At 56.8% G+C, this 135,713-nt stretch overlaps 1 protein-coding gene and 1 long non-coding RNA gene across 4 annotated transcripts; both read right to left on the bottom strand.

Annotated features, from left to right (window-relative positions):
* Positions 1-14,829: 14,829 nt before the first annotated feature.
* Positions 14,830-17,434, bottom strand: LOC116962231. The gene is made up of 2 exons (XR_004407437.2): positions 15,889-17,434; positions 14,830-15,756 (listed from the first exon to the last, which is right to left on the bottom strand). It is a non-coding gene; the product is annotated as an uncharacterized LOC116962231 (long non-coding RNA).
* Positions 17,435-18,913: 1,479 nt separating this feature from the next.
* MID2 (midline 2) lies at positions 18,914-122,411 on the bottom strand. 3 transcript variants are annotated; one of them, XM_042807376.1, is made up of 11 exons: positions 122,314-122,398; positions 104,512-104,682; positions 96,771-97,492; positions 51,506-51,601; positions 43,134-43,241; positions 37,700-37,848; positions 37,103-37,230; positions 35,949-36,092; positions 30,684-30,845; positions 23,135-23,342; positions 18,914-20,606 (listed from the first exon to the last, which is right to left on the bottom strand). In XM_042807376.1, the coding sequence occupies exons 3-11, from the start codon at positions 97,434-97,436 to the stop codon at positions 20,204-20,206; spliced, it is 2,064 nt and encodes a 687-aa protein (XP_042663310.1). In that variant the 5' UTR covers positions 97,437-97,492; positions 104,512-104,682; positions 122,314-122,398; the 3' UTR covers positions 18,914-20,203. The 3 variants fall into 3 exon arrangements, with proteins under 3 accessions (XP_042663310.1, XP_042663311.1, XP_032851330.2); XM_042807377.1 differs by lacking the exon at positions 104,512-104,682 and having other exon boundaries at positions 122,314-122,411; XM_032995439.2 differs by lacking the exons at positions 104,512-104,682; positions 122,314-122,398 and adding an exon at positions 107,620-107,691.
* Positions 122,412-135,713: the final 13,302 nt, after the last annotated feature.

The raw sequence follows: 135,713 nt of genomic DNA, 5'->3' as shown, positions 1-135,713 counted from the left end.
AAACTAGTTCCAAAGAGATCTCGCTGATGACTTGGGAGGTACGAGGGATGGTGCACGGCGGTGCCATCATGGATATGAATCTTAATGGCAACCTGCAAACCTTCAGATGGATCTGAGAAAGGAAGAGGCAATGGTATTCCAGAATACACCCCTCAGTGTTGTGTTCCCATTTGCCATTAGTCCTGTGCGCATTCGGAGATTAAAAAGAGACCGGTCTAATTAAAGCCACTATAAATTTGGATCTCCTAAAATATGACTGATTAATAATGTATTATGCTCCAGCAACAAAGAGCTGTAAATTACCCAGGCAGTGGCAGAGCCGCCAGCTTGCTGCATGCCACACTAAGAGCTGCCAGTGGTGCCTGGCTTCTAAATCATGTCTGCTTGGGTTCGTCTTCAATAGACTAGAAAGACTTAATTCTCTGAGTTCAATAAATAATGTGTCTGTCTTAAACACGGCAAGTAATTCATTGCCTCCCGTGTAACTAGTAGCTCAAAGATCTTCATTTAGAGCTCTTCATGGAGGAACGACTCTCTCATGTGTTAGAGATGGTTATGGAACCTCTCATTTTCAAATTACTGGGTAAAACCTAGCCCCATTTAAATCTGGCCATTAATTAGAGGAAGTAATTGCCTCTCCGTGTCTCTTCAGTCACTCCAGTGTGAAGGGAAGCAGTCATTTTGGTTTGGTTGCTGGTGGACAGATGCCGATGGCACTTGGCTCTGCTCGGGTCCCAACCCTGGAGGGGACGGGGCTGAACAGGAACGGAGGCTTCCAGCCTGCTTTGCCCGTCCACCCAGCTGTGACGAATTCACGAACTCCAGCGAGCCTCGACACACTCCGCGGGCAGGGAGCTGATGAAAGCCATGGCAATGAAAGCTGTTTTTTTTCCGCTGGCATGAAGTAGCAGGGGTGCCGAGCGAGAGGAGCGGGCTGGGTGGTGATGCCCTGCCTCTGCCACCCCAGGACCCTGCCCTGAAGAGCCCCTTGTCCCCGTGGTGAGCAGAAATCCACACACACGTGCCAGGGAAGCGTCTGATGTGCAGCTGCGGAGGTCTCTAACAGTTTGATAAATCCCCCTGTGTCACCAGGGTACGTGGCAGGGGAACGGCGCGTGGTGTCTGCCCGTAAAGCTCCGTAACACACAACCAGAATTCTCCCTCACCTGAACAGGAGGCTGTGTCACGGAGCCATCGCCAGCAGGAACCCCCTGCCCCAACAGCAGAGCCGCCTCCTCCGCCTGCTCCTGCTCAGGTTTAGCACTAAACCCCGGCTTGGGGGGCCCCCGTCCTGCTTCCAGCGCAGCACAGGGGACACCGCTGCTCCCTGAGCAGCCACAGCCTGGTTTGGGGTCACATCTCCCTTTCTACCAGGTCCTGGTTTTAATTCCTGCGTCCCTGAAAGGCACCTGGATGCTTTTAGAGCACCTTGCTGCTGAAGAAGAGTGGAAACATCCCACTTACCAAGAGGATTTACACCCCTCACGGCTGGTGCCTGGGGAGACGAGGGGTGGATGCTGCTCCCCACAGCATGTGCAGAGCGAACGGGGCCGGCTACGGAGCTGGTGCTCTGTTTAAGGAAGATGGATGCTCCAGCTGCAGGCGAACAGCTCTTGGCTTGGTGATATCCAGAGACCAAGTATTATAAATAATAGGAGATTTGCAGCACCCTGTTAACGCTTCAGACTCCTCTGATGTGTTTGTTAATGTCTGCAAATGAGCTGTACTGGAATGTTTAGCAACATCACGTTGCAGATGTCACCAACAGAGAAATGTAAATCTTTAACTGATTTTAAAAGCCCTTAAAACTGCAGCGCTCCTGTTCACACACAATTCAGAGGAGCATAAATAACACACAACTTCCTTCTTTGCTTCACCCTTCATTTGGAGCATGACTAAGGCCTGCACGGCTTAGTGCAGAAACTGCAAGGGGAAGGAATATTGAAAGAGAGATGGAGCGGAGAGAAACACGTGGCAGCTCCGGGGAAAAGGACGCCTGAGCTGTGTGGAGGAGGGAGAGGTACGAGGAGCAGGGAGCGGAGAGAGGGGATGGAGAGGAGCCGATCCCACAGAGCAGCAAGATCAAGGAGGGCCTGGGCACCTAAAGTACCAGTTGCCTTTTCTTGCCCTGTATCCTGGCGGCGATTTGTCAGAGCGAGGGGCTCCCCGTGCTCTCTGTCGAGTTCAGCAACAAAAGAGAGGGGCAAAAGGACAGTGATCAAAGCCCAGTGGCCAAGTCCAGTTAAGCTTCTCCCAAAGAAGACGTCCAAGATGAGGCAGACAAACTCCACACTCTGTGTTCCCATCTCCCCCCCCCCCCCCTTATGTTTTTGGGGGGGATTCTGGTGCCTCCTGTCCCATGCTGGGAGGCTGTGGTGTGCCAGGGGAGAGAGGCTCATCCAAAAACCTCTGGGAAGGCTCCTGGCTACCAGACAGGCTCTGGGGGACCCGGTGGGAGTCCAAGAGGCTGCCTGGTCGCTGGGGAGACACACAGCACCCTCCCAAAGGCACTGCTCCCCCCCGGAGAGCGCTGCCGTCAGGCGAAGGCATCGCCCTGGGGCGGGCACCTCCAGGAGTGGGGGTCCTCTCCTTGCCTCTCTTACTGCGAACAGCCAGAGACCGGGGCTGGAACAGGCACGTCCAGGCAGTTTTTAGGGTGTGCTCCCCTCCACCCCTGGCTGTAGCCAATTCTGGGCTGTGCTGGGGCCAGCTCCTTTTCTGACCCCCGTGTCTCCCCACAACCAGAACGGGGGGGCTTTCTGTCCCCCTGGGAGGGCGTGAGAACAGCACATACACGGGGTATGGAGGGCTCCTGTGAAAAGAGCTCCCACTAAAATCCGATTTAGGGAACAGTATGTTACTCTGCTGAGTTCAATAGATCAGGCTGCCAGGATTTACTTGCTCTCGAGGGGAAAGGGAGAAGGAGCTCTAAAAGACTCTAAAGCTCTCATCAGAAGAGGTAACTTCATATGTTTTCCTTCAGCAGCCAAGGTTTCAAACTCCTCCAGTAGCAGAGCTGTGGATTTCAGCACCCACCTCCTCCCAGCACAGGGGAATGGACAGGAAGGGTGCTGAGCGCACAGAGCTCTGCCGCATCCATCACTTTGGGAAATCAGAACAGTCAGACTTATCTGGCAGGCTGATGATTCATTAATGGAGAGCATATTCAACACCCAGGCAGCCGGGAGATGAAGGAGGTCTTTGTTATGGGAGATGACTTTGTCAGTTGAGGTGGGGGAGATACTTATTGAATCAGTTTTCACCAGAGGTTATAAAAATGTATTTCATCATGATCAGGATGCTGTCTTGTCTTCCTCTCCTGCCACTAACACATGCTGCTGCTGCCACTCACCCTGCTAATCACACCGCTGCTTTTGAGCCTGGGGACGGCTCTTGCAGCCTTCTCAGCTCCTGGGGCAGCCCGGCCCCCCCAGCCCTCGGAAGGGAGGACCCGAATTTCCCCGGGTGCCTTCGGTACAGATGGGTGTGGGCTGATGCATGACGGGCAATTTGTTGGAGTTTGGGGCTGCAGCTGCCAAAGGGAATGGCTTGGGCAGAGACCAGCAATCGCCTTCAGCACTTTCACCCCAGAAAGTGCTTCAGAGGGAAACAGGTTTTGGCCAAATGGTCCTTTGCCAGTGGAGGGGAAAGGACAGTGCCTGGGGATGTGCTGCAGACTTGTGGTGGGAGAAGCAGGATGGGAAAATGGTCCAAAATCAATAATAGGAAAATAAATGATTAGAAGTGCAAAGCACTGCACTTAGGCAGGGGAAAAAAACAGCCAAACAGTGCAACAAAATGAAAAGAGGAACAACTGGTTCCGAAGTAGAACCACAGGGCTAGCCTGAGAGGGCCTGACCTGCCTTAGAGCAGCAAGCTGCACCCAAGGCTTTCTTACCACAGGCTGAGTGGTCCTGTGTGGCAACGGCTCCTCGTTAACGAGACACTGGTGGCTGTGGTGTCCAGCTGGGGACGGGCAGGCTGGGCTGGTGCCCAGGACAGTGCAGGGCTGGCCCTGGGGAAATGGTGGGAGCCCGAAGGCTTGCGGGAAGGCTGAGAAGCAGCGCTGGTTCAGTCTGGGAAAGTGGATCGGGAGAGAAAATTCTGCGCTGTCAGTGATTGCTATGGCAGCGGTGAATTCGTTCCTTTTGGTCAATGGGAACCAGCCAAAAGAAACGGGCGTCTTTCTCATCAGGGGATGCTGTGACTCGCGGTGGCAGTGGGAAGTCTCTCTTCTGCCAGGGGCTGGGGCTGGCTGCCCGGGAGCAGAGGGGTCTGGGTACCAGTGATGGTCAGAGCGGTCTCTGGGGAGGGCTGTGCCGCATCCCGCCCAGGGACAGCCGGGGGCCGAAGGTCTCGTCACCGTGTGCTGGTGGGGTGTATGACAACAAGCCCTGTCACTTCATCAGCACTTCTGTAGAAGCTGCATCCCTCTGATTCCCTGTTTATTTATTTAATGCCCATTTTTTATTACACCGGCTTTCCAGGACTGGGGCAGCAGTGCCAGAGGCAGGTGTGAACAGACGTGGGGAACCCACTGCAGGCCAGGGGGGATGCAGAGGGGCTGGGGCATCCCCTGTGTGTCCCCCCCGGCCCTGCTGTCAGCACCTCCCACCCTGTCCAGCCTCTTGTGGTGCACACCAGGCATCAGGATCTGTTCTCCCTCTGCACCAGGTGAGTTCCTCAGCAGGTCCTGCCGGACCCTTTTTTGGGAGCAGGCACTGGAGAGAGCTTGAGGGAACATTTTGGGGACCCATCTTTAAAGCTGGAGGACAGCGTGACCAGTACGACCAGGAAAGGGAGGCTTGACACGGCGAATGCTGTGCAGATCTCTCTAGCCCACCTGGTCTGGGGTCCCTGTCTTTGGAGGATGGTATCGAGACATCCTGAGCTGTCATTTCATCAACCCACGTTCCCATTCAGCCTGCCCATGCTTGGATCCCTTTCTTGAGCTGACTCAGCAGCGTTGGAAGTGAAATTGGAAAACAAAAGGAGTTGATGCTGTCTTTTGAATGTAGAGAGCACGGAGATTTTTCCTCTTTCCCCAATAAGGAGAGCTAGCTACATCCCGGACCGCGTCCCTGGAAGCCAGTATCTGTCGCAGAGAGATCATACCATCTTCATAGATGACTACAGGCAGCCCTGTGCCCCTCGCACCCAGCTCGGGTGCTGTGGCTAAAATTATCTCCAGGCTGAGACGGAGCCCGGTGTCAGCCCAAATAAACAACTGGCACAGCAGAGCCCAGACAGGAGCCGCAACTTCTCCTCATCCGTCGCGCAGCGGAGTGACTGTGCAGTGCTGACGAAGCCTGGCTGCAGAAATGCAAGCTCTGACGCTAAGCGGAGGCTGGAGTTAATGAATGGGGAGCAGGATTCAGTGTGCTTTAGCGTCTGTTTGAAGAGTCAGGAAACACTGGGACTATTTAATTGAAAGTAACTGTACAAAACCCAGAATTAATTCTTATTACACATCCACAGTGACATTTTCATAAGTGGAAATTAAACAGGGATTAAGGTGAAGCCTCCTAAGACTCTCCCTGTTGTGACCAAGAATATTTTAAGGCACCAGACTATGTTAAATTCAAATAAATGAGCTGATCTGGGTGCACTCGTGTTTCTCCCTCTCTCTGCCTCGCTGCTCAGGCAGGCAGAGGGAGCTGGAAGTACCGGGATGCTAAACAGAGGGGCTCTTAAATTGTGTGCCTGCCCCAAGGCCTGGTGTCCCACCCATGTTTGCAACCACCACCTGCAATGGGAGGGAAACAGAAATGCTTTCTAAAGGGAAGCCTAGCTAAAAGGAGAAAGGCCGTTTTCCCCTGCAGTACCCCGGTGCTCTCAGGGGCCCGCTGTCCCTGCCCCCTCCCTGGGAACCCAGCACGGAGCGTTCATCACGGCCCCGGGGGGGCTCTTCGAGCCCCGTGTGACCCGCGATGCTGAAAGGCATCCATGGAGTGTCCAATAGCAGAAGGTAAATTGGAAGCGAAGCCTTCACTCCAGAGCCGGGGTGCTGGGGGCTGCCTCCTCGGGGCACCCCCGCGCCGCGGGAGCGCTGCGGTGGCTGCATCGCCCGCGGGCGGAGGATGCTGCTGCACCTCGCCCGGCAGCACGGGTGGTTTATTGGTGATCAGCCCGAGGAGCCGGGTGGCTAGGGCGTGGGGGGCGAGCTGCTGGGGAGCAGAGCCCACCGCCGTGCCTGCGGGCAGGCGGCAAGGTCGGACGGGGTCCCCAGTGCTGGGGTCTTTCTGCGCAGCTGAGCAGTGCGGGGGGACAGCACCTGGGCGGGATGCGGGGGGCTGCAGCCGGGGCCCCGCTCAGCCTCCCCGGCCTCCTCCCCAGGGCAATTCCTGCCGGCAGCAGCGATGAGGCACAATTAGCTCCCGTCTGGGTGATTTTGTCACACGCATTGCAGCCACCAGCGAAACGATAGGCTGCGGAATCTGCTCCAGAAGCCTTCTGCTCCTTGCTTGGGGGTGGCCACGAGGGCCAGGCCGCTTTGGAGGGTTTCCACACCTCTGCCATCATGATCAAAGGGCTGTTTCCTCCTGCAGCCACCCAGAAAACCGCCCAGGTTTGCAAGGCCACGCCGTGGCCAGCTGATCCTGCAGTGCTGGCTGCTCCAGGCGGACTTTTAGGGGTCTGTGGTCAGCCTGGTCTCTGCAGCGCATCGCGAGCCAAGGCCACGGGGAGGTCTTTTCCAAGCCCTTCTTATTCCAGCTTCTGGAATCAAAGCTGCGGTTCCTCCTTTTACCTCTACCACTGCCTCTGCCTCCCTGGAAAGCAACTTCCTGGCAAACTCTTCTGGAATTTCTCTCTACTGTCATACTCCTCCAGCTAGTTGTTTGCATACAGTACCAGCACAGCTTGCCCGGATGAGCCGACACACCCCACGTGCTAACGCGCTGCTCCCTGCCCGCCGTGCCCCCAGGGATCTGTGCTCCTTTGCCTGGCTGCACGAGCTGCAGCCAGCCTCGCCGTCCCCCACGCCAGACCCCTCCCCAGCTCAGCACCGGACCCACGGTCCGGATTGGTCTGCCCTGTGGTTTCCCTCGAAGCCGGGTCAGTCTGAGACCGCAGAGCTGAGCCGTACGCGGGGCCAGCCACGAGGGAGCACGGCACGGGAGGGCCACCAGCCCCTCTGCCCATCTCGGTGGAGGCTGGACCCCACCTGAGCTGTCAGCGCGTTTGAGAAAGGAGAGGAGAGGGTGGAAGAGGTGCCAGGAGGGATGTAATGTCGTGGGAAAGGAGCTGAGCAGGGGACCTTGAAGCCTCCGTCCTCCAGGTGCGAGCTGGGTGACCTCTCTTCACTGTCTGACAAGGCCCCGGGGGAAGAGCCAGGACAAGCGAAGGGGCTTGGAGACAGGAGCGAGACGGAGCACACTGTCCTGTTGACAAAGAACATAACCTGGCAGAAGATAAAAATCTGGCTGGAAATTAGAAGTTAGTTCTTGCCCACCAGGGCAGGAGAGCTCATGTGGGAGTATTACGGACAGAAACCTGACTTTTTTTGTGATGGTGCTTATTAAGTTTCCAAAAGAAGGTTGTATGACACAGTGCCCAGGGCTGGAAGAAGATAACTGCCACCCACTGGCTCCTTTCGGTGCAAGACTCCTCCGCTCCTCATGCAGCTTCCAGGTTTGTCCATCTCCTCTGCTCATCCAGTGCACTATTCAATTAATTAAATATTCTCTCCTACAGATTGCTGGCTGAGGGTGACACATGTTTAATGAACAGCTGCAGGTCCCTAATCACATTGGCAATTAGGAATGTAATTAGAGCACTTGCAAATGGTTTTCACGCTGATAAAACATGACAGAATAGAGCGTTCTCACTCACTGTCAGCTGCCAGACAATCTGTTACCCATCTAATGGCAATTTAATTACAAATTCCTTCACTACCTTTATTTCCGATCCCTCAAGTCCATGGCTTGACTGGGCAGCTCTTGGGTTCAAGTGCAATGCTACCCAACATCACCGGTCCAGAGCTGCGGGTGGAGAAGCCCAGGTTAAGGAGGGTTTCAGGAAAGGAGATCCAAGAAGCCATTCCCTCCGGCGTGCCTGCTGCTGAGCCAGACAAGAGCCTGTCCGGAGGGGCAGAAACTCAGCACAATAATGTTTCTCAAAGGGCTGAGCTCAAAAACTCGTGGGAACCACTTGTGGAGGAGGTGGTGGCTGGCATGGCAGCGAGCAAAGCGAGGGCAGGGCTGGAGCACAGGGCAACCCCCCCGCCACCTGAAACGATGCTGATTTACCCCGAGTGAGAACACGATGCTGAGAAACATCACGCTGGCGGCCTTTCAGAGAAGCAGTGAAAGACTCGCTTGTAGGCACATCACAAACAGGCGTGAGATCTGGCTCTGAAAGCTTTCTATTTTGGTGAAGGCTCCCTTCATGGCTTCTCCGTTTCAAGGCATTATCTGGTCTCTTTTGTGCAGTACTGAAACCTGACCCTCGAACTCCCGAGTCCCTCACGCTGTGCTCAGGTCCCAGACAAGAGCTGGTCAAGCTTTCCCTCCTGCCAGCCTCCAGGGATCAAATGTGCCTTTTTTCCTGTGACCCCATTTTTAGCTCCCGAACGCCCTTTGCTCTCCCGGGCTTTACTCTGAAGAGCAAACCCTGCTTGCTGTGAGCTGGCACAGTCACAGGACAGGTTTTTCTGCCCAGACAAACCCCCGCCTGAGCTGAGGTGGTGTTTGAACGTCACAGAGCTCCTGAGCCAGCCCGTGGTGCTCCCAAACTGCCCGACACGATGCGACAGCCCCGTGCGAGGGGCCGTGGGGGGACGGCGAAGCCTCCGCTCCCGAGCCCCCCAGCCGGGGCTGCTCTGAGTTGTGCCTCACCCTGGGGCCACAGCCACTGAACTCGAAGAGCTGCCCCTGCCCAATCTTGGCATTGTCTTCAGAAAAAAACAAGAACCTTTTGTTCCTTAAAGCCTTTTTTTGAAGCAGCAGCTCCCATTTAACTGGCAGTGAGTGGTCATGAAAGAGGAAGCGAGGACAGGAGGGGCTCCTGTTTCAAGGGGATTAGGTGAAAGCCAGGTTAAGCACAGCGTGGCAGCCGGTGCTGCATGAGCTGCGGGCTCGTCTGGGCAGCAGCAGAGGGGCTGGGGGGGCTGTGCCCAGGGCATGTGGGGAAGCAGATCCCACCTCCCACGGACCTGCGTGCAGGGGAGGATTTGCTTACCTTGTCTTCCCTTGAACCACAACCCTTTGCTTACCTTGAACCACAGCCCGGGGGAGAGTCCCACCTGGTAAGGGTATAGGTGTTCCCCACGGTGATGTAAGAGGCTGCTGATGTGCCCATATCATCAGGGATGCTCGGCAAAAAGGCTCCCACCCCACTAACCAACCCCAAATTGCTCCAGCGCTGCCTCTCCCGGGATGCACAGGGCTGCAGTGAGAGCAGGCAGCATCCCCACCCTGCCCCCCTCCCCAGGCCATGCGGGGCTGGGGGCCGTTTCCACGCTTTCTTGGGTGGTGGTGGCTTCAGTGGGAAGCGCGTGTGGCTGTGGGCAGCGGTGTCGGGGCTCAGCCGTGCCGTGGGAAGAGCAGGGGCTGCAGAACACAACGCGGGGCAGAGCTGGAGGGGACCGAGCTCCTTAGGGTTGTAAAATCCAGCAAAGTCAGGAGAGGAACAGGCTTGTAGGGACAGACATTCCTCCAGGGACCTGTTGCTTCGAGGGCAGTTGTGTTTTCGGGGTGTGTGCGGAGGGGAAGGGGCCCAGGCCCCGTCGTGGCGTGGGGATGGAGGCACAAGGGTGTCTCCACTGTCTCAGGGGATGCTGCTGTGTGTTTGTGCAGTTGCCATGCGCTGCTGAGCTGAAACAACACTGTGATTTTGTTGTCAACAGCACTTCCCCTCCATTCTCAAGGTGCTGTGTAAATGTTAAGGGCGTCTTTAGTTCATTATCAGGTAGAGCAGGATTAAGCAGCCCATTTTACAAATGAAGACACTACTCAAGAGAAGTTATTCACGTCAAGGTCACATACTGAGAGAGCTGGGAACAGAACAGAGGGATTTTAATGACAAGTGAAGGGCAAAGATCTGACAAATGACGGCCACATTTTTGGTACATAAAATAGCAGAGCCCAAGTGTCATCTAAAGCGTTGAATCGGCCGAAAGCGGTGACGCTTCCTCGTAACCGCCCGTAACCACAGCAGCTGGATTCACAGCTCTGACAGGCCTTGTAGAAAGTCTGCAGGTATTTCTTTCGCTGCTCTCGAAACTTGCAGCTGATGTTTAATCTGGCTGCCTACGTGCTAGAAAAGCACCGGCGCTGCCCAGCACGCCAGCACCAGCGGCGCAGGCGGCACCCGTGCTCCCAGCACGGCCCGATGCTCTGCTCTGCCAGCCCCACCACCCAGGGGCTTTTCCCCCTCGAATCACCTCCACGATCACCCCTGCCCTGACAGCTCCGTACTGGCCCTGTCGCTGCAAGTAATTAGAGAAGGATTGTCACGGCAAAGGCACCTGGAGGTTGGAAGCAGGATAATGACGACGCCTCTGGCACGGGGCTGCCGCGTGCAGAGGTGAAGGCAGAGGCTGCAGCGCTTGGCTCCAGGCTCGACACCGCTGCATCCAGCTGATCAAACAGCGAGCCGGGGCGGCGCGGCCCCTGTCAACAAGCGAGCCGTAACGGGGATTGTCACACGGACGGCCTCTGCAAAGAGAATCCCTGGCAAATGTATGTCAGCCTGCCTGTCTTTGTAAATAAAAAAGGGCCAAATCTGAGACAGGAAAGCACGCGAAGGGAAGGCGCTTGGCTCAGCGTGGCTGAGACCGAGGGGGAAGGACGCGTTTCTGGGGCACGGCTGCTGAGGGCCAGGCAGGAGATGCACCCGCCCGAGCGGGCACTGAAATGCCTCCCAGCTTCCCCCCAGCCCCTCTCCCTGCGCCCCGGGGCACCGCCATCCCCCAGAGCCGGGGCAGGGCTGGGGGACCCCGCCGTGCTGGGTGACACTTGGTGGGAGCTCCAGTTGGTCTCCGGGGGGTACGGGGGGCTCAGGGCGCCCTTGTCGCCTGCCCTGCCCCCGTGGCTCTGCATGCCTTCTCGCCTGCGTGTTTACTCTCGCCCTCCTGGGAGCGTTTGCCTCCTCGCATCCTGCAGCTGACCCAGTTCTCGCGCGTTGCCATGGAGAACTGGACTCGTTTCCATTCAACAGGGTTTGCGCCGTTCCTGCCTCGACTGAGTGGACCAGCTCCGGAGCAGGGAGGATGCTGCGGCGAGCCTCAGACGTGGCACTCCCAGGAGAGGGGGCCAGGTCGGCTTCGCAGATACCACGGGATGGCCGAAGCGGGGTCCCGGCTGCCTTTCCCCAGGCGGGTCAGCCCGTGGCTTTGCCGCTGGCTGGCACCTCGGGAATCGCTTCCAGCTCTCTCCTAACCCGCACGGCTGAGCTCTGCCGGGCGCTCCGGGTGATGCTTAACCTTTTGTTTGTGCTCCCCCGGGGACCCCAAGAGGAAAATAAAGCATCTAGCAGCTCCTTACTGTGCCTCAGCCCACGCGCTGCTTAGCAGCTCGGGCTTGTGAGCTGCTTCCCCCGCCGAGGCCGGGCCCCGTCACGTTGGCTGCACAGAGCCGTCACCCCCAGGCACTGGTACCCACCGGTGGTGGCTGAGACACACTGGGCCGTAGGAGCGGGGGTGCCGTTGCCCCCCAGCCCCCTCGGCAGCTTTTGGGCTAAGGCACGGGGCGCTGGCCATGTCCTCACCCCCCGCGCGCCGCGGCCGGGCGGGATGGAGCATCGCCGCCGCCCTCGCGCCGCCCGGGGCGCGCCGGAGAGGGCCAGCGATCAGGAACAGCCAATTTTAGGGGCTGACGCTCCAGAGGAGTATCGAAAATCTCAGTTCGAGTTGTATTAAGGAGGACTAATTTGGGGCCAGTTCAGACAATGCACAACAGACACTATGAATCATTTACCTCGTGCAGTCGATGAAAGGTTCAGGGGTGTAATTTTCCGTTCTGTCCATTTATTAAACTGTTGGGGTTTTTTTTCAACCCGGAGTGAATTCGCCAGTTAAAGGAATTTTCATTCATGGATGGAGGGACTGCAGCTTTGTATTCCTGGCTAGAATTATTACATCTCAGTGCAAGCCATTGTTGTTAGTAGACAGGAACAGATGAGGCAGTCTCTTGATGTCACTTGCTGTATAAAAATAGTAATTTGTCCTGTCTCTTTGCTTTGCAGCTCCCCAGAGAAGGGGTGAAGCGCCAGGGCTCCCATGAACTCTGTGGGATTTTTGAGCTTTGGCAAGGGAGTTTTTCTGAATTTCCTGTTTCGTGACCTCCAGAGGAAATAAAAAAATAAAACGCCAACATCAACCTTCCCCTCAGCCCACCCCAAAACGTGCCACCAGCCCTCCCAAGCCCATGCATCAGCTTAGAAATCACCCTTCTCCTGCATCCCCCAGGTCGCAGAGGTTGGGGGCTGGGGCTGGGAGCCCCCCGCCCTGTCCCTGAGGAGCAGCAGCTCCCGGCCCCGGCCCCCCAGCCCCACACTCGGGGCCCCTCGGGGCCCCCGCGCTGTGTGCACACACCTCGGCCGGGCGAAGGCACGACCGGCCCTCCCTTCGTTGCACTAACAATTGCCAGGCTGATTTTTCCCCTCCAGTTTAGTCAAGGAAGAGATTTCTTGTTTTCCAGATTTGTGGCACTTGTGACATTGAAGCCTCGTGTGTTTAAAAGTGCATTCCTGGAAAGCAGTGGCAAAGCTCATTTCATCCCCTCAGTGAGGTCTTTTTCTTTCTATGAAGCAACCTGCCATTCAGTAATAGTTTTAAATTGACTTTCACAGGTGCCCATCAACAGGAGATATTTTTCCCCAAAAGCCAGAAATGGAGAAAGGCACTGAATAAAGCAAGAAGAAAGAGGGAAAAGCTCTCCTTCCCACTCTCTGGCTAGCGCCAGCTGCTTTGTAAAAATAAAGACAACCAGCAATTACATCTTTTTTTACAGAGTAAAGCTTCCTTCGGCTTCCAGGAAACGTGTCTAGAGAGCCCTGGGCCGTACGCAGCGTGCCGAGGGGGCCCGAAGGAGCAGCCCCGTGCCGGGTGAAGGGTGCTGAAGGGCTGAAGCAGGAGGCAGGAGGGTCCCATGGTGATGGTTGCTCTCCAGAAGCTCTGGGCACAGCCAGAGGACACGGTTCTGCCCAGGGCACCCACCTCGCCATAGGCTGACCCTTCCCAGCCATAGGCTGACCCTTCCCAGCCACGTCGCGTTCCGAGGGCTTGCGTTCCCTGGCACATCCCAGCCCCGCCAGCTCTTCAGACAACCCGCGTTCACGTTCAGCCTTCGCAGTGCTGAGGCTCATTCAGCGAAAGGGCAAGTGCCCCGTTTGATCACAGCAACGGCCCAAACCTTTCCAACATTTTAACGTTGTTGTGTCTGACAAAGGAAGCAAACCGGGAGGTCTTTGCCCAAACCCCGAAGTTACCGGGCAGCAGGTTTTGGAACAAGCCCGAAAAATTTTTTTTTTTTTTTTCTGATGCTGCTTCACAGCTCATGGACCCCACTGCTGCAGGATGAATGCAGGAAGAGGAGTTACTCATGTGTGGGTGGAAATTGCCGTGCGGCGCTAGCCTAAAGCGATGCAAACATGGCTTCCAGCTGAAAAATGCCTGTGAGCTGCCGCTGCCAGAGCCCGGGAGGGCACGCTCGGAGCGTGGAGACAAATCCCAGCGTGCTGCTGCAGATTCCGTCCTGGAGACGGCTGTCCGGACTGCTGGAGCTGCTGCTCGCTGCTGGGGGCTCGGGGGGCACGGGCAGGCACGGCGCGGCTGGGCTGTGCTCCCCGGCTTGCTGCCTCCCCCTCCGCGCAGAGAACGGGGCCGGGAGTTGCCTCTACCCACGACACCACGATGCCGAGCCCCTCGCCCCACGGGGGACACGCTAATCCTCTCCCCAGAACAGGAGGGGATCCGGGTTGCCCAGGACAGACGGGACAGGAGCCGAATGTTGCCGTCGCAGGTCGAAGTGGATTTCACAGGCTCTCCTGAAGCTCTCCGTGCATCTTGGTGCTCATTTAACGGCAGATGAGCTTCCGTGGCTCGTTAGTGAGTGGGTCGTCACCCACTCTGCGTGGCTTGCTGTGCTCATCTGTCCTGAGGACCCGCAGACAGGGGCTGGCTGGTGCCTCGGACTCAAATTCATCAAAGGGGGTGCCTTGCTTGAGGCTGCTGGGTCTGACGAACCTCCGCGCTCCCTGCGACCACTGCCGCTCTCTGTCCTACGCAGAAAACCTGCCAGACACTCAGAATGGGACCAGTCTGGCTACCAGCAGGTGGGTGATGGAACCCACTGACATAAGGAGGCATCATGACAGCCGAGGGGGACATAGCCACCCCCCCGGTGGGGCTGCGGGCACCCCAGTGCTTTCCAGATGTGCGCGGAAGGTGGGATGAGCATGCACTGGGCAGGCTGTCCTTCCAGGGAGGTGCTTTCTGCTGGGATCACTGACAAAGCCAGCGTGGTGGGGCCCCTGGAGCTCTCGGGAGCAAAGGCTGAGGGATGGCTTGTCCCCTCCCTGGCCCCACTGCCGGTGTGGGAGCACCAGCTCACGCACTGGTTGCAGCGGGTGGCCGGCCCAGGCTGGTGGGCCAGGTGTGAGCTCCAGCAGAATAACCCTCGGGAGGGTCTCGGGGCTCCACGGGCGCGCAGGTGGGGCTGTTCAGAGCGTATTTTCACCCCAGTTTTGGAGTTTTCACTGGCTGGGATGACAGGCAGAGCTGGGAGCCTTCCCTGGCCCTGCCCACGCTAAGGCTCTGCGGTTCCAGTGCCAATTTGTAGCCATTTGGGTAACGTTTCTGCTTTGGAAGGTTTTATTTTTCAACTATTATTTTCTTTTTTTTTTTTTTTTTTAAAAAAAAAGGATCCCCATGCTCAGCCAACCCCAGCAGCCACGGGGGGGTGAGCATTGAACACCATCCTCTGAAAGTGTTACCGGCGCTGAGCAGCGCAGCCCCCGCACCGCCGGCCCCCCACAAGCCACGTCGGCCCTCCGGCGCTCGGGAGCCCCCTGAGCCTCCGCGGAGCGGGGAGCATCCCGCGCGGCTCGGCGGGCTCTGGGAATCAGGGAACATTGGTGCTAGCACGGTGCCCAAAACCCACGTGGAAAGGGCCAATCCCGCTTTCTGCACAGCGCGGCAGTGCTGAGGGTAGAAAGGTTTAACGGCCGCCCCGTTTCAGCGAGCGGCTTCTCTCCTGAGGAGGAAATTCTCCGTTAAAAGAGCCAGTGGTCACGCAGGCTGCGTAGCATCAGCTTATGCCCAGGAGGGGACATCCAGGGCATAAGTGCAGGCCTTAATGTTGACCTTGCAACACTACCATAATTTTCAAAGCTTTTTCTCCTCTCCCTCCCCTCTCCACGCCCGTTGGTAGGGACAGAGCTCTGGAAAATTGGAAGGCACTAAATGAAAGTGCGTGTGACACGCTGGGGGAGCAGAGGCTCCGGCGCTGATTGAGGAGGCAGCGGAGCGCAGACCGGTGTTTCTGGTGAGTGTGTGTGATCTGCCCGTGACTCGTGGGCAGGAGCTGTGTCCCCTCGTGCAGACCTTGGGAATAATCAGCTCTTGCCTTGCTCGTGTCCTCGCTGCTCCTCGGGTGCTCCCCCGGGCTCGGTGCAGGGCTGGGCTCCACGTCTCGGCGTCGCTCCGACCGGGGGGGCTGCTCCCCCGTGCGAGGGTCACCTCCGGCTTTCTGCACGTGTGTCAGGGTCTCTGTTAGAGCCAAGTGGGAAAATGGCCTCCTCTCTGCTTTGGTACTATTGGAAGAAAATATGGGAAATTTTGAGATTAAAGGAGCATCCACTCACATTTTTTACTCACGTATTAGGCTTGCCTTTTAAAAGTGATTTGGGGCGGGGGGATTGTTGGAAGGGCTTGATGAATGCAACCTGTGCTATTTTCTTGGTGTGCACCTGAGGGCTCCAAAAATCCAACTTTTTCAGTGGCATCAAGTTTCCAGGTTGGAGTTTTGCTGGGCTCCAGTCTTCCTCCTCCTCCCCGAGCCCGGAGCTGTGTCTGCTGGGGTCTGGTCACTGCCTCCTCCTACCCCCGTCCCAGCCCCTGGCCCAGGCTTTGCTGACCCATGGCCATGGTCATTTGAATTACTCATGTGAGAAGGAAGATGGAAAACGCACCGAAATGCGATTTCACTCGCTGACACCTCCTGGCTTGTTGAGAAGGATTTGCTTGAACTTGAAAGATGGAGGAAACACTGAATATGAAGAAAGGGATATTTTTTTTCAAAAGCTGAGGCTTATTTCCAGTCTTGCTGATGTCAGCAGCACGGCTGCCGGTGATGTCAGCGCAAGCAGCATTGGGCTTAGTTCCTATGATTTAGGCTGTGTTTGGAAAGCCTACAAAGAGCTGCTGCAGTGCTGGCGGCAGCACATGGTTAGAGGAGCACAGGAGGCAAGCTGAGCCCTTCACACCTCGTGCCTTCGGTCCTGGGCAGCCCATCACAGTCCGCAGAGGGTGGCCAAGGCAGCTGAAAGTGCCTCATTCCAGTTGTGTTTGTCAGCAACACCACGCAGCGAGCGCAGAGATAATGCAAACGCCACAGATTTGTCCCATCATGAAAGCAGCTACTCAATCTTGAGGCCAAGTTCCATGTGCTGGTGGTTAATGTTTAATGGGAAAAAGCCTAGAGCAAAGGAATACAGTAAGAAATATTTAATTCTACAGTGCTGGTTTGCACCATATGTTTTCCACTTAATAAATATTTCAGGTACTTCATGCTCAACAAAGATGGGCTCTGTCTTCCATGGGCTTGTGTGTCTTTGCTTCCCTTGGCGAGGCAGGTCCTGGGCTCCCCCCGCTCCGCCAATGCCTCTTCCCCAGGGCACTGGGGGCAGATTTCTGCCCAGTGGCCCCATCTCAGCCTGCAGAGCCCCTGCAGCAGGCCCAGCTTTATCTCAGCCAGGAGAGGATGGGGCAGCACAGGGGTCCCAGCCATGGGGGCCAGTGCTGCTTGGTGGGGTCCCGCGGAGCCCCCAGGGGCTGTGCTCCTGGTTGGCCCACCCAGCCCTGCCCTCCCCCGGGTGCCAAGGGGCCGAGCCCCCCTGGTGCCGGGGGGCCAAGCGAAGGACCCCTCTCACCCTTCTCCTCGCTGGGGCTGGCCGGGCTCCTGCCCCTTGAAGCAGCTCCCCGGGGCAGATGCAGGATCAGCCCCCCCCGGCCACAGCTGGTTTTACCCCGGGGACAGCCCCGCACACGGGCAGAGCCTCCCCCCGGCGAAGGGCAGCAGAGCGGGACAGGGAGGACGGGTTGACAGCCGGGGCTGAGCTCTGGGGCTCGAGGGGCTGTGCTGGGGCCAGCCCCGGCCTTTCGAGGAAGCAAAGGCCTTTTCTTTTGTGTTGCTGATTTATTCCTATGCCCATGACTCGGTAACCCCGAGGTTCACGGTCTGCATCTTGTCGGAGGTTTGGAGAACACCAACTGTGACTGCCAAGGAGAGCACCTGCGGAGCAGGGATGTCACGCACTGCACCATCTCCGCCACACAGAGACATATCCAGTAATGTATATATATTATATTATATTTTATATATATATATATATATATATATACACATTAACAAAGAAGTTGCAAAAAAAAAACCCAACAAAAAAGGGAAAAAACATAACAGGAAGAAGAACCCTCCCCCCAAACCGAACCGAACCGAGTGTGTTACACATGGAAGAGTCTGACGGGCCGCACCAGGGGTTCACCACGTCCCACGTCTGTACAGCGGAGTCCCCAGGAGCAGAGGAGCCAGCAGCAGCACCCGCCCCCCCCACCCGTGTCCTTCCCCCGACGCGGGCCGTGGGAACCGTGCTCATTCATCACCCAGGGCTGCCCAGCCCGCGGGGGCTCGGATTGGCTGTAACTCCTGCGGCGTCATCATGCCCCAGGCGGTTTTAACCAATGGGATCGCTCGCTCAGGGGCGGGGACCGGGCCGGGGCCGCTTCGCCCACCCTCCTGGGGACACCCGGGTGGGTTTTGCTTCCCCAAACCACGAGAGGAAAAACTCGGGTGGCTCGGAAAGGGACCCCCCCCCCCCCCCCCCTCGAACTGCCTGCTTGGGGTGCGGGGCACCCCTGGGCTCCCCGCTTCGCCCTCCTGCCCGGCCCCGGGTACGGGGGAGCCCCCCGCAATTAGTGCAATTTCATCAGGTGCAAATGTCACATTAATGGCTCGTGTGCTCTGAGTTAATGGACGCGCCGAGTCCTCCCGGGTGCCAAGCGCGGCGCCTGGATCGCAAATGCTAAAATCCATCTCCAGTGCTTGGGCGTCTGTTCGAGGTCGACACGTTACGAGCAGCCCCGGACGGGACCGGCACACGGAGAAAAGACTTTCACGTTAGCCCCATGCGGCTTTGAGAAAAACATCCAACCGAAAATGGCAGCTTATCCTCTTAAAATGAACTGTGTTTGTGCGCTCAGCTGAGCGGAATGGCAGGCACGACCCTGCTGCATCCCCACCCGGCAGAAGTAAATAAAACCTCTCCGGAGGGCTGCACCGCCCGCCGCAAGCCCCGGCCAAGCGCCCCGGGAAAGCAGCCGGGGTCAGAGACGAACCCACCCGGGGCTGGGCAGGCGGCAGGTCCCTGCCCCGCGGGGACACCCGCAGCGTCAGGTCCGCAGAAACGTCAGCCAGGCAAAGCGGCGGGACGCTGCGCTCTTCTGCGACCCGCTGTCCCCGCACAAAGCTGCCACCGCCAGACCCAGTGACAGGCGTCCCCCAGGCCGGGTCGCTGGCGGGGGGCACCCGCTTTGGGGCACGGCCAACGGGCTCCCGCCGAGTTTAACCGGCCTCTCCCACAGCCCCTGGGGGACAAGCCTCGAAGCGCTGCCACCCTGCCTGAACCGGCCACCTACCCCTCTGAGGCTGGGCTGTGAGGTAGTTCCCTATCAGCAAGGTCCAAAAAAAAGAAAGGAAAAGGCTGGCGGGGCTGGGAGGTCCCGGCGGTCCCCATGCAATGCCGCCGATGCACCTGGCAGCACTACGTCCGGAGGAGAAGAGAGGGCTTTTCAAACGCCACGGACCAAAGCTCAAGCACCAGCCCGTCTTGGGCCACGGTGCTGCCTGGCCTCCTCGCTTCCCCCGTGTCCCCCCCACGCCGTGTCACTTGCCGCGGGTGCGATGTGGACATCCGCCTGTCCCCCCCCCGCCCCGGGTCGTGCCACGGACCCTGGCTGCAGGTGCCCGCGCTGGGTCTTTGCTCCCTGCGACACAGGGACTGGTGGGACCGCCCCAGCTCCTCCTGGCTTTTCAGCAAACGTGGGAACCGAAGCTTGGCCAGGGGACTTTGTGCTTGCGGTTACTGGGAGCACTGGTGGCAGCCAAAGAGCTCCCAGTAACCAGGGGCTGGAGCCCCCGGGACGGGTTCGGTCCTTTGCCACAGAGCAAACAGGACGGCTCCACGCTCACACCACCATGGTGGAGAACAAACCAAGATGTGGGGTCATAAATTGAAAGACTTTCGGGTCTTAAAGCACAGAGATGGTCCTCGGGCAGAACTCGGCCATTTGTTCAGCATGGGGAGATGTGGTTTTTTTTCTGCAGGGACACCAGACATGAAACTAACGGAGCCGCACGTGGCAGGGCCGAGCTGGCCGGAGCCAGCATCTGCCAAACCTCTGTGCCGGGGCGAGACGCTCCTCAGCTTGCTCCTTCAGGGCGGGGGCCTCCCTGACTCCTGCTGGGGTCCCGACGGAGGAGATGCGGTGGGGTGGGGGTCCCGGCGGGCTGCGGGGCTGCGAGCCCGGGGAACGCGAGCAGCAGTGACACGCTCTCGAGACAAACTACCAACGGGCTCCAGAAAGCCAAACCCCTCCCGTTCCAACCCGCACCTTGCAGGGACGCATGGGATGTCCCCCGGACCGCAGCAGCGCCTCAGGTCACCCCGAAACCCGCCCCGGCCTTTCCAGCCCCCAGGGGAAGAGAAAACCATCCAGGTGACAATCCTCTTCGGGAGAGATCGGAGCACGCCACCGAGGAGTTGCACAAGCCGCACTCGCACACAAGCGGAGCTCGCCAACAGGAGTTTATTTTCAGCTGCGGTTAGAGGTTCCTTCCTCTTTTCCCCTCAAAAAGAAAAATGATTGAGCTGCGTGTGGGAGGGCGCTCGCTTGCTGGAGCGTCACGGCTGCACGGCGGCTCTCCGGCACGCCGACTCCGGCATCGCTGGTGCCACCGCGGGGCACGGGCAGGGCTAGGGCAGCCTAGTGACAGGCTTTCATCCCTGATACGTACGGGGACTCCTGGGGCCTGCAGTTACACTCCTGCTGCTCTGGGTAATCTATGAAGTCCGGGGCGGGCAGACCCGAGAGGATCATCAAGGATTTGTTCCAGATGGTGAAGGTGGGACACACGGGTAGGATGAAGGAGACTTCGAACGTGTGGAGGTGGAGGGAGTTGGCCGGGTCGTAGAAGGAGAGCGCGTTGTTGTCGTAATCCAGGAGGACGCCGAGGCGCTTCATCTGCGGGTGGACCTCCACCAGCATCTCCTTGTTGTTGTGCCTCACCACGAAGTTGTTGTTGCAGCGGGAGAAGACCCAAGACGAGGAGTTCTTCCCAATCCACTCGTTCTTGGGGGCCGACTTGTAAGCCACGCCGATGGCGTACCTGCAAGGGAGGAGAAGCTTTGCTGAGCAACCCCCAGCCTCAGCGCGGGGCAAAGCCCGGCCCCGCCGGCACCCCGTGCTTGAAAACGCCGCTCGACTGTGGAAGCAGCAGGGCAATTACATGACTGAAAAGCTGCTTGGCTGGGGAAAAGCATCTCTCCCTCCCCATGCAGCCTCCTGCTGCCAGGCGGGCGAGAGGCAGAGGTGATGCAGCTGGGTGCTGGCGGCAGGAACCAGCCGTTTTAGCCCCATTGTGCTGCACAAGCACTTTAACGAGGCAGCAGCTTGACAATGCCGCTGCAGTGCCTCCCGGCTCAGCTCGGTTAGCCAAGGCTTTCTGGGGATCTGCCTGGCAGGGGCTTGCTCATAATAAACCCCAATTGTGTCACCTGTAAGCGTGCTTTGTGCGAGGGCGTTTCTCAGCCCGGGGGGTGGACAGGAGGCTGAGCACCGGGAGCGGTTTCTGAGCCGGGGCTGCTGCTGTGCTTGCTCCTTGAGCCTCCCTCCCCCAACGGAGAGGGGAGACAGGCACCCCCAGAAACCAGAGACAGCTCTCCGGGGCAGGGAGAGGGGTTTTCTCTGTTAATGACCCCTGAGCACCAGCTCTGGTGTTCTGCCTCAGGCAGCAGCTGCAAGCACAGGGTTCAAGGAAAGGCAAGAAGTGGCACCCCTCTCCTCCAAACCCCCGGGACAAAAAGCTCCTGATCCGCTCCCCCCACCACTGCAGAGCAGAGCTGCCAGCCCACTGCCAGGGCTTCCCCCCGGCTCTGCCTGAGGCCCCTGGGAGAGGAGCATCAGTTCCCTGCGGTCATGACTTAGGGGGCATGGAGAGGGCCTGTGCCGTGCCTCACCCGCTTTTGACCGCTGCCACTCTCTGTTCTCAAAATCCCCCCCGGTCTGTTGGAAGAACCAGCAGGCTTTGGTCACGAGCGACCTTGCTGTGAGCCTCCCCCGGACACGGGGCTCTGGGCTCGCTCTGAGTCACAGCCACCCCGCTGACTCAATTAGCTGCCTTCCAGCACACAGCCGTGCTCCTTCTGCGCCTGAACGCAGCCCTCCGCCGAGCCCGAGGAGCTGCCATATATCTGAAAGCTATTTCCTCCTCTGAAGGTCTCACAGTATTCAGTCATCAGCAAAACAACACCTGGAACAGATCCATTTCTAAGGAGCAGCTCCAGGTATAATTATTGCTCGAGAAAGAACTCGCAAATCAAGATGCTGAAGTCAGAAACTGCCTTTTAGCGAAGGCTGCACAAGCTTGCATCCCCGCCTCGTCCCTTCTGCTGCTGCCCAGATGCGTTTTGCAGGCAGGGGCTTGGGCCCGAGGGCAAGTCTGGGCTGGGGGCTCCTGCTGAGGTGCCGCAGGGAGGTGCGGTGGGCTCGAGGATGCTTCTTGGGAGCGAGAAGCTGTGCTTGGGGCTGTGCTCCTGCACAAGCATCTCTAACAAGGGCACTGGCGGGGGGAGGCAGCACTGCTGGGGAGGAGCAGGGCTAAAGCAATCCCCATCCTTGTCACCCTTGGGAATGCCACCTTCATCTCCCACGGAGCACAGGGGGGCTTGGCTCTCGCCCTCCCACTCTCACGGCATCCGCCCGCGGAGCCTGGACCAGAGAACGACCGTGAGACCTCGGCTGAGCACAGCCACTGCAGAGCAGGGGCTGTGTCGCGGGCTGCCCGTGCCCCACTGAGCCCGCTGGCCTTCAGCAGACACCAGTGTGCCCGAGGTGGGGACAAACCGCTGTGTTCCTGCCCACGGGAGGGAGACACGGGCTTGCCCTCCCTCTATAGAAGCAGCTCGTGGCAATGAAGGCAGCCTCCCCTGGGGCAGAGCCAGCTGGAGACGGAGAGCGAACAGCAAGCGAAGCGTCACCCTCTGCTTTGCCCCGCTGGCCCCTTTGCCATCCCAGGGCAGAGACGCACGTCCCGACGAGGGCAGGACCCGCTTGCTTGGGATGGTGTCTCCCACCAGCCTGCAATGCTGGGCTATGAATACAGGATAAAATAAGAGTGAAGCAGGCTTCCCCTGAGCTCCCTGCCCTTGCCGGGTATTTCAGTGGCTCACTGGGTCTTTGCAAACCTCCCCTGGAGACTTTCGGGTCTCCCCTGCTTAGTCGTGGTCCCCCTCTGCTTAGCGTTCCAGCTCAGGCTTCATAACCACATCTGGCCCAGCTAAGCAGGACCTTGCACGAGACAGCCCAGGGGAGGGCACTGCACATGAGAAAACCAGCAGATTTAAAGCTCTGTGGCACCTCTGCCCTGGCACTGAGGTGAGATTTGAGCCCCAGCAGGCATTAGCAGGTTTAGCAGGTGAGGGAAATGAAGATACAAGCTTCGCCTTGCAGCCTGACTGGATCGGACCCAAAGGCCTCTGGCAGAGCAGGGAAACCCAGATTTAAGGTCTCAAGCACCTCCCTGTCCATGAGCAGCTCTGCCAAACCCCTGGCCTTTAGCCCTAGCGTGCCCCACAACATCTCTAGGGAAATCGGAGGGTCTCTAGGAGAGGGAGGGAAGACAACAGTGCTGCCTACCAGGTGGAGGATCCCACCACCACCTCCCAGTAGTGGCAGCCGCTGTCAATGAAGACGTTGCCTGCCGCGCCATAGCATCCTGTCCCGCTGAACCTCTCGGGCGTGTGGCTTTTCTTCAAGGAGCTCTCGTCCTTCTCCATCTGCAGTCCGTCATTGGAGATCTTCAACTTCTTGTGAGCCATCTTGGGGTCCAGCTTAAAAGGCTGACCTGTCAGAAGGCGACACGTGGGTTAGGATTTAGGTTTGTTACCATCATCGTGCAGGCAGAACAGGGCAGGGAATGTCTGCCCCAGGCTCTCTGGACATCCTCCGTGAGCCAGACGTTCCCCCACCAGCCCAGGACACGGGATTACAGAAGCCCAGCAAGCCGCTGAGGTGCATTCACGTGCCTTGTGCATCTATTGTCACCGGCTGATCTGTAACCCACCGGTCCCTGTGCTGCTCCCGTGCCCCTGGTGCGTGCGGTGGCTTCCCCAGCCCCGCTGGAAGGAGAAATCAAGTCACTGCTGCCCACGTCTGCAACGAAACACCCCCCCCAGCGAGACAGGGGAGCGGGGGCGAGGGCAGCGCCTGCACCCTGGGCTCATTCCCCAGCCCGGGAATCACTCACCTTCCCAGACCAAAGAGAGGGAAAGGAGGTGAAACCTGAAAATGCAGAGGAATGAGCTGCAGAGAGCGAGCGCTCTGCCCCCAGGGAGGGTCCAGGCTTGAGATACGCCGGGCAGGGCTGAGTCATCCTGGCAGGGGTCTTTAGCAGAGGGGCTGGGGAAGGTCTGGGGTCCCCTTATGGCGCACGGACCCCTTCCAGTGCCTCGTTGCCCATCAGAGCAACTCCCTTTTCCCTTCTGCTAAGGATGCAAAAGGTGGCAGAAAGAGGGGGGATGGTGCCAGTTGGTGGAAACGGCACTGAAGGTGCCTTCAAGCTGCGCTGCGAACCGAACCCCGGCAGCGCACGCAGCCCGAGTTCCCGAAGGGATCCATCCTCTGTTAGCAGCAGCGAGAGTTAGGTGAGCGCAGGGAAGGGAGAACAGACCCTTCGGCGGTGGCACGGCGGTACCGAGCCCCGCGGCAGGCTGCGTTCCGTGCTGCGGGCAGCACGCCCGAGGCCTGCCGCTGCCTCAAGCACGGTGCCCCCCGAGCTGGGGAAGCGCCGGGGCCGTGCGCTGTAAACCACCAGCACCGGGAGCGGGGCGGGAAGGGAGGTGTGAGCACAGGGCCGGCCCGCGCACGCCCCGGGGCTGCCTCCGCCGGCGACCCGATCGAGCTGGATGGGTTTTTCAGATCTTTAACGCCGGCTTGAAAGCCAGCTGCAAATCCCTCGCGACGTTACGAGCACACGGAGAGCCAAACCGTTTCCTAATTGGCATGCAGCGGCCGTCCTGCTTGCTTTGAGAAAACCCTCCCGAAGAGCCGCGCGGCCGGGAACATCCGCCCTCCCTCACGCCGAGAGACACCATCTCCTCCGGGCACCAGCTCCGCTACACGCTCAGCGGGGAGCGCCAAGGGTTTCTCTGGAAGGCTCCAATTTCTGGTGCAAAACCAACCCTTGCTGGCTCCCGAGGCCAGGTCTCGCGTGGGCAAGGATGCAGGAAGGGGGGGGGTCAGAAAAATACTTGCAAACAGAGACTCACTGAGTATGGAGGGCTGGGGGGTTTGGGGCATCTCCCGCTCGGGATGCTGGGGGGCAGCCCTGCCAGCGATGCCCAGGCTGATGCCCAGCCCCTGCCCCCCGCCCTGCCCGAGCGGCTCTTCCGAGCCAGGTTTAGCTTTTGGTTTGTGGGGTGTGGGGTTGTGTGTGTGTGGAATTCACAATCCATTTTGCTTCAATGCATTTTTTTTTTCCTCTTTTAATAATTTAGGGTAATTTTAAGGCAGGTGTGGAAAGGAGAAGCCAGAGGGTTGTGTTTTGGGAAGTCCGAAACAAAGCCCTCCATTTTGGGGTGGCGAGGGGAGAAAGGCAGCGTGTTTGGGGAGCCTCTGCTCCCTGCTCCAGCGTTTTCCTGTCACTCTCTTTGCTCCTGGTTCAGGGCAGACTTTGGCTTCTCTCTACAGCACCATTTTTTGGGTACGGCTAAATCAGTTTGCTCAGCCCTGAAGATCCTCTGGTCCATCCCCACATGGCTGCAAGCTTTGGGCACAGAACGTGCCTTGGTTTACCCCTCAGCACAACACAGGGGCACCCCCGGGGGTGCTGAGGGCCGGTGACTGACCCTTTCTGGCTGATGCTGCAAAAGAAAAGCTACTCTGGGAAACTGCTTCTCCAGCCCCGCATCCTCCTACAGGGAGGACAGCACCCATCCCCAGGGCAGCGGCACGGACCGCGCATTAGCGACTGCTGCATCATGCGGGAACAAAATTAAATTGCACATGTAGCTTAATTCTGGTGCTTTTTAAAGCCTGTGCTCTTGGCTCTGCGGATTTAATGGTGGTTTGTTGTTTGGGTTTTCCTCCCAGAGGTTTTTCCATCTGTAATTCCCTATTTTGTTCTTAAAGGGAACTTCAAAGCGGAGTGCTAATATATCATCAGCATGGAATCACAGAAGGGTTTGGGTTGGAAGGGACCTTAAAGACCATCTAGTTCTAACCCCCGGCCATGGGCAGGGACACATCAACAGCACAGCTGAGCTCAAGCAGCTGCTGAGCAGCAGAGACAGCGATCTCCTTTCCAAGGGCAAGAAACAAATCTCCCGTGCTCTGCCCAAGCCCGTGGGGCTCCGGGAGGGAGGACGGGGCCACATTCAGCTCCAGCCCCACCAGTAACCCCGCAGGGACCATCCCGCCAGGGCCCCCGGCACAGCTCTGGTCAGAGATTTGCTGTCATTCTCTCTAGGTCCTCCTGTGGCGGGGGGCCGGGCACCTCCCCACGCTCACAGCATCGCCCCCGGCCCCGCTCGGGCTCCTCCGGGCTGGCAGGGATGTGCCGGCGCCGGGACACGGGTTATCCAGAAGCTAGCCCAAACCTGGGTGATCTCCCCAGCACTCTGCCATCGCCTGCTTCTGCAGCACAGACTGCATCTGACCTCCTTATTTTTCACTGATTTCCTTCTAGAAGCCCCCACACTATCCCTGGTCTTGCAAACAAAACCCCAAGATGTTGCAAAGAAGCAAACTGAGTTCTAGCGGGTTTTGTCGCTGTCGGTTAGGAAACCCTATAGGGATTCATCTCCTTTAGCACAGAGCAAACCGAACAGGGCAGCTGCAGCAAAACGCCTCGAATAACCACAAACAACTTAAAACCCCCAGGCTTTGGCACCTGGAGCGGCTCAGGGAAGGTGCTGCGGGGCGCAGCGAGCTGTGCCCTCCCGCACACTCCCACTTTCGGCTACGGACACCGAGTCTCGGCGGGGGAAAACGCCGGCGCTGTGCAGCGAGGGGGTGTCCGGGCTGGGGGTGGGAACCGCCGCAACCATCCGGCAGCATTAGCTGCGGCAGGGCTGGGGAGCTTTCAAGTGCGACCCCGTAACGGAGCTCATCCACGCTGCGCTCTCATATCTGATGGTAGCTCGTGTTGATTTTCCTCGGAGCCCAATTTGCTAGATAATTGAGTTGAGAGGCCTGAAAGAAAAGCTGCAAATTGGGAGTGACCTGCCCCCTCCTCTCCTCCAGCTATTTTAATATTTCTGTAGCTATCTTTTTCCAGCAGTAATGCAAAGAGACAAGCTTTGAGGAAGTGAGGTATAAAAATACTCGGCTCCATCAGATGAGAGGCAGTCACAGCCCTTTTCACGAAGACGATCCCTTGTAAAGGTCAAGGTGAACAACTGGAGTCCAGCCCTTGTTGCAGGTTTGTGCTGGCACATCCTGCAACAAGGGCTCCAGTAACGTCTGCTCTGCTGGGCAAGACGGGAGTTAAAAAGCACACAGGCTGCTTGCAAAATCTTGCTCGGGACAGGTGCCTGCTCCCATCCGACCCCCTTCTCAAAGCCCAGCCTGGCCCTGGGGAACAACAGGGATTTCACAGACCCCCAACGGACCCAACCTCAGCCGCCTCACACCCCAGGGCGCGAGCCCGCCGGGTCCCTGCACCCCGAACGATGCTGTGCTGGGCAAGGGGGGTGCCGGGGCGATGCTGGAGGATTCCTGACTTGGGGGCAGCGTGGCGGGGGAAGCAGCGGTCCCCTGCCAGGGGGCAGGTAGCAGCAGCGGGGCTCAGCCGCCACGGGAGAGCCCAGCCGGGCAAGGGGTCTGCCCCACAGCCGGGGGCTGCCGCCCCGATTGCGCCCCCGTCCTGCGGGCAGCACAAGCCGGGGGTGAAGGGAGAGGAGAGCGTTAGGTTCTTCACAGGCAAGGGAAGGCAAAGCAGGAGGGACGAGGTGCTTGGTGCTGCCGGGGTGTCGTCCAGGCTCCCCCCCCCCCAGGGTGGGCACTGCCTGGGCCGGTCACTCAGATAACTTTTATCTCACAAATTCAGCTTGCTGGAATATTCCCCACAGCCTTTCTCTGGTTCATCCATCCACGGCGCCTGCACGGGGCTTGAGGGCTGCAGGAAACCGGGCAGCTCTGGGGCTGGACGCAGGGAGCTGCACCCTTCGGGGTGTTTATCAGCTTAATTGTACTTCCCTTCCCTGCAAAGTCCTGAGCGTTGCCGCGGCTGAGCAGAGAGGAGGAAATCCTGGCTGGCCTTGGGTGTGCAGGAGCAAAGAGGGAGGCGGGGGCGGCCAAGGTTGCTGCCAGGAGAACGCTCCAGGTTAATTAAGCAGGTCAGCGGAGTGCCGGGAATGGGTGAAGGGGAGGTGCTGGCTGGTGGGAGCCTGCACCCCCCGCCCGTGGGGCTCCCCTGCGCCTCGGGGGGCTCCTGCCCCCCGCCGAGCTGAGCCAGCGCATCCCGGGTGCAGATAAGAATACTTAGTTTTCTGTCTACCTCAGCAGCAATTTGTCTGCAAGACAAGGGCTGTTAATGGGGCGGCTACACTGTCAGATTTTCTTTTCTTGGTGCTTCAGGGAAGGAATCAATTATGGCAAAGCTCAGCAGGTCTTGCTACCCATGCCAGCTCCAGCGTGTCAAAAAAGCCATCCAGAGGGACAGCCGAGACAGGGCTGTGTGCTGGTTTACGTAAGAGCTACAGAAAGAACCGGACCGGGATCCCCTCGGACCAAGAGCCACCCCCCGAGGTTCGCCACGGTCTGCCCAGCAGAAGAGCAAACCCAGCCACAAAACACGCTGCCAGCCCTTCCTGCTCTGCTCCGCTCTGCTCCCCCCCTGCCCGCAGCCGCAGCGTCCCCGCCACCCGCGCCTCATGCGCAGGAGCACCCCCGGGCAAAGCCTGGTGGGCCACTGGCTGAGGGATCACCCCGCTCCGCAGAAACCCTCTGTGCTACCACGGTCCCCGCGGTAACGGGGACCCCGGAGCGCATCGCAAACTGGGGCCGCAGCAAAGCCACCCCCCTGGATGAGACCCGGCCGCTGTTCCGGACGGGATGCGGACGTGCACCAGCCCGTGCTGCCCAGGCGGTCTCACCAAGAGATGCAGAAATCAGGGAGAAACAGAAATGTGAGTGAGAACAAGACCAGTCTGCAATGGTCAAGGTAAGGACCGTAAAAACCACCTTCCCTGCACTTTTTTTTTACTACCAGAGCTGGGACCGTCCCTGTACTCTGGCACTTTCATCCACTTTTGGACACTTGCTAATAAATGATACCCCATCAGGCCCAGACTCCACAAGGGAAGGTTTCTCTCTGTCACTAAACCAAAACTACTCTCCCAAGCTTTTCTGCTTGGGCAGTCTGGAAACAAAGATTTAGCGTGCAATGACAACAGTGATGCAACGGAAATCAATTCGTGTCCTGACACTGATCTTCTGGGATGAAGGAGTCTCTCCAAACATCACTTCAGCAGCAGAAAGAGGGCTGTGAGATATGCTAATTGGCCCATCTCCTTGTCGAGCTGCTGATATTACCGCCAAGGTTACAGCAGCTGAAAAGTGTGTGCCATCTTCTAATCGCCCGCTTGGAAAGGAGACAGCCCTGTTGCCACACAACAACTCCGGGGAGGAGGAACGGCCAGCGCGGACGCGCTGGGGGTGCAGCACAAAGCGGGGGCACCTCCGGCTGGCACGACCCCCATGATGAGCAGCGAACACCCCGGAGCAGCCCTTGCACGCCGAGGCTGGCCGTGGAGAGAAAAAGTATAAATAATATTATAGACGTATATATTGCTAACTCAGAAACTCAGAAGTTTCTCTGAACACTTTTCACGGGCTGCAGGAGGGGCTTGCCTGAGATTTTAAACATGCAGTGAGCCGCTGCAGACACACCCCTGCAACAAGGGGAGTTCAAAACCCGATTGGGCTCTTTCTAAATCTCCTACATCAAGTTCGCCTCCCAAGAGGAGCTCTCAGCAGCGTGCCGGCATCTCTGCTGGCTGACAGTTAAAAGCCCAAAGAGCGAGCCCCATCCCCTGGGAGCTGCCACTGAAGCAAACCGCCCCGGCTCCCCTCCGCGCTGCTCCGTCGCAGCATCGCTCTGGGCTCCTCCGGCCACCCATTTCTTATTTCCAGAGCAAGCACCTTTCAGAGCACTGGGAAGCCCTTGAAAACAGCAACCACAGGAGGGGATACATTTTTAATAAACAAGGCAGAACTAGATTGACGTTTGCTTCTCAGCGGCTTCCCTCCAGCCCCACCGCTACACCGCCTTCACTTAATTTCATTTGGTTTAAAGTCACGCAGAGGAAATGAGGGGGCGGAGGCGACAAATCATCCCCAAAGCCTTGTCAAGGCAGGAGCAGTCGCGGCGTTGGGAACCGAAGCACGAAGGATGCTGCGCTCGCTGGGGCCGGGCCGGGCCAGCTCGGGGAGCACCGGAGGGACGCGGCCAGCTCTGGGCAAAATCTGGAGAACCGGCTTATTTTCCCCCTCGACACCTCACGCCGTCTCCCCTGTGACATCCCCCCGGCAGCGGGTGCCACCGGCCCCACCACGCTTGCTGCCCTTCAATGGGAAAAGGCTTCCCTCCTCCCCCCGCAAACCCAGGAACTCCCTCCTGGCTGCCACAGTCCGGCTCTGCTGCCCGCTGATTTTCGACCGACTCTCACCCTTGATTTCTTTCCCTAAATATATTTAACCCTCCTCGGACATCCCTGGGGTGCTGTGAAGTGCTGTAAAGTGGCTGTAAAGCCCCCTCTGCTACCACACAGACACTTTTCAATCTCTCTTTATGGCACCCCAAAACTGCAACGCCCCTGGGTGAGCAAAGCCACGCACGAGCACACAATTGCCCTGGGACTCCATACATCAGCCCCGAAAAGCCCAGCAACGTGAAGCGACCAGGAAGAGGGACCTTCAGCATCTCCTAAAATCCCAGCTGAGCCAGGGACCCGCGGGGATGGGCGCTGACAGGAGCAGAGAGCTGATGGGTGCCCCGGGCACTGCGCGGGGCAGCAGGACACCATCCCTCGAGGCGGGGAAGGAGCCGAGACTGGCACGTTAAATAATTTAAATAACCCGGGGGTCTCCATCAATCTGCCAGCAACCGGGGGCTCGCAGGGGGTGGCCCCCTCCGGGCTCGCACACGGGTGAAGCTGCTCCCCCCGCACCCCCGGGCACGTACTGTTTGTCTTGAGCCGGGCGGGCTCGCTGTTTCGGCTGCCCGCCTGGTTTATGGCCTTGACGAGGAAGATGTAGCGGGTGCCGCTCTGGAGCCCGTGGACGGTGTAGTGGTTCTGCTTGATGTTGGGGACGATCATCCAGCTGTCCATGGAGTTGTAGAGACCTGCGGAACGGGAGAGCGGGGGAGAGGTTTATTCACAGGGAAGGACAGAGCGCGGAGACCACGTGCTGCTAAGGCAGAGCGCGCCGACCGCACGCCCCGCAGGCTGATTCACCGCCTGCCTGGGAGGTCAGGGCACCCGCAGGAAAGGTTCCACAGATGATAAACCCCAGCAACCCAAAGAGTCTTCTTTATTATCGCATGAAGTCAGCGCTTGGTAAGGCAAACCCAGGCGTGGGGTGCTGGCATCTCAAGGTGCCAGCGTGGGAAGCGATGGGGAAGGGGTGCAGAGGAAGAGGCACCCAACCGGTGGCACCTTCCAGCCAGGGCAGAGGGCACAGGCAGGTGCCGGTGCCCGGGAGGAGGTGGTGCCCACCATCATCCTCCCTCCTTCCTTCGCTCTTGCAGGACAGCCTCCCTGCTGCCCCGGGGGCTGCAGTATGCGATGCCGGCAGCAGGAAGGGACACGCTTGCACCCTAATCCTGCTCCTCCACAGCGCTCAGTGCTCTGGGGTGGGAAGCAATCCACGTCCAAGGGGTGCTGACGCTTCAGCTCCCTGTGTGGACTGGTCTGCAACGTGGTTCAAAGAAAATTACAGCTCCCAGCGAAGGGAGTGGGATCTGGATGCTTGGAAAACATTCAGGAGCCTGAACTCTTTCTGGAAACGGAAAGGAATTAAGAGCCCAAAGACCCTGGAGGCACTAAGCCCTAATGCTGCAGCGGTCTGCAGTGCCAGAGCTGCAGGGCCTGGCACGTACTGAAAATGTAGTGTTGTAGCTAAGGTGGGATGACACAGGGCTCCAGGAAAGGAGAAAAGCCCTACGTGGTGCCACGGGTGCTGCCGTGGCACGGCTGGGGTGAGGACAACCTGCAGCCTGCACAGGCACCTCGAGCAGCCAGCGCTGGGGGAAAAGGAGGCGGCGGGTTTCGGGAGCAGGCTCCCGCGCTGGCACCCACGGGCTGGGGGGCCCAGGAGCACCCGCTGCGGCACCCAGCAGCTCCGGGCTTCCCCAAAACGGCTCCGGGGCAACTGCCGCAACACGGGGCTCTTGCTTTAAACCGAAAGAAGAATAAGGAGGAGGCTCAGAAGCAGCAGCTGGAGGCGTCTTGGATCCAGCAGGTCTGGAGGCGAAGGGCGAGTCGATAGGTGAGGAGCGGGTTGTGAATTCAGGGTGACTGGAGGAGGGTTTTTAGCCTCCCACCGCCAGCACATGTGTGCACGGCTGGAGAGAAGGAGCCTGGAAAATGCACCGCACCTCCTCTTTTAAGCCTTACATTGGGGTGTTTATTTATCTCCGGCGGCTTGCTCAGCCGAAGGACAAGGGCAGGTTGCAGTCATTGTCAGCCTGGATTTGGTTTAAAATATACGTGGAAATAGCCTAGGGGAGGAGAGAAATGTTATTTGAAGTAGAAAATAAAACAGATGTGATACCAATTGCATCCTACACGCAGAGCTGCTTTCATCAGAGCACGCAGCTTTCAGCCAAACTCTGGTAGGTGTTATCTCCCAGCAGACAAGGACCAGCTTTGGATCCCTCATCAGAAAGGGCAAGGCGGCTCAGAGGCGACAGCCCGGGAGTGATTTGGCCTCCCAAGCAGGTTTCTTTCCCAAAACAACCAAGAAGGGGTTGGCCTTGAAGACTGAGGGCTTCTATCCTTGCCAAAGCTTAAAAAAAAAGTCATTTTTATTGTAGCTTTTGTCATCCATAAAAATGTCCAACTCCAGCCAAGCTCTTGGCTTTAAAGAGAACATGAAGGGGATGGTTTCCACGGGCCAACTGTGTGCTCTTTGAAAAGGTATTTCCTTTCATGGGAAGCCTCCTCGTGCTCCTGCTAGGTGAGCCCTGGCGTACTATTTCCAGTGTCTCTTCACGCATGAGTTCAGCCAGGACTCAAATGCTCTCATCACCCAGACCTGACTGTGTTACTTCAAGTGACAATATATTATTCATTTTCTCCTCTGAGATGTTAACTGATGTTTTCTTTACTCCTGCTCTGAAGAGCTACCAAAGATGGCCAAGGCGGGCACTCCTGGCCTGGGCCCCTCGGGCTTTCTTCCAGAGCTGCCCTTGCTGTTCATCGTCCCTGCGGTTTCCACGGCCCTTCCTAATGCCTGTGCCAAACCCACCCACCCCCAAAGGTGTGGAGGGGACTAATTCCTAAGCCCCTTGGTGGACTGGAAAATTGGATTGGGTGGATTTCCCATACCCAAAGTGGCATATGGGCAGAGGTGGGAGCCTGACCCTTCCCTGAGGAGCCCCGGCACAGCCCCAGGGCGAGGGCGCATGGTGTAGAGGGGGAAATCCCGGTTAGATAAGGAAAAAAATCTTCTAGCTGAGGGTGGGGAAGCACTGGAGCGGGGCCCAGAGAGGTGGGGACTCTCCATGCTCAGAGATGGTCGGTGCTCAAGAAGCAAGCCCTGAGCAACCCGACCGAGCCCTAAGTCAGCCCGGCTTACGCAGAGCTGGTGCAAAGACCTTCAGGTGTCCCCCCCACCCAAACAACCAGGGGTACCAGCGTGGCCCACGTCTGGTCCTCAGGGGAGATGGAGGCTGGTGGCCACCTAAGAATGGAGCCAGGGAGGCTGCTGAGCTCTCCCAGGCTTCCAGAGATGAGGAAAATGCTGGAGACAACAGGCTGCGGCTGGGGGAGCAGAGAACTGAGCAGAGGAAATCTAGCTGCTGCAGTGCTGGGTACCCAGAGATAACCCCTGAGCGAGAGGAAATAAATCATCTTGTTTTCCAAAATGAGGGCAAAGGCTGGGGATGCAAGTTTAATCAGTGTTGAAAGTCGAAAGCGGTAACTTTCCCTGGCAGCTTCCTGCATATTTTAAAGTGCACTTAACAGCCTTCCTGCGCCGCGACACTGCGCTTCCAGCACCGATGATCTTCCTGGCCAGTGAGATAAACTGACAGTGGCCCAAAAAGTCCACGCTGAAGCATTTTGTCAGCACTTCCTACAATGGTAAGTGCCACTAAGGAAAACCAGGGATAAAACTTTCTTGCACAAGCCATGCTGTGGGGATGCCGTGCTCTTCCAAAGCACTACTTCAGGATGGACAAGCTGGAAGCTCTATTTTTGTTCTCCTATTACAACATCCGTATTTTTTTCTCATACAAAACGAGCAGTTTCCCTGGACTCTCTCCTATAATGCAGTTCACAAATTAACTTTCCTCCAAGAATGCAAACCCCCTCCATTTTTAAGAAAAAGGCAGTGCTATGAGAAATCATAATAGGTAGATATTTCTGACACCTCGAGGACTCACCGGGCACCCAAAGGAATAAACCACTGCTGCTGACACTGGCCAACAGTCCTGGGCTTTTTGGCTGAACTGCTCTTCTCCTCTCTCTGCACCTCTGTGGAAACCCACAGAACCCCCTTTTCTGTGAGGACAACCGAGCCAGCTTTTCCTTTTTTTCAAATAAACCTTCCCAACAATAAGCAAGGAGGAAGGTGAAATGGCTCCTGCAGATGTGACGCATCTGTCCTTGGGGGTGCTGGGGGGGGGGTGTGTCACAGTTTCCATGCCTGGCTTGTTCAACCTGCAGTTTACCAGCTCTCCCTAATGATAAACCACGGTGCTAAAAAGCTCAGAGTCTGTCTCTTTTGATCAATTTAGATGTAGGGGGAGGAAATTAGATAGACATTCGACACATTCCTTTCGTTTTAATCCCCAGGCAATTTCTGGCTCATTTTATCTTCAGGCTTTCAGCTGATTCGGGATGTCTGGTGACCTCTGCCTGGCTAATCCCAGAGCAGCCCTCCGGCCCTGCTGCGAAACCCCGGCGGAGCCGCGGGCAGAGCCTGCCCCAGGCAGCCAGGTCGGGCCCGGCGGTGTTTTACATCCTCAGACGGCGTTTGGCCCCGGGCAGAGCGCTGCGAGGGGCTGGCAGGAACCCTCCCGGGCACGGCCCCCCCGACTGAGGGTGCTGCGGCCGGGGTGCCGGGGGGGGCAGCCCTGCTTTGTAAGGTCCCGATCTTTGGAGGAGCGGCGGGAGGTCGCCGGCACGAAACGATGCTTTGCCAGGGCTGCCACTTGCAGCAGGTCTCTCCCACCTCCTCCTCCTCCTCCTCCTCCTCCTCCTCCTCCTCCTCCTCCTCCTCCTCCTCCTCCTCCCGCACCGCGGCTGGTTCCCACCGCACCCGGGCAGCAGGACCAGCGGCCGAGCGCGTCCCTTCGAAGCCGCCAGAATCCCCAGCTCGCTCGGGCTGGACGCACACCGCGCCTCCGAGGGTGCCTTGCAAACAACCAGCCCCCCGCTGCCTGCGTGCCTCTGGAGCCCATTACCTCCCTCCCCAAACAGTGGAGCCAGCTGTTAAATGCACTGTTAAAATACTTGTATTATTAAAAACCCCCGTAACTACCACAGTCTTCACCAAATAACAAACATCCAGGAGGGAGCTCTGCGTCTGGCAGGCTGTGCTCCTGACCTCATGGCAAGCCTGGGGGCAGGTTCAGCCCCACAAAACTGTATAAAGCCGTCCTGTCGCACGGGAAGACGACACGGCATGGAAAATCTGCTGAGCACCACACAGTGCATAAAGCCCAGCTCTCCCAGAGGAGCTGGACGCTGCGACCTGAGCTGTCTGACCACAGCGCTTCCCGAGTGACCCGGTACCACCAGTGACCCCCCAGCCAGAGCCTTCCTCGGGCCTCAGATCCCATTCCTGCCGAACCAATTTGTGGTGGTGTGGAAAAATAATTAAGTATGGCAGTTACTTTCAGGAAAAATTACCTGGAGACGTGCCTCAATACTGTTATGGAGGGTATATAAATCACATTTAATTATCAGCGCACAGAGCAGCCGGTGCTGCCCAGCTGTACGATCCCAGGGCGCGGTGTGGGATGCTCGGATCTGGCAGACAGATGAGACCCCAATAATGCACCAAACGCAGGGCAAGACAATTCAGTTACGGGCCCTATGGACCCCCAGCATGGGAGGGGTCCTCCATCATGTTGGTTACGGCCCTGAGCCGAGACCCTGGGGGATCCTTTGTTGCAGTTTCCTCTCCCAGTTCCCAGCCTTTAAACCCGCTGAAAACCTGCCTTCCCTCCCGGCGCGGAGCGCGGTCCCCCAGCCCGGTCCATCGCGCAGGGACTTACTGATGAAGTTGGCTTGGCCGGTGAAGATGGTGTACTGCAGCTCGTAGGAGCTGACGCTGAACTCGTCCTCCGAGATCCAGTGGACGGTGATCGTGTCGTGGGAGGCCGTGCAAAGCTCCTCGCGGACGGACGGCGGGTTCGGCGCTGCGGGAGATGGCACACACAACGTATCGCGGTCAGCTGGTGCTTCCTTTCCATAACATGCCCCAAAACATGCTTTGCTCCCCTGGGGATGAAGACGTGCTTGTGCGGGGAGCAAAATCTCTCCGCACAAACAGCTGTCTGATCTGTCACTGTGTTTGCCACTTAACTAAACCTTTTAGTGCGATACCAAAACGTCCAGGGGAGGTGTGTTTTCAGGCATGTCAGAACAAGGGGGCTTTGCTGCTGCCTCCAGCAGGCCTGACACCTGCACCCTGAAACGAGCTGAGAAGCCACTTCAGAATCCACCTATTTCTCAGCACTGGTTGTGGAATAAGCATTTTGTCCCGTAACGGCTCTGGACGCCTTTGCTGTCAATCTTTCCTTTCAAGCTGATGAAGAAAATCGGATTTGGGTGGGTACCGCCGCCCCCGCCTCCGCGGAGCTGCCATCCCTCCTCCCGCACGCAGCACGGTCCCCCCGCAGTCGGCTGCGGCAGGGCTGCTCCCTGGCACCCCGCATCGCCCCGGGCGAGGGCCAGCCCGTGCCACAGGCAGCACCGAGGGGCCCAGCAAGGTCTCTGCCCCGAGAGTTCACTCAATTTCTCACCGAGACCCACAAAAAGGGCAGCAAATGAGAGATGCTAAAGCGTGCAGTGAATTAGAAGCACAGTCATTGGTGAATTCACCGTTCCCTCCCTGTAACCTGCCCTCTCGGACCCTTATGCGTCAGCCTCCTCCCCGGGCCATGGAGACCATCGTTTTGGACCCGCTTTTTGAGCTTCTTCACCTGCCCTCCAGGAGAGGCAGAGCACAACGGGAGGGTGGGGACACGTCTCTGTGCTGGTGACAGCACAGCCCCTGCTCTGCCGCAGCTGACCAGGCACTTCTCACCGGTGAGGACGAGCGGCAACCTAGTTTGCTTTAAAATACACCCGCCGGCCCCCGGCGGGGTGCAGGGGAAGCGGGGGGCTGCAGGGAAGAACAGGGGTGCAGGCGGTGGGGAGCACTCACCGGTTAGGTAATCCAGCCCCTCCAGCAGCTTCTTCTCTCTGGAAAAATCTAAAGCAAAGTTTTCAAAGGCATCGTTAAAATTGATATCTGGTATCAGAACTTGAGAGGATGCAGTTGCCATGGCGACCCTGAAAGAAAAGACGAGACCATCAATACGCGTCAGGGTGCCCGCCGCTCCCGACACCCACCAGCAGCGGGGTGGGGGATTAAAAGGGTGCAAGCAGCCCCGCGCTGACGTTACGCGCCGTTGGGAAAACAGCTTGCACCTCCTAACCGCTGCTCCCGGCCCAGCCTGGGGCCGGCTCCCGGAGAGGTGGGGGGGCTCCATCCCTGGGGGGTCCCAGCCCTGACTGCCCCCCCCAGATCCCTTTGAATTGTCATTTCCAGCACTTTCCACCCCCAGGGAATGATGTCGGCGCCCGCAGTCCAGCTTCATTAGGACCTGCCAGGTAAGTCCTGTCCTGCGAGGGAAGCAGCGACCCCCCTGTCCCCAGCGACACCCCTGTCCCTGGTGTTTATTTGAGGGCAGCAGGCTGGAAGGCTGCAGGGAGGAGGACAGAGCGTCCCCGGGCAGGGAGCTGCGACGTGCCAGCCCACCTCTCGGCCACGTTCCTGGCCGTCTGCAGGAACCGCGCGTGGTCGTTCTCCTTCAGGATGTGCTCTGCCTGGTTGATGAGGACCGTCGAGCGCTCGAGACACTGCCGGCAGTTGGCGACCTGCTGGGCCAGCTTCCGCAGCTTCATCACCTGCGGGAGGAGCGGGGGGAAGCGAAGGCGCTCAGAACCCAGCACACAGCTTGCAAAGCCCCGAGGAAACGCCATCCTAAGCCAGGGACTGCAAGGAGCAGCGAAACGGCACGGAAATGTCCCCAAGGGCTCTGGGCCGGGAGAGCAGCCATGCACTTGCCATAGGAAATTTTTCTTGCAGGTGCGAAAGCCCCCGGGGAACAGCCTCCACGCCACTCTGAGGGTCCCACGCATGATCAAAGCAGGGGAGCGATGCATCCTCTCTCTGCTCCTCCCCTGCAAACCCAACGTCATGCCCCTCATGCTGGCTCTCGGTAGATTTGGCTGGGAGAGGAGCTGTGCTCCTGCAGAGCAATTCAGCACAGGGCAAGGAACCCTCACGCTGGCTCGGCCCCAGCAGAGCTGCTGGAAAACAGCACATCTGCAGCCACAAACCGTTTTGCAATTAAAGGTGAGGTGCTGCAGTAAGATGGGACAAGAGAGTTACCCACAACACAGGGAAGCAGGAGCTGAAAAACCAGCCCAGGCACCACTTTGCACCCATACATAGAGCACGTGGCTTGAACGGGCCCTGCTCCATCCACACAAGCGTCCCATGAGCCCCGCACACCCTGGGGGTTTCCTTCTTTTAAGGAGGGAGCGGGGCATTTTGCAAGGCTCGCCAAGCCGTCGTGACAGCGGGTCCTGGAGCTCCTCGCTCGCCGCTGCCCTGCACACCCTCCCGCCCCCCCCGCCTCCATCCACAGCTCCAAAATCCATCAGGAAGCAGGAGCAGGAGCTCCTGGAGGTGCCGTGAGGCTGCTCGAGCTGCTCTCCCGAGGTGTCAGTGCATTTCCAATTAAGCAGCGTGCTAATTGCCCGGCTGACAGCAGGGCCCCGCTCCCCGTGCACGGCTGTGGGTGTCCTGCCACAGGACCTCTGCAGGAGCTCCCGATGGACACCACCAAGGGTGGGAAGCCAACAGATGAGCTCCGAGCACCTCAAGCCAAGAAAAAGCCATGACTTTGCATCCCCCCCGCCCCCGAAACACCTAAGGGTTTCTATCGCACCCCGCGACACGGCTGGGTACCAGCTGACGGAGCCCTGGGCACCCAGCACAGCACCCACCCGGCTGCACCCACTCCAGCACCAACCACGGAGCAGCACGCCGGGCCGCAGAGGGAGGGGACCTTGGGGTCAATTACCAGCGAGGTGAGGACACTTGGGCATCCTCCAGGCAGCACCGGGAGCTCTGCAACAGCACCCAGGGTGAGGCATCCCTCGGGAAGCGTTGCCAGCACAGGGGAGGACATCCCCCACCAGAGGTGAGGGTGCCCCCGGCACCTTCCTGCTTCACCTCTTCAGCAGAAACACGAGCCAGACCCCGGCGCCCATCCCGTGAGATTTGCTGCCCCCAGCCAGCCCCGTGCTGGCTCCGCGCAAGCGGCGAGGAAGCTCAAGTTCACCCGGGGAGGTGACAACATGTGGCCAGGCCGCTGCTGCGCATCAGCAGAGGTGGCAGAGCTGTTAGGTGACCAAGGCACGAGGGAACTCTGCACGTTCTCCCTCTCCCTTCTCCCAGGCTTTTGGATAACATCAGCTCGCAGCACCACGGCCCCGCAGTGTGCTGCTGGGCGCCAGCATCTCCCTGCACCCACTCCAGCACCCACGAAGCTCCCAGGATGGGATGCCCACGCCACGGCCGCGGGTCCCAGCGCAGAGCTGCGGGCCCAGGAGCCGCTGGATGGTGGGAGCAGGCAGAGGAGAGGGGAGAAGGCAGCAGAGCAAGTCACTGCGGGCCAGGGGCTCTGGTCCCCTGGCAGGGGCCAGCTCCCGGGCGTGCAGCCTCACACACGTGTGGGGCTGGCGTACGGGTGGCCAGGAGCAGAGCCAGACGAAGCGGGTAGTGCTTGTTATGTGGCACGACACTGGGGTTTGTTATCAGGAGCAGATGTGCAGCCTGTTACCGCCGCAGCAAGCAGCCACAGGCTCCCACCTGCTCTTGACTTAAGGCTCGCGTGGAGTTTGATTTACAGCAAGAGCTGATAACGCTGAGAATTCAGACACGCTCCTGCCAGGGCCCTGCAAGCTGCCACACACCCGACACGCTCCTGGGGTCATCCTGCGAAACCTGGCCTCGCTCCCCGCACCCCTGGCAGTGTCCCCCCTCCAGCCCCCACCGGGCTCGAGGTTGTGTACAGACACAGAACCACAGAAGCGTTTGGGTTGGGAGGGACCTTCTAAGACCATCCAGTCCACCCCTCCTGCCACGGGCAGGGACATCTTCCCCTAGGTGAGGTTGCTCAAAGCCCCGTCCAACCTGACCTTGGACCCTTCCAGGGATGGGGAGGCAGCGACAGCTTCTCTGGGCACCCTGCTCCAGGGTCTCACCACCCTCATCGCAAGACATTTCCTCCTTATGTCCAGACTAACCCTTCCCTCTTTCAGTTTAAACTGTCGCCCCTTGTCCTGTCACTACAGGCCCTGGTAACAAAAGCCTCTCTCTGTCCGGGGGGCAGAGGGCAGGGAGCAGCAAGCTGTGCCCTGGCAGCACGGCGCGGGAAGGAGCAGGGGCTCATCTCCGCCGGCAGCGGGCAGGCACAGCTCAAATGGCTGTTTGCACAAGGCAGCGACGCTCCTGCTGGGGCTTAATGGGCCGATGGACGGTTCGTTTTATGATCAGACTTGCCAGAAAAAATTATCTAAAGGAGAGTAAGGAAGAGCAGCAAGACGATTTTTGTTTCAAGGGAGGACTCGGTGGGCTCTGCATAGCTGTCAGGCTCAGGCAGGGAGAGGCAGGACTGTCCCTGCCCGTTGCTCCCAGGAGCTGCTGGCGTGCCCAGACCCAGCTCTCCCCGGCCGCATCCCTGCAGCATTAATCCCGGGGAAAGCCCCCGCTGCGAGTGGGGGGAAGGCGGTGCAGGTGCCGTGGCCCGAGGCCAGGCGGGCTGGGCTGTGACACTGGCACCTGCAGTGCTGCGGGGGGGTGACACGGGTGCTGGCGCCCGCCGGCCGGATCCGCGCCCTGGCAGAGTGCTCTCCAGGGCAGCCCAGGTGCTGCTCCCCTCCCACCCCCCCCCTCGCACCCTCCCTGCAGAGTTGTGCTGCCTCCGGGTCCGTCCCACGCGTCCCCACCGCCTCGGGGTGCTGCCCAGCCCCACGGGCGGTGGGACCCCAGCCCTGGCAGAGCACCCGCCTCAGCCCCGCGGGGTGTGAGCCCAGCCTGGAGCTGCGCGTGGGCTCCTCGGTACCTCATCTCTGGTGGGTTTCCAAAGTCACACGTGCGACGCATCCAGGAAGAGCTCTTTTTTTTAGGATTATTGCAATAATAAAGGCTGGGCATGGCTTCCTTGCGTCAACGGCGCACTGCCCGGGAACATGGCAGGCGCCAGCCCCCGAGCACCCTCGCCCGGCGTCCCTCGCTCCCACCCGTGACCAGGCACAAGCCTCAGGCTGCTGCTCGGGTGCTCACATCCCTCTGGCTGCCCCGTGGGGATGGAGGAGCTCCATCTCACAGCCACCAAAGCAGCCCTGGGGCAGAGCAGCCGATTCCTCCCAGGACCGCGCTCTAGCCAGAGACAAACCCCTGCCTCGGCGTTTTTGCCTTCGTAAACTTCCCTTCTCTCCAACGCTGCGTGCCTCTGTGACTAGGCTGCTCCATGCATCCGTCAGGCCATGTGTCAGGAAGAGCAGCCCAGAGCAAATGGAAAACCAAATGGCAATTCAGCAGGAAAGCAGTATTTTTCGCTCCACAGCCGGAGCGCTTCAAACCAGCCGCAGTCTCTGGCACATCCTCTTCTCTTTTGTGTTTGGAGCTTTTTAAACTCTCCAACACTTGTGGCTGGGGCTCATCGGAAAGGCTGCTTCCCGTTCACACTTGGAAATCGTTGCTCAGAGGTGTCGAAAGCGACGGAGGAAACCCACCCAGCCTCCCCGCAGCCAGCGCCGGCAGCCCGGGGGGCTGCAGAGGGGCACTGCAGAGCTGCAAACCCACACGTCTCCATCTCCAGCCTGACTTCACCAGCAAAGAGGCTTATTCCAGATTCCAGGTAACTTTGGAAAACCAATCCAGTCGCCACCCCAGTACTGCCAGTACCACCATCCCCGCATCCATCTCCCACTGGTGCGGTGCTGGGTTTGCAGCTACATGGGCACAAGCTTGCTGCTCCTGCCCTGGCAATTTATAAGCAGCTGAGTGTTGCTTCTGCTGATGGTTTTGGGCACTAATCAGGGCCTCTCTCCTCTACCCAGCTGCCAATTTGTAGGAAAATAACATCTTTGAGCCTTCCAGCTCCCTGCCAAGTACGGCTGAAACTGGACAACATGGTCAAAAGGCGTTAGGGGGAGAGGGTGGGAAGTGAGAGGCAGACAGACAGATGGACCAGCAGAAGGCATCGTTACATAAAATATGTTCCCTGAAGTGGCTGGGATAAAAGCAGGCATTTTAAAGCTTCCACTCCTGCCGAGGGTTGTCCGAGAGCCGGGCTGGTTGGCTCTCTTGCATATGCAATGCAGCGCAACCCACCCCCAAACCTTTGCCTGCAAAAAACCCCTGTCTCTGGGCGATGCTGCTCCCCGGGTTAGCTATCGGCACTGTGAGGGATGCAGAGCGGGACCCTAACGCACGTTCAAGCTCAGCAGGAAAGGCAAAGGGCTGGTGCACACACACAGTGAACTCCCGCGAGCACCGCTCAGAGCTACAGCCGGTCCCTCCAGCCTCTCCCCGTTGCGCAGAAACCACTGGGAAGCACCAGAACACCTGGAACCGCTGGAGGAAGGGTCCGAACACCCCCTCAAAGAAAAGGGTGAGAAGCCAGCTCACCTACGGCAATGCTGCAATGCAGGGTGCATAGCCTCTCCTTTATCTGCAGTGCAGGGCTCGGATGGCCCTTCAATATTAATTCTACATTATTATATTAGCACCGCAGCGTTAGAAAAGCCCTGAGGAAGCTGTCTGGGCCGATCCAAGCAACTCCACCTATTTGTCATGCTAATCGACGTGCCTTCCCTCCGCCGGCCACACCAAGCCTTGGCCTCAGCAGAAGAGCCCTGGGGACAGCAGGAGCGAGGGGCGCGGGGTGGCAGGGAGATGAAGCTGTGTGCACCGACCCGCCCAAAGCAATTCCCTCACGGGCAAGGCCAGGCGATGCACGCTGCTAGCAGCCCCCTTGCATGAGACATCCCAGCACCACGGGCTGCAGAACTGCTGGGCTGGGCCTGGAGGGGAAGGGCAGACCCTGCAGCAGCCACCCCTGGGCACAGGAGGGGACCCTCGAACTGCGGACGCACGAGCCGGCCCTCCTTACCTTTGTCTCCTTGATCTTGACAGCAATGACCTGCTTGCGCTGGCGGATGATCTCCATGAGCTCATCACACTCCTCCATCAGCTTCGCCTCATGCATGGCCGTGTTCACCTGGCCAGGAACAGCAAAAGCACACGCTGTTAGGAGGGACACGCTCGTCCTCGAGCCCAGCAGCCCCACAGCTCCCCCGGTATATCTAGAGATGCAATATATATCCTCCATGCTGGGGGAATATGCAATAGATACCCTCCTGAGCCAGGCAGGAGGTAACAGCCCTGCGACGCAGACAGAAGCGGGCTGGCTCAGCTGCATCCATCGCCAGCCCGGCTGGAGGAAGGGAAAAGGCCAGAGAAGGGTGTGAAGCCCTCCCTGCTGCACATCCAAGGTCAGTGCTGGGTGGCTTGTAGAGGACACACCTCTCCATAGGTACTGCCCCCTCCCCGAGACCTGGGGCACAGCCTGGGGGTCACAGTCACACCCGCATCCCCTTCCAGCAAAGCTTGGGTATCACCGGACAGCGCTGACAGGCACCCCCCCCCCGCACAGGGATGCTCAGGGCTCTCTCCACCTCCCCTCCCTGGGCAGGCTGTATGTTTGGGGGCTCTGCCCAGCCACGGCTGCACTGCTTGGGCTGCTCCCGGCACTCCCAAGCAACCCCCATCCTTCCCTTGGCTATGGGGCAGCTGGAGCTTGTCCTGCCCTGGCCGTCCTGCTTGGAGCTGGGCAGCACAGGCTTCTTGCAGAAGCAGCAAGCTTTGCTGGCCTCTCCTAAAAAAAAATTAAAAAGAACCAGATGCTGCTGGCAGCACCTGCTGCTCTAAAAAGTCCCATTTCTCCATAGTGCAAAGATTTGGCAGGATGAGTGCCCAGACCACAATAAATCTTTAAGCTTAATCCAGCTCAAGGCAAATTTCTTACTGCACTTGCAGTTCAATTCCTAAACTGGGGCACCGTCCCCTCATGGAGCTCTGGGCTCGTGGTGAGTGGATCCTGGTGATGCTCAAACCCACAATCTCCTCCCTACACCATCCCCTCCTGACCACGGTTCCCAGCGAGAGACACGCAGCTTCACTGGACCGGCTCCCAGCAGAGTAACGGAGCGAGCATCAAACGGCACTTTCCTGATCACGGCCATCTTCCAGGCTGCTGCTGCTGCTCCTCCTTCCCCAACCTCACTCCTGGTGTTTATGGTTCAGTGGCAAAAAACTACAACGCGCTACACAGCACAACCAGTTCTTCCTCCCACCCTGCCCTCCAGAATCGCTGCGCCGAGGGGACAGACTTGAGCCAGGAGACGAGGAGACCTCACGCAGACCTGGGCACCTGAGGCAGTCCCAGGGGGGGACTGAAGACGACACAATCAGACTGGCCAGAGCTTCCCAAAAGTCACCTTCAGGTCTGATCAGCTATTGCAAACCACCTTGGACACTCTCTGGCCTCTCCATGACCCGGTCTGCTCTCCCTGTAGCCCCTGCCGTGTGGACGGTTGGCCAAGATGATAATTTTGCTGCTCAGCACCCGGTGAGGGAACGTGACCATGGGGAGATCACATTTGCTCTCCCTCCCCAGCTGACAAGGAAGGTACCCGCGGCCAGGCAGGGCATTGCCACCGTCTGCCTGGATCTCAACCTGCTTTTGGGTAAAGCAGCAAGGAGACACTCGAGCTCCTTGGTCACGAGGGGATGGATGCTGCAAACAGGGGAGACCGGCATGTGCGGCTCCTCCATTTGGTTTGGACTCTTGAGCGACGGGTTCTGAAGCTTTGCCCTGGAAGATGCTTCTCAAAGCGGCCTTCTCCTCTCCGGAGAAGGGACCAGTAAACCCTCACCACCCTGGGCCACAGAGCCACGTTCCCTGGCTGAAACAAGGGGGGGGGGGGGCAGCGAGACACAGTGGCAGACTTGTCCTGTAAGACTTCAAAGAAGAGCAGAGAAGCCCGAGTAGGAGATGCGTTGATGACTTCCTTCACCGATGTCCCCGGGCCACTGGTCCTTCTGCGCAGACATCGCTGCCGGGGGTGCAGGAGCTACCGGCGCCCAGCCGGGCTCTGCCACGCGCGTCCCAGGAGCGCTGGTAGGATTCTGGCGACCCCGGGGAGCAGGAGCCCTCCCCAAGGTGGCCAGGAGATGAGATGCTGGAGGATTTGTCCGAATTGCAGCTCCTCCAGGTAAACCTGAGCGGGTGCTGCCGGGAGGAAGGTGGAACGTGTGCCCTTCGGAGAGACGGGATGATTAAGTGGGGGGTCAGCAAGCTGGGGATGCGGGGGGCTCCCACCCTGCCCTCGAACAAGCGGAGGTGAGCGTGGCGTCAGCCCCAGGAGGCAGAGGGAAACAGGGGAAAACTCTCTTCTACAAAAAAAGCTGCATATCTCCTGCTTAATTTAGGCTAATTAATCCCTGCTGGACACCCTTTTCAGGCTTCAAATGCACAATTTTTAAAATTTTATTTTAAAGCTGAAAGGAAGGTATGTAAAGAGAGCAGTGAAAGCACAGGCAGAAGTCTCAGTCCTCGGTCTCCAGGAAAGACCAACAACCTTGGGAGGATGGACAGGAAAGGCGGGATATACTTTATAGAAGGGGAATTGATCCCTATCACTTAAATTAAACCGTGTACGAGAGGACATAAATAGACTCTCATAGCTATGTGAAACAGTGGAGAAGCCTGAAGGCAACCCAGAGTTAAACACATTTGATACAAGATCTTTTTTTAAACCTGGCCAGTAGATTATGCAACACTGAAGTGGGAGACAGCTGATGGTCTGCAAAGATAACTCCACTGAGAAAAAACAGCGGATAATCTTCCAAATCTGCTGCAAGGTAGCAGAGGGGGGAAATAAGACCCAGGGTTTGGAGCCTGCAGCAATCTGTGCTGGCAGCAGCAACCCAGGCCGCCTCAGAGGATGCTGGCAGCACGCCCGCCCCTCGAGTGCAGAGATGGCCATCACTCGAATTTCCCAGGAGCACAAAATCAGGGCTGTTTGCAAGTGTTTGCAGCCCCAGTGCTTGCTACGGCTGGCAGGAGGGAGCCCTGGGTGCCAGGACTGGAAAAACAACAGCAGGAGCAGAATTTTGGGCAGGGGGGTTGTCCTTGAGCAAGTACCACGCTCCCCCTCCAGCCTGGCATGCCAAGGAGAAATCCTGGGCTCCTGGTTAAATTAGTCTTAAATCTGAAAACCTACCCAGGGCAAGAAATCCACAGTTCAGCCAGTGTTCATGCTCTGGGAGTCTGAAGGCACCACCACAGTCCTTTTTCCCAGCTGCCTTCTGTCCAAAGTGGAGCGTTTTCGAGGCCAGGGTCCCACCCCCAAAGTGCCAGCAGAGCACAGAGGGGGGATTTCAGACCAGTGCAGCTCCGCTGGCAAAAGCCCCGGCTCAGGCACAGCTAGATACTGGACAAACCTCTTTTTACTAGGATGAGCCAGTTCCCAGGTAAACGCTGCATTTGGGGGTGAAGACTCAGCGGGTGCTACGATTGCAGGAAAGCTGGGGGTGCGGGAGAGCTTTCAGACATAAGAAGCGGGGGAAAAAAATACTTCATCTTTCTCAGTGTGTGTGGGGAAATGTGCTAGGGACAATACAGGCCTATGATCAAAAGCAAATGGTAAAACTCAAACCTGGAAAGAGCTCGCGTTGTTGCTCCTGGAGGGACGAGGAACATCATCTCCGCCCGAGGTGGGAGCCGCTCCTTGCGATGCCGACGGGCTTGGGGACACTCGCCCCACTCTGCTCCGGAGTGCCTCCCCCTGCACCCCAGGGTGCTGGTGGCACAAATTCCTGAATGCCATGGGTGACTTGCACCGAACGTGCCTCGGTGGGCAGAGCACGTCGGGATCGCGCGTACCACCCGCCTATACGCCATGGCCCGCAGAGAGCTCAAAAGCAAAATCCCCTGCATTCAGACTGACAGGGAAGCGTAGAGGGGCAGAGATATTTTCTACTTCACACTTTAATGCGCTCCCTGAAAAGGTGCCTCTGAAGGGCAGGGCTGCATATTTAGTAAGGCTGAGAAATGTATTTCAACCGTTATTTTAAGCAGAATGACTGACAAAGCTGAAAACTCCTAAACTGTGTAGAAAACAACAGCCTAGAGGTCTGAAACTTCCAGAATCAGACAGAAATACCAAATAGCTTTCAATTCATCATGCGTCAGTTCATTAAGATGCTGGAGCTGGATTCAGAGGAGGAGGAGGAGGAGGTTTGGAAGGACATCCAGACGTATGCCTGCTCCATCCCTGGTGGGGTCTTGGAGTCCCAGTGTGACCTATAAGGACAGTGGGCGCTGGTGACTGTCACCAAGGCTCTGCGAGGACGTCCTGGCTCCTTCTCTGCCCAAAAGGCATCCATTTGCGATCTGCTTTCCCACGGTCACCCCAAACCTGCTTAGCCCTGGGGGAAGAGGCAGCCCCGGAGAGACAGGTCCGATGAAAGCCATTCCTCCTGCCGAGCCAAAAATCCCTCTCCCCACCACACCGCACGGGCAGAGGGAGAAGCAGGACAATGTGGGTGACACGGGAGCATCGGCACAGCCACGCTCGCCGAGGCCAGGGGCGCTGCACGACCCAGTGTGATTGTTCTGCTCCTTATTTCGGCGCGGAAACCCGGAGCGCACCTCGGCTCCTTCACCCTCACCCCGAGGTGGCACCGCTGGCGCTCTCACAAAGGGCCTTTGCACTCTTCCTCCGTCCAGACCATCAGGACGGCAACAAGGACCTTACTTAGCGAGCAAAGAACAAAACGCTGATGCTGCCTGCAGGAAACGCAGCGAGAGGGGGTTGGGAAGCACCTTCCTGGCTCGAGAGCCCCGGTCGCTCTGCGAGCTGCATATGGCAAAGAACAAGCTCCAGCTCCCTGTGCAAACGCATCCCCACGTGCTTTGCTACGGGCAGGCGGCTCCGGCCAGCACAGGCAGCACCCCCGCACCCCTGCCAGGGCTGGAGAGCAAAGCAAATAGCTGGCGTGTTTGCTCAGGCACTGGCAAGCTCCCCCCGAAACCCACGTCAGCGATCCCTGCTCAGCCTGGCGTTTTTATTCTCGGGAAAGGTCCAGGTTCAAGGAACCGCTGCTGAATTTATCAACCAAAAAAAAGAAAAAAAAAAATCAATAGCCCATTAAGACAAAACTAATTGTGACAGCCTCTCTCCGTGTATCAGTTCAGTAAACAAAGGGGCAAACTAGGTTGCTATTAATCGGTACGTGCGCTTTGAAACAACAGTGAGGTAATAACTGCCTTCTTCCCCCCAGACGCTTTCCACGGGAGCGCTTCGCTCCTGAACTCCTGACTCCGGGGCTGCGGGCGAGCGGCAGCGCCAGCCCGCTGGCACCGGCCCTCCCCGCGCCACTCGCCCAAACGCTTCCCTTGGCGGTGCAAACGAGAGATGCCTGATGGCACACCGGGAACACAGAGAGTTTTATAGATCAAGTGGTCAAAGCAGCAAGGTCAGCAGAGTCCCTTTCTTCAGCAGGATTAAAGGTGATCTCCTCTCTTCCTTCCAACGTTTTCTGTAATCCCTTCTACAAAGCCTTTCCCACTCGCTGCTGGTTTAAGCCTCAGCGTTGCTGTTCTGCTGCGGAATTCAGGAGAGATTGCAATCGCCATCTCTGACAGCAGGAAGGAGGCAGGGAGGCAGAGTGCGTGTGTTTGGGAGGAGGAACGAGAGCGAGGAAGACAACCAGCCACTGCCAAAGTCTGGGACCAGCCTTCCCCTGCAAGGGGAGGATGGAGACAACATCCCCCGCGGTGCAGGGGACAAGTCACTCTGCCTACGCTGCCACAGGGAAGAGGCTGGCCCTGAGCAGAGAACGAATTAGAAGGGTCAGGAAAATGGCTTTAATGGGCTGGGTGAGGCTCAGTAGGGACCAGAGCAGTGCCCTGGCCTGTCCTGAGAATGGCAGCTAAGCAGCAGCCTGTGGAGAGGGTCTGAGGTGGGATGGCTCAAAAACTGCATGGGACACACAGGCATGAAAACTGCAGGCACTGCCCTGGGATACTGAAATGAGATTATAGTCCAGAGGCAGCCAAAAGGACGCTTTCCTCTCTCCTGAGAGCACTGCAAGAAGAGCAGAGCATTGCTCTGGCTGGGGAAGCAGAGCAGTTCAGAGCACTGCACCCCCAAGAACGCGTGGACAAAAAGGGGACAGTCTGAATGGTGGAGAAACTGAGAACAACATGGTGAAGAAACTGAACAAAAAAAAACCCAAACCAAAACAAAACCAAAAACCCACTATGTCAGCCCAAAAAAGAGAATGGAGGATGGGCTGTCTGCAAGTATGTTATGGGCTGCTGCAGGGATGAGCAAAATGATGTTCCCCTGGTGTCCACAGCGGACAGGATGGGGCAGAGAGTTACAGGCTGAAACTGCAGCAAGGAAGTTTCAAGTTGGATTTGGTATAAAGCTCCCTGGCACAGAGGTGTGCGAGGTTCAGGACCAGGTAGGACAGCCATCGCCACGACACGCCTCAGGACTGGCACCCACGGGGGACAATCCCCCCCAGTCCTCCTTGTCTGGGACTCTTTGCTCCCACCTTCACATCACAGAGTGTTCGGGTGGCTCAGGGAAGAGTGGGATGAGAGAGGCTCTCCCAGGGTTTCTACCCCAAGTAGCAGCAAGTTACACAGCAAAAAGGGGAATAGGGCAGCTGGAGGCAATGCCTGGGAGTCCTTCTTTTACAGCAAAGGTCAGAAAAACACTCTCGTGGTAACAGCAAAAGTAAGGCTATACCAAAGTGCTTAGGAGGAAAGAGAGACCCAAACAAACCTTGATCTTAGCAGCAGGCTCAGGCTCATCAGCATCGCTCTGGGTGCCTTCACCACACAAAGGACCTTACCCCCCATCGGGCTTCCCCAAATCACACCTGACCCCCCCTTTATTCCCTCGGGAAGAGAAATCCTCATTACCAGCCCTGGTTCACCTGAGCCCTGCAGAAGATGCAGGCACATCCCTCTCCAGCAGGAAGGACCTGCCCGCAAACACAGCCCCAGCTCACCGACGGGTGCAGCAGCCCCGGGGAGCCCCCCCTGCCCCAGGGAGAAGGGCTGCCCCAGAAAGCACCCACCCCAGCCCGGCGGAGGGGAGCACCCCCTCACCAGTGGGGTGCCCACCCAGACACCCCCGGCACCGCTGCCCAGGCCTCCGTCCCCCTCAGACCTCCACGCTGACTCGAGCTCCTTGGCTTTGCTCCCAGGAGGGGGGTCTGTGACAGCCAAAATGCACCCCAGGTGGGGGCACGCCCCACCCACTAAATGCTTGCAAGCAGCTGTGGGGATGTTACGGTGCCTCCTTGCCAGCACCTGCAGGCGCTCATTGCTTCCCTCTGCCTCTCCACGGGGCTGTGGAGAGGACTTTGGCTCAACCCACCCCAGCATCGTGGGGCCCCACCCTCTCCTTTCCAAGAGGAAAGGGTTAAAATTTAATTAACACAGTACGAGCAGCCTGGAGCTGAGAAGGATCCCTGGGACAGCTTCTACACCTGCCTGGGCAGATGCAGCTTTGATCCCAGCTGCAGTTACGTGACCAGGACTCCCTTCTTGGGCCAGCCGTGAGGACGGCTGGTCAGGCTCCAACGCTGCTCTGCAAGCACCAGCCATCTCCTCCTGGGCCACCCCCCAGCACTCGCCCCTTTGACATCCAAGTCCTTTGCAAATATTAACTAGTTTACTTTAACAGCACCCCCAGACAGGAAAGAGGAGGTGTAACTAGCCCAGAGTTTCATAGGGAATTGGAAGCATGGAGGCATCGCAGTGAAAGGGATCCACTGTTTCTGGGAGCGCGGCTGGGGGTACCCCAGCCTTTGAAGGGAGGGTGCAGGCTACAGCACGCCGAGCATCCAAAGTAAACCCTCACTAGTGCCTCCCAGCTGCAGAGGAGGGTTTACAGCGCTCAGCCCCAGCAGCTCCCACCGAAGGGAACAGGAGCTGCCAACAAAACCGCCCCGGAGCATCGGAGGCAGCTACGAGAGGGGTCACCCCGCTTCCCCCCTCCCCGAGAGCTGAGCTGTGTTTGTGTGCTCGGTGTCACCCTGGCGTCAACCCTAAGCACCCGCCGCCCCCCCCCAGCAGGTCCTCCCCGAGCCAGCCCAGCTGCCTGCGTCTCTTCCCGGTGGCTCCCAGTCTTGCCCCCATCTCCTTCAGATCCTACAGACCCCTGGGAACCATCCCCGCATCCTACATCATTTCGGACTAAACTCTCCGGCACAACTGAGCCCACCACCAGCCCCCCGGCGCCAGCGATGCTTCCCACCACACCCTCCCCTCTGTTCCCAGGGCAGCCCCTGGGAAAAGGACACTGGAGCCATCCCGTGCATCCCGCCACTCGAGCCAGGAGCTTCCCAGTGCTCCCTCCCCATCACCCCCCTGCTCCCCCAGTTGCTCTCACCAACCTCCACTTGCTGGCAGATCTGGATCAGCTTGGCCATCTGGTTTTCCAGTTCACTGTTGCGTTTAACCAGGTTGGTGAGATTCGTCTCCAGGGTTTGCTGCAAGTCCAGAAATGGGAGAGGGGAAAGAGAAAAAAAAAAAAAAAAAAAAAAAAAGATCAGCAAAGCCAGAGGACTGTCCCCAGCCCCTCACTAGCAACCGAGACCATTTACCACCCAACACTGGACCCGAGGGCACGACAACTTGAATAACTTTGGGCAAAGGCTCTTGGGTTTCTTGTCAGCTCCTGCCCACGCTGGTGGGTTGTGCGAGCGCTCGGCCCAGGACGGGGCAGCCACCGAGCTCGGCGCCGCGGTGGCCCTGGGGAGGTCACAGCGTGGGCATCTGCCCCTTGGAGATGGTTTTTGATGCCAGCGTGGGTTGTGTTCCCTGGAAAACTTTACAGGCATCTGGAAAAACATCAGGAGGATCTAAGTTCCTCAAAAACGTTCTCAAACCACTCGCTGCTGCTGAACCCTCTGACAAGGTGGGAGAGGCTAAATGTGCTGCTCCCCGCGTTTCTACCGGGAAAGAAGCCAGCAGGGCTGTTTTCATCACGGGCTTTGTTTTGCACGTGGTCAGGAAGCTGAACCAGAGCCTGCGGAACCGCCCGGGAGGGACCGCTCTCCCGCGCAGATGTCTCTGCCGGAGCACGGCAGGCACGGGCAGGGGGAGCGGCGCGGCGGCTCCAGGCCGAGCCCCGGGACGGCTCCCCCCGGCGCGGGCACCCGCGGCCGGGACGAAACGCAGCCCGGGTCCACCCAGGGTGCCCACCACCGCCCAAACGCCCGCCTCCTCCCATGGGTACGAAGCGCTTTTCTGCCCCGACAGCCTGCCCGCTCTGCAGGAGTCGCTGCCGTTCGCCGTCTCCGCTCTCCCTCCTCATCCTCCGTTGGTACCGGAGAGCCAAGGCCCCCGGGGAAGGTTGGGGTCCCCACCACAAGCCGCCCGCGCTTCCCCTGCCAGCTCCCCGCTTTCGCCCGTGGGAGTGGATCACAGCCCGAGTGGCGCGGGGATCCCCGGGGAGCTTCGGCACCCGCAGGCTGCACCGTTCCTGGAGCAGAACGGGGCCCAGCGGAGCGCGGAGGAAGAGCCCGTTTGAGAAGATTCCGATATCTGTGGACACACAGTGGACTCGTGTTTTTCTGGGTATCAATAATTTAAGTGACACTGCATTTCCATTAAAATATGTCGTTCCACTAAGAGGAAATGTTTTATAACAAAGTGCTCACTACCTGTTGCAACGCTTGTCGGGAAAATGATATCCTATTAATATTTTAAACTTCAGGGCTGGAAGAGGATCCCTGCAGTGTTTTATTCATCCTCAGCTAGAAACTGCAGTCCGAGGCTTTCATCAAGACTCCAGCAGACCCATAAACACGGCCTTTCTCTGCACGCACAGATAATTTGGGGGCTAGTTAGCCAAGAGAACTTGAATCATAGTCATGAAGCACAGGCAAAGCATTCATTCCTGAAAAACCACCGGCTCCTAAAATACTCCGAGCTCGTTTGCTATCCTGCAAATTGCTAGCCAACGGCGGGTGAAGCGGAACGCAGAAACAGGCTTGAAAAATGAAATAAAACCCAGGGTGCCTTCATTAAGTGGAAAGCGCTTTGCACAACAACGCGATATCGATAATGAAAAAGCCAGCTGCTAACAGTTCCTGCCACACTCTTTCCTTATAGCTCAATATTATTAAACATAATTTGACTAAGGCATTGAGCATTTAACTTGCTAATTATCTTCCTCCTCACCAACTCGGCTGCACTGAAGTTGCAGCTTTGAAATTGCAGCCGATCTGCTTTAATGTTCCAGGGCTGCTGGCGGAGGGCAGGGAGGGGAGCGGGGGGAGGCGAGCTCCAGCGACACTCCTTGAGGCACACGAGTCCAAAGCACGCCTGCAGCCACCCGAGTTTTCCAGGGGACAGCGGCCCTCCTCCCCCATGCATACAGAGGCACAGCACCTGCCCCCGAGCAGCCCGGGGCTGGCTGTGCACCGACACGGCGGCGGTGCTGGAGCACCCGGCCCCGCTTTTGTCCCAGCAACGACGGCTCAAACGCCAGGCACCCTCACCCAGCCCCAGCGAGGCGCCGCCGAGCGCTGCAAACCCTCCTGCAGCACGTGAAAATGCAGATGGAACCGTTCCCTTCTGTTCGATTTGCTGAAACAAATAAAATATACTGGAAGCTTTGATTACACCAGCTGGTTATTTTGTAGGTATATATAAATTACAGCAATTACAGAGGTTGTTTTTTAATTGCATTATAACATGCTCATAATTTTCCCAAACATTCACCTTCTGGCCTGAAGTACAGAATAGTTGATTTCTCTGCAGTTGGGAAGTGAGAAAAAGAGATAAAAAGGAAACACGGCCATGTCCTTGAGCAGAAGTCACCGGCGCTCAGCGGGGCGAAGGCGCCGGGCCGGGCGATGCAAGCCCACTCGCCCGGGGCCAGCAGACCCACAGAGGAGTTGCCCACGGCCACGGTCCCGTGGGCGACCAGCCCAGCCGGCACTGGCTGCGGCCACACAGCTCCCACAACGCCCCGCCGGGATCAAACCCTCTCCGGCAGCTTTGACAAAGCAGCTCAGCGGCTGCACCTTGTTCACCTGCAGGTGATCAGATGCAAAATAAATATATTTGGGACCCAGCTGAAGGAGCTGAATAGCATGGCCCTGATGTGCAAGCATTGGTGTTCGTATTTTATTCAGTTATGTGCACAATGAGTAACAACTTCTCGATTTTCCTTTTTCTCCAAATATCAAACAAGCAGTTGAACTAAACACGGATTCCTCTGTTCCTGTCTGAAGACAGCATCAAGGTTGGACGTTCAAGACAACTTTAGGAATTATAAATATTAGGCTTCCTCCTGGTCCTTTGTGCTTTCTCAAACACGATGCTGCCTGCACCCGGCCGGCGCGCATCCTGCGCCCCGTGGCAGCTCCCCACCCCACCCACCGGTCGGGAACCTGGTCTGCACTGGGAAACGCTGTGGCCTCCCGGCTTTAACCGGGTGGGAGATGGGAGCAGGGCGGCCTTTGAGCCCCGAGCAGGGCTGGCAGGGGAAGGGTCCCCCGGAGCCGCTCGGGAGCATTGCACAGAACTGGCTTTGCTGGAGCCGCTGGGTGACGGGGGGGACGACTCCCACGAGCCACGCGAGCCTCGGGGCTTCCCCGCCAGCGGGAGCCCCCCGGCTCGGGACAGGAGACCCCGGGGTGCCCTGGAGCCGGGGAAAGCCTCAGACACGGGCGTGCAAAGGCCACGGGCGGCACGGGGGGCCCTGGCTGCTGCTGGCCTGTGCTGGCGTTCACCTGCCCCCAGCCCCGGTGCTGCCCGGATGGGCGGGGGGCTTCACCCCGGCGAGCCAGCGCGGGAGGGTGGCACCTGGCTCTGCCTCCTTACAGCGCAGGCTTTCCACATTTATCTTCCTGCAAAAGCAGCCAAACTGGAGAGTGTTTACTCCCAGTGATTTATCTATGGTTTTTTTTCATTGCCCTTGTTCATTTATAACTGCTTTCAATAAAGGGCGCGGGTCCCTGCCCTGCTCCCTCCATATACCACAAACACAAACCATATGTGCATCCGTAAACACACGTGCACGCAAACGTGCACACAAGTCAAACCAGCTGCAAAACGCTTCCCCGCATGTCGGCCCCGACCTCCGGGGCTGCAAAGCGGCCGAAAAATGGGTCCCCCGATGCCCACCCCTCTTCATCAGCTTCCCCGGAGCAATGCAGGGGAAGGGCCCCCGCCACATCTGGAGGGATTTCAGCCGGGCTGAGGATGCGCGGCCGAGCCCTCGGCGGCTGAGGACGTGCTGCCAGGCCTCCTGGCCCGGGGAAGGATTGCTGCTGGGTGGCCTCTGCCCACTTTGGAGCAGCGCAGGAAAACCAGACGCCACCAGTACCTTGCCCAGGGTATCTGGAGTCTGCCACAATCGCTCCTGCGGGAGCTGGTCAGATTTTAAAAACCACAATCGAAGTTTTTGATGGCATCCTGCAGCTGCAGCGCTGCTGGAGCTCCGGCAAGCCCGCACCCGTGTCCCCGCTCCCGGCCAAAATGCTGCTGCGCCCTGAGCTCCTGCCCCAGGCACCCCGCGGCTTCCCGGGGGCGAGGGGCACGGGGGTGGTTCATCTCAGACCACCGGCACGGCTTCTCCTCGGAAGGTTAGCTGCAGGGCCTCCCGCCGGGGTCAGCCCCGACCCCGTTCGCCTCCCACCGAGGTGTGTTTTGGGGAGGGAAGGTGTCGTGCAGCATCCTCCCGGCTCAGCTAAAGCGGCCACCTCCGTGCTGCCGGGCCAAAAACCTGGGCGCTGCCGAGCAGAGCACAGACCGGGCTCTCCTCCGTGGCCACGGCAGCTCCAGAGCCCCGGCACCGCTGCCGGGCCGGCGGCTGCTCCCGCGCCCACCTCCCCTTCCCGCCGGGCAGCGAGGGGCCGGGGCACGGCGCCCACCCGCTATTCACCACCGTCAGCCCTGGCAGTGACACAGCCCTCGGAGATGGTGTTTCTAATCAATTCCCAGCCCCCAGAAAAAAAAAAAAAAAAAAAAAAAAAAAAATCAGGGGGAAAATATGATGATCAAGTCAGCTGCCTGCCTTTGCTAACAGAATTTCCCCAGACAATGGGACAAGTGACAGGAAGACACGACTGAGCTGCTGAGCGGCTCCGGCGCAGCTCCCGCCTTGCGACACTAATGCATTTTAAGTCGCTCTGGAGCAAAACAGACCGAGTAAAAGCTGAAATAACCCCCCAGCTTTCAGTGCCTGGTATCACCCTAACCGGCAGAGCTGACCTAGAAAGCCAAGCAATTTGTTACGGTGAGGTCCTGCCAGTGTTTCTCGCGCTGGAGAGTGTCGAGCGGGAGCCCTGCGCCAGGCAGAGGGGCTCCGGCGGGCACCCACCAACCTGGCACCCGCACGGAGGGGACAGGGACCGAGCCAGCACCTGGCCAAGAGACGAGGACGCACCCGAGGGTGCAATCCAGCAAAGACAACAGTAAGTGCTCCTCCACACAGCGTTTCAACGCTCACTGTGTTAGCACACACTGTATCTAGTGTCTCCTTGGGAATTTACATTCCGGAGAGAAAAATAAAAGAAGAAAAATCCCAAGTAAACAGGGCTAGCTGAATGTAAAATGTGCAGCTGTTTGCTGTGCCGCTGCCTCATTAGTACATATTAGATTTGCGGCTCGTCAGCTCTTCTTGAGCATCTTCGCTTGCACTGAGCTCACTGACATTGCTTGAACTCAGAGTACGGGGAGCAAACCCCGCTTCTGCCTCACCTCATGAGAGAGATGACAAAACACGCTGAGTTTGTAACGCAATCCGCCCCGTGCCGGCCGGGCTTTGCACGTACTCCCACATCCCCCCGCCGCGGGACACCATTACAGGCGAGCAGGTTCCCAGCAGCTCTGGCAATTAATTACTGGACGGTCCCCAAACCAGCCTAACGAGAGCAGAAGAACCTGCGCAGAAATCTGCTCAACCACCACAGCAGCAACACGTTATTTACTCCCCGTGCCCACGGCAGCTCTGCTGAAGGGCTCGCTCGTGGCATCTTCCCTCCATCCTTCGGCGTGTCCGTGGGGCTCCCAGTCCCCCCACCACTGCGAAGGACGAGGAAATGCCACGCTGGCCCCAGAGGCCATGAGGGTTTGAGCTTGGCTTGTCTCCCTGCCAGGTTTCCAAAGCTCCTGACCTGGCACCACCAACTTGTAGTATCTAGAGCTTCTCGCCGCAGAGGATGCAAGTCCGTCGCTGAAGGAGGGATGGGGAGCTGGAACTCAGATGCTTGCTGGAGAAAGTGCCCAGCGGGCGATTAAATGTCACGGCATCTCCAAAACGAGACGTCCCAGTTGGCTGTGAGCTCAATACCACCAGTCAGAGTGTGCAACCGAAGGGACGACCCTCCGCCGGTCACGCAGGCGCTGCCCATGCCATGGCACGGGGCATCACCCCGGGGGGGGCACGCTGGGGCAGGAGCCTGCGCTGGCCGGGACCTCCCTGGGATGCTCCTGCCCCCAGCTCAAGCCCTCCCCTCCTCAAGAAAGGCTGCCAGGGGCTTCCTCGACAGGCTCCAACTGAGAAATGCAGTTCCTCCAAGGGGAGGCAGCCAGGCTTCTGCAAACCCATCACCTAAGGAGACAGGAAGGCTGTTTTACCCTTCACATAATCGCTGTGGTTTTCACTGCTCTGGACGCCGTTGCTGCAGGAGAGTTCCTCAGCAGCTGCCCCAAGGCACGGCTACACATCAAGGTAGAAATCTTCATTAGAGCCCAAACTCCCTCAGCCCATCGTTGGTAAGGGAAGCGCTCCTTGCCCAACACGTGCACACAGGCACGCTCTCACACGCCCGACGGAGCTCGAGAGCACCAACATCAAAAACTTGGAGTGCAGAGGCTCTTGCAATGAAAGGATGTGTCATATGTTCGCTCACCCAGGCTTGTGGCACTGTCTGCTTCGCGTGAGGATGCTCATGGGTGCCCCAGTGCCCTGGCAGCTTTGCACCTCGCAGGGAAAGCCACGTCCTGCGGCTGCTGCCCCGCGAAGCCGCCGGGAAACCTCCCCTCTTCCAAGATTTATAGTAACACCCGCTTCTGCAAGCACATCTCGCTCTCCTGGCAAACCCACACTGCGCTACAGAGGCCCACGGCTGCCCACGGGGGCCGGTGCCACAAAAGGCACCTCTGGTTTTTCGGGGGGATGCTGGCAACAGCCAGCGCCTTCCCCGGGACAGTGGCTGGCACTGCCAAGGGGTGCGTGCTCATGGATTAGAGGAGCACTCTCCTTGTCTGTTGCTAAATCGGACCCAGCAGCCTGGCAGGGCCACTGGACCCACATTTGCCACGCGAGCGAGGTGACGCGGGGCTGCAGACCCCGGCGTGGGGTGATGCAGCCAGCACAACCCCGGCCCCGAGACACCGTAACGAGGTGCAGAGGAGACGTGCTTGGGATGGGGGCCAGGTGTGCAAATACACGAGCGAGCTTTTGTCTTCCTAAGGTACATCTGGTTTCTCCACTACAGAAACGAGAGGAAAAGAATGGCCGTGGGTAAAACTCACTGCCTGTCTATGGGAGCAACCCAGGGTCGCACTCGCCTCCTCCCAGAAACTTGTTCTTTGGCCTCATTTCCCCAAGAACACGACAAAATGTTTCTGCTCCTACAGAAAAGCAACCTGAGGAATGGGATGGGGAGAGCACACTAATTCTCCTATAAATCAAAGCTGTCCCGCACAGTTCCAAGGGAGGAAAAAAAAATCACATGAAATAGTTTCATGTTGTCATTTCTCCAAAGCTGCTGATTAGTTGCAGACTCGGTCTGAAGCATCGTTTTGGCAAGTTTGGCTGTCTGGCTGCATAGCACGCACCGCGAGGACTTACATTTCCCCTGTTTGCTCTTTCTGTCCCTGCACCACTGAATAGAAACGGGGGCTTTGCTTCCGAAAATACTCCTTCAGGCAAAGATCCTGTAAGAGCCCTAACACCTGCAAGTCCTTGGCACGAGTGGACCTCCTCCCCACAGAGAGAAGAGGAACGGCTCACTGGTGATGGATAACCTCTTGCTGCTGGAGCTTGTCCACACAAGTGTCTCCCACGGAACGAGCTGTTCCCTGGCAAGCCACGCTGGTCCGTTTTCCTGGGTAAAATGAGAAAAAGGACGAGAGCGGGCCAGCTGAGACCCCTCCCTGTTACGGGGTGACTGGACCTTCTCCTAAGTCATCAAAAGGTGCAAGGGCTCCAGCAGCAAGTCCACAGGGCTGCAGTGCATGGAGGGGAAAGCCGTGGGCAGGCTGCAGCTCCTGGGCTTGCCGTGCAGGAGATAGGGCAGCCCCAGGAGCACGTTTGAGCGGTCACCCTCCTCCCCGGCCAGCCCTCGGCTACACGCCGCCTCGCCGGGCAGAGGACGCGCGGCGGCATTCGCCCACCCCCGGGAGCTGCCTGTGCCCGAGCCGGGCGCCCAGCTGCCCCCACCCTCACCAGAAGTGACGCTGGGAAGCGGCCCAGCCCCGCGGTTTGCGGCTGGAGCATGTGCTGCTCTCCCCGGGGGGCCAGGTGGTCCTGGCGGGGATGCTGCCGCGCTGCGGGGCTGGCCTCGGCCAAGCAGGGGCCCCTTTCCAGCCACCCCAAACCGGCAGCGTGACAGACCTCCAAAACATTAACACGTTACAAAGAAATCAAGAAATCAGGAGAACGAGTTGTTGGTGATACCAAAAACCTTTGATTTCCCAGTCTAAGCTCGCTTAACAAACACTTCTGCAAAAATATGGCAGAAATGCAGAATTCTTATTTAGGTCCTTCAGTGTTTACGTCCTTTAACCTTTTCAAAGCAGTTCTTCTACTACTGGATATTATCACGGTTTTCTCTACCATTGCAGCAGTGTTGAAAATCGTTTAAATATTTTATTAAAATCATCCTATGACGAGCCAGGTTTTTCTTCCTGAAGACGTCTAACCATTATCTGCTTGCTTGAGCTGTCCTATTTAAATACTCCAAGATTCTACTCCCCAGTTCTGGCTGTGTGTTTTTCAGCCTAAAAGAATGTGATTTTCAGACATCTTATTAAATTTTCTACATTTGGTGTAAAAATTCCCAAACTGCATTGAGTCCTGAGCTTGTTTGTGTATCTTCCACTACTTTTATTTATTCTTTAAAGAGACAGAGCGGAAGGAAAAGACTTCCATTGCTCCAAGCAATGCCTTTTTCCAGGACTTCTTCTCTAGTGAATAATTTCTAGTTTCTTCCAAACCAGCACCAGGAGGCCTGCAGAGACCGTGTTCTGACACTCTGTTGTAGGTACCACAGGCAGCTGATTGTCCCGAGGGGTGGAAGGGCTGCGGGGGAACAGACCTCCCCATCCTCCCCACCGCCGAGCCCACGCGCCGGGGGGGTTACTGTGTGCCGGAGGAGTCGGGGCCGGCAGCAGCCCCAGCAGTGCCCCCCCAGCCCGCTCCAGAAATCCCCACAGCTCATCTTGGGAGAAACTCTGGAAGCGGCTCCGCTGTCCCCACAGGAACCGAGCACCGCCAGCATCCCTGCTCCGCCGAGAGATCCCAGCTGCTGGAAATATAAGCCATTAAAAACTATCCCGTTTTGTTCTGCCACGGTTACAGAGCCATGCAAACCGACGAGAGAGGGAAAAAACAGAAAGAAGGCACTGCACGTGTCCACCTGCTCCTTCAGCCCTACTTCTCGGCCCTTCAGTGCTCTCTGCTGCAGAAGCAGCTCCGGAGCCGAGCATCCCACGACTGTCGGGACACGGCGTGGCCGTGGCTGCGGGGCCGGGTCCCGCCGGCCGCCCTGCGCCCCGCGCACGGCCCCGAGGAGCAGCCCCCAGCCCCGGCCCAGCGCCCGCTCCCACCTCAGGGAGGGGTTATCAGACCCGGGCGAGGAGCAGGGGGGACTCCGAAACCTTTCGGAAGCTCCCTGGGGCTCTTGGCTTTCCCGGGGGTCAGCCGAGCTCGTCACCCTCCCAGGTCACGGTGGCAGGAAGGGCAGGCAGCCTCGGCAATGATGCCGGCAGCCCGCCCGGCGACGGTGGACCGGCACCACGGGCTTGAGAGCGGAGCAGAAGAGAAGGTCCGGCCGCGCCAAGTGTTTTCCACAGACTGAAATGAAAATTTCATTTCACTTTTGTCCCACTCTAACGGGGGGGGGTGGGGGGGTGGGGAATAAACCAGCTGGGCTTGGGCAGTTAGAGCATGACCTCCACAGCTCCACAAAGCGTTTGGTCGTCGTAAATTTTTAATGGTGAGAAGCAGAAATCGTTAACAAAAAGTTCAATCTCTCCATGTGAGACATCAGAAAGGAACGGAGCCAACTGTGCTTCAGAAGCACCTCTCTCTCCACTGATGAGAACGGACGTCCGATGGATTGGCTTGGGTGCAGGCATCTCCAGCACACGCAACTCCAGGCTGGGAAGAGCGAGCCCACACAAAACTATTCAAAATTCGGAAAGTTTAAGGCCATTTCAAAGTTCTTCCTCCTTATCAAGAATTCACAGTTAGGAAAATAACCCCGCAAAATGCTTCACTAGCAAAAAGGTGGGAACCTTCAAAATCAAGTGATTACCATGCGCCTTCTTGGTTCCAGCTCTCCCCGGCCTCTGGGCACTGAAGCGTGCGGCCAGACACCCCAGCAAGCGCCCATCCCCTCTGCTGCCCACCCACACAAGTGGTAAGATGACAAATCTGACAGCCTGCCAGAAAACCGCCTTCATTTGACCGGGAAAGCAACAGCCTGGCAATCTTTCTTGATCCCTGTCTGGAGGTTGCAAGGGAACAAGCTCCGTCCGTCTCTTGGAGATACTGCTGCAGGTCCCCGCAGCGGAGAGGCAGGATTTGTGCGCCAGCAGCAGTTCAGGCTCCTTCCCAAGATACTTGGTGTTTTAAAGACACCCGGGGTGAACGAATCCCGCCTTTCAGGGCCTGCTAGATGTCCCAGGGTCTGCGGGACCCCCATGGCGGGGACGGCTCGCACGGAGCCCTGCCCAGAGAGCTTCACCAGCAGCACCGCGGGGGCCAGGCAGGGGAGGAGCCCACCCGACACCCGGGTCAGGGTTAGGCAGAAGTTACACACACAGCCCTCGGAAGGCAGAGACCTCAAAGGACTCGCAATAAATCACAGCCTATAATGCGGATTAACAACCTCAGACGTGGAGAAAGGATTAGAAACCAGAATACACCGAGCATCTGGAGGAGCCCTTCCGAATGCAAAGGAATAACTAGAAGACAAAGCTAACAACAATGCAGCTCAACAATAAATCAGACCATGAGAAAACATGCCCTGCAAAGCCACTCAGTTTTACAGCTGAGTAAGGACTGTCAGACATGAAATAGGAGTGGGATTGCAGCTAGCAGCACCCTGTTACCATTGGCTTTGAAGCCGAAAGTGAACAAAACTTCTTTCAAAGTATAAAAGATAGACAACACAGCTTCATTCCCATAAATATGTATATCCTTGTGGAAGAATTGACTGGTGGAACAGAAGATGCATCCTTTGAAGGATTTATATGAATACATGGTAGGCAAGGACAAAGAACAAGATCAAAGTTGCCCTTAGAAGCTGCCCTGAAAAGGAAGGGAAGGTGGGAGGAGACCAACTCCAATGACCATGAGTCTTCATGGATTCACTAATGAGAGTGCAATTATGTTAACTACTCCTGCTGCAGATGATGGTAAGGCTATGAAGAGCCCTTAGGAATATTCCTATATTCCCATGCAGAGATGAGATTTCCAGGAAAAAAAGCCTGACAAATACTGATCTGAGGGAGCATCAGAATAGCAGGAGACTAAATGTCACCGATAACTTTTGGGATCAATAATTAAAGGCAGAAGAGCACAAACTAACTGAAAGAGCATCAACAAACATTTATGCCATTAAAGTTTCCTAAGGAAAAAAATAAAGAACATAAATATCTTTGAAGATGAAACACTACAATGAATTCGGACTATGAGGAAGAACAACATGTGGAGAGCATCTAAGGAGGAACTGTAGGGAGTCTACAAAGGGACAAACGTAGCCAGTGAAGTGGGGTCCCAATGGCTTCAGCAGGCCAGGGCATGGGCAGCACAGTGCAAAAGGCCTGGGCTGAGCGTCCCTTGGAGTCTGCTCCTACAGCGTTCACAGTTGTAACCTATCCGACGGAATAATAACCCTCCTGAAAGGCATAACCATCTTGGGGGACATGGAAGTTTTGACAGAAGAAGATGTGGGAAGCCTTAACATGAATTATGAGAAATAGGAAAAATGTGTCCTCGACCAAAAAAACCAACAACAACAACAACAAAAAGAAAAATAAATAAGTAATATGGGTTGTTAGAACAGCAATATCGTGATAAATTAAGAACTTTTTGAAACACCTGGAGAACTGAAGCTCCAGATCAGATGGAGACCCAGTTCCACCTCTCGGGCTACTGACTCCTGTGAGGTCTTCCTCCCGCCCTGCCCTCTCTCGCTGTCCTGCCCGGAGCTCAGCCCTCCCGCTGGCAGCTCCCCCAGGAGCATCTCAGTGTCAGCAAACCTTTTGGGTTCTACCAAAAGAGTCAAATGCTCTGCTGGTCATTTCCTGAGCGGCTCTGGCTGAAGACACCCTTCACTCCTTACCTTCTAAAGCTCTCAGTGCGATTCACCACCAGGAGAGCTTCATTAGTCAAAAGCTCGCTTGCATTTACTCTCTCAAAATCGGAGAGGAGCTATATGAGAAGCAGCATTATTAGTATATCTATTTCATTTTCATGACAGCGCAGTGCCTGTGATTCCTTCCTCAGTAAAAGTTGTCATAAGTAAGTCTATAAAATCACAGCGGACTATATCAGCTCCTGTCAGCATTTTGAACACGGTCTGACAGCTGAGGGGTCGGTGTGATGCATCCTAAGGAGCTGCGAAACCGGCCAGTGGGCCACTGGCAACACCAGGCTCGGCGCGTGGCTTGGGTTCTGAAACCTCTGACGGCCCTTCCAAGTTAATGACACCATCTGAAGAGCTCAAACACCCAATCTGAGGCTGCAGAAAGGAAATTTGGAATTTGGCACATAATTTATGCAAATTCATATTTGCACTTAATAAACAATCAAGCTTCTGTGGCAGAAATGAAGAGATGAAATTCAATGAGCGCTCACTTAACAGAAAGTTTATGAAAGTGCTAGAGAGAAATTCATGGAAGATTCATACATTTCCGAGGAACATCTGGTTTCCATTCAACAATAAAAAGGACGCTTTGTGATTCTCACGAGATAGATAACAGTTTTATCAAAGATTCACTAATTACTTTATTCAATTTCTATCACACCTCCTGAACCAAATTAGCAAAATTCAAGCAAAAAGTAAGGAAAAATTGCAATGAAGGTACCTGTTATACCCACTTTTCCTTGCTGCCTGGTCTGCATATCAATATTTAGATTCAGCTGTTCCAAAACTGAGTATGAAATGCATAAAATGAATTAGAAGTAGAATTCACGCCTAAACACCGGGGAGATATGCTTTGAATTACAAATACAAAATTAGCTTGAAAGTGAAGCTGAAGCTCCTGCGTTTCAAATTATTGCAGAAAATGTATTGAATTCTGCAGAGATCAGAAATACAGCATCAGAGGTCGATGACAAATGACGGGGGAGAAATCAGTTCAAGGGGAGCTTGACTGGTGTTATGACCACGACCTGGAGTTTAGCTTTACTAGGCCAAAACACTGCAGAACATGATTTTAACCTAAAATATTAATCGGCAATAAACCGCATAAGTTATATTTGCATAAATGGCTTGTCCTCCGGATTGCCTGTCAGTCCCACCTTGTGCATTTATTTGGTCTCTCATCCTCCCTGCGCTGGTGGCTTTTATTGCCTTCATCGCCCCTTCACTTCTGCCCCCCCTGGCACGGGCGTTCAGCCCTTCTCCCTGCAGTTGTTTTCTGCCTGTTCCTCCGGCCGGGAGCTGAAGGATACAGGCAGAGCTGCATGGAACCCCAGGAGGGTCCGTGCTCGAATGCCGGAGGGGTGGCGGGGGGAGGACAGCGCCGGGAGGGTCACCAGCACTTGGTGCCCATGGCCAAGGATGGGGAGAGCGGCAGGTTCACACCGAGGGGAAGAGCTCCGTGGGGAACCCCACAGGGAGGAGACCTCCCGGCCAGCACTGGGGGAAGGAGAACCTCCCGGTGAAGCCCCCAGATTTTACCTTCTCGCACAACCCTAAAGCCCACGCTGCCCACCCCTCTTCTGCCACAGCCCCCTCTTTCCAGGCAGACCAGTGGGGTTACTGGTGGCTTGGCTGGGGTCCCCCCCATTGCCTCGAACCCCCAGCCCCACCCCAGCGGTGCAAAGGGGCTGAGCGAGGAGGAAAGCCCAGCAGGCTCGGAGCCCCACGTCCACCCCCAAGGCTGCAGGGCCACGCACGCAGCTCGCCCTAGGTGGGAGTCTGGGGCGGGGGGATCCGACCCACACCAAGTCCCTGAAATCCTCTGCCCACAGCGAAGCCCCGTCCCAGCTAGAGAAGGGCTGTGACACCCACCCTGGGGCTGTGACACCCACCCTGGGGGCTGTGACACCCACTCTGGGGCTGCGACACCCACCCTGGGGCTGTGACACCCACCCTGGGGGCTGTGACACCCACCCTGGGTCTGCGACACCCACCCTGGGGCTGTGACACCCACCCTGGGGCTGTGACACCCACCCTGGGGCTGTGACACCCACCCTGGGGCTGTGACACCCACCCTGGGGGCTGTGACACCCACCCTGGGGGCTGCGACACCCACCCTGGGGCTGCGACACCCACCCTGGGGCTGTGACACCCACCCTGGGGCTGTGACACCCACCCCACCCCTGGGACTGGGGCTCAGCATCTCCGAGCTGGGCACCAGAAGCACCAGAACAACCTGCCCAAGGGAGCACCCTCCCGCGACAGGTCCGAGCCCGTCCCAGCACCGGGCAGGAGAGACACCACCAAAGACTTTTAAATATTCACTCCTGCAGCCCCGAGGTGCTCCTGCCCCCTTTCTCATAGCCTCCCACCCTCACGCCCGCTCCCTCTTTCAGGGTCTCACACTGGAGAGCGGGCACCGAGGTGGCTGCAGATGAATGATAATGAAATACAGAGCCTACTGCTGGGTGCCTCCCCTCTCCCAGCGTGCCCTAAAAAACTCAGCTCCCAGCTCTGAGGATCAAACAAGATGATCAAACGCTCCAGCAGCTGGTTTTTAATTCCCCATTGCTCCAACTCCTGCACACGCTCAAAAGCTTTTTTTTTTTTTTTTTTTTTTTCCCCCCTATCTCTGCAGCAGAAGTAACATGAGTTTGTAGCCATGGAAGGAAAGCAGGCTGAGGCATGAATAACCGGCGTGAGAAAGTCAGGAATCATATACATCTCTTTACCTGCCCCTCTACTGAAGCATTTATCCCAGTTTAAAACCTTCTCTGGCAGTTGGCCGGGTGGGCAGTGTGGATGGGCTGGCCCTGGGCGGTGGGTAGAGATGCTTGTGGGACCTGACCCTCGCGTCCTCATCATCCAGGTGGGGATGTCTGCTTGCAGGGGAGAGAAAACCCAGGGCTTCCCCAGGGGCCCTCCTGGCACGTGGCTTCCCAAGAGGTAAAGCCACCGGAGACATGCACAGGGCAAGGAAAAGGGTCAGACAGTTGATGGGGTCTCACAAGGAGCACCACAGGGACCTCAAGCATCCGTGCCCGCTGCAGCCGGGCATCACTCCCACGGCAGGCCAGCGCTGCAGGAGCCGCCGCGGGGCAAGGCTAGGAACCCACCCTGGGATTTACACCATTATTTTAGTCCCGAAACAGATGCACAGGCACCTCGCCCCGCATTTAGATTTGCAAAACCCTAGACTTAGCAATGGGAGAGGATCTTCAAAAATGGCAGGTGGGTGGGGACAAACCCCTCTGAGGGAAGGCGTGCTGGGAGCGAGCAGGACCCCCCCCCCCCGGCTCCAGACCCCCACCTCTGCCTGGCCTGTGCCCCCCAGGAACAGCCAGTGCTGGGGGACGGTCTCTGCCCCCCACGCAACCGCCAGCTCCTCAGCCAGCGGTGTGGCGGGAGAGAAGGAAACCCTGCACTGCTGGTAGACAGTGCTGCAGGATGAGAGAGGGAAAAGTTCCCTGCAAGTCAGGTTCCCTACACTGTAGCTGTATTTCTCCTCAAATTTGAAATGTTTAAGCTCTTGGCAGGGGGAGAAGGGGAGGCAAAAGACCAGAGAAGCTCCTACAGACCGCAGAGCAAAGACTGACTGACTTTATTTTGGGGGCAGGATTTTCCAAGCATTCCCTTTCTTCCAAGGGAGAGCCTGATGGTCAGGAGACCCCAAAACCGGGGAAGATTTCACAGGGAAATGTCCCTAGGAAAACTGCACCACTTGGTGGCATCATTCTCAAAAGCTTGGGCGAGTGGGGACAGTTTGCCTAATGGGTATCGCAGCGATTAGAAGCATCAAATTATCTTCCACACAGCACACAACAAATAACACTAATGGTAGGGATAATGTCAAGCAGAATTACATTGGATTTTAAACAGCACTGATAGCACATGTTAAGCAGACATATAATTAGCACTGTGGCGCCTTGATAATATTAATAACGTAGCTAATTATACTGATATAAATAGCAAGATTAATTGTCACAAAACATCACTATCAAGCTTTGAAAGGCATCCCCAAACCCTGCCACTGTTTGTCAGCACTCGGGCACCGGGGCCATAAGAGACAGCGGCAAAACATTCCCGAGGGCTTGGTTGATCCCTCGCGAGGCTCCTTCCCGCCCGGGATGGCAGCAGCTCCCCCTTGGCACCCCTGCGGGCCAGGGGCGGGGGCTGCCCCCCGGCACGGCACTGAGCAAGGCAGGGACGGGTCTGTCCCCCGGGAGCGGGGGCTGCTCGTGGGCAGGCCACCATCCCGTCCCGTCCCGTCCCCCCCGTGCCCTGCAGCACTCGGCGGGGTGGGGACCCCCGGCCAGGATGCTGCCCCCCCCCCCCCCCCCCCCAACAGCACCCAGTCCTGGGCTCTGACGGAGCAGGCAACAGCAGCGGGAGGGCAAAGCCCAGCGCTGAGCGAGGCAAAGTCCCCCCGCAGATCAAGAACATGCTTGAACACCCCAGAGACGGCCAGGGTGTTCTCAGGGCCTCTTCCAGTTCAGCCCTCGCAGCCTGCTTTGCTTTAAATGCACATCGCTCTACTGAATGGCTTCTCTGGAGGAAATAAACCCAGCTACCTTCCCTCCTGATAACCGGGAGACAAATGAAGAGAGGCGTTGTAAGCCACGGCGGGAAAACGTTTTTGCACCAGGGCATTTGGAGCCAAAAAAGCCCCCGAGGCTGTTAGAAACCCGCATCCCAGCGCTGTGCAAAGGCAGGAGGGTGACAAATGGGACCGATTAAGCACAATGTGCCCTTTGGGAGGCCAAACCTCCTCCCGGCAGCTGCCTCCTGCCATTCGGCTGCTTTGTGAAGTGGGAGGGCTGGCAGGGGGCACAGCACGGCTACCAGCAAAGGGTGGGCTGGCGGGCGACCATCGCAGCCTAAGGTCTCTCCTCCTCACCGCTCTTTGCAGAGGAACGGATTTAGATGGAAAAACTAGGATGAGCTGGGCAGAAGGGGCACAAACACAAAGCCCGTGGAGGCTGCTGTCTGAATAACTTCCTCCCAAATTCCTGCTTCATGCAGGACTTGCCTGCACTGAACAAACTCCTCCACCTTTCTGGCACCAGCACACGAAAGCCTCTGGGGGCACGTTCCAGACCTCCACGTTCAGTTGGGCCATCCTACATTTCATGGGGAACTTGCCCTGGATTTTCTCCTTGTCTCGCCCCAAGCCACGCCGTGGGGAGAAGGAGCTGTTCAGCCGCCCAAGCTCTGAGGATGCTCCGGGCTCCCCCCATCCAGCACCTGGCTGCGGGGGCAGAAGCCCCGGCCCTGGGAACGCCGAGCGCCGGCGCTGGGCTCGCTCCCCCCGTCCCGGACACGCCAGCCAGCCCAGCCAAGGTTTTGCTGGCAGGGCCCATCACGAGCGCTGCCAAAGCGCGGAGAAGGATGCAAACCCTCAGGTTTCTCTTGGAAGCAGATACAACGCGCCAACCAACTGCCTGGGATGGGGCTTATTTTGGCTGATTTGTTGCTTATGTTAAGCCACGGTGAGACTGTTAAAACTGGAGTTGGAGATGTTGAGATAGACCAGTACAAACTCAGCCTCAGGGTAAATGCACTGACTTCAGCAGGGTTACGGCTGCGAGAAGACTTTAACTCCTTGTGCAGATGCGAGCACCAGAGAGTCTCACTACTCCTACCTGCTTTTTCCCTTCGCTGCTGTTTTGCTGCTGGAAAAGCAAGCAAAATGCCTAAACCTACCAAAAAGCCAACAAAAACATCCCTAGGCAATGGGAAAGACAGCGCTTTCGGTGTTTCTTCTGAGGCCGGAGACTTAGAGCTGCCTGGGGACGCCTTTCCTTCTGCAGCGTGTGGGATGCTACAGCAGACGTTGTCGGAGAGGCATAGGCAACATTGCACTTACACATTCCATGCACCCAAGGGCCCCGTCAGACCAGCCAGCACCACGGCTGCTGCAGAAATCCCAGGCAAGGAAGCTCACCAGCAGCGCGGCTGGGGCAAGCAAAGCCCGCACGCTGCCGCGGGTGCCAGCCCGCGCCGCAGAGAGACTTTTTCTCAGCTTATCCGGCAGATCTCAGGCACCAGCCCCGCAGATTACACAAGCGCCGACGTCTGACAGCAACGGGCACGAGGGAAAACGTCTGAACAGGTTTTCCTTCCCGGAGAAAACAGCCCTGCCCGCTGCAAGCCGCCCTCCCCAGCCTGCGCTGCCCGCGGCTCGAGGGCCGGACACGGCGCAGCGCTGGCGGATGCCCCAAAGCGCCTCAAGACAGCGTGTTTGGGCAGCCCCGCTCGAGCGCCCGTGTGCCAGCCCTGCCTTCAGCCAGCCCCCGGCACCCCGATGGCCCCTCCAAAACCCGGAGCCCCCGCCAGCCGACACGCCGGGGCAGCACCGAGCACCCCGGGAGCTCCCCACCCCGCTCCACGCTGCCCAGCGGCCTCGCTGAAGGCCACCTCGAGGAGAAAGGCCAAAACCCAACCAAAGACAGACTTTTCAGAAAGTTACAACATCTGGAAAACGCGGAGGGGAGGGACTGCTGGAGCCCTCAAGCCAAGCGCAAGGGTAACTGCTCATGCCAAAACCTGTTTCAGCTGCTTTAAGCTTGGCTAAAACTTCACCCGGTGAACTGTAAAGCTCCCATCAGTCCTTGTTCCCTGCTCAAGAAAAAAACAGTCAGTTTCTGATAATGAGAAACGGAAAAATTCTCTTTCTTCCTCCACACTAGGAGGGAAAGGCCTAAAACTTCAGTTATTTCCCTAGAAAAGTCAAAGGATCGGCGCTCTCAGTAAAGATCGAAGTTTGGAGAGCAGGGTCGGCTGTTCTGGGAAAAACCCAAAAGCACCAAAGCGCTGAGCTGCTGCGAGGCTTTGGTGCATCCCCCAGGGATTCCTGGTGAGCTGCCCCAGGGTCCTCCTCCCCCGTCCAGCCCAGGCTTTGCCATCCCAGTGCCACCACCATCCTCGCCCCAGTCACTCCCGGCTCTCCCTCCTCCTCCCCCCCAGCTGGGCTCCTGCCCCGGCTCAGACCCCGCGGCAGAGAGCGGCCAGGCCGGCGGGGCCGGCGCGGGGGGCGCGGACACCCCCCGGCATTGCCCAGCACACCAGGCAGGGACACCCCCGCGGCACCAGGCACCGCAAGGGAGCAGAGTGCCCCGAGGGAGGGACCTGCCGAGGTTTGGGCCGCTGGGACCACGGCGATCTCCAAGCACACGTCACTTCAGACCTCGCAAAAGCCCGGGTACGGAGCAGGGCAGCAGAAGGCTCACAAGGCACAGGACCAAGTGAAACTGGTCTTTGCAAAGCAGGGGGCTTGCCTATAGAAGAGACATCCAGATTTATTTTATTTGTAGTCGTAACTGCCTGTGACAACCTCTGCCTTCCGCCAGCCCCGTTCTCCGATACAACCAAACCACTTAGCAAAAACACAGAAAGAAAAAAAAGAAAAAAAAGAAAACAACACGCAAACCCCAGAAATCAAAAAGCTCGCACCCCTTTTCAGCCTTCTGTGCTGGAAAATTTCACCCTGAAGAGCCGGTGATTTGGCAAAGTTACTGAAAACACCATCCAATAAAAGAAAGAAGCAGCGTTAGCACACGCTGCTGCAGGCTGGGTGCACGCTGAAAAGGCAAATGCCTTTGTACGGGAGGCAAAGGCTGCTGCAGGATGTACGGCTGCAACAGAGCTACAGTGCTACAGTGCAAAGGCTTCAAATAACGCTGCTGAAGCTGCGCAACACAGAGCAGCATTAACTGAGCAGCAGGTGAGCATCCGGGATAAACAAAAACTGAATCCCTGGGCTTGGGCCTGCCGCTGGGCTGACATAACACATTCACGCCACGACCAGGTCGCAAACCGCACAACAAAAGCCCTATGGGAAGCATCTCGCTGCTGCGCGCAGCACCGGCTTGGAGAAGGGCAAAATCTCGGTGAGCTTGGAATGGAAAAACCTGCGGAATTTCGCGTGCGGCCGGGGCAGCTTTGCCAGCCCACACGCCGCTGCCAGCCCAGAGCAGCATCCCCCCCCCCCCCCCCCAAAGGCACCAGCCGAGCCCCAGCCCGGCGATCCCCAGCCCCTCGCAGCCTCCCTGCACCAAAACAGGATTAAACATTGAGCTCCTTTACTCGCCCCCCCCCGACCGCCAGCCCGTTCGCTCGGTAACCATCGGCCAGGCGACCCCCAAACCATAACTGTTACAGAAACCCAGTGCTGCTCTCAGCTGCTCCCTGTGCCTTCAGCCTTCAAAGGCCACAAAGCTGCGTATTTAAAAAGCAAGCTGAGCTTCTCCTACAGCCCCGGGATTCCCATGAGCTGCAGACTTAAGAATGGTATAGATGCCCAGAGATGTGGGAAGCGGAGTGTGATGCAGCAGACGTCCTGCCCGGGCAGAGAGCCCCTCACCACCTACCAGATTATCCCCGGCTGTGCTGTTTCAGGTGTCACAGCTGCGTTTCACGACACCTCGCAACCCCGTTTCTGGGCACCACGGGCAGCGTGCCCACCAAAAAGCATGGCTGAGCCCGGACAGCCGCTGCAGAGCCGCTCTGCTCCCTGCTGAAACCCCCTCACTGGGTGCAATGAGCAGCTCTGTCACAGCCACAGCTTCCCCCCACGGCACCCGGGGACCCCCGAGGGCACACAACAGGTCGCACCCCCGATCTGGCGGGCAGCAGGAACCTGCCCGGGGGTTTCTGACCCAGGCCAAGCCAAAGCAGGACCGTCTTGTCCCGGTGCCGGCTGCAATGCTCCTCTGCTGTGAGGAGCACAACAAATCACTAGATCATGCTCATTCTGCAGGACACAGCAACCCCACAATATACTATTTTTATTGCCCAAGTTGGTGGCTTCCAGAACAGTGTTTTTCCAATGCAAGCTGGCTCCTATAATTTAAATGAAAAACAGGCCTCGGTGGAAACTAACACAAAGAGAAAGAAAGCACCTTCCTTTGGTTTTGCTGAACTGACACGTAGCTGCACTTGGCGGCATTCAAATTACAGCTCAGCAAGCGCAGGGAGCGTGGAGGGTGTGCACTTATCTCCCTGCTGTGTTTATATTCGGGTGTTTATCAGCAGCCTGGCAGTTACTGCGAGCAGCCCCACGGAAAGCCAGCGCTCCCAAACGGGGCTTCGCGAGCGATGGGGAATAATGAGCGCTCACAGCATCAGCAGGCCTCTGGGAGCAGAAAAAAGGGGTCATTATTTTTTGCTTTTAGTTTCCAGTGTCGAGGCAAGGGCCCAGCCACAGGCCCTGCCCCAGGGTACCACAGATCCAGGCTGCCAGCAGCTCCCACCGTGTTCTCGAGCAGTGGCCGCGGCTCCCAGCTGCCCCCAGTGATGGGGCTCTGAAGGCAGAGTAACCCCACGGAGCGGCCTCTGTGCATTTTAGTCGATGGGAAAGGCCTCCAGATAAGGCTTGTGTGGCCAACAGCTCTGCTATTCCTCTCACCTATGTCCCTGATCCAATACTGGCGTTACCCCTCCCTGCAAACTTTGCCTTGCTTTACCTCCAAGACTGGCACGCTGCTCCCCAGCACTCACTCCTGGAGGTTTCCCTTCAGTCCAGGATTACTTTGCCAAAGTAATATTTTTTTTTTTTTTAAATGGTCTTCTGAGCACTCTCACAAACCACAGAGAGCTGCCATAAGAAAGGTGTTTACTCGCAAGCCCAACACCCAGCCACAAAAGGCTGGGGGGTCATTAAGCAAAGCCCCCTTGCAGGCAGCGGCCTCTGCTCGGCTGCAGCGCCAGGGGTGGGAAGCTGACCGTTTCCCTTTGCAGTTTAAGTCCCAAAGTCGAGCTGGTTATTTCTCAGAGATAACTGTGAAGCAGAAAGGGAATAGATCTGCTTTCCGGCAGAGCTGGTAAAGTGGAGCCCCAGGCACCGCGGGCAGGGTCCCCAGGGACACCCACGTACCCTCGGGGTGGGCTGCCGGGGGGCACAGCGCCAGCGTCGCCCCCTCCTCACACACCCCAACCCTCTCCCCACGCACAAGGTTTTCTGGCGTGGGCCGAGCGGTGCTCCCAGCCCGGGGCAGCCAGCTTTTCCCCTTGTGAGAGAGACCCGGGGGACCGGAGAGCTGCACAGCGCCGAGCCGAGCGAGCATCGCCCCGGCATCGCTCTCCGTGAGTCAGAGCCCGAGTGAGTCACGAGACCGGCTGGAAAACCCCAAGAGCTTCAGAAAATAAATAAATACCTTGTGGGCACTCTTTATTTGCCTCCTAGTTCTTTCCGCAAGCCTTTGGAGTGGATTTGAGTCAGCTTTTGAGCTCCTCTCTGAAGTGTCAGAATAACACACCAGCCTGCACTGTGATGCTGTGATGCTATTTCTGACGTGAAAGCGGAGGCTCTCACGTCCCCTCTCCCTCGCCAAGGGTGGGCTCTTCAAACCCCCCCCCGCCCCGGTAACGGGGATAAGCACTCACACCAGAGGCACTGTTTGCCCCAGCAGCAGTGCCACGGGGTCGGGGAAGGCTGGAGCTTTACCTGGCTTTGGCGGGGAGCAGCTGGGCATTAACGGCACAGGGAGGGACGCGGGGAGCGGCCGCAGAGCATCCCGGCTCCTCGGGTCTGGGGCTCGCTCCCAAACCACAACGGGCACGGAGAGGGGGGTCAGGGAAGCCCAAAAGCTCCTGCCACAGCTCCCGGAGGAAGGTCAGCAGCAGAGCTGTGACTTGGGTGGAATAAGGGCAGCTCCCGCAGTCGGCAAAACCGCAGCCTCGCTTCGCCGCGGCACCAGGAGCTCGCCCGTCGCCAGCCGAGGCGCCCGGGACATTTTCTACAGCAGATCCATGCATTAGTACAGGGAAAGGCTGGCACAGTGAACGCGCTCCCTGCCCGCTCCCCCCGCCCCCTCCTGCTCCAGCAGCTTCTTTCCTGCGCATTCACCAATGGGTCAAAAGACTCTTTCAAAATTTAGCAGTGTCAAGGCACAAAAATAAAACGACCACATTGATCTTCCTGGCAGAGCCCTCCACAAAGAGGGTTACTCAGAAAACTTTTATCCCATTTTCTTTTCTTTCCTTTATTTTTTTTTCCCCAGTCCCCTCATCTTTCTTTAAAAGCTAATCTTTGCTAACGGGAACTTTTTGTTCCCTCTGACACTGCTAATATATGTGTTGGCAAGCATGTCTGTGAGCATACATCTTCTGTAAGAGACCTTGTCATGGGCTTTGAATCCAGCCCAATTAGCATTTTATTTCTATTTTTCGATTTCAGTGTTTACAACAGTTTAAAAAGCAGATATTGAGCACTAAATAACTCTCACCAACAGATATTATTATAGGTGTAAGGGATCTTTTTGCTTACCCAAGAAGAATTACCCAAGGTTAAACAAAGCTCAGCTGTGGATAACTTGAAAGATAAACTCCCTGGTTGGGCATGACTCGGATTTAAATTATTTCAAAAGCTGTCACTTTTATTACTCTCTATTCTTACTTTTCCCTGCTTTCCTTGTGCCTCAGCCCAGCAGTGAATGGAGCTCAGAGCCGAGGCTGACCTCTCTGGCAGGCCCACCACCAATCTCCCACCGTTAGGGACAGACCCTGAAGCGTACAAACCCATCTGCCGTTGCCACATCACCCCCAAAATGATCTGTAAGATCTATAGGCAGTAATTACACTGACTTTAGACGTAACAGCCACTCCACACAACCCCAGCTGTGGATGTGCCACTACCACAGCAATGCTGGTAAGGAACTGCCCTTCAACTACGCTAAAACCAGCCAAGTCTTTCCCAAAGCAGGAGCTTTGCTGAGCTGAGCCACAGCTCCCGCAGCCCGGCCGAGCCTCGTGGCCAGCGAGCTGGTGCTGGTGGTTGCCACAGGAGACTCTTCCCAGCAGGATGGGGAATTTCAAAAACCTGCCGGGAAAGCTGCTGTGAGCCAATTGCACAGAGAGAGGGAAACCTTGGGGCTCTCCCTCTTGGGTTATCTGGGGTTTGGCTCCACGCACAGAGCCCGGGCAGAGCCCTTCCCTCCTGCGGGCACCCAGGAGCTGCTGCCTGCCCCCCCAGTGCCTCTCCCCCACAACAAGCCAGACCCAAGGGTACGGCAGTGCCCATCTTCAGGGAATTTCCCTCCAGCTCCATAAGGCCAGAAGCCAGAACGCACCCGTAGCTTCGCTGGGTTCCCCTCCAGCTCCGGCACCGCGCCGAGCAGCCTTGGTGGCACGGCCAGCGCTGGCTTCTCCGGGCAGCTCCATCGTGAGCTTCCCATGCATGGAGGCATCGTGCTTCAAAAAGATCACCCCAATTAAAAAAAAAAACAAAACAAAACAAAACTAAAAACGCACAAAAATGGGGGTTTTGGCACAACAAGGATTTATTGGAGGCACACAAGGGTCAGGGCAGTGCCAGGCTTCAGCTCCTGCCTTCCCCACTCTGCTCTCCGAGAGCAGCCAGCAGTGCCAGGGGACGTTCCCGCAGGCTCTGGCACAGCACAAACAGACTCAAGCACCGAATCATGCCCTGATTCTGGTGTAAAAAAATAATTTTCAATTCTCTTTGCTTCACTTTTCTCACCAGCAAACTCCCGGGAAGCCTGCAAGAATTGTGTGCAGTGGCCGGACGCAGCCTGGCAAAGCTCCTCGCCGGGGCTCAGAGAGAGGGGCTGCGTGCGAGCGGAGCCCCTGGACCCTGCGGAGCTGTGTGGACACACACTGGCCTTGGAAGGCTTTGATTCATCCCCTCCTTGTCCCATTTCAGACAGGAAAAAAAAAAATACAAATTTTGCACTGGGAATAAAATCTGTCTCCTTCTAGATATCACACGTGGTCCATCTGTTATGGAAACTCTATTTTGAGAGGGGTTGCGGCACCCTCGTCCTGCCCTCCACTCCAGCCACAGCAGAAAGGAAATAAATGAGAGAAAGAAAGAGAGAGAAAGAGAGAGAAAGAGAGAAGAAAGAAAAGAAAGAAAAGAAAGGAAGGAAAGGAAGGAAAGGAAGGAAAGGAAGGAAAGGAAGGAAAGGAAGGAAAGGAAGGAAAGGAAGGAAAGGAAGGAAAGGAAGGAAAGGAAGGAAAGGAAGGAAAGGAAGGAAAGGAAGGAAAGGAAGGAAAGGAAGGAAAGGAAGGAAGGAAGGAAGGAAGGAAGGAAGGAAGGAAGGAAGGAAGGAAGGAAGGAAGGAAGGAAGGAAGGAAGGAAGGAAGGAAGGAAGGAAGGAAGGAAGGAAGGAAGGAAGGAAGGAAGGAAGGAGAGAAGGAGAGAAAGAGAGAAAGAGAGAAAGAGAGAAGAGGAGCAGAGAGAGAAGGAAAGAGAAAAGGGGAAAGAAAGTGAGAAAGCAAAAAAGTGAGAAAGAAAGTGAGAAAGAAAGAGAAAGCAAGATTCAAATAGGTCCAGGCCTTGCATCCCATGGGAAAGCTGCCTCCCCGGGAGGGAGAGCTCGGCCTGCCAGCGCAGTGAAAGCTCAGGCTGAAGCCCCATCTGTGACCCACTGCCAGACCCTGCCCCTGCGCTGCTGCGGAGCCGCGGGTCTGCTCCGCTCGCTTCGACACCGAAAAAGCCAGGTTTTTCTACACGGAAAAGAAGCAAAAGGCCACAGTACTCCTGGGAGAGGAGAAACAGCTATAACCTGACACATGTCCCCTTCTCCTCCTTGGCAGTATGCAATTACAATCGTTACAACTTTCGCGGCCACCCCTCTCACTGTAACAGCCCCAGACTGCGCCCTGCGCCCCCCCATCCTCGCCGCTCCCAGCAAACACCTTCATCCCTTAATCATGTGCGAGGGGAAGACTGCACCACCTCCTGATGGAGGCAAACTCAAGGGAAGGACCCATAAGCTGTTTTTAGAGGGTCCACTGCAAATGCAAATGAACTCAGGCTAAGGACATCGATTCATCCCTAAATGCCCAGAAACTGCTGTGTCTCCGAGCAGCAATTCTCCACGGGATGCGTCCTCCACACGAGAGGGATGTTCAGCTCCGCCCAGCAAGAGCACCTGCTGCTCCAACAAGCTTCCTGGCAAAGCCCCTTGGTATAAACAACAACAACAAAGATAAAAACACAGGTGATACTAGACCCGGATCATAACTGCATTGCTCTGGGGGGGATATTTTGCTGTGTTTCAGAAAATAACTGCATATTCACGTGAAAACCCCCTGCTGCCCTGCTGCTGAGTTTGACCAAGCCCCAGCCACCCTGCAGTGTCTGCAGCAGAGCGCCTTCCCGCTCGGCTCAAACCTGAATTTTGATGTGAAAGGGGGAGAAAAAACCCAGCCTGGCCCACGCCATCCAAGGTGTGGCCAGGTGAGGCTGGAGAAAGCTCAACTCCTACCTTTATGCTGCCAAAGGGAATGGGGGGGGGGGGGGGGGGGGGGGAAGATGGGGGGGAAAGGGGGTGGTTCCCACATCAGCTTTCCATCTTCCTTTCCCAGGGCTCTGGGCCAATATAGAAGGGACTTTGTCCATGCTGCTGTATTAAAACTGCACGGCTTCCTTTGTCAGGACACCACTGAGCCACGCTAGAGCAGAGGAGCTGGTTTCGCTGATAATTTATGAGACAATTTATTTCAATGATGCGCTTGAGTGCAACACCTCACTGGGGGCTGCCCATTACCAGCAGGCTTGAAGAAGCTCCGGGACTCATTCAAGCCCTGAAGCAAAGGAGAAAACATGGAAATCAGGGCTGCAAAGCAGCAGGGAGATGAGAGGAAGGCAGCACGGGCAGGCTTCGACATGCCAAACTGGGACATTTCAATGGCTATTGGAAAGACTGGCCCAGACTGACTTTCAGGGGGAAGGTTTGGGTTGCCTTGTGAGGAACCCACCCATCCCCAAGCACACGTCCCCCAGCAAATCCCTCCGGGGGTGCAGAGAGATGCTCTAAGTCCCTCTTAGCAAGTGGTACAAATTCAGCGTATCGAAACCCTGTGCTCAGAGCCATGACCCAAAGGCATCATCCACCCTGCGCTCCATCAGAGCGGTGTCATCAAGCCAATGTTTGCCATCGACCCCGAAGTCATGACCCAAGGGAGAGCTGATCCAGCACCTCGGTAAGCAGAAATAACCATTTTTACTTCCATCTGTCAAGGGATACCTTCTGCTTAAGGATGCTCTCCTGAAGCCCCAAAAGGGTCCAGAGGGAGAATCTGGGCCCCAAACGACCCGCAGAGCAACGCACGTGCTCCTCCTGTTTTTTGGCTGTGACCCAGCCAGCCACGCATGCAGAGCAGCCCCGGGGCACGTGCTGCGGTGAAGGAGAGGCCGAGTCCGGCGCCTGGCAATATCCCAAATGAAAACCCACCCTGCAACCGCCTCCCGGGCAGCGCAGACAGCGACCTGGTCGGCCGCCCCGCTTCGCCTTGTCGCCCCGGCTTCCCTCCACGCGGAAAACAAAGCTGCCCCGGTACCCCCAGAGCCCATTCTGGGGGACGTTCCAAGCCCCCCACGCCAGGAACGACGCTCTCCCCAGCGGCACCTGGCTCATCACAGCAGTGCCAGGGGCTTTCAATTACATCTGGGACAGCGCGGACAGCGGCTTTGGGAAAAGCCACCCCACAGCAGGAACAAGGAGGAGACACCCCGGGAAGAGCCTTGTTCCCCCCATCATGCCCGGGGGCCACACCAGAGAGCATTAATGTTAAAAGAAGTGAAGGAACGCTCAGCACAGGGACCCTGGGAAAGGGGACAAGGACCCCAGGCATGGGGTGGCCAGGCAAGGCGGGGGTTCACTGGTTTGGGCATGGGGAGAGGGGATGCCACATGCCCGCGAACCACCAGGGCTGTCACGAGCTGCCATCGCCCGTCCCCGGCCGCCGGCCCAGCCCCGAGGGAGCCCGCAGCCCTGCGAGAGCCCAGCGAGGCTCACGGGGACCCACCACCCCTGCCCTTCCCGGGGTGAAGGCTGCGAGCTGTCCCGACCGTTCAGAAAAGCCGCCCAGGGGCAGGTGCCTTTCACGGGGGGCCGGCCGGGGCTGAAGGATACGGGCACGTCACCGAGACGCACGCTCCCGCGGCCCCAGCGGCACCAACGCGCTTCGGTATCGTGTTAATTAAGCCTGAGTGGAATATAAAATAACTCAGCATCTGCCTGATGCACAACCCCTGGCTAGCACGGCCTCAGACCAGAATTCAGAAACAAAATGAAAACAGAAAAAAAAAAAAAAAAAGGCAAAAAAGAGGGAAAATTTATTAAACTCCAGCATTCAGGGAGTGATGTGTTTAATTGCTGATGTGGGTTTGGGATTATTCTTTTTTTAAGGTTTTTCTACCAGCCCAGCTGGTGTCATCCTCCAATACCCAGAGAGCAGCAAACAGCTTGCAGGAGACTACTCATTCTCTTGCTGTGCTTTCTGCTGAAAATAAATAAAAAAGATAGATCAAAGAAGTGAAAAAAGCTTCTGGTAATTTTTTTTTTTCCTCTACTTCCCAACTGGTCCCAAACATACTTCCTGCTGGGACTGACAAGGAACGCTGTCAAATCAAAAATCACAATCAAGTGGCATTTGATTAAACAGAAAGGCTACTTTTTAAGCAAGGGATGATGCTGACGGGTTTGAGCAAATCCTGCTGCGGCTGGATGCGCCAGGGCTTCCCAAGGCAGGGGCAGGGCAGCAGCACGGGTGCGAAGGGGCTTCCTGCCAAGGATGGAGCCCTCCATCTCCCTGGGGACTGCCCCGGCGCTGTGCCACCCTCCTTCACCTTCCTCCCAAACCCTAAACTTTAATATTATTTTTTTTTCCAACTGTCCAGGCAACGCTGTGTGTCCCCTGCAGCTGTGTCTGGCTGGAGGGGGGGCGATCAGACACGATTCCCCCCCCGGCACAGGGATCGCATCCTGCCCGGCTGGAGCAGCACCAGGGGGACAGCCCGTGCCACATCCCTGAAGCTGCGGGAAGAGACAACAGAAGGTGCAGGCACCTGCCCCCCAACACCAACGCCAGCCCTGCCGCCGAGGGTGACCTTGGAAGCAACGCAAAAATCAAGATCCTGATTTATTCTCCTTTGAGCACACGAGCAACTCCAGCACTGCAGGCTAGCAGCAAGAAAAACTTGATGCATTTGCCTCACATTTCATCAGGAAGAACACACAAATGAGCTCATGATAATAATTTGTCTCTCTTCTCCTAGGAGGTAACTGCTACACTACAACCGAGTTTGGTCTCGGGGCTCAGAGAGCTGGCGATGGGATGGTGAAAGAGGAACCAGGACCCCTAAACTGGGGGTCCTGGGAGCACTCGCCACCTGCAGAACAGCCGGGCAGAGCTGTGCGGGGGAAAAGCTGCCCCATGGGGCTGGGGCCCCCCCGAGGGCAGCAGGCAGCCGTGCGCAGCATGGCAGATGTGTCTGAGAAAAGCCAAAACGAGAGGTGAAGACCGAGAAATAAACAACCAGCCCTTCGTCTCCAACGGACGCATCGGCCAGCGGGCAGACAACGGGATTCCTCTCCAAGCACCAGTCCGGTCCCAAGCAACCGGCGCTCGTCTGTGTCAGCACAGCTTGCACATGGGGCCCCAGCGGTGCCCGTGTGCCTGCCCCCATGGCAAGGACGAGGATTTTTCCTATGGGAAAGGCTCCGACCCCTTTGGTGGGCAAGCGGCACGTTGCAGCTCACGCCTGGCGCTGGGGCTGAAAAAACTTCTGCGCACCCCGTCCCTTCAGCCTTGCACACCTCACCTGCAGCCGGGCTCTGCTGACAAAGCCCTAAAATTCACCCTTTCTTCTATGGCTTTTAAGATTAAAGCAAAAAACCCACCACCTTCCCAGCACTGAAGGAATAGCACCAGCCCCCTCGCAGCCAGCAGCACTGCAAAGATAATCGTAACGGATGCGAATCTTCTCTGCTTGTGATGCTCTGTAAAGGGCTGATGTTTGGACGGCGCGGGCAGCCTGCGAGCAGCCGAGGGGTAATTTGTCACCGGGACCGCATCGAAGTGGCAGCTCGCCCAGCGTCGCACCAGCGTGAAGCCCGTGCAGGAGCAATTGCTGCGGATAAACACACGCTCCGGCACTGGGAGCCTTGCTCTCCCTCTACCTAGGGAATGGTGAATTAGCTGCACTTTTCTCAACCCAGAAAGAGCAGATGGAGCATCACCAAGGGTGGGGACAGACACATCCGTACATGTGCTTTGGTTCACTGGGCTGCCTCCAGTACGACCGGTGCTCTCCAGAGACAACAAGGCAGAGAGCTGCCCCTCTTTGCCTTCCTGTATAATATTGTGCAGTTTGATTTTTTTGGTTTGTTTTTTTTTTTTTTTTTTTTTTTTTTTTTGAGCTGACAAGAAATGACCCAAAGAGGTGGAAAGTATTGGAAAGTATCTTGCTCTCCGGCCTGCCTCCTGGGTGTCAACTCTTACACTCTTCACCTCTAGAAAGGTGAACAGCAAGACTTTAAAACAAAAGTTGAGACAGAAAATCATTAATGGCATATAACGTTTAGCTGGAAAACTGACAACTCCGTTCAAAAACAAGGTAAAGAAAAATCAATAGCTCTTCCCTTCATCAGCCGAGCTCTGAGCTCAAGAGATGGCGTTGCCCTTCCGTAGGAGCTCCTCTCAGCCAGCTTCTGTCTTTCAAATGCCAATCTCACATAGCACCGTTTTAAAGATGGGAAACTGAGACAGAGCAATTAAGAACTTGCCAGAGGCAAGGAAGAAGCAGGAGGCTGAATTACCATAAGCTGTTTTGGTGGAGTTGCAGCCCAAAGTACAGCTGGCAGAGGACAACCCATCCAGCTACTCTGAGAAGGACCATGCAGCCACGAGAGCCGGCTCGAGGCCAGGGACAAGGCACTGGGACAGCATCCCTCTTAAGAGGCATCTTAAGCAATTAATTTAATCAATCTTGGCAAAGATTAAACTCTTCCTCCAACTCAAAAGGCTCTTCAAGGCAACAGGAGGCTTCAGGGGAATAGAGAACTTCTCCAGGCTGCAGTCCCAGAAGATGGTCATCTCCAGGAGCCCAGTCCCCCAGTCCTTGCTCGGGCAGGACCCCCAGCACCCGCCCCTGCTCCCAGCAGAAGCTCTGCTTGCTGAGGGGGGGGATAAAAGTCCCAGGTGGGAAGCAGGCGAGGCCAAGCACACGAGAAGCCCTGCCGGGAGCTGGTGCAGCACCCTGGCCACAGCAGGCCTGGGGGGAGCACGTCCTCGCAGCCTTCATGCTCCAAACTGCCTGGGCTCCAGAAAAGCAAAGACCTTAGAGCTAATCCTCTTAGTGAATGCTTGTCAGCCCAAAGTGCAGCGCGAGCAAAAAGCTGAGCCAGCCACTGCTTTGTGAGAACGGATTTAAGCTGCCCGGATGGCTCTCGCCGGCATCTTTGCACGGCTGCTCTTCAGGCGGGCTGCAGAGACGGGCAGGCACGGCCCCGACGAGATCCCCCCTTGCCCAGGCAGCACCAACACACACCTGCAAACCCAGCACCGCCGCTCTACAGCCCCTCTGCCAACGCAAGGCATGCTTGGCCTTTGTGAATGCTTCCCCGATGGAGCTTCGGCAGAGACTTGCGAGCTTCGTATGGAAAGGGATGGAAGGCTCCAGGATGATCTAACGGCCTCCAGAGCCGAGAGGAGGTGTCCCAGGAAAGGTGTCATTTCTTGCAACTTCTGCAGCAGATCTTGATCTCACAGACAGATGTGACGGCAGCATCAGACAGATGTGACGGCAGCATCAGCAAGGCACAGGAAGAGGCCACTGCACAAGGTGCAAGCCCCAGCAGCCAAGCCAGCGGCGCTTAAGGAGTCAGGCAAGATAAAATCACTTCTCTGGAAGCACAGCGGGTCTCAGCCCACGGCACAACAACTCCCAGCAACCGCAGCTGTATCCCTTTCAGTGGCTCTACCTCTGGAGGACAACACCCACCACGGTCTCCGTGCCAGTGCCTGAGAGCATCTGGGAGCAGAATGCGCCGAAAGCCATCACGCGTTTCCTACCTCCTGTCTCCACCCCTCAGATGCATAAATAACCTTCTGTATTCGTCCTCGCCTTGCACGTTCAAAACAAAGTCAGCATGTCCACGTTGCAAGCAGCGTTCCTGAAATAGGTACGCCTCGGTCCAAGCTCCTCTCTCCACGACACCGTCTCGAAGCGTTTTTCAATTTTACAGCCTGCTTGGCTTCCTGCTGAGGAGCCAAGTGTCAGGAGTTTCTGGTAAGAAAGGCATTCCACTCAGAAGCTAGGTGTGGCTGAAAACAAATTTGGACTTAAACTCTCATGGCTTTAACCTAGTGATTAGTCTCATAAAACATTAGCATTCCCCGGACACCACTATGAGGTTTACGGCTTCCTTGAGACCCTTGCCCAGTTTTACGCCTGCAGATACCATCAGAGAATATCCAGCTTTAAACTTTTGCACCCAATAAACCCACAAACCGCCATCCAGCATTAATAAAAAATGGTTCCCCACACCAGTTATCCAGGAAGAATACCATTTTAAGCAGTATGGAAGTACTCAGGGTAAGCTATTTTGAGCTAAACCTTTACAAATGCACTTTAGAACAAGATTTCAATTTTGTTAGACACCGTGCTGCAGATCCCATTAACCCTGAACCCCTGATCTTGGAAACGTCTCCTTCTTCATAGTACTGGGAGAGCTGCAGGCAGGACAATTCCTTCCTTGGGAGGCCAAAGAGGGGGTTTTTTGGTTTTCGTTTGTTTTTTGTTTTGGTTTTTTTTTTGATGGCTGGATTTTTATGGATCACTCCACCACAAACATCAGATGACTGCCAGGACGCTGAGCTGCAGTGGGCGTATCCAACAGGCTCTTTTGCCTCGTGACCTTTATTTTCCAGTCGTCGTCATCATAAAAATAAATAAAGCCAAAGAGCACAAGCTGAAAGACAACCCATGCACGTTTTCTCTTGGATGCCGGATGTTTGGTTCCCAAAAGCCCTTTAGAGAAACAAGGAAGGAATCTGGATTTATTGTTTTGGCACATCCCTCCCAACACACGCCTTTTTCGACAGTATTTTCTGGGCTCGCCCCATAAATCAGAGATGCCCATAAGAGCGGAAAGGGGCTCAGCAGGCTCACAAGGATTCAGCTGCAGATCGTGCTGATTTCAAAAATTAAAATGCCCAAATCCTGGCCCCCCACAACCAGGTGTGCCTTGGACAGTCGCAGTGCCGGGTGCTTGGCCGGGGGACACGGCGAAACCTCCCTCCCTGTCCTGGGGCCAGCTGGCCGGGGACACGAGCAAGCTGCGTCAGGAGCAGCGTGCTTCCTCCGAGCCCCGCGTTTCCCGTCCCGGAGGGAGGGAGGGCACCGGCATGGGGAGGGCGGGCGGGAAGCCGGGCCGGTCGCTTTTGGGGTCGCAGCACGGGGGAGGCTTCGGAGCCCCCGCTCCAAGGGGCAAAGCGCCCGGCTGGGGCTCCAAAAGGGCCGCGCTCGGAGGGCAGGGCAGGATGCAGCTGGTTAACCCGGCGACACTCACCAGGGGCACCGGCTTTTCCTGCGAGGGGCCCCCGGGCAGGGGCCCGTCCTGCCCGCGGGTCCCTCCCCGCAGGGTCCCTGCCCCCAGAGCGCGTTTGGCGGAACGCTGCTTGCACCGGGCCGGCGGGATCGGGCGCCGCGACCCACCGGTCACAGCCGCGCGGAGCAAGGCGCAGGTGACAGTGCCAGATATCCCAACCAAGAACACGTTCTAGGTGGGTTCCCATCAAAGAAAAGCACACCCCCGAACCAGCCAAATAAAAGGAAGGCAACAGGCAGGAGCAGAAGTGATGCTGAATCCGCACCTTAAAGAGATAGGTGACCAGAAATATCGCTGCCCTTCACACCTGAGACTCCTTTTGCTCCAAGCAGCAAAGACAAGGATGTTGATCTACGCCCCAAAGCCGGCACATTGGCTCCCCAGCTCCCAAAGTCACACACTCACATGGACACTCCAAGCATGTGAAGGCAGCCCTAATCCTGCTGCCTATGGCCAGAGCCCCATCACAGGAGAAAGGCAGGTCAGGAGGACTGACTACCTCATTAGTTTAATTAGTAAGCAAGAATTCACTCTCCATGCTAGCCCAGCGCTGTCATCCAGCCCAGCTGCACGGCCCACGGCGGTGCTTCTGACATAGATGCTGTATGTTACACATTGGTAGCATAGAAGCCACACGCTTACACTGCACATCATACAGCGTTATAGAGTCACGCCATCCTGCCGGGACAGGGCTCCCCAGCTGCTACAGATGTGGCCTCCTGTGGACCAGCCAGCCGGGAGCTCTGAAAAAGTGCTACAGGTGTGCAAGGACTTGTTCATCTGGAAGCCAGTTCAGGACATCCTGGGGACACACCTCTGCTTTCCTCATCACAGACATACCTGTTCATAGATAAAGATCAACACGCGGTGGGCTGACCTACCAGCCATTCATAGAATCATTTAGGTTGGGAAAGATCTTTAAGGTCAAGTGAACGGTCACAGCCCCCGTGGCGAGCCGGCGCCTGCCCGCTCCGTGCCACGCGTTCGGCTCGGCAGCGGACGACGTGCACCCTCCCGCCGCGGGACCACCTCCCCGGGGCCGGCAGGCTGAGAGGGACAAAGCCCAAAACAGGAGCCGGGACACTGCAGGGACCAGCCCGCAGCTGGCTGGAAAAATGGAGCAGGTACCCCCACACATCCCGCAGCTCAGGGCCTCAAGATCCATTTCCACTCCTCATGCGGGAGGATTTTTATCAGCAGATGCGCTGCTGTTGTACGTTAATTTCTATAAAAGGGCACATCAAACTACACTGATAGGATATTCAAAGTAGGTTTTTTTATAAAGCGTGTCAGCCATCATGGTAAAATCACTTAATAACACCTGCAAGCCTATTTAAGGATCTAATGTGATAATAATAGCAATATTCAGCAGCCCCAAGCATGACTTCGAGCCTGCTAAGAAATTCATACGACGCTCATCCCTGTGCACACGACCAATCCTCCAAATTACTTAAAGATATCGAACGTTGCTGGGGCACGCTTTCCAAGCAAGAGTATGTGCCACAAATAGCTGAGCACGGGCCTAACGAGAGCCAGTGCCTTCCCGATTGCACACGGAGCGTAATTAACTGAGCTATGCTAATTCACGCTCTTGAATATTCATTATTCCCATAATGCAATATATCCTGAATATTAAACAACAGCTACTCAGGGCAGGAATATTAATCTTTTGGCGAGCGGAGGGCTGCGGGAGGGAGCCGAGCCGGTGGCATCGCGGCGGTGCCACCCAGCCTCGCCGCGAGGCAGAGAAGCAGCAGGAGAGAAACGGGACTTTCTCTCCCTCAAAGGAGCGGGTTCGCGAGGCAGCGCCTTCCAGGCCAAGCGGCCTGAGACCCCTCTCCCCTCCCCAGCGAGGTCTGCCCACTGCGGCTTCACTTCGGGTAGGGCTTGCCACTGACATGGCCGGGAACAGAAAGAAGGAAAAATCCCAATAAAGGAGAAAATGCAGCAGGCGCGAGCTCTCCGGAAACGCAGCCGTCAGACGGAGGAGGATCGAGACTCAGACCCTTCAGAGCCCCTGGATGCAGGGGGGTCACCTGCAAGGGAGGCATCTCCGAACGGGCCGAGCCAGCGCTGCGCTGCTGAATAACCTACGGCTGAGGGAGGGAAAAGCGGGACGGATGATCAGTCCCTGCTGAAGAAACATAAGGTCGTGCTGCAGGAAACAATCTGGGATATGAGTGTCAATGTTTTCTTGCTCGTGTCCTAGACCCTGGGGCTTGAAGACTGCCAAGAAAGTCGAGGATGAGCAGAAACAAGTCTCTGGTTCTCCCTTCCTCGGAGAGGGATCTCTCCCTGGGCTCGGGAGGAGGGGGACGTGGGGACGGGCAGGGGGATGCCAGCCAGCAGCGTGGGTCCTGCACGGGAGGTGGGAAACACACCTCCAAGTCCAAAAGGAACAACTTCCCCCGTCCCAGGGTGCAGCAGGGAACAAGGGGGAGCATGGAGAGATGCAGGAATCGGGGACACGGAGCGTGGGGCTGCCAGGAAACGCTGCCGAGAGCTCGGGAGAGGCCATGGGAATGTGGCAGACCGCCGGACACAGCAAGGGCCAGCTCCAAGGGACTGGGTTGCCAAAGCCACAAAGCAAAGAAGAAGACTCAGAGTAAAAGCTCAAAAAAATAAGAATTAAAAAAAAAAAAAAAAGGCCCAGGTAGAACAAGCTTGCTGGAAGGAGGAGCACTGCAAACCAAATGAGAATAAACAGTCTTAAATAGCATCCTGCCCTTGGGCGGGATCTGCAAGGAACGAAGACATCTCACAGGAGCCCAAGGAAAGGGAGCAAGAAGCAGAAAATGTACGGGAACACCCCAAAAAAGAGCTGCTCAGGGGACGAGCCACAAGGCAATGCTGTGCAGCCGGCTGAGCATCACCTCCCACACAGGGAATCCTCCACCGCTGGAGACTTTCCGTGGGATCTGGAGTTGCACTAATTCTTTTTTTTTTTTTTTTTTGTTAAAAACTATTCATGCAGAACCGAAAGAGCTAAAGTTCAGCTCACACCCTTAAAAACATCACAAAATAGAAGCCTTGAAAAGATGACAGCCTGTAGTTGTTTCAGGAAACAAAAGTACCTGTTCTGGGGAGGAAGCCATGCGCAAGGGGGTAAGTTTTCCCTGAAAGAGTCTGTATCGCAGAGAAACAGCAGGAGTATATGGAGAGAAGAATCAGGATTAAACGGAAATTTAGAAACTACAAAAGATAACACACATTTGAGACATCCAGAGAGATGCTATAAAGAAAACTGTAACATAAAAGTATCTGTATTGTTAACAAGTCTGTTGACAGAGGGAAAAAAATAATCTGTGAAGTCACATGACAAGGGATGACTAGAACAAAGATTTGGTTTGATGGGAACATAAATTGGCTTGAAAAACTACGGGGCCGTGGCTCAAGGACTGGCATAGATTTGTTTATGCTGGAAAGTAATATTAAGTATTAGATCTCAGAGATTATTCCCCTTCTCCAGAAACAGTATGAAAACTCAACTGCAAAGCCTGCCACCTCGCGCAGAAGCCTCTTTGATGGCCACCACACCAGCCGCAGCAGAGCCCGGCCCAAGCCACCGCCGGGCTCGGCAGACGTTTAGGGCCCCGTCTGCTGGGGTGTTCAAACACGTTCCAGAGCTGCTGGCTGGCATCCCCCTGCCCGTCCCCACGCCCCCTCCTCCCGCGCCCAGGGAGAGATCCCTCTCCGAGGGAAGGGGAGCCAGAGACTTGTTTCTGCTCATCCTCGACTTTCTTGGCAGTCCTCAAGCCCCGAAGTCTGGGACATGAGCAAGAAAACGTTCACAAAGAGCCACGAACCCTGGGTTCTGCCAGGTTCTTGCGGCAGGGAGAAAGCTCCTTCCCCTGCCACGCACCCCGGCTCCTCCACTCTGAGCGGGGAGTTACAGACCTCCGCACAAATTATTCCCGCCCAGCTAATCACCACGCAAGAGTCAATCATCGTAAGGTATAAAGTTAACCAAGAATTTAATACCTAATGATCTGGAGCTGCTGCGCTCATACAATTTGATGCGCTCATAAATTTTCGTTTCTAACTTACCAGTGCAACAACTTCTGCCAAAAAAATTCCCCGCCCCCCTTCAGTAACTTAGACGCGTTTTCGTTTCTGGTTAGCCCCCTGATGAAAGCACTGCAAGGCTGCTCAGAGTGGAAACGCTACATTTTGAGCCCTGTTTATTTACAGAGTAATGACAAAATTACATCTTCAAAGGAGGATCCTCGAACTCGGCACCCAGCAGCATCACAAGAAAGCACAGACCCCGCTGTTTTTTTTCTGGGAAGAAAAAAAAAAATAAAAAACCAAGGATCCCAGCACACTGTGCTGATTTCTGGTCCCTGTGACCTACAAACAATTGATATTTAAACAGTTCCCAACACTTGCACCCTCCGTGCTGAGGGAATACTTAAATTAGGAGCTACAGAAGACACTGGGGCATGTTTTGATCCCTCTCCTACTGCGGGGCAAAGCAGCCGGGCAAACATTGCATGTTTGCATGGCTTGTGCTCTGCAGGTAGATGCCACAGCTGAAGCAGGGCCGTGCTCCCTCCCGACGGGGCGACACGCTCCTGCCACGTGCATCCAGTGTTTGCCGTGAAATTGGAGCAAAATGGGCAGGACAGCCCTGGCCATGCTCGCGAGGGGCTTCTGCAGCGGCGGGCAGACCAACACACAGACCATCCCGCATTGCTCATGCTTCCCACTGGCGTGCCAACAGAAAAAATGATAAAAAAAAAAAACAAAACAAAAAAAGCAGGGCCAGAGCTCCAAGCTTTATTTTCGGCCTTATTTAGTACCAGCCCTATTTCCATGGCTACAGCTGCCAGTGCACGGAGCTTCCCCACGTCCAAGCAGCCTCCACCTCCGTGGGGAGGGCACGCCAGGTCCTGGGGACTGTCCCCTCCCTGGGGCTGCAGGCACCCTTGGCTCGTGCAGATGTGATGGGTCTCCCAGGGCCTCTCGCAGTTGCCCACCAAGGGGCCCTCAGCTGGCGGCAGTTTTGGCATCCAAGCCGTAGCAATGACTGGCTCCCACTGCGTGGCATCCAGAGGGCATGCTGAAGGGCTAGACGGAGGCCAGGGAAATCACTCGATGCAGGAACCTGGCAGAGGATCAAATACCTTTATTTGCATCAGGGACGAGGCAAGATGCTCTTTTGGGACTGCCCAACATCAGTTCAGCGCTTGCTGCTCCGCAAGGTGGTCGGTTGCCACTGCAAAGCAAGGGATGGGAATGATAACCCGGCGCTGGGGTCCCCGCTTTGGACCACAGGTCTCCCCTGCTTAGAGAGACCTCTTATAAGCAGCCACTAGATTATCAAACTCAACCTGAGATAATAAAAACATTCTGTGTTTTCCCCACCATCACTGTCCATCTGCCTTGGGAGAAAGAAGTTGATGCTAAAAAGCCTGAGGAGCTTGCTGGGGAGTAGAGATGCCTGGACTCATGCAGAGAAAGCAAAAGGAAGGGCAGGTAAGGCTGAGGAGCGGGCTGGCAGGAGAAGGCAGGGGCTCCAGAACGCCTGTCAGTGACCCCGGCCCCAGCTCAAGGCCCCCGAGCCGCAGCTGAGCTCTCCAGCCCAGCCCCGAGGAACGGGCTCAAGCTGGGCTGAGCTGGGGCTGCGGCCAAGGGGGGGCTCGAGCCCCATCTGCCAGCACAGCTGGGGCTGCAGCATCCGCAGGAGACCCCGCAGCACACTGCCAGGGCCCCCAAACCAGCAGGGACTGCCCTCCCCCCAACCTGGCCTGGAGCAAGCCTCACCCCGGGTTGCATCTCCTTCTCCAGGGGGGTCTCGAGGAGAAGCAGCAGAAGCCGATCTGCTGCGGGCTGAGGGCGAAGGAGCCGGCAGCTACAACAGCCAGAGCTGCCTGGGGTGACAGCCCGTGCTTGCTGTAGGAGTCACTGCAGTCACAACTGTAACCTTGTGCTCAGCCAACTCTTCTTGGGAGGGGGGGAAATATATATATACACACACACATATATATATAAATTCAGTTTAGCCCCCGTGGCAGTACAGTAAATTATAAATTAAGCAGCAATCTCAGTGACTCACACAGCGCAAGTGAGAACTCATTCACAAGTCCCAAGGCGAAGAAGGCCTATATTGCAGCATGAAGGAGGGGTTTTAATTCCTCATTTTCCTACCTCACCACTCCCTTAAGAGCCTTGGAATAACCATCAGCTTTCTGTATACAATTTGTCTAGCACAAGGAGGGTTTTCTTTTTTTTTTTAATCTTGAGTCCCACTCACAAAAACCCACTGGAGGCAGTGCTCCTCTCAAAGCGTAACAGACGACGAGGCTTTCCACCTGGGTCACTGCTCTTCCTTAAGCAAAGAAATGATACAAAAGTGTTAAAAAGCACGTCTTTTTTTTCTTCTTTTTTGGCATTTCCAGCCTGTCAATCAACAGAAGCCTCCGCAATGGCAAAGGAAAAGCCTCGTCTGAGCTGGCCCGTACCCGGTTCCTGCAAAGGGAACTGAGCAGATGGAGAAGCAAAGGACAGCAGCGAATAATCAAGGCAAAATCCTTTTTCTGAAAACTCTTTCCACCACAAACCACGGGCGGGAAGAGCCAGCCTGAGCTCTCCAGCCAAAGCCCTTCTTGCCGTAACCTCCCCGTTGCGGGGAGCGGAACCTCGCGCCCGGCAGCCGCCACGGCCGGACCGGGGGCCAGGCAGCGCTCCGCAGAGGGATCGTAATTACGAGTTCCAAGCAATCTGAATTTATAATTGGCCAAGATTTTACCCAGCAGATAATGCGCTGCTGTCCTAGGCGCTCGCTTTATCTAGGTCAAGCCATTAGTTTTGCTCTTGATCTACATACATTTTTAATTTGATCTTTAACGTTGATTTTTGGCCAGCAAGCCAAGCCGACGGACTTCTTTGCCGCTGATTGCGTCTTGATCCTTCTGGAATACGCAAAGAGGAGAAAAAAAAAGCACCAAAATCCCAATGCGCTTCAACTGCTTGCAGCTGCGCTCTTGGCTCGGGGAAGCGGAGGCCAAGGCCACCGATGGGGCGAGCCCGGTCCATGCCACTCATCCAAGGCTGAGCAAGGGCACGGCAAGCAGCGCGCAACCCAGCGGACGCGCTCAGGAGGCACCCCAGGACCTCTGAGAGACCCTGCCGGGGGGGTCTGGGCAGCCGGAGACCTTTAAGGTGAGCTGCAGGGGGGCAAGAGATACGAAGATGCCTTCAAACGCGCAATGTTGGCTGAAGGGCACTTTCTGAAGGCACCAGCCGGTTCTTCTCCCGGCTGGACGGGAGCCGCTGGCCCTGCACAGACGTAATTGTGCCGCCTCAAGCAGCAGCGTGCCAAGTCTCTGCCTAACGAGCCCAGCACGGGCCCTGTCCCGTGGCTGAGCAGGGCAGCTCGAAGCAGAGCCATGCCCACCCCCTCTTACCAGGGCAAACGTCAGTGCGGATGCTGCCCGGCCCAGCAAGGGAGGAGGGGAGGAGCGCTGCCTTCCTCTGCCCACCGCAGCTGTAAAGGGATGAGCGGCGGCAGCACGGGGTAAGCACTGCGTCTGGAGGAAGAGGAGAGTCTGTGGGTGCAGGATTACACACGAATATTTCAGCACGGGGCTCGGCCCCGCAGGTCACACCGCAGCAGGACCCGGCGACGGGCACGACGCGGATTTACCGCCGTTCAGGAAAACTGCTCGCGCTCACCGGCTTCTTTATCATATAAACAACTGGAGTTGAAGACGCACAGAATAAAAAGCCGTAATGTGGGTTAAAGGGATTAAAGATGGTTCCTAAAACACCTTGAGGTGTGTAAAATGGTACGGACGGATTGTTGCAGAGCCTCCACGGGAAAGCCTCACTGCAGGCACGCACTAGAGATTTCTGACGCAAAACAAGCTCGGAGGGGACGGGGAGCACTGGGAGATGGTTTAGGGTTTAGACACAACAGTATGCTTTTCAGGCATTCAGCTCTTCTAAAGAGGGGAAAAAAAAAAATTCCTGCCAAAGCACAGCCCTTTTGACAAAATGAAGTTACTCAGTTCAAAACCCAATCTTCCATCAAAAAAAAACCCAACTTGAAAGGCGTTTCCAGCTCGCTCTAGCGACAGGATCAAAGCCGGAGATTAAGAGCAACTGCTCACTGCTCAACGCCCAAGCGTGCCGCGGACCTTCCAGAGCAGCTGGCGGCAACGCAACTCCCCCATTAATGACTTAAAGGGAGAAGGGGGGGGGCAGAGCCCCGCCGTGGGGCACGGGGGCACTTCGGGCAGGCCGCGGGTCCCCGGGCAGCAGCATCCCGCCGGTGCTCCCACCCCGGCACGCTCTTAATGATTTCAAGCATTTCAGATACTTGCAAGGATTTCACGTATTGCCAGCGAGCACACTGTGGTCAGGGCTGCAGACTGAGGGCGTGCGAGGAAGACGACACAAAACACTAATGCAAATATTGACTCTGCTGGTAAAGCTCGGCACTGATCCCAGGCAATTCCTGCAGCGGAGGTAGAGCGCTGGGAAAAAAGCCGCCCAAAGCAAGTCCCGCCGATGCAGAGCCAGAGGCGGGGATTACAGGCACGGAACCGCGGTCCCCCCCGGCGGGGCTGTGCCTAGCAGGAAAGCCACGTCTGCCACCGGCCGCCCCCTCCCCAGCTCCCCCCTTCAGCTACAGCTCCTGCAGCTGAACCACGATCTGGGCAGGACGAATGTTTCTAGCAGAGGAGAGCTTTCCTTCCTCCCCGTCCAAAATCGCTTCAGATTTATTTAAAAGGAAAAAAGAAAAAAAAAAAAAAATGGTGTTCTGGCAACCTGCAAAATTTGGCTGGTTGAAGAAACAGTTTAGGTGGTCAAGGACTTCCGTCTTCAGATGAATTTGCCTGGCTAGCTGACACAGGCCAGATTAGGGGGAAAATATTAAAAGGGGGTTTAATTTCTATCCCCAGATTTTATTGCGTGCAAACATACATGGTCATTTCTTTCTAAGGTTTCCAATTTGCTAATTGAGACATTTCCTCATGGAAAAAGAATGTCCTGGACTAAGGATGGGGCTGCTGGCGCTGCTCTGCGCACTGGGGGAAGCTTAGGTGAGGCGTGATGCGAAGATGAGACAGGCACATCAAGGTCCAAAGGCAAATATCAGCCACCACGGACCCCGGAGGCTGCACGGGACGCACCGGCACCTCCTGGCAGCACCACTGAGAGATGGACCTGGAGGCTGGAACACGGCGGGAGGCAGAAATAAAGCACAGGACATCTTACAGCATGTTCTTCCTGCCGCTGCTGATGTTTAAGTCACATTGAGTCTGGGAGATTTTGGAGAAAGGCAGGTGGGAAACCAGCCCAGGAGACTGGACATGTAGAAAGAGTTCTTTCCAAGCATCAGTTTATTTAAAAAAAGAGGAAAAAATAAACTGGCCTGCACATTAAAAAAAAAAAAAAAAAAAAAAAAGTCTTCTTCTGTGTTTTTGCTAGAGTGATAGAAGTATTTCTTCTGCCCTTAGAAAACACAAGAGTGAACAGATCGATTTTGTTCAAAACATTAACAAGACAAAAAGCCAAGAAAAGCACTTCTGGGTCAGAACAAGCCCAGAACATTAAGGGAGAAAGGACCAAGGAAGAAGCAGCTGGAAACACATGAGAAGGGTTATAATGGGAATATGACTGCTGCCATAGTTACAGCCTCACCAGTGTGACCTCTAATGGGACCAGCTATTTTTTTTTTTTTATATTCAAAAAAAGAGGAATTAAAAGCGTTTTGCAGACTCATGCGGAACGCACAGGGGATGGAAAGGGATTTCTAACTTTATATAGGTCAAACATCATCCATACAGGTTCACATAATATTCAATACAACCATAGCCACGGCGTAAAAACTGAGCTTCAAAGTACTCCAGAGGGATCCCTGGGAAGTTTACTCTCTCCTACCTGAAGAGCAGCAGAACAGCAATTCGGTTTGGATCAATAACATGCTACAGGGGAAAGGGGCTGGAGAATGATTGCCCATTTCTGCCACTTCAGCTCAGGAGAAATTAGGATGGAAAACGCGGTCTGCCACAGAGAAGAGGCTCCCCACCCCAGGAGCTCCCCGCTCCTGGAAACACGTGGAAGAGAGACTCCAGGCAACAGGGCCACGATGGGCATCTTCAGAAGCATCCAACTCCTGGTGAGCCTCCAGCCACCTCCTCTGCAGGACAGCAGCCTCCCTTGACGCGGTGCCTCTGGGAGATGCAGAGGATCGCTCAGGCCAGTCCCTCTGGGGACGGCACCTGCAAAGAGCCGAAGCGCTGGGATCCCCTGGGAGGGCAAAGGACAGAGGAGGAGTGTGGGGCCCTGGGAAGCTGCCTCACAGTATCGCAGAATGGAAGGGACCTTCTAAGACCATCCAGTCCACCCCTCCTGCCACAGGCAGGGACATCTTCCCCTAGGTGAGGTTGCTCAAAGCCCCGTCCAACCTGACCTTGGACCCTTCCAGGGATGGGGAGGCAGCGACAGCTTCTCTGGGCACCCTGCTCCAGGGTCTCACCACCCTCATCGCAAGACATTTCCTCCTTATGTCCAGACTAACCCTTCTCTCTTTCAGTTTAAACTGTCGCCCCTTGTCCTGTCACTACAGGCCCTGGTAAAAAAGGTCTCTCTCTGTCTTTCTTTACGTATTGAAAGACTGCTATAAGGTCTCCCCGGAGCCTTCTCCTTTCCAGGCTGAACCACCCCAACTCCCTCAGCCTTTCCTCCTAGCAGAGGGGTCCCAGCCCTCGGACCATTCCCATGGCCTCCTCAGGACCTGCTCCAACAGGTCCGTGCCCTCCTTGTGCTGGAGGTCCCAGAGCTGGAGGCAGTGCTGTGGTGGGTCTCCCCCGAGCAGAGGAAAGGGGGAGAATGCCCTCCCTCGGCTTGCTGGCCACGCTGCTGGTGATGCACCCAGGACACGGTTGGGCTGCGAGCTCACATTGCCGGCTCTCGTCCAGTTTTTCACCCACCAGCACCCCCGAGTCCTTCTCCGCAGGGCTGCTCCCAACCCATTTTTCACCCATTACTTGCCAGAGCCTGGCCCTCTCACAGTGGAGAAGCTTTGAGCAAGCTGGCTCAAGGAGGACATGAAATCCCACCCTGGAGCACTTCGCAGGGCACAGCATCCTCGGTCACGGGCAAAGGCTGCAGGGGAGGTTTTAGGGACAGCAGGAGGGCTCCCACACACCACAGCTTGCCGCCGGGAAGCCTGCAGTGCTCCCCAAAGGGAAATGCCCCCAGCCCGACCCATCCTGCTCCCATCCTCCGAGAGGGCTGAACAGGCACATTCGGAGCGCAGCAGCCCCAGGGGATCATGCTCACAGGTCCCCCAAACCACTCTTTGCCACCCCAGCTCTCTCACAGGACAGGACAAACCGCGGGGGAAAGGCACACCCCTGGGGCAACAGCCACAGGGCACCTGGGTGCCCGATGGTGCTTTGCTGTCCAGCTGTTTGGGGAGAAAGTCCTATGCCTGGGCTTGGTGCACACACACACACACACACACACATATACCAGAAGGAGAAAAATAAAACAGCAAAGGCTTCGCTCTAGTTGTGCAGGCAAAACCCAGCTCAGCCTCCTGGTACCTGGGTCCTGGGGGAAGCCACAAGCTGCACCCTGCAGCCCACTTATCCTTCAGGAGCTGTTTGGCTTAAAGAAGAGGTGCTGCTTGGGGCATCTGGAACCAGCTTCTGCTCTGACAGCCACCCCTCAGCAAACACCAGCCCCTGCAGACCACCCTGCCTGCGCTGGGTGCTTACCTTCAGCTTTTCAAAGCGGTCGCTGAGGGATGCCACTTGGTGGTCCCGGTGGCGGCCCACCAGTTTACATAAGGCACAGATGAGCTGGTCGTCAGCAACACAGTACATGTTCACCTTCTCGTTCTCGTGCTCCAAGCACGTGAGTCCTCGGAAGTGCGCGTCGGGCACGGGCTCGACCAGCCGGTGGCTGGTGAAGGGCTTCTTGTTGGGGTGGGTGGCCCGCAGGCAGCGGTCGCAGTAGGACACCTCGCAGGTGATGCACGTCTTCACCGCGTCCCGCGGGGGATCCTGCTCGCAGAACTGGCAGGCGATCCTCTCGCCGGCCACGGACATGGTAGGGCTGTTGCGGTACGTCCTCTCGCGGCGGCTCTCGCTGGGGGAGTTGGGGCCGCTCAGGGATGCCTTCTGGAAGCGGTCGATGATGTTTTGCAGGGTCACATTCCTCTTGAGGCCCTCCAGGCCCCGGTGGTTGAGGGAGATGACATAGCGGCACGTGGGGCACTGGAAGGCGGTGATGGGCTCGATGGCCTCGCTGGAGGAGCAGCTGGACACCAGGATGCGGTGAGCGCAGCTGAAGCAGAGGCTGTGGGCACACGGCAGCAAGAGAGGGTCTTCAAATAACTCCAGGCAGATTGGGCAGGTCAATTCTGACTCCAGTGTTTCCATCTTTAGTTAAAACGATCCTGATTCAGCATCAAAAGCCAGGGAAGGTGGTCTGGTACCTGGGAGAGAGGAGAGCAGAGGCATGAGACGGCAGCTCTCCCGGGAGAGGTTTCCACCAGAAACAGGCAGCCGGGGGAGTCAGAGGCATCACCCCTGCAGCACCCTGACACCCCGTGCACCCCGACGCTGCTCCTGCGGCCCAGCCAGGCGCATCGGCATGGCCGGAGCGCCCCGCCACACCGCCCCCCCGAGCCGAGCCGCCGGCTCGCACCAGCGCCCGGAGAGGCCGTGGGACAGGAGAGGAGGGAGAAGGGGCAGCAGCAACCTCCCCTCCGTCACCTCCCAGCCCAGCCAGGGAAGCGGACTCGGACAGCAAGGCTGAAGACAAAAACAGGAGAAACCACATGATTTCATGTTTCTTTTAGCGAGCACTGCCCAAGACAGGAGCAGGGGACCATGCTGGTTTCCCATGCATAAAGGCCCTGCTGCATAGCAAAGATAAACCTCTAAATATCCCCTCTAGCAGCTACGCAGTCCTGTTTCCTTTTGGTGAAAGGGAAAAGGTGAATCACGTCCTGGAAACTCTGAGTGAAGCGGGTCAGGAGCTCTAACGTACCATCCTCCTGCTCTGTGCTTCTCCCAGCCGTCGCCTTTTAGGAGCAGGGCGGGGAAGGAAGAGCAGCGAAATTACAGTCTGCGAACTTCCATCTCTCAGCCGTCCTCTGCTGCACTCCAGCAACGACCAGGGATGCCCCAATCAACTCCAGCGGGAGGCAAACAAGCTCAGATTTTTAGATCACCATCCCCGCACGAGGCTGGAAACAGGCTCTCTGTGAGTGACCGAACCTGCTGCCGCACGGTTTCCAAGCTCCAGTTTGCCTCGGCCGGTGTCCCCAAACGCTGTCCCCCCCACGGCAGCCCCTGAGCTCCCTCTCCACCCAGGCTGCAGGACAAGCAAGCAGCAGGCACTGGGGCAGCACACCAACAGCCCCATCTTAATAAAAACCCCCACCAAACCCGCAGCGGGCTCAGGCTGCTAACACCCATCCCCACACCTCGTGCCGGCTTCTGGCAAGTCTCCCCCCCCAAAAAAAAAAAAAAAAAAGAGGAAGAGAAATAACAGCCTGGCAAGTGCCAAGAAGAGAAACCGCATGCTTCCCTCCCTCCCCAGCCTCAGCACCGCCATGCGCGGGGGCTAATTAGTGAGGAGGGGGGCGAGGTGGGCTTTGCGGCAGCCCTGCTACCTCCAGCTTTGGAGCCAAACCAGCAATCAACTGCTGGGCCCCGCCGCTTTCCCGCAGGGACCCGGCGGAGGGAAACACTCGAAGAGCTGCTCTCCGCTCCGAATTAGCGTGCCACCGCCCGGGGTTGACACGGGCTGGGAGCATCTCCCACAGGGGAGAGGGAGGGTTTAATTGTCCCAGAAGGGGGAGCAGGGCCAGGTCTGGGCACCCGGAGCTCAGAGCCGCAAGGTGCCGGCGAGAGCTGAGCCCTCCACGGGGCAGCTCCGCACGGGAGCAGACGGGGAGAGCCGGGCAGAGGGGGCTGCCGGCCGAGGAAGCGCAGAAGGGGCAGACTGGGGATTTCTTTCCAGATTCATGACAAGACGGCCTCTGGCAAAGGGGATGCCTACCAGGAAAACAGCTTGGGACTTTAGTGCTGGTACCCCCGGAGGCGGGAGGGGTGAAGCTGGGTGTTACTGCCTGCTAGCCGCAATCCCAGAACAAGGGTGCCCAGCACCGAGCAGTCACCTTTTTTTTAAGTCTGAAGACCCAGCCTAAAGTTCGTTCCTCCCTCCAGCCCACATCCCAGCAGCCGTCACCGGGAGCTAGGCTTTGCTTTCTAGTTAAACCAAAGTCAGGAAGAGACAAACGGCAGCAGCAGTCACCCAGGGGAAGCCACCTGCCGTCATCCCCCAGATCCAACTGCCCGGGCTGCTTTGGTTGTTTCATCCCTGTTGCATGTCATCGCCTCTGCCCCACCACAGGGCAGCAGCTCTCACCCAGCTCCTGGATCACAAATTCAGCTCCAAGACCAGCAATCCCTCACCAACCGACAGAGCATTTTTCACCTCGGTCGCTTGCAAGCAGCGTTCTACTGGGCATTACTGCATCCCACCCCTATCAACCGATGAGTTCAGGCTTTGCGCGGTGGACGTTGGGCCAGGTTTGAGAGCTAAGCGCTGCTCTGCTGCCTACAGACACCCAACAGCCACCCGAAGTCAAGGCCTGGGTAACAGAACCTCAGTCCACAACCATGCCCCTCCATTAAGGGTGTCAGGAGCTGGCCCCGTTTGAGGATGACCGCCCGTCCCACTGCTTGCTGGGCTGCCAGCACGGCCCTCCTGCACCCGCCAGAGATGCCCAGGAGCAGACCCTCTCCCTGCCATGCCGCAGCCCCCCCCAGCCCTGCCCCACGCCACCCCAAAGCAAAAGGAGGCAGCCGACGGCACGGGCTGGGATCCAGCCTCTCCTGCCTCACGCGTGCTCCAGGTCCCGCCCAGCGCACACACGGTGCCCCCAGGGATGCCCACTGTGATGCCCACCCCCATACCACAGGCGTGGGGAAAGCCCCGTTCTGCCAGAGTCCAGCAGGACCCCCCCTCACCCTGGAGCTGACCCCAGGAAAGGCAACGCGGTGCCCAGCTCGGCCAGATTTCCACCCCCAGCTCCCACTCCTTGGCAGGGTGCGCGAGCTCCCGTTCGGGGAGGAGAGGAAAAACACTGTCGAAAGGGGCTGCGATCTAAGTACGGGCGGGATGAACCGGCAGAAGCAGGAGAGGGTCTGGCTGCAGAAAGCCCCAAGAAGACCCCCCGACCGACCCAGGGCCAGCGCCTGCGGCTCAGCAACCCGGGAGCTGTGGGGCAGGAGCGGTCCCACCTTCTGCAGGTATTTTCTGACCCACCTCCTCCCACTGAGCAGCTTCAGAGCCTCGAGCCCTGCAAACGGTCCTGGCAGCCGTCCCCCAGCATGGTGGGGGCCTCTGCCTGCCCATTCCGGGCCGACGGCTGCTTCCAGCCCCTGCAAATGCCAAATCTCGGGGTGCCCTGCCGGGACCTGCCCGCACCTCTCCCCACCCATCGCACCATCTCTTCCTAATTGCCCAAAATAGGATTTGCAAGTGCCTGGAAGAGATCTTGAGCTCTTCCCTGCACCAGCTCAAGGGCCTTGTAAAATTAAGCAATTGGATATTTAGATATGTTAATGCTGCAGCAACCTTATCAAAGCCTGCCCAAGCGCAGCCTTGCACATATATATACGTACACACATTTTTCTTAATTTTCCCAAGAGACAGGGGAAAAGCAGCTGCATCCAAACAAGCTGTGGAGCGCAAGGGCTCCCAACAGCTTCCTCTCTGCGGCCCTGGGTGCTTTTCTCAAGCCTTGGAGCCCATCTCAGCCCTGGGAAAGCAGCAGGGAGGAAACGCTCCTGGCTGCTGGCCCGGGAGCTCTCGCACACCCCCCAGCAGCCGTCCCCTGCCCCATGCCAGATCCGCTGGGTTCCCCCCACACTCCAGGCCTGGCAGGACCAGGGGGTCCCCATCACCATCCCTGCTGCTGCAGGCAGCCCCCTGCCCCTTCTTTCTGGGCACTCATGCTCCAAAACCTTACAAAGGGCCTTTGATGCAGAGTTGTTTCCCTGTTTTGCTGAGATGCTCCAGGTAGAGTGGCTGCTGCGCCGTAAGAGCCTGATGTACAACCCCAGCGCGGGCAGCGGAGCACCTCTCACCTCCCCAATTCATCCACAGATTCTCTCCAGCCAGCAAAACACAAAGGAGGGGAGAAAAAAAAAAAAAAAAAAAAAAAAAAAAAAAAAAAAAAGGACAAGAACAGAATTTATGTCAGAGCCTGACCAACAGTGGGAAAAAAATTTAAAAATAAGGATTGGTGCGAGAAGATCCCCAACAGCCTCTGCGGGCCGAGAGCCGCTCAGAGCCTTTGAAGCACCCGGCTTTGCTGCCATCTGAGGCTAAAAGATGCAAAAAGTTTAAACAGCCTTTTGCTTTGTTCCTGAGGGCCGTTCTTATGCTAGTCTTGTTTTCCTTGCTGGGACAACATCCTTTAGATCTGAGATAACTGAGAGGAGCCTCAAAACCCAGGCTGGAGCAGGAGCAGGGACGAGGAAGCTCTCAGAGATGCACCTGGGCGAAGCAGTTGGCGCTGCCTCCGAAGCCTTTCAAGCCTCTCGCTTTGATGTTCGCTTTGATGTCCAGGATTGATGTGGCACGAGGAATAGCTGATTAGATTAAAATCTGCTTTGTTTAGAGTCATTAACTCCCTAAATATAAAAGCTATAAAATATTAACTCTGTTTACAAACAGCCTGGTGTCACTGGTGCCCAAGGGTCAGCCAGCCCCAGCCACGCTCTCACCAGCCCCTGGGGAAACTCCCGGCAGCCGGGCAGGGCTGCAACTGCAGCCACCAGTGGTTTAGCAAAGCAGTAGCGTAAACCCAAATGTTTTTGCTGTGGAAAACGCCTGGGTGGGATTTCTCCTGTTGTGTTAACACGGGGAGGGGCACGCAGCATCCTTCCAGCGCCTTTGCTCAGCGCGCCGGTGACGGTGAGCGGCGTTTGGGGGGTGTGGGCTGGCCAGTGGGCACCCCCCGTGCTGCTGAAGGTCTGTCTGGGCGGCAGATGGGGTGTGGGCAAAGCACCCACAAGTGTCACGCGTCCCCACGTGTTGCACTGTGCCTCCCCGGCTCAGTAAAGAACAAGGGAAGCGGCTCACGGGGAGGCAGACGCGTGTGGCTGTGGCTGTGCATCCTCACCAGGGCCACAGCCCAGGGTGCTGGGAGCCCCCGCGCCAGCCCTCCTCCTCCTCCTCCTCCTCCTCCTCCCAAAGGGACAAAGCCCGTCAGCAGCACTTGGTGCAAACAGCCCCAGCCTCCGCAGCCCCCCGACACTGCGGGCAGACGCCGCGCTGCTGGGTGTGCACAGGGACTGGCGCGTCCGTCGAGACCGAGCACCGGGTCCCGCGCCCGGGATAAAACCACCCCAGCGACGAGCTGCTGCTGAGGAACAGAATCAGCTGGGTTAATCTCAGCTGTGGTCAAAACCCGAGGGAAAGAGAGAAAACAAACCAAACCAAACAAATAAATAAAATCAGCAACTGCCTAAGGCAGACGGGCCGAGGCGGAAGGGCCGGCGGAAGGCAGGAGGCACCGGGGCGAGCAGAGCGATGCGGTGGGAGCTGCGGAGCCGGTGGCAGAGCCAGCTGCCAGACCCACTGCGACACAGCGCCCCGCGCTCCCGCTCCCAGCCCGGCTTTTTGATGGGCTCCCAAAGCCCCGTGCTGACTCAGAGCAGCACGAGCCCCGGGGCGGCACGGGATACCCTCAGCAAATTATACCAAGAGTCGTTTGATACAAAGGTTCCCTTACCACCTCTCGCAAATTATTATTTTCACAAGATCAAAGCCGAACATGCTTCATTGCTACCTCGAGCTCAAAGGTTCATCGTGAGCGATACAGAGGTTTGCCGCCACGGAAGGGAGGGAGGAGAGAGAGAAACAACAGGAGGAGATGCTGCTCCCGTCACCCCATCTATACCTGGGAGGGGACACCCTGGTGCTCATCACCTAAGGCCACGGCTGGCCAGCCCAAAATTCCCCTTGATCCCTCCAACCATCCTCAGGCAGCCCGAAATTCCCCCTGCTCCTTCTGCCTGTGGTTTCCCCACGGCTCCCGGTGCAAGACAGCTCTTGCCCACACATCCGTGCCACACGAGCCCCATGCCGTGGGGCCCAGATACCAAAAATCAATGCGACGCACTATATCTGTGTTTAAAACCAACAGCTGCAACTTCTTTTAACTCCTTGGTCGTGGCCACAACTGCATCTTGAAGTCGGTCCTCGTAGCCCTGCCCGCAGCCAGACGCACAGCCCAAGGGATGCCGCAGCTCTTCCCGAGCCCCGCCAGTTACGGGTTTGATTTATTTAGGACGCGATTCTCCGTGCTCTCCAGGCATCAGCATACAATTATTGTGCAAGTGTGGATGGTTTATCAGGCTAAAAAACCCCCGTCCCATCCAGCGTTTGGCTTCTCTGCCATTTGGTGGGGACGTGTCGACGTGCCTTGTGCGCGGCGAGCATCAGCTGAGCCGGGCACAGCAGCACCCGCTTTCCTAAACCGTTACAGAGAATTTAAAGCCCAACAACGTACATCTGCAGGGCACATTTTCCACTCCAGCACGCCCTCCCGAGCTCTGCCAGCCCTCACTTTTACCACTGTTCACTAAGTCCACCTGAAACTCCTCCTGGTCTCCCCCAGCACCAAAACCGGGCAGGGCTTTGCCAGCCTTTCAGAGCCCCACACTGCAAACCACCTCTCCTCTCTGGACCTGTTTAGGCAAATGCTAACGCTTCAGGTTGATATTTTCCACAGCATGTGTGATCTTTTTATTCTTTTTCCCCCCCCCCTCCTTTTTTTTTTTTTTTCTCCCCCACTCCCCTCCTCCCAGAAAAAAATTCAGCCCAAATTGCTCAGCCACTTCCAAGAATGAGGCTTAAAAAAAGATATGTTGCTCCACCCGCACGTTAAAAAAAAAGAAATAAAATATGGCAACCCTTTCCTTAATTGGCTCCACGACAGCAGGATATGAAATCTGGGCAGCAGTTGTCTGTGTGCTTTTTGTTGTCCTCGGGAAAATTAGCTAGAAATTGGATCACTGTTCAGGGAAAAACAAAAAACCCCCATCCAGCAGCTACGTCCCGTCCCTGACGAGCCCCGGCTGCCCCGCGCAGCCCCCACTCCGGCTGAGCAGGACCCTCCCTCAGTGGCAGGGACCCCCTCCCTGATTTGATGGGGGAGAGGGGGTCCCCCCCTCTGCTCCCCCCCCTCTGCTCCCCCCCCGAGCCCTGCCAACAGCACCGCACTCATGCAGACATCAGCCTTTCCAACAGGCTGCCCTAGATTTGTCCTTGGGACAGGTCTGTCCCAAGAGAAACAGGGGTCCTGCAAGGGAAAAGAGCCCCTGACCATGTAATTAGCAACAGCTTCCTACTTAACGAAGGTACTGGAGGGAGGGAGAGAGAGGGGAGGCAATTAGGCTCATCCAGCCAATTTAGACTTAGCGTTACCTCATTCTTCCGTGCTTGACTTGCAACCTTGATACGCTGGTGCGTGTGGAGTTGCTATGCATATTTAACACTAAATTCCAAGCTTAAACGTCCCAGACGGTGAAGAGCATCCTTCAGCCAGGCCGTCGCTGCAGCACGTGACTCTCTGCCTGCTCTTCCCTCACAGTAAATCTGAAAACATCGAACAGAATTTGGCCTTTCCTCCCATAGCTCCTGTCTTAACAGTTTCCTTAATAACTTAGCGAATTTGTCCAAGGCTTTCTGAAAATCCAAATAATTCATCCCCCAATTGCTCTCCCCAATCACTTTATCGCAATACTGAAAAAAGAAGGAAAAAAAAAAAAAAAACCAAACTCTGATTAAACTGGATTTCCTGTATAAAAGCCATGCGTTGTAGTCCTTAATCTATCACACTGAAAGCACAGGCATTTCCACACGAGCTTTAATTATTTTCTCAGCCAATTTTCTTGGTGCTAAAATAAAGCTGGCTGCTCTGTAATTCCCACAGTTCTTCTTGTACCTCTTTAAATTAAGGACAGAGCAGAAGCGGCTGTGCTCCCATGCAGCAGTTGCTTTTAATGAGAGATTACATTTTGCTGGCAGTTCAGCTGCTTCATTGTTAAATTCCTTCAGAAGAGCTGGCTGGAGCCCACCGGGCCCTGGTGATTTGTTGCTCTTTAATTTCTCCGTTTGCACAGTACCTTAATCCCCAGGGGAATTTCATCTTCATCGCTGCCTACATTGTCTTGACTGATGGGATGAAACTGTTTCGCTCCATCACAACATCCTCTTTCTCCTGAACGTCTCCCGCCGGGCTCCCGTGACGGAGCGGGGCTCCGGGGCTGGGGAGGGCCCCGCGCCCCCGCACAGCTGCTGCCGTGCCCCTCAAACACCTCTGCCCTTGCAGCTTGCACAACCAGCTTTGGTTGGGGTTTTCCCCCCTCACATCCTAAAAAGGGGATTATTCCCAATGCATAAACTCTGCAGAAGCCTCAGTAACCAGGATGCAGGCGCTGCCCCGAGCCGGGGTGCTCCAGCCACCCCCCACCAGCATCCCGGGCCCGGCACGTCCCCCCAGCTCCTGCCTCCATCCCCGCTGCAGCAGCCCCGGGGCTCCCCCTCCAGCTCTTCTGGTTTGGGGCACTGTATTTTCCATCCACCCCTTCTTTCTCTTTTCTGCTCGATAACTTCTCTCCAGTTGTCGAGCAGCTTCACCAGCCTCAGCCCCCCGCTGCCCCCCGGGATTTCTGTAGTCTCTACACGCACAAGAAGCCTTCGCCCCGGCAGGATCTCCCCAATACTCCCTCAAACACGCTGCCCCCAGCTCAGCACCTTATGCGTCCAGCACGCCTGGCTGTCCTTCCCCTCCTGCCAGAGCCAGAGCTGAGCGTATCCCATTGCTTTAAATGGCTAATAATACTTTTACAGCTGTGCAAAAATCAATTGATTACGCTATTTGTTCTGGCAGTGCAATGAAACCTTCCCATCTGCAGCCGCCTCCGGTTCGCCTGGTGTGAAATGAAGAGCCACACTCCTGCGGGCCGGAGAGTGTGATGTGGGAAGGGCTCATGACAATAGGGGGGGTTTTGGCCTGATGTTAAACCATCAGCCTCTAATGTCGTATTTGTCTAGCCTGACAGGGTTGCGGCGTAGGATGAAGCACAAAGGTTGCGTGTCGTTTTAAGCCGGTCATGACGGCACGAGAATATAAGCCACCACCAAGCTGCGCTCCCCACTCCCCGGTATCAGGTGCCAGCCTTGCAGCACATCACTGGGATTTCATGGGATCCTGAAAGCACCCCAAGCTCACCAGCATCCATGAGAGCCCTCCACAGATGGGGCTGAACGCTTCATGCGGAGAGGCAAAGCCTTCAGTGCGCGCCCAGCACCACTCACACTCCAGATGAGCTCACCGGGAAGCTTGTCTTGGGGTACCCGCAAGGGACATGGGTGCTCTGGCTAAAGCCCACGGGGTCTCCGCCAGGGAGAGATCTCATCCACCTCCAAGATGTCAGAGGCAAGCACCACACAAAGCTCGTCTGTTTTTTATTCCGGTTACACCCTGGCTGAAGGGAAGATTTTACCCCTTTCCGACGAGCGGTGCGCAGCTTGGCAGCGTACCCGAGGCGCTGTGCTCTGCCCTGCTCGGCGAGGTGACAGCTCCCCCGGCACCTCCGCACAGCACGTCCCCACCGAAGGCTCCCGGGGGATCTGCCGTTTGGAGTTTACGACACGCGGGGCAGATCGGGGAGAGATTTCCCACAATTTGCTCACCGGCTCTCGCAGCCGCGCACACGAGAGTCACGCCGTACGGATTTCTCAGCAGCTGGCGCGGTTCAGAGAAACCCCACGCGGCAACGGCGCACGTCACCCTCCAGGAGCCCTGAGGGGCAATTCCCACAGACACAGCGTGCAAACCTGCCCCCGCCACCTCCTTCGGTGTCCTGGGAGTTGACAGGACACAAAAAGCTGCAGGGCATCTCTCCAGTCCCCTCCAATTCGGCAGGTCCCTGGCACGCAGCACAGTCGCTTTCAGTTCCCGTGGAACACTGCAGCTCCTGGGGGCCCTCTGCTCTCTGGCAGTTAGTAAATCCAGGGGCCGCAGCAGCCAGCCTCACCCACCTGCAGGCAACAGCCCACCACAGACCTCCTCTCCACTGCGCCGTGTCCGTCTGTCCGTCCCAGACTCCCCCGCCATGTGTTTTGTGCCTGGCGCTGCCAAAACGCAGCAGCCCCCACCCTCCCTTCCAGCAGCTGCCACCGCAGCTCAGGGGTCGAAGCCCCGCAGCCGGGGGGGTCACAGCCATGCCGGGGGGGGGGGGGGGTGTCATGGCCTGCAGTGCTGGGGCCAAGGACATCAGCAGGCACCCGGCTCCGAGGCTGCAGCAGGAGCAGCTGCACCTTCCCGAGAGCGGCACGGACGTGAGCGAGTCTCTTCCACCCAGTCGGGTTGCAGCCGGGGACTTGGCACGCCACGCCACGGAACCGGCACGTCCACGCTCCCACGGGCCTGGCGCCGGCAGCCCTGCCATCCCCTGCAAACCTTCCTTCTGCTGCCCACCAAACCCCCCTCTGCTCCAGCTCTTGCCGCCTCCCTCCCTCCCTCACCTCTCCTGCAGTTCCCTGCTCTCCGGCCACTGCGCTCCGACGGCCTCTCCTCCGCGGCCCAGCACTGCTGTAAGGCAGCCCAGGGAAACACGGCACTCACGTCAGCACCGGCAGCTCCCGATAAAAGACCTGTGCCCGGCTGGCTCCTGCCAGACCACACATTGCAGCAGCTTTTTGATCCAAGCCCTTCTCCAGGCGCACCCCGCAGCTCTGTGCCCTTCCCCTCTGCCTCAGCCACCGCCTGCAATGCAGCTCCAGCCCAGCAACGTCCCCGCAAGCAGCCAGAGGCCCCTGGCCCTGCAAGGACGAGGGGAGGGCACGGCTGCAAGTGCAGCGCAGCAGCCACTGCTTCATCACAACTTTTTGGGCTCAAGAGCAAGTCATGGCTTTTATTCCCCAGATGGATGCTGCACAGAGAGGCATCCAGCCCTCCAGATTGCTGCTGCAGGCAAAGACCCGGCTGATGCAGCACCATGTCAGGCACTGCCAGGGCCCCACAGCTGTCAGCTACAGAGCACGCAGAGCCCCCCACACCACCGCTCAGCACCCCGCTTCCTACCTGTGCCACAATGAAAGCTCAGCTCCTTCACTAAACCAGAAGCGAGGCGAAGCAGCACAGGCGGCTGTGCATAAATCCCCCCGACCTCAGAGCAGTGGGATGGCCAAGGAGAAGCATATTTCAAGGGTGAACCCCTTGGTCTCTCCGGAGGCTGGAGAAGCAGCAGCTTGCTCCAGCGTTTGCAGCCCCGGAGCCATACTGGGGGATGAGCATCTTTCGGGGACCGCACCCCGTGAGCCGCACTGGGGTTACCCCACTCCCACAGGGCCACCAAGCCTTAATGCAGGACACCAGCACAGCTCACCCGCAGGCCAGCAGGGTTTAAAGAGGTGCTGAGAAATGACTGTAGCCAAGGCGAGGTTGGGCTCGTGGCAAAGTCCACTGCAGGAAAGAGCCAGAAGACACGGACCCAAACTGGGAAGGTTCTGGTGCTGCTGCAATGCAAGCATGGCACAGCGAGGAGCTGATCCACCCCTGGTGTGCCCCAGGGACCCTCGTGCCGTGCAAACATTGAGGCTGCTGCTGGAGGGATGCTTATCAGGGGACAGAATGAAGGCAGACCCTCAAACAAAGAAGGGGCTCCTCCTGCACAATGCGGCCCCGTTCCAGTGAAGACACGGAGCCCAACGTGCCAGCCCGCTGCGTGGCATCCCCCACCACGCTGCCGAGCGGCACCGGGCAGCCCCGCAGGGGAAGGGACAAAACTGGCCAAAGCCAGGCAAGTAAGGCACGGCTCCAAAGGGGCCAGGAGCTGCTGCCCGGACCAAGGTTTCCATCAGCCTCTCAGCCTGCTAAGGGCCACGGCGTGTCCCCAGCCGCCAGCTCTGACAGCGCTCCGAAGAGCACGCATGCCGCAGTGCTGCGTCAGCCCCGCGAGCCCGTGAAAAAAAGCGAGCTGCTTTTTTCATGATGATGTCGCTTCAGTCCCATTTTGTTGCTCAGCGCTGCCAGCAGGAAAAAGGCTGTTCCGACCCCCCCGCAGAGAGCCCAACCTCGCGCGCCGCTAACGGGCGGCTGTGCAGGTCAGCCCAGAGCCGGCTGCAGCCGCAGAGCCTCGCCGGGCTGCCCCAGCCTCCAAACCCCAAAACCACCAAACGCAGCCGCGCTTGCGACGGATGCCATGGGGTCGGGAAATTCAAAGGCTATTGTGCTGCTCTCTGCGAGTTTAAATATATCTGCACAGGCTCCTTGGGGTTGCATTCCTGGTGAAGCGGGTAAGATAAACAAGGCTTCCTGCAGGAACTGAAGACAATGGGGGAATAATTAGCATTAATCCCCAATGCAGAAACAATGCAGGTAGCAGATATTTTAGACTTTCACACCCTTCCCCGCCCCCACCCCGGCACATTCAGGAAGAGGCACCCAGGCTGGTGTAACTTGGCCCATGGGTCTTAGCTAAAAAGACAAACTATTTAAAAGGAGGGAAGCAACACAGCACTGGAGCAGAGGGATCAGCCCTGGGTTTCACTGTTCCAGGCTTCCCCTCACAAAAGGAGGCTGGTGCACGAGGCATGTGTTTTGGAGACACATTTTTCCCAACATAAGCGGCTCCAGGCACCACCCGGGCTCATGCTGAGCACAGAAGGTTTGGGGACAGAATTTGTGCCTGTGCTCCCCTTCCAGCATGACACAGCCAGCAGTGCTGAACCGGACCAGGCACAAGCAGACTCCCAGGAAAGCCCCCACACCGCCGCAGGGCTGCAGACCCCCCTCCTCCTGCGGTATCCGGGCCGGAGGATGTCCGAAATGCTCTGCTGATGCAGTTACTGCCTCTTCATTTCAGGGAAGAGACGAACCAAGCCTTGTTTTCAAACCATGGCAATTTTTTAAACCATTTTCCTACACGGGCCCCTCGGGAGTGCTCTGTATGCGAGCCAGATTTCCCAGTCCTCCCAGCGCTGCAGAATGACAGAGGGACCTCAGCGCTCCCTGGACGCTTTGCCAGCGCATTAAACAGGTCACTCAAAGCCTTTCAAGACGAAATGCTCCTGCCCTCCGAGGTGACTCACAACCATTAGCATCCCCCTTTGGAGAGGGCTCTCCAGCCCTCAATCACTTCTGCACAGAAGCACTTTTACTCTTCATCTCAAAACAAACAAACAAACAAAAAAACACCCCCATCCCCTCCACCACCCCCCCAAAAAAGGCACCAATTCAACTGGCTCAGCTTTCCCCCAGCTGTATTCCACCTAACACTGAGATTATTCTGCAATTGTATTTGCATGGCTTCCCTGCCAGGCTCAGAGCTCTCAGCCCGGGGCTCACAGCAGCTCAGCCCCTGCCCTAAGCATCCTGTACCGGCTCAACTGGAGCTGCCGGCAGGTTCGTAGCTCCTGCATCTCCCACATCACTGACCCCCAGGGAGCGAGCAGCGCTGGCTCTGTGGGAGCTGGCTGTTTGCAGCTTGTTGATGCCCACCTACCTGCAAGCCTTGAGCTCGGCTTTCTGGAACTCCAACTCAGCTGGGTTTTGCCACCCAGCTGACAGCTCTGGCTTTGCAAGGTTTGCACCCCACAGCCAGGCAAGACCCGGCCCAGGCAGCAGGGATGGCTCAGCATCACAGGACGGGGGGGGGGGGGAGGGTGTGGGCACAACAGGACCAGCTCAGGCAGCAGCAGCGTGCTCCCAGCCTCTCTCACACTCCCCTCAGTGCTGCCCTGAACACCCTGGGCGTTCAGCAATGCGACGTGCTGCAAGGGAATATCCCCGTCTCGTGCTCTATGGAGAGAACAAGGAGGCTCCAGCACGCAGAGGGGACCGGTATGGCAGAGCCACCACATCCCCCTGTCCCACCCTCTGCTCCGGGTGCCACCGAATCCCCCACAGAGGTGGTCCCTCACACTCTGTGTGGCATGTCACAGGATGCTCCACCAGCAATGCAACACTCAGCATCCTCCAGGAGCAGCCCGGGGCTCACTCTCCCACCACCGAGGGGAACTTTTCTGATCAAAGCCAGGCTATCAGCAGGACGGCAGTAAAGCTGCGCTGCTGCAGGCCGCCATCCACCACATCCCAGGGATCGTGCTGGGATGGGGACTGAGCACCAGGCAAGCAAGGCAGGTCCTGAGCGTGCAGAGCCCAGTTAGAAACAAGCAGCTCACCAAGTCACTTAACTGATCAGACTGCAGAGAAAGGCCAGGGCATAACCCTTGAGCCCGCCGCTCCAGAGCTCAGCGCAGGCTGCATCCCAGAGTACACTGAATAATTACCCATCTCAGACTATTTCCTGGAGGCTCATGACCACACCAGTCCCCTCCATCATCCCCAGTCCCCAGCACAGCACTGCTCTGCCACACAGCATCACCCAGAGCGCTCCTCCCTGCTCCAAGGGGCAACCCGGGGCATTCTGCCGGCCTGCAGGGGCTACCAACCTCCCTGCCACCCCTCTCAGCTCTCCTTAGATGCAATTCATGAGATGAAGGAGGTAACTACAAAGGTAATTTCCTCCTGCCGTCCCCGCTCCCTCCCTGCGGGCTGCTGGAGGGAGGCAGAGGATGGCTTTTAGCAACAAGAGCCACAGCACAGACAATACCTGCTATATAACACTGAAGTGTTCTTCTAATGATCTGAAAGAAAAAGAAAACGCTCTGTATTTTGCATTTGTAATAATCACAGATGTTACAAGAGGCTCACTGGAGACGGGGCTTTACACGCAGAGGCGCCTTTGCCTCCGAGAACATCCAACTGCCTTGACTCTCGGCGGGAAGCGTGCTGCGTCTGGTGAAGAATAATAAATGCACGCAAATCCCAAGGATGCTAAAGGGGGCACAGCACTTTGCAGGCCACACAGGGACCACACCAGTGGCCAGAGACTTAAAATATTGGCAGGAGTGAAAGAGAGAGAAAAAAAAAAATATATATATATATGAATCAATTCCACCTGGCATGCCCAGACCACAGTCTCTCCCAGCCAAGGGCTAGAGTGCTGAGCAGCTTTTCAGGCAGTGGGGAGGAGCCCGACCCCCCTCTCCTGCCCACTGTCATCCCCACGCGCAGCGAGGACACCGGGGCCAGTGTGGGACCTGGATCTTCTCCCACAGCAGCCCCAGCATGGCACAGGCCATCACTACCCTGCACTCTGAGGTGACACAAGCCCTGTGGCATCTCGATCCGTGACGCACATCACCCTGCCACTAATGACCCCCACAGAGCAGCCCGAATCACCTCCCGACAAACAGGGCGATGATGCTGCTAGGCGATTATTCATGACATGAAGTGCTGCTAAAGGACTTCAGGAATCGGATAAAAGGGATGAAAAGAGGCTGAAATATTTCATGCCAGAAAAATGCAAACTTGTCACACATGGAGACAGGGGGCCAGGAAGGCGACAGCAGCCAGCACCCAAAAAAAGCTTCCCCCAGTGACAACCAGAAGCTGGGCTCCCTGCTTTCAACGCATAACGAAGGCAAAAACCAGTGCAACATTCTTCTCGGAAATGAAGTCTCGCGCTACGCGCAGGCTCTCGCGGCTGGCACCCCGGCAGCCCCAGCGCCGCGGGTCGGGCTGGGTGGGTGCCTGGAGCACCAAGAGCAGAAGCCAGAGCATCCCTGCGCCCGGCCACGCTGCCTCCCCACCGCCCCAGCACCCGGCCGGCTCTGGCCACGCACGCAGCCTCCCGGGCGGCGGCTGCAGCGGGGCTGGGCGAGGGGCGAGCACAGCAGCGCTCCGGAGTCGTGCCCAGGCTGGGGATGGGAGAGGGGGAACAGCAGCGCGGGAAGCATGGCACGGTGCAGGATGCGTCCCTGGTGCAGCAGGAGCAATCGGGAGGGCCCCTGAGGCTTGGAAGGAGAAGGGATGGGGAAACCCAGCCTGGGAACCACCAGCAACAGGGAGAGCAACTGCAACGGGCTTGAAAAGAGAGAAGGGAGAGCGAGGACATGGCGGTGCAGAAACAGGAGCAGAGGTGCCAGGAGGGAAGGGAATAGACACGTGAAGAGCTGAAATAAGCCTGTGCTGCAAGCAACAAACAAGACAGAGCATCTCTAGCAGGGCGTGAGGAAGAAATCCTCCTGGCCAGACCATGGAATGTCCACAGAACATTTATTCGAGGCAGCTGTGGGTGCCAAGGAGGAGGGAGATTGGATGGGGCTATACGGAACTGGGGCGGTGCAGCAGATGCTTTAAGAAGTGGAGGGAAGTACCACAATTTTGAGGGAGACCAGGGAAGCCTCAAGTCTGGAGTCGGGGGCTGAGAAGGAAAAACCCTAGAGAGGACAAAGAAGAGGAGCCTGCCCCTGAGAGAGGCCAGCCCTCATCAGTGAAGAAATGGGAGGCTTCCCAGCAGGAAAGCAAGCCTGAGAGGTGAAGCACAGAAAATCTGGGGCTTAGGAGAACCTCAGGTATGGTTGTGGGGCCAGCGGAGATCCCAGAGGACATCTTCTACCCACCAGCCACAGAGGAGAAGGAACGTGCCAAGCAAGAAGATGAATATAGCCAGGATTGTTCGACATAGAGAAGGCCCAGAGTTGTGCAGCTTGGAACCTACCACCCTCCTGCAAGACAAAGCCCAGTCTATTCCTCCTTCCTACAGGCACACAAATGCTTCCATCACCAGGGAGCAGGAGATGGAGCCACCCGCAGACAGGGAAAGCCTCCAAGAAAAAAAAAAAAAAAAAAAAAAAAGGGGGAATCAGAGCACATTTCTGGGATGGGAAAAAAGCAACACAGGCAGACAGAGGCATCAGCAGAGAGCGCTGAGGCCAGGTCCCAGCATGCTGCAAATATACCGTGATGCAAAGCGCAAGCCATAAGAAATCAGAGCAAATTTGCTAAACAAATGCAATTGAGTTTGGCTCATTCTCCAGCACTCTGCTGCAGCCCGGGATCTCGCTAGCAGAGCTCCAGAGCCGGTCGGGATCCTTGCTCTGTGCTCCAGCCCCCGTACAAACCGCTGAGCTCCAGGGGAGCTGCTTGAAGCAATGAGAAAATGCGAGTGCTAAAGCAAAGCGATCCATGAAGAAGACCTTGGCAACACAAGGTGCCTAATGGAGCCCTCTGTGCTCACAGACAGGGTTCAGGAGAGAGCCGACGTGCGCACAGGCAGGGTTCAGGACATGCTGCCGGAGAAACTCCAGCGCCAGCTTGAAGAACACATCAGATGCTTTAAAATAAACAAAATGCCTTCACATGGCCTGAGCCAACATATTTCTGCAACAGTTCAGAGTTTCTGGATTTCCTCTGCGCCTGGAGCATCCCACCATCCCAAACAGGCAGGAGGAACTGGGAGAAGGCAGCGGAGCTCTTCTGCCCTGCTTTGGGGGTAATCAAAGCAGGGCAGCCGTGGGCTTTGCACCAGCTGCGGCTCCAGGGCTGGAGGCAGCCACAGCCCCCAGGAACAGGCACCAGTGCTGGCAGGTCCTGTGCCCCAGGGACACCCGTGCCACCGGCCCTGCGGGGACGTGGGTGCCAGGCTGGGGCCTTCCTGGGAGCGAGGGGGGCACCACATCATCGCAGCCAGCAGAAGGCTTGATCCCAGGCAGCAGAAACCCTCGGGTGACCTCGAGACCAGCAGTTTGAAGGGCAAAAGGCCCCTTGGACGGCCTGATCACACACAGAACAGAGGCCACCACGTTTTGCCCCCAGCTCAGGTTTGCCTTGGCACTTCCCCCATTTCCCAGATGCCTTTGGACCCTGATGGAGCACATTTCTGGAACATCACTGCCTCTCTTTTTCCAGCAATTCATCATGCATACCATTGAAAATCCATGCCTTGCTTCTCGTCTGAATTCCCCGGCTATTCAGGGGGAGATGAGCAAGCAGCAGAGCTAGATTGACCATGCAGAACAACTCCTCTAGATACCACCACTGCCTTTCTGGGCACTGGGCTAAAAGATTAAAATTATTCCTAAATGCAGGATGCTTTCCTTGCTCAGCTGGCATGTAAATGCCTGGAAGAGTTCTTCTCTCCTCTGGCCTAGGAGACAGGCTGCAAAGCGAGCACGTCTGATGTCTGCCCAGCACCAACACCCAGTGTGTCACCCCTAGGACCACCCATACCCCCCCAGGGCCCCTTCTCTCAGCAACATTCCAGCCCTGAAGTGACCTCTGGACCTGCCCTATCACCTCGCCTTTCCTCTCTGTCGTCCAACAATCATTCTTCCAACTACCTTGTTGACCAACAGCCCCACACTCATACGTGCTGGGCCCACGGGGACAGCTCATCCCCTCCTTCCTCACCCTGGAGGAGAGGATCTCCCAGCAACGCTGGGCTTAAAATGAAGGGTAACCAACTGTTCCTCCTTCTCCAGGAGCACACCCACAGCGCCTTGCTCCCGCTTTGATGCACAACCCTTCCAGACTGCAGTCTCCAACATTAAATTCCCTTTCAGCAGCTTGGCGATAGGCCCTTCCCTTCGAGCCAGGGATCCACTTGGTCCCAGTAAAATCCCTCCAAGGAGAGACATCACCCTTAGTAATAACCACACAGGCTAACAGGCTGATGTAGGTCTCTTGCCACGCAAGCCTACAAGATGACAGCACATGGCCTTCAGCCCTCCCAAAGTTCTGTGTTGCAAAGGGAGCACTGAATCCCCTGCATCCCCCCTCCCCGGGGACCACGGGGCACTGCACTATCCCACCAGGCCCACCACGTTCCCAGGGGACGTGGGTGAGAAACCAGACAGGTCACAGAAAGGCCGAGGTCCACAGGGATCTCTGGGGATGGAGACCGACCCCTGCTCATGTGGGTCACCCGGAGCAGGCTGCCCAGGACTGTGGCCCACTGGGTTTTTAATATTTCCATGGATGGAGAATCAACAGCCTTTCTGGGCAGCCTGTGCCAGCATTTGACCAATCTCACGGCAAAAAAGGTATTCTCTTGCATGAGATTTCAGCAAGAAGAGGTGCATCCGAAGCCAGAGCACCAGGGCAGTGATCACCCAGCTCAAGGGCAGGTCTGACCAGGATAAATCCCCTTGTGCAGGACTTCTGAAGCCTGGATCCACATCGGCTTCCTTGCACGGGCAGCAGGTCCAGCTCTGGGGCTTTGGAGCACTTACAGGAGGGATGCGAAGCTCCTGTGCCTGTCCTTGCCCCCCTGCCTGGGGGCTGCAGACCCCTGCCATCCCCACTTGCCCCATTCCCCCCCTCCCAAAGCATCTGCTCACAGCCACCGCCAGAGCTTGGCAAAGCCAAGCCCCAGGGCGGGGAGGGCACAGCACGACCACAGGCACAGCAGCCACCAGCGCCACCATCACCCAGCGCCACGGCGGGGGCGCTCGGTGGCAGCACCCAGCAGAAAGTCCAGCCAGTTCCCTAACGAAGCATTGATCCGGGTCGCTCTGCAGCTCCTCCAAACCCTTCCATCCCTGCCAGGACCCCCAGCCCAGCAGCAAACCGGAGCGGGTGCTCACAGCCTCACCATGCCAAGGGGCTCGAGCACCCCGGCCCACCCCCTGCTTCAGGTACTCGAGCATCATTAGATGGCTTCACCCTGCCTAATGTTAATCACCCCAGTTACACAACCAGATTTAGTGGGGTTCTGACTATTGTCCATGAAACACATTTCACTCGCTCCATGCCTCTTTGAAAAAGCAAAAAGCTAATTTATTCCACATCAGCTCTGACTTGCTGCCGAAGGAAGCTGCACGGCTGCATTTCAGAGGGGTGTGCGTGTACACATCTTCTCTTTACATCCATACAAACCTTCAGCCAGCTCACATTTATTACAGTGTGCTTGGATCCCACTTCAGGAAGGCCTCTGTCTGCTGTCTGAAGTTAATTTTTTCCCCTTCAGTCAACCAACTCAAAATTGGGTTTGCATATTAAAATGAAATTTAATTTCTAGGCCATTACCCCTCGGTGGCCTAGCTCCTGTGTCTGCAAAAGAAGGAATAAACAAACAGACCTAGCAATTAATTTTCCTCTTAGACATGAATTCTAGTTACAAACAATAGTAACAATATTCTGCAGAGGCACAGAGCCCCTTTCATTTGGGGATCCCAAGCCACGTCACAAAGCAGGCAAAGCCTTGGGACTCCCAGCGTATGCCAAGTCACTCATGCACAGAGCTGGCACACATACCTGCTAAATGTTTTCTTGCACGGCCTGCAAAAAGCTTCTCTTGGATTTGCCCTCTGTCTCTCACTGATGTAGCAGGCTTCCTATTATTTCTCATGTTAACTTTTCACAAGCTACTGGGTTTTCCTTTCCCCTCTCAAGTAGAGTCCAGATAAAGAGACATAGAAAATATACAGTTTTGAGACCGGAGAGCCTCCAGCATCCAACTCTGCAACAGCTGTAAAAACAAAAACCACAAAAAAACCCAACAACACACACACCTCCCTCCGCCCCCCCCCCCCCCCAAAAAAAAAAAAACCAAACAAACAACAAAATGACCCACACAGCAAATCCTCTTTCTATTTAGTTTCTCTACTCTTAAATTTTGAAAGCAAAAGATCCAGCATCATTTTTAAACCGCACGGGTGAAAGCAAGTGTCCCTGTTCGCCCCCGGGGCACTCTGGCTGATGATCGCATTCAAGCCAGATCCCATCCGCACCCTCTTCCTTCCGAAGCGCAGAAATCCCGCGGGAAATGCCCAAAAGGAAACCAAAGCAGCTGCCAACACCCGGGCGGGGAGGAGCAGGCATTCCCGTATCAGGCCAGGTTGCTTGCAGCAGGCTACCGAGCACGCTCCTCCGCTTGGACACATCCCAGCCGGCACAGTTTTAAATAATAAACACGGTTTTCATTGGGAAACACCACCTGAATCCCGCAAGCCTTTTCCACTTCAATTTAAAAGACTCATCTGGTTCTGCAAAACCCAAAATGTGCCTGGACCGTCCCAGGGCAGCCCCAGCCAAGGAGGGAGCACCTCAGAGCGTGCCAGGCTTTTCCCATGCACTTGAGCAATGGGGGGAGTGACGGCACCTGCAGCAGTGCAGCATCCCCTCCCCAGTTCCAGGCCCTCCGGCAGCCACTGGTACAACACTGGGACAGCTCGCACCCCCTACAAGCGCCCCTTGGCAGGAGAAGGGGATATCATGGGGGGAGTGGTGGTGAAAGGGGAACGGGGACATGAGAGGGATGGCAGCTTGAGTCTGGCTGCGAGAACTCCAAAGGCAGGAGAGGAGCGGGGGAAAGGGGTGGCAGGGGGGTGTCCCCGGCCCTTCTGGCGCCCGGAGGCATGTCGGGTTGGTTTGCTTGGGGAGGAAGGCAAGCCCAGCCCGTGACCAGCCCCACGGAGCTGAAAGATGACAAAAAAAGGTCCAAACTCACAGGCAGACATGCTTGACTCCGCGCACCCCAGCCCTGCGGGGCAGGCTGTGACCCAGCACAGAGCAAAGGGACCCGGCACGGCCACGCTGCGCAGGGCAAAGAGCTTCAACCCAGCGGGCGAGGGGGGACCCCAAGCTTTTTATCACCAGACCCCATCCCCACTGCAGCATGCTCCTGAGGGGCAGCACCCCGCTGTGCTGCTGGGCATTGGCTGGGGAGGGGGCTGTCTTCCTCCCCCCAGCAGCGATTCGGGAGCCCCAGCTGAGCAGAGGCAAGGATGTCCCCGTCCTCGCCACTCGCCCCCCGGGCCAGGACCCGCTCGGACCCAGGGGCAGCCCACGCGCAGGGACCGAGCGGAGGCAATGACGGAGCCTGGCGCTGCCAGCGAATACAATAAGCTATTTCCTGAGAAAGGCCAGCGTGTCCAGAGGCACAAAAGGAGCTATTCTGCCTCCGGCCACTCTCCGCAGCCCAGTCAGGGCTGGGACAAGGAACGGCGGGGGGGTGGGGGGGTGCAGCAGATGCCAGAGCCACCAAGCACTGCATATCTCACCAATGCCAGCAGGGCCCCACCACCTCCACCCCGCAAAGCCAGGGCTGCAGCCCGCCCAGCTCTGCGCCCGCATCCCCTCCAAGGACAACACAAGCCGCAGGCTCGGGGCTCGGCCCCGGCCCCCTCTCCGCACCCAGCAGACGAGAGGCAGGTCCCGGGCCGCTGGCAGAAAGAGCTAACGCGATGTTTTCTTGCGGCCACACGTAAGAAAACAGGAAGGCGGCACAGGATCCGAGGGGTGAGACGCTCCCTCCCCAGCGCCGGCCGGGCTGCCAGGGCCCCGCCACCCTCGCACGGCACAAGGCAGCTTTCAGTGGCGCACAGATGCCCCATTCTCCCTGCCAGTGACCTCCCTGCCCCGGCATTTTCAGGATCCCGGGCTCCACACCAGCAAGCGATCACACTGGAGGAGGCAGACGAGGGAGACCAGTCACAGGCTTCTCTGCCACATTCTCTCGTTAATCAGAGGGGCTGACGGAGTTGCTCGTTTGCAAAAGATGATGGTAAAGCCAGGCACTCATTAAGCTGCAACATGCACTTGCTTTCCAGGGGAAGGATATTAAAATGAAGCAAAAGAAGCGGCACACGTTCAAGCCCCGGCAAGGAGACCAGACCCTGACCCCAAGCCTCCCCAGGGCTGTTTGTCCCTCCCAAGGAGGCTGCCCAGGGGAGCATTCTCTGCAGCCACAAACCCTCCTGAAATACTCTGTGAGCTCGCCTCAAAGACGGGAGTGCCAGCCTAAGAGAGATTTCAAGCAGGTGAAGGTGGGTATGTTATCAGAAGCAGTAACTCCCTCCAGAGGTACAAAATAATCAGACTGTTATTAGCTTCGTTTAAAGAACCAGCTGTGCAGCCTGCAGAGAAAGTTCTGGTTCCAGCATCTCTGATGGGACAGCCAAGAGCCACAGTTCTTCCAGCAACCAGCCCCTGAGATGTGAGGACACCCAGAAGTCAGGACCTGACCCAAGAAATAACAGGCTTGATCCTCAACACCCTCTACTCAGTCCATGGTCCCCACCACAGCCTGCACGGACACCCACTCAGAGCCACAGACCGGAGGATGCAGGATGAAAAGCCCGAGTGCAGGTTTGGAAACATGCCTCCCCATCCCCTCTAGGGGATGATCCAAGAGACAAGACAATCCTGAGTTTAGAAGTCATCTATCAAACTCACGTGGTCTCGAGGATGATCCCACCCTGCTTACAAACACATATCTATCTATGCAACGACACACAAACTGTTAGCACATCACCTCCCCAAGCTGTGCCTGTGCCAACCAGGCCACTGGAGCACAGCCCGCCTGCCAGCACGCTCTTCAAGGGAGGGAATTTATCACCCACTGCAGCTTAATTTCTTCTTCTAAAGCAACGTTTACAAAACAGGCAGCCCAACTCGCAGGACCCTGGCTGCACGCAGGCATTACTTTCACCCGATGCCGCAAAAGGCTCCGCAGGGCACAGACCTGTCTCTGATCGCTGGTGAAGCAGCCGGCACACCCAGAGCTCTGTAGCAATAACACCACCTGCCTGAATCGATGAAACTGCTTCTTGCCACTGACGTTCATTCTCCCTCCTCCTATTTCTATCCCACTCACCGTCTTTCCCCAGGAGCATCCCCAAGGAACACCCCCTTGGGTGCGAGAGCATTCCAACACCACTGCCTGAGGCAGGGAGACAGCCACAGCCAGCCCCCCTTCCTCTTGTTTTGCAGCTAGTTTTATTACCCCTTCGGTTTTATTACCCCTTCATTAGGGGCAAGAGCCAAGGGAGGAGTTCCGAGCATGCTCCTAGCAGGTCGCAGCCACGACCACCACAGCACCTGCAGAAGCCAGAGGGCTCTGCCCACAGCCCCGCCACAGCCCCCCAGCACAAACCGAGTGCCACCGTGCACCCCCTGCCTCGCCAGAGCCGGGGAGATAAGGATGGGTGGGCACCACTGATCTTATTCCAAGAGTCAAGGAGCAGCTCCAGCCCCGCTCGATGCCAGGCACACGGGGAGATGGGCTGGCAGCGGTGACCAGCAGCGCCCCAGCACGGTGTGCGGCGCTCCGGCGGGCACTGGCCGCCAGCCTCAGCCCGGCTGCAGCAGCTCCCGGGGCTGAGCCCGTCTCCTGGAAGCCGCCTTCCAACAACAAAGGCTCAGCTGCGGTTTCAGGGCTCGCTCGAGAGCGCAAGGAGGCCTGGGCGAAAGCCAGGCAGGGCAGGCAGAGCCGGAGCCATTAACGCCCCGGCGTGTCAAGACTTGAGGAAATTATGGAGCAACAAGAGCCATTTGCCCTCTCCAGAAACTCCACAACCCGTTCAGCAGAACGGCCCTTTGCCACCCGAGCCACGTTACAACCATCTTCAGCTGTGCACATTAGAGCAATGAAATATGCGGTTGATAATGTTTTTGGAGGCAAGACACATAAATAAAGTGTGAGGATGAGGAAATTCAGCTCTCGCGTGTCACACAGGCGCATTTTCTAACAGCTCAACAGATTCTCAGTGCAAGCAAAACACGCTCCGCTTCAGGACTAGCAGTAATATCTCTAAGGATGCAGGCAATAAAATGTCAGAGCAATATCCCAAGAAATACTGCCCAGCCTCTCGGTGCAGCGGCGGGGCTTGCGTTAGTAGGCACATTACACATGCCCACTTCTTCCCTCTTGCTCTGCAAGAAGCCTGCGCGATTGCTGAAGACGCCGGTCTCGGGGGAACCTTTTACCTTTTAACTTCCATTTAACTAAAGTTTACCGGGGCTGGAGCCGCGCCTCGCGGCTGGGCAGGCGACCGGGGGGGGGGGGGCGGCCCCGCACCGAGCTCCCCGCCGGCACCAGCGGGTCCCGAGGGATGCGGGGTCCCGGCGGTGCTCACCGGGCGGGGGGCTGGAGGGGTGCGACGCGCTCTCCCTGGGGAAACGGGGGATCGCGGGGGGGGGGGGGGGGGGGGCCGCGAGGCCGTTAACCAGCGGGCACGGAGAGCCGACATGGCGCGGGGAGGGGCCCCCCCGGTCCCCGAGAACCGCCGTGCCCCGCAGGACGGTAACGGCGGCGGCCGGGAAGGACGCGGTGCCCCCCGCGGAACGGGGATGGAGGAGGGAGGGTGGGGGGGCGGGGGGGGGGAGGAAGGGGCTGAGCTCCCCCCCCGCCCCCCCAGGTCTCCCAACCGAGCCGGGGCGGGTTCACAAACGCACTTTGCAGCGGCGAGACCTGAACCGGGGTGGCGGGGAGCTGCCGGCGGGCACCGGCTCACCGGGAAGGGCAGCAGCCTTTCCGCGCACCCCCCACCCCGCCCCGCCGCCACTCACTCGCTGCAAACCCCCGGGAAGGGCAGCGCCGGGGCCCCGCGCTCCGCACCCCCCTCCGCCCCGGGGCCGCTACCTACCAGCGGGCTGCGGCAGCCTCCCCGCCGCTGCCCGGTCATCTTGGAGGCGGCGGCGGCGGCGGCGGCGCGGGGGGAGACGGAGACGGCGGCGGCGGCGGCGGCGGCGCGGGGCGGGGCGGGGTGGGCGGGGCCTCACTCGCCCCGCCCCGCCCCCCCCGGCCCCGCCCCGGCCCCGCCCCGCCGCAGGTGAGGCCGGCGGCTCCGGTGTCCCCGGGATCCCCCCCCCCCCCCCCCCAATTTCACCCGCGGGAGGTGCCCACGCAGGCTCCCCCCCCCCCACCCCCCGGCGTCTGGCCCCGCGTGGGCGCACAGCCGGCAGTCGCGCAGCCGCCTGCGCGGAGCCCCCGCGTTATTCGCGCATCGGCGCGGCCGTGGGGCGGGGGGTTGGGGGGGGTACGCAGCGCAGGTCCTTACGTGTGCGCGGGGGTCTTCCTGCGCGGTGGGTTTTCCCGTGGGCAGACCCGGCTGGAAATTGGGACGGGCGGGGGATTGTTACTTTCCAGTTCAGCAAAGGGGGGGGGGGGGAAATGTCCTGGTGTTCTCCGTGCTGCAAAAAGGCTGCTGGGTGAGGTTACATTATTATGTATGAAGTGCACGTATACATATATATGTGTATATGTATCCACGGCACTAACATCAAAGGGAAGCAAGGGAGGGGGAACCCAGGAGTGTAATTTATTCCTCGGTAATATGGATACGTGCTGTACAGGTTATTTATATTTGAAGACTGCCCCGAGTGTTAAATGAGCCATCTCTTTAAAATAAACATGAGGAAAAATATATCCAGGCTCCCGGTGCTCCTTAAGGTGAGATAAGGAGAGATTCTTGTGGGTGCCGGAGGAAGGTTTTGCTTTGCAGGGACCTGAAACTGTTTCGTTTTCTGCCCTCAAAGCGCCGCAATACCATCATCACTGCACACACACGCACACACACAAACAAGCTGTATTTTTACAGTCAGACGGCAAGCACATGGTAGCTGTCACACTGTGACTTTCCAGTGGAACAAGACAGCTGCACTCTGCCAAGCAGTGGAGGTCAACATCACAACCACAGCCGGCCTTGTTCTCACCTAGTTCACCACGCAGAGGAATTACAAATCCTTGTCCCTAGGAGGGTCTGACAGCGGGACAGTTAATATGCGCCACTTATTCTGCATTAAATCCTACCTCTGCTTTTCTGGCAGCGAAAACACAGCCTGCATGGCTGTGGCCAAGTCACGTAATTCATAGCTGTCCTGGGACCGGTCCTTGTCGTCTGCATCTGTGCAGACCGAGCGAGAAGAGAACAAACAGGCAGACCAGAGCCCGATACAGCCCGATCCTCCGTTGGTTAGACAGGCAGGGAATGAAAGCCACCTTCCTGAAGGCAGTGCTGCCTGCAGGCCAGAGAGGCAGCCAGGGCCGGGTTTAGGCTGCTGGGGCAAAGCAGTGAGGGCCGGAGCGCAAATGCGCAGCCCCGAGACGAGGCACATCGGGCTGCAGGAGGAACAAGGCTGCTAACGGCTGGAGATCACAGCAAAGCACCATCACCCCGGCCTCGGTGGGTGACAGCCCAGCTGCACAGGGCTCTACACGGTGACCGCAGGAGGCTGGCAGCTCGGCTCACACCCGAGCTCAGATACTCTCAGCTTTCCTCCCACAGCACCCCAGGGAGAAACAGCCCAGCCAGAGGCACCGTGCAGCTGTGGCCAGCTATGTGGCATCGCAACGTCACCCTGGCTCTGGTGACAGCCTCACTGCAGAGGGTGAGCAAGCTGGCAGGGCTGGGGAGTGGGGGTTGGAGTAGCTGCTGGGGCGATGCCGTGGAGATCTGCCCCCCCAGGAACCGGCTGCTGAGGGTGCTCAGGCTCACAAGCCAAGCAACTGTGGCTCCATCTGTAGAGCAGATCCAGTGCTGGGGCCCAAGCAGGCTGTGACTGACCCACCAGACCACAGCTCGGTGACAAAAGTGGTTTGTTTGTTTTTTTTTTTTCTTAAGTCCTCCAAACAGTTTTCCTAAGAGATCACCAGCAGGCGACAGCCCGGCTCACAGCTTGATGAGTGCTGAGATTAGTTGAGCCTCTGCATTAAAAGCTGGAGGTGTCAGAGGTGACCTTGGGCAAATATTTACAATTACAGTGGTGTTGTGTGTGTGCCTGTGTTCAAAACACAGAAGGGATCAGGTTCAAATGGCACTTTAATTGAGCAAGCAGGGCAGCAGGAGGGTAGAGCTCTTTATGCTAATGTGCTAACCACTCCAGAGTGAGTCACATTCATTAGGGGTGGGGAGATCATCTCCATCTGCCCACGAAGTCATTTTGGAGTGGCAAGTGCTCAACAGCCCTTCCAGGAGGACCTGTGCATTTTGAATAGGGACTCTCTTGACTTTTGTATCGTGCAGCTGCGAGCGTGTTGCTGGGACTCGGGGAATCATGATTATCCTGCCCAAGGCTGGTATGTGTTAGCATCCACATTTCACAAATGGGGAATGGAGACGCTCGAGTTGTACTGCGTGCCTGGGATGCCTGTTGAATAAATAACACAAGGTTATAAAGCAGGATTCACCCCTCCAAAATTTGTTATTGCAGTGGAAAGTGTAGAGGGGGAAAAAAACCCTTTTCACTTCTGAATCCCTCTTCCTCCTTTTTCTGAAGAGCAGGCAGGCAGCTGTAGAGATGAGCAGGGATGGATGAATTCCCCTAGAAGAATCTCTTCTCGTCTTCTTTTTATATTTGATGACTTCATTCTTCTAGCTTTCATTAGCACCTCCTTTATCTCCTGTTCTTCCCCAAAGGCATTCAGTTCCTCCTCCTTGCTGCACAGGGAGCAGCGGCTCCTCGTTCACAGATGGGAAGTGGATGCTTTGCACCACCTCATGTTGAGGCCTGGAATTTCAGAACCTGATCCGAACTCCAGCTCTCTCCCATGATGAATAAACCAGAGGCCTCACCTACCCCAAAACAAGCTCTTCTGGCTTAGCACCCGCTTGCCCAACGCCTCTGCGTCTCGCAAGGGATCAGTCATGGTGTCATGCACTTCATTAAGGCTTCATGGTTCCACCTCCTCCTGCAGAAGCAGCAGGGCTGAGCTGCCCCCGCAGGGTCTGGGGGCTGATCTCCAAAGAGGAAAAAATGTTCTTTCAAGTGCATAGTGCATCTCTTCTCTGCACGTAAACCAGTCCTGAGCGCTTTCTCAATCCAGCCAAGCTCTTCAAGGAGGGCCAAAGGACAGGAGTTTGCACCAACTTGTTTGTCAGCAATCCCATCCTTCTGCTTCCACTGGGACCCCCAGAAGGGAAATTCTCACCTGGGTAAGGAGTCAGGATTTGATAGGTGAGGACTATCTATCCAGGTTTAAATCCACCTTCTGAACATCTCCAGATTTCAGCTGCTTCTTTGCATCCCCCCTGTGCCAGAGTTCAGCCATCCCAGTTAGTTGCAGGTAAAGCGGTTTCACTCAAGGCAAACACAAGCACTAGCAAATCCAACTCAACGATGAGGAACCCTCTCTAGGGAGGGCCCTTCTCTCTCTCCTCCAGAAGAAGCAGCCACCAGGAGGAAGGTGAGGCACTGCAAGGGAGATCCCAGACCATTCCCATGGCAAGAGGGCAGGAGCAGTCCCCAGTTTTGCTTCGGTGCTGCTGGGGAGCAGCAGTGGGCTGGGACGAGGCGCTGAGATAAGACACTCATTACCTGGGACCCAGCACAGGAGAGGAGACACAAGAACCTGGGAGCTGGAGGGAAGCAGGAAACTCCCGGCAATAACATCTGCAAGAGCGGCTCCTTGGTTTTGAAACTCCTGGGTGGTGGGTGTCTCCAAACCCTCCCCTTGCCATGACAAGTCCCAGTCCTCCCCCGCTCCCAGACTGGGCTGGGGGAGGCATTGCACAAGGTGCCCCAGCCGGGTCTCCCCTGCCCTGCCAAGGTCACCATGCAGAGCCAAAATGCTGCTCTCTGTGCTCACCAAGGGATCTGGAGCAACACAGCCCTGGGGAAAAGACTTTGGCTGGGTTTTAGAGACACAGGACTCCTACATATCCCCTGGGAGTCACTCCAGCAGCCGGGACCCTTGCCACCAAAATAAAGCACAAGCTCTCTGGTCTGTATTTCTTGTTTCATTAAGCCTCCACTAACCCAAGGAGTCCTGCTGTACATTAACTGCTTCCCCCACAGTGACTCCAAGATGAATCTACTCCTCAGTTAGCTAAATAGGTTCAGCTTCACAGACTTTCCACTAAAGCAGGCTTTGCAGGGGAGTAGAGAACAGAGAAAGCAGCACCAGCCCCTGCTCTTTTCCCTTCCAGCTTACGGAGTGGTGCCCAGGAGCTCCCAGCCTGACCATAAAACCCAATAGCTCCCCCCGGCTCTGCTGGGGGGTGAGCAAAGAGAGGGTAACAAACAACTACCTCAGCCACATCCAGGGCTGGAAGAGCTGCTGCTGCAGCAGCCAGAGGCACCGGTGCTGTGCATCCACAGGATGAGTGTGCTGATTGCCCACATGGGGCACAGAATTGCTCCACACGACTGTTTGATTTTCCCTGTTCAGGCTGTTTTTTAAGCCTAGAAAACAGCACAGGAAAAACACACGTGAGATCTCAGACTATGAAGTTAGGCACCCAAAGGGGCAGTCTCTGCTCAGCCCCTTCTGCCTGTACACCACAACCACCTTCCATTACACTTTTCTAACTCTGCAGGGCTCCTTCATCACTTGTTGAAGAGGGTGGATGCTGCTGAGCGAACGGGGCCACTCTCTGCAGGGACTTTTGTGTTTTGGTGAAATGGAAAAAAAAATTCTACAGGTGCAGAAAAACGTGATAGGGCACAGACAGTTCAGTGCCACCCCAGAGAACTGGGGATTGATCTCTGCAACCACTACAGAGCTCCTGTTTGGAAGCAGCCACTCCTGTATTGCTCATTTTATGAGTTCCCATGTCGGTACGGAGCTGGTGAGCACAGCGTGACCGGGGCCATCAGCAGACCTACACACACAGTCCTGCCCTGCCAAGCACTTTGTGGGTAGAAAAAGGAACCCGAGTACCTCAGGTCAGGCGTGCAGACGGATCACATGCTGTCTGTGCTTTTCCCTAGTATCTTTGGGTCATGGGTCCCAGCTTTCAGATATTCATGTTGGAAAAACATTTGTTACGCTTGCGGAGCACATAGGTAAGTTATAAGCTCCAGGGGAAGCACACAGGAAGATATCTGTAATTTCGCATTCAGCACAGCATTTCACTGGAGCTCAAGAAAAACCTGGCTAGAGCCTCATATTGGAGAGTAAACACAGAATTGTTGCATGAAAACCCTGACCAAATGGTACAGGGTCCCGGGGGGAAAAAAAAATGTAAAGAATGATGTAGTTAAAGAGTACTTCGCCATACATATGCATGAGGGGAACTAGTGTAAGGTGTAAAGCTTTACTTCCTGGTATGCACAAGGTGATCCTTGCAGGCCTGAGAACATACTTCTAAAGAGAGCGGTAAAACAACCCCCGGTCTAACCCCCCAGTACTGGCACCAAGGAAGCATGTAGAGGAGCGAGCTGGGGGCAAGTAGAGCCCTCTCGCTGTCACACAAACCACCTGCAAGGACTCATAGCTGGGGGCAGGAGTTGATCAATCACTCCATCAGCATCCTAAGGCACCTGCCATATAAATGGTTCAGCCGTGGCTACCAGCTGTGGTGGCCATCGAGGACTAGTAACTACCTACAACAGGAGATGAGCAGTTCTCAGGCCACAAGCTGCTCTGCAACTGCCCTGCAAATGGATGGATCTCCTCACCCAACACTGGGTGAGGCTCTCCAGCGTGCTGGAACAGGGCTAAAGCCACCCAAGTCACAGCTGGTTTAACTTATTAACCCTAGCCCCCCCATACACCAGTCCTTAATAAATCTCTTCCAGTGCATGAGGGGGGTGTGAGTCTTCCACCCACCCACCCACCCACCCCACATGCAATGCTAGCATTGGTAGCCTGAGCTGAGTCTGTACCAGCCACCCAGACAGAAAAGGTGCCCCCACCCATCCAGCCTTGCACCCAAGGAGACTATTTTGATTCCCAAACAACCAATTCACTAGGAAATCAAACAAGATGAAAGCATAAGAGTTACTCCTGAGGTCAAACACTGCAGAACATGACACTATGCTGGGTGGAGGGCTGTACTGTGAGGAGCAGGTCAGCACCACTGAAACATTCCCCATGAACCCAGTTTCAGGCCGTTGGAGCTGCTTTACAGACCATGCAAGGGGAATGTTCCCTTCCCAAGGCACCAAGATTTCTATTAATTTTTCCCGTTTCTCTGTCCCCTGACACCCATCCAAAGGTGCACGGGAGAAATCCCCCTCCGACACGCACAAGTCCCAGCACAAGCACAAAGGGAAAAGCAAGATCACACACTACACCTGCATTCCCCAGCTCCACAACAAGCACAGCTTAGGCTTCCATCACAGGGCTCTGGTAGCACGTCGTGCTGTCTTCTAGGATGCTTCAGGGTAACCTCTCTGCCTTGCAAAAGGGAAAGTGGCTCTCAGCAGCCAAAACAGCCTCCCACCTCCAGCCAGCCCCTGGCATCACTAGACCTACGCTGACCCTGCCACACCACGGGGAACAATCCCACACTCCACTGACTACACACACCGGGAGCAGCCCTTCCAAATTAACTTGTATCTCCCTTTTAGCCTCACGTATCAACAAGTAACACTCATCCCACTGCTAGCTTTTTCACCCTAGCATTAGGCTAACGTAGGAACTAAACAAAGCAACTGTGCATTTAGTAAGACCTAGGTCAGGCTTTTAATCAGAATAAAAGCAATAGACTCATTCAAGAACACTCAAAACTTCCTCAACATCCACCACCTCCACTCTAAGGACCTTGAAGACTTCCCACCCTTCCAAAAAGAAAAAAAAAAAAAGTGCCTCCCCCAGCCTGTATCCCCCCACCTGCAACACTGGTTTAAATCCTCCTGGAGGGTCCACCTGGGTCCGTCTGGAGCACTCAGCAAGTGATTTCTCCTCCTTGTTCACACCTAATCTGCTGGGAGGTCAGTAGGGGAAGCGCTGCTAAGCTTAAGGGAATTTAAGGAGGAACAAATCATAAGTAGACTTTCTCTGGGAGTTCAGGTTAACACCTTTGGGCAGCAGCAAGCAAGTGCTAGGTAGGGAATTGGAGAGTTGGGGCTGAGGTTTGCCAGGGCAGGGCAAAATCCCTGTTTCAGCCAAGCAGCTGCCCGTCTCTGTGTGGTGCACACAGAGCTGTCCTGAGCCTGCTGCCTGGCAGAAAGTAAGCTGTGTTCCTAAACAGCACTGTCTCTGTTAATGAGGTAGAGGAGGGAGCAAAAGGCATGTTGAGGTCATTTACTAAATTAGGATGTGAAATTAGAGGCAGTTGCAAAAGGCAGCATGGACTCAGAGATCACTGCGGGGGATTGCCATGGGCTGACTTCCCAGGGTTTCTCCTCAAGAGGTTGTACAAGGCAGGCAGGGCCTCCGCCGCCGTGCAGGCGTGGGGATGAGCAGAGTCTGTGGCGGGGGAAGCTCCGATGTTTATCGGGGGGAGTGGGAGGGTGCTGTGAACAGGCAGGCCTCCCCGGCAGGCAGAGAGTCTTAGGAAAAGACACCGTGTATGTCTCATGTGGCTGAAACCCGGGGGCAAGCTGGACACGGACTGAAACGGGAGGTTGGTCCTTCTCCAGCACGGAGACAGGCCAAGAGCTTTTAGAGTCCAGAGAGAGTGAAACTGGCACTCTGATCCCACCGCAGCAAGCGAGTCGGATGAGATTTGGGCAGCCTCATGGCAGAAAATAAGAAAATGCAAATCAGAGCGAGAAAAGCTCATCTCAAAAATAATGTGATATGCTGTTATTCAGCAAGAGGAAATAGGAGAGGCAGTGATGCTGAAAGAAATAGAAGCACAATAGTGGAGTCTGCAGTATAAGGTGACAAGGAAAATGATGGATGTGGCTGGGACTGCTCACCCGACAGCCCGTGAGAGTGTGGGGAGGTGACAGTCCCTCCACCGAGGCTGTGGGGTGACTGTGCCTGCACGAAACTGTAACACGGAAGATAAGGAGGCTGGAAATAAGTAACAGAAGAACAAAGCAAAAGCACAGGAGAAGCAGGTGTTGTTCCAGAGGGAAAGCTTTAACCAGGGAGTTAATCCGTGCAGTTTCACTAAATGGTGCTGGAGGACTTGTCTGCAAACTCTTGCAGTACCAAAATGATTTGGTACAGGTGCAGTGGTGCAACCATCCCGCAACGAACTCCTCAGCCCTTGCTCTGCACCTTGCTCTGTGTGCTCCCCTGCACCATGGGATGCACCCGACCAGGTCACGAGTGGGGAGGCGAAAACCTGATCAGAGCCGGCAGACCCTCCCAGTGACTATCGCTGCCACCTTATTAGAGGGCGTCAGCCCCCGTGTCCCCATTCAAGGTGTGAGTGAAGCCTTCCCATATTCCAGTCTCTTGCTGACCCTCTCCCCAGCCAGCTGCGTGACTCCCCCCGCCTTAGGAGGGGAAAGCCCCATTGAACATGCACCCTTACCCAGCAGGTCCAACTGGGAGCACTGCCAGCCGCTCCTCCCCTGGCCCTGCGTGCCGCTCGGTGAGCTGAGCAGCTCTGTGCTGACTTTTCAAAGTAATGCTCTATCTTCGTGGGAAATTAAAGTCTGGAGAGGGGGGATAGAGGGGGATGCACATATATTGCCTGTCTAGTCCCTCTCCTTCAATGGACCTTGTAGCAAGAACCAGCGCCGGTGTGACAGTGCCCAGTCATCCACTGCTCTGCCCTGCATGGAATGAGTCTTTTCGGAAGCTCATTTGTAAATAGCAAGGTTGAGTTCATTGAAAGCAAGAGTTCTGGAGGAGCTAAGGAGCTCGCTCTTCACTGGTGGCTGCTTATCCAGACATCTTGCAATACCAGAGACTTCTCAGATGATGGGGACGAGGCTTTGCCAGGATCTTCTGGAGAGGTCATATTTAAAGGTGATATAAGATAATGAGTAAATTGATAAACAGAAGTAAAATAATTAGTGACAACCACCATACTTATATGGATTTTGTCCACCTTTCTTTTCAAGCACTACTCTAAGCCTGGTAAGTAATATTTCCAGGTGTACAGTCAGCATGGCGATGGAAGGGGGATTAAAACCAGCTCCAGCCAAGTCCAGGTTTCCTTCCAGGCTCCCTGGGGTCTGCCTTCTAGGGAGCAGCATCCTCTTGAGTAATACTGAGCGTCAGCCCGGTGGTGAGGAACCCCCTTATCTCCAGGCTTGATGCCAGAATGGAGGGGGACCCACTCAGCAAACCCCACGTGGCTCTGTGTCAGTGTCTCTCCTCTTGCTGAAGATGGAGCTTGTTTCCCTTCCGTTTCTGTCTCCCTTCACTTGTTTGTGTTCCATCCCTGTTCTCATAACATTTATCTTGTAGCTAGATAGCTTTGATAATTCAAGCTTCATTGCTGAGTTTTGGCTTTTCACCCAGTTGCCAGATGCAGTGCAACTCTCATACTCGCAATTTCTCCATTGGCTTTTGTGGTTGGGCTGTTAGGACCAGAGGTGGGGGTTATGGTGGAGGAGGAGTATACCGGGAGGAACAGAGAGCATGGAGGATGCCTATGCTGCTGAAATCCCTTCTGGGTTGTTATGACACAGTAAAACTGCGTGTGTCCTCCTCTGGATCATATGCCACAAGAAATGCTCATTCCACAGACATTTTAGGAATATGCTTTAGCATACACTTTTGCAGAAACCTCAGAAGACACGCTAATACCACAGCTGAGTTTGGTTTTGATGTGCTGAAGATGAGCCCCTGTGTCACGCCAAGCTGAAAGGGCCACTGCCACCCTGGGCACGGGGAGAGGAACTGGGAGGCAGCGCTGGGACCTTGCTCCGGTGCTGGTGTCCTGGTGGGGGCCGCTGCTGCTGCCTGGCTTCCAAAGGAACACTGGTAAAGCAAAGGAGCAGCCCAGACAAGAGCTGAAACTACACGGAAAGGCGTAAAAGCAGTCATGAAACTCCAAAACCTCAGTCGCTCACCAAAGCAGAGGTTATGGGTGGCTTCAGTCCAGCCCGTGAAAACCTGCGTGGGGAGCTGACACTGGCTGGGAAAAGATTCTTTCACCTAGTACAGGTCTAACAGGAGACCAGAGCTGGAAGTTTCACCCAGAAATTCAGATGAGAAATATGATGCACACTGCTCATTATGAGGGCAATTAACCATTCAAACAATTTACTGAGGGATGCGGTGGAATCTCCATCATCAGGGATTAAAGCCAGCCAGATCGCTCTCCTTTCCCAGTTAAATGAGACCCAGAGCAGAGCGGATCTGTGCGACGGAGCTCCCCGGTCATCCTGGCCGCCCTTAGACCCTGGGAAGGGTTGATGGTCCGTTCAGCTGACATGGCAAAACAAAAATATTTTTAACTTGGATGGAGATAAAAGGTGAAAACTTCACATCTAAGAGCTCTGAAGTATAACTATTGTGGTGGTTTATCTCCTTGTTTTCCTGAGAGGCTCCTGCTAGACTAAACCAATGTGCAGCCATCCAAGGATCTTTGTCTCCAGCCAGCGCCAAATTCCTGCAGAGCAGGGGACTATCTCACACATACATATATATTTTTTAAAGCTCCAGTTCCTGCAGCCACAGGAGTATTTTTACATATCACCTTCTACTTACAAAGTCAGGCAAGCTTGTAGTCTTCAAGCTGCTCCCTAACAAACGCAGAGAGAACGCGGATGTACATTTTTGAGGAGAAGGTGGCAAGAGTGTGAGTGTCGGCAGGCAGGCAGCACTGCTCCCGTGCCCTGGGCTCTTCAGCTCGCCCAGGCTCGGTCCCGGCTGGCTTGGCCGAGCCTGCCAGGTGGGGGGACGGCTGGAGGGCACGGGGGGCCGCTGCCCGCAGAGCCCTGCCAGCCCCACAGGAGCCCTGCTGAGGGAGGGAGGGAGGGAGGGAGGGAGGCGCTGGCGTGGGTTCGATGGGTGTGATGTGTCCGTGGTTGTGCTCTCACGCCGAGGATCGTGGAGGTGCTTTGCTGCTCACAGGACCTGCCGCCTGAAACGCCGGCCTCGCTCTCATGCCGCTTATTATTGTAATTGCACCTCACAGGGAAAAGGGAAATGTGCTCCTTAACAGGCACCTCCACTTTAATGGATTCTGCTTCGCTGCTGAGAATAAACAATCACAAATCACGGTCTACAAGGACCTTTAAAGAACCCTTCTGGTTCAGATATTTTTTTCACTTTGTCAGTGAAAGAGCACTTCTAAATACCTATCAGCCAGCCAAGAGTTACCATTTGGGGAGCACTTGTCTTAACAGAGTGAGGGAAAAAAAAAAAATCTTTATTTTCAATTTATTTTCTTACTGGGAAGAATGCTCCCTAACTGCACTGCATAACAGCTTTCCACAGCAGGCAGCTGTCGTGGAAGTACCTGGATGCAGCCCTTGCAGATGATGCAGTAGCTTGGGTGGGTTTTTTCAGCTTTACAACCATGCGCAAAGGTTTGCAGGCTTGAAAAACATATTTCCACTGACTCAGGATGAAGGGAGAGCTTGCTCGCAGCGCGGAATGCTGTTTCCCCAGGCAGGATCCTGCTATCAGGGGAGAGTCAGTGCTGGGTGGGCCTGGCAGTGGGCAGAGCTCAGCACCTTCCCAGGGCGTTTTGCAGCGGGGCAAGAGGTTGGGACCTGCCTGAGTCCTCAGGGTGCTCCTTGGTGGGCTGCAGCGGGCAAGGGAGCCCAGGGGCTGCCTGTAGCCTTTGCAGACATTGCCACATGCTCCCAGGTCTTCCCTGCCCTGCTGGGAGCAGCAGCACAATCCAGAGATGTCCTGAGCAGCCAGGCATGTGCTGAGCCTAAACACAGACCACAGGCTAGGAGACAGGAGGGCAGAATGCCACCGAGGTGAAAGGAGCTGAAGCTGAGCTGAGGAGCTTCATCCTCAGCCTTCATCCCCAGCCGTGCACGCGAAGGTGAGGGCAGAGCACGGGGGTCACTTCTGGAGGGGCCGTGTCCAAGCAGGGACCCCAGCCCCATGCTGAGGACAGCAGGGATGGGGCAGAGGACCCCTGAAGCCCCTTCCTGCACGATGGGCTTTGCGAGGGGTGTGTGTGTTGAAGGGACTGGCTGAAGTTGTCCTCCCCTGCCTCCCTCCAGGTCGCTGGTGGGATTTGCATCACCAGCAACCCCCCCTCTGAAGTCAGCGGTGCTGCTGCGGGGAAGTGCGTGGGCGCACACGGTGAAGATCTCCGCAGCCCCAGCTACTCCCTGCCCTGAGATCAGCCCCTGTTGGGTTCCTGCCCTGCGCTCCTGCTATCTCAGGGTGGCATCAGGCGATGCCAAGCCTTTTCTTGGGAGAGAGGCAGCCTCCCTGGCCCTGCCCCGTGGCAGGAGCTGGGGCTGGGAACCGGCCAGGGCCCTGGCTGCTCCGGGCTGGAGGGCGGAGGTGCGGTGCGGCGGCACGGCTCGCTACCAGCCCCTCACCACGCAATTAGGCAGCTGCACCCCGAGCCTGCTCCGACCGGGTCGCACCGCTGCCGCCTGCACCACCCGTGTGCGAGACCCTCCGCTGCCAGCCCACCCGTGGGCTCGACCTCCGCGGGCCCTGGCTTTCCCCACGCGCGACGCAGAGCTCTCTCCCCTGCGCACACCAAGGGTAAAAGTCACGGAGGCGGCACCCCCGCCCACACCAGCAGGGTCAGCACTGGTGTCTCCACCGCCGACACGACTGGCACCACTGCGCATCACTGTGGGTGTCTAAAGTGGGGCCCCACACACCATTGCCCCTTGACAAGTCAGCCCCAAAGACTTGTCTTGTCAAAGCCTAAATGATGCCCAGTCAGTCTGGGAATCCAAAGAGGAGCAGAAACCTAGCCTAATTTTTAATTTTTTTTTTCTGTTTTTCTCTCCCTACAATGGGCATACCAGATCTTCTGTCAGTGTTCGCAGCCAAGACGCAGTGGCGGGCACTGCTCCGCAGGAACCAGGAACTGAAACTTTCTGGAGGCCTAATGGGGTGCAAAAAAAATCCACAGCGTGGAAGTCGGCAATAACTTCCCACTGCTGTCATGGAGTGATGAAAGGGTCGGAGCTCAACTTTCCCACTGACTCACTCCCCTGGCTGTGGACAGATTTTGAGTCCTTCCAAATTTAGCTAGATTCATCGTGGGTTTTTTTTAAATCATTCATCAAATAACTTCTGCAGATAATTATGAGTTTGTTGCTCATTTATTAGCACTAGGCTATAATTATTCGTTATCCAGATGATTTGCTACATGGATCATGTGATGTTGAGTAGGTCAGACGAGTACAAGGCTCACAATTAGGATTTTAAAGTGTGTTTTCCCAGGAATGTCTGCAATGCCTCCTTAAATTCCGACATGTCAACAATGCATTATCAGGAAAGCAGAGGCAGACAAGGTGAATTTGGGCTTAA

Source organism: Tyto alba, unplaced genomic scaffold (assembly GCF_018691265.1).
Source record: "Tyto alba isolate M040663 unplaced genomic scaffold, T.alba_DEE_v4.0 Super-Scaffold_5, whole genome shotgun sequence".
Lineage (NCBI taxonomy): Eukaryota > Metazoa > Chordata > Aves > Strigiformes > Tytonidae > Tyto > Tyto alba.
The sequence above is the reverse complement of the archived record's forward strand: the minus strand, read 5'-3'. Positions and strand labels throughout refer to the sequence as shown.

Bases quoted from the DNA above. Each gene is read 5' to 3' on its own strand.
- MID2 (XM_042807377.1), bottom strand. From the start codon at position 97,436: ATGGAAACACTGGAGTCAGAATTGACCTGCCCAATCTGCCTGGAGTTA. The intron at 36,093-37,102 runs GTGAGTGCTCCC...CATCTCCCGCAG, and splicing joins GGGGCTGGATTACCTAACCG to CGCCGAACCCGCCGTCCGTC. The intron at 30,846-35,948 runs GTAAGTCCCTGC...CCCGTTCCGCAG, and splicing joins CGGCCAAGCCAACTTCATCA to GTCTCTACAACTCCATGGAC.